Source organism: Benincasa hispida, chromosome 12 (genome assembly GCF_027475165.1).
Source record: "Benincasa hispida cultivar pf3 chromosome 12, pf3_genome.v1.1, whole genome shotgun sequence".
Classification (NCBI taxonomy): domain Eukaryota; kingdom Viridiplantae; phylum Streptophyta; class Magnoliopsida; order Cucurbitales; family Cucurbitaceae; genus Benincasa; species Benincasa hispida.
The window spans coordinates 57,973,728-58,117,906 of record NC_143489.1 but is presented as its reverse complement, the minus strand read 5'-3'; the positions used below and the strand labels follow the sequence as shown (position 1 = coordinate 58,117,906).

At 34.6% G+C, this 144,179-nt stretch overlaps 4 protein-coding genes and 1 pseudogene across 4 annotated transcripts; 1 reads left to right on the top strand and 4 right to left on the bottom strand.

Annotated features, from left to right (window-relative positions):
* Positions 1–17,245: 17,245 nt before the first annotated feature.
* BHLH92 (basic helix-loop-helix (bHLH) DNA-binding superfamily protein) lies at positions 17,246–18,755 on the bottom strand. Its single transcript, XM_039019848.2, has 3 exons — positions 18,212–18,755; positions 17,747–18,043; positions 17,246–17,565 (listed from the first exon to the last, which is right to left on the bottom strand). The coding sequence occupies exons 1-3, from the start codon at positions 18,617–18,619 to the stop codon at positions 17,401–17,403; spliced, it is 870 nt and encodes a 289-aa protein (XP_038875776.2). The 5' UTR covers positions 18,620–18,755; the 3' UTR covers positions 17,246–17,400.
* A 10,221-nt stretch (positions 18,756–28,976) lies between these two features.
* On the top strand, positions 28,977–31,681 carry LOC120068060 (DNA-directed RNA polymerase V subunit 7). Its single transcript, XM_039019728.2, has 2 exons — positions 28,977–29,112; positions 30,872–31,681. Exon 2 carries the CDS (start codon positions 30,903–30,905, stop codon positions 31,428–31,430), a length of 528 nt encoding a protein of 175 aa, XP_038875656.1. The 5' UTR covers positions 28,977–29,112; positions 30,872–30,902; the 3' UTR covers positions 31,431–31,681.
* Positions 31,682–31,728: 47 nt separating this feature from the next.
* LOC120068059 (protein SIEVE ELEMENT OCCLUSION B-like) lies at positions 31,729–36,803 on the bottom strand. The gene is made up of 7 exons (XM_039019727.2): positions 36,308–36,803; positions 35,834–35,935; positions 35,298–35,746; positions 33,916–34,013; positions 33,678–33,811; positions 32,647–33,123; positions 31,729–32,551 (listed from the first exon to the last, which is right to left on the bottom strand). The coding sequence occupies exons 1-7, from the start codon at positions 36,536–36,538 to the stop codon at positions 31,973–31,975; spliced, it is 2,070 nt and encodes a 689-aa protein (XP_038875655.1). The 5' UTR covers positions 36,539–36,803; the 3' UTR covers positions 31,729–31,972.
* An 11,420-nt stretch (positions 36,804–48,223) lies between these two features.
* On the bottom strand, positions 48,224–52,173 carry LOC120092555 (protein SIEVE ELEMENT OCCLUSION B-like). Its single transcript, XM_039050675.2, has 7 exons — positions 51,863–52,173; positions 51,611–51,703; positions 51,025–51,473; positions 50,714–50,811; positions 49,959–50,092; positions 49,399–49,875; positions 48,224–49,002 (listed from the first exon to the last, which is right to left on the bottom strand). Exons 1-7 carry the CDS (start codon positions 52,085–52,087, stop codon positions 48,409–48,411), a joined length of 2,070 nt encoding a protein of 689 aa, XP_038906603.2. The 5' UTR covers positions 52,088–52,173; the 3' UTR covers positions 48,224–48,408.
* An 11,671-nt stretch (positions 52,174–63,844) lies between these two features.
* Positions 63,845–133,720, bottom strand: LOC150032088 (extra-large guanine nucleotide-binding protein 1-like; annotated as a pseudogene).
* Between the last annotated feature and the right edge of the window lie 10,459 nt (positions 133,721–144,179).

Below are 144,179 nucleotides of genomic sequence, written 5' to 3'. Positions count from 1 at the left end.
GAATGTGTCAATTTTGGACGAGAAGATCTTCCAATATACTCGTGCGTTTAGAGTGATTCTAAAGCCATCTGAAAGCTCTGAAAGTCTAGTTTTCAGAGTAGGGCTTTTGGAGGAAAAAGCTCAAAGGAACTGGGCTGGAGGTTGAGAAGAAAGCAGAAGGGTCAGACTGTCGGATCAGTCTGAGCCAGTCTAGAAGATTTTGAGATTCCGGACAAACCACGAAAAATTATGAGCTGAAAGTTTAGGGTAAGATTCCTAAGACATTTTAGAATAAGTTTGTAGAAGGAAATATTTCCAAATAAGGTTCAGAACTATGAGTAATCTAAGTTGAAAGTTGAATCTGGATTCTAGGGATGAAAAAGGGACCCGAGGAGCTATTAGAGTGAAAAGTTCCTAAGAATTCGAGGTGAGTGGCTAAAATGTTTTCGAACTAAAACATTTTAAACTAGTTTGATTACAAAAGTTTTACAGAAAGCATGTTTGCAAAAATAATTCTCATGCCTACTAGCTTTATAAAGTGGTTTCCAAGCAAGTTTGAATTATGATTTGAACGCATGCATATTGTTGAAAAACTATTTACATATGTATATGTATTGATTTTATCCAGCATGCGTTACCATCTTTAAAGTCATGTTGTATATGTGTTATACTATACATACTTTAAAGAGAAAAGTTGTTTATAAATAGTTTTGGTAAAATGCGATGCCGAAGTACAAGGAGAAGGCATCCACCCAACTAGATACTGAAGTACAAGGAGAAGGTATCTATTGGTACTGAAGTACATTTGAGAAGGTACCAAGCCAACAGGATACTGAAGTACGTTGGAGAAGGTATCTTAGTAGCTAGATACCAAAGTACAAAAAGAAGGTATCTATTGGTACTGAAGTACGTTTGAGAAGGTACCAAGCCAACGGGATACTGAAGTACGTTGGAGAAGGTATCCTAGTAGCTCGATACTGAAGTACAAAGAGAAGGTATCTGAGCAGTAGTACTTAATGTGGTTACAGGTGAATAAAGTCAGAGATTGAGCAAAAGGGTTCTCTTTGGACTAATAGTTGGTGTTGGGATTATTTTACAAGTTATACAGTTTTTTGATTTGAGAAATGATTTTACTGTTTTAAGTTTAAAACAGTTTTATATACATTAATCTTGGAAATTGTTTATGCTGCATTAAATTATATTTCAGATAAAACTATTTTTTGAAATTATGCATGAAAATTTACTATGTTTCTCGGTCACTCACTGGGCGTAAGCTCATTCCGTTTTCAAATGTTTTTGTTTTTCCCCTCTTAGCCTAGAGAAGGGCGTGCTGCAGCAGTTAGTGAAGTGTACCCACAGTTAACGAATATTGATTAACTTGGTTAATGAATTTAGCCAATTAATCTCATATCGTTGGAACTTCTGATCTACAGGTCCACCAGGTCCCTTGTTAGCTCACTAGAGGATATTTAAGAGGGATGATTTGAATTGTTCAAATTAATTCGAGGAAAATATATATTAATGTGATTAATATATAATTGATTATGGATACGATTTATAATTCAAATTAATTTGGAAAGTAATCTTTGGATAAGATTCAATTAATTAATTTAAGAGAATTAGATTCACAAAGAGTTAATTAACAGAGAGGTATTTCATATATACATACGATATTTATGATAATTAAATATATATATATATATACACATTAAAGTGTCAGCCTAAAGGAAAATTTTGCACAATAACACTTGCATGTTGTATATTGTGGGTGTCAGTGTGTCAGTGTATCCCAAAGGGACCATATGGCAATCTTTATATAGAGGAGGGTCAAGCTCTTTTCCTAATCCTTTTTCCATTTCCTCTTTTCACAATTAATTAATTAAATAATATTTATTTAATTAATTAGCTCAATTAATTAAATAACACTTATTTAATTAATTAGCACAATTAAATAACACTAGTTTACACATTAGTTAAATGACTATTTATACATTAAATCCAATTTAATGTGTGTGTATATATATATATATATATAATTATCATAAACATCGTATGTATATGTGAAATACCTCTCTGTTAATTAACTCTTTGTGAATCTAATTCTCTTAAATTAATTAATTGAATATTATCCAAATATTACTTTCCAAATTAATTTGAATTATAAATCGTATCCATAATCAATTATATATTAATCACATTAATATATATTTTCCTCGAATTAATTTGAACAATTCAAATCATCCCTCTTAAATATCCTCTAGTGAGCTAACAAGAGACTTGTAGAACCTGTAGATCAAAAGTTCCAACGATATGAGATTAATTAGCTAAATTCATTAACCAAGTTAATCAATATTCGTTAACTGTGGGTACACTTCACTAAAGACCCGCATCTGCCCTTTTTTCACTATAGATATATTTTCGTGTCCACGGATATAGATCAATAATAGTAAGTTAGTCCTTCACGAGTGTTTGTAACTCCAATTGGATCAAAATACCGTTTTACCCTTGAGTTACCTCTGACTTCTTGAGTACCAGTGCTCCTCTAATAAACAACATGTTTATGGTCCAACCAATAAACAGAAACCCCTCTCAGGCCAATGAGAGGATAGGATCCTTTATTCAAGTCCTAGAGACACCACTTAAGGGAACACTCATCTACTTACCCTTAAGGTAGGAAGAAGTGAATTCCATCTTATATTATTATGTTGCCAGCTCCCCCACTCGGCCTTGTCCCCAAAATGGTAGGCATATTGGATCAGCGAAATGACCCCCCCACCCATAAATCAAAAGACAATCCCTCGTGAACAGGAGTTCATAATATATACAGGAGTAAGACTAAGTTGCCTAGGTTATTCTATTGAAATAGGAACCTAACTAGTTAATGGTATTACATCTAGTAGTTACTATTTTGCGATCCAGTCTTATGTAAACTCATTGCATAGGATACCAAACGCGCATATCAACTACATGAATACGTTAGATCATTGCATTTGTATTAAATATAAAGTGGGTCGTATCCATAGTGTTACCAAAATAAGGTACCTAGCCTTATCCCTATATTATAGACCCTTTAGGTTGTATCTTGAACATTGATCCCTGTATGTCTTCGCATACAGTTCAAGACTCATAAGGTAGTTGATGCGTTATTTTATTGAATGGAAAAAAAGTGGGATGCTGTATTTCCAGGATTGGATTTCATATTCGAATGAACCCCGTAATCGTAAGAAAGTAGGTTTTTTAGCTATGGTCCTAGCAAAAGAAAATTTTGGATAGGATAGTATCTGATCTTATCCCCATGCGATGCGACATTCTGACGTTACGGCAGGGCAACGGTTCGCACTCAAGTTTCCCCAGCAGAATTCCAGTGTTAATTCCTCTGAGTTTCTTTGTAAGTCCAGGGTCGAACACAGGGGCTTGTGAAAATAGTTACGTTGGTAATGTTGTGAAAACTTTGTGGTGACCGAGTAAATAAATAAAGTGTGGGTGTGTTGTTGCGTTGATGAAAAAAAAAGAAGTAAATAAAGGCGGCGGATTTGAGAAAGATAGTTGCATTGATAGACGCAATGAGTATGCAATGATTTTTAGTATAAAATAGACATCTTGATAAGGTCTTTTAGCTAGCGTTACTCAGGAATGCGTCAAACCTTGCGATCATGTACAACCATGTACAGCAAGTTATTTCCCAATGTAAATGCGATGCTCCTAAGTCTAGGACTCATATGTTGAATGCAAAATATCCATAAAGCTTATCCCTAAGTCTCTACTCTTGTCCTAGCCATTGATGCAAAATGCATGAAAGCAAGGTGACCGTATACAATCATACCTTATTGCTAAGATGCATGCGATACATTAATAACAAATAGTGCTCATTACTAAGCGTCTATCTCCCATTTATGCGTTCTAATCTGGTTCTTCCAAACCTAGATTCTGACCTGACCTTTCTAAGTCTCGATCCTATCCTTAGACTACCCTCCCGAGTATCTCTAATAGACGAATGAAACACATATAAACAAGATAATCACAAAGATGAAGATACCCTCATTATGCTAGCTAACTACTTCTCAACCCATTCAACTAATTTAGCTACTCATGCTTAAATAATAGAGAGTGAACAGATATAGAGAAAGACATTCCATTATTATAACTGAGTTGAGTACAAAATGATAATGGAAAATAAAGATAGAGAGCCTGGTAGCAATTCCTTGTTGACTGAGGCTTTTTAGACTGAATCTCTATTCTGATCTACAAATGTTCCCACTTCCGTAGGCGTCGGCCCTCTCTCTGTTTTGGAGCTTCTGGTGCTTTCTCAAGCTTGCCAAAACAATCTATCAGCACACTTTCTTCCTCGCGTCCACCTTAAAATGGAAGAAACTATGGATAGAGGTGTGAACTTGTAAAGTGATGAAGTAATCGAATGCTTAACCCCTTCTCAGAAGAATGCACTTGGTATTTATAGAGTTTCCATGGTGAAAGGCGGTTTCTCTCTCCCGGTTGTGCAAATGGGACAACTTTAATTCCTAACTGATGCGCCAGATAATTTTCACCGATAAAACTAAATGTACTTTGTGACTGTTATCGGCTGTCAACATAATTTGGATCCGACTGTCGTCAGCTTTCTGTCCCATCGATCTTAATTATCCTTTCACCCAGATGCGCCCACCATGTTGCGCCGACCAAGTTGCGGTGATTCTTCTTGGGCGAATGTTTGCGAGCATGATCAACGCAAAGTCTTGCGGTGAAGTTGCGCTCGACCAGTGTATTCCTATGATCGCAATCTCTGCATTGCGTTAACGCATATTCTGCACAAAAATATAAAGATCAACTGCTCTAATACGTTGGACACATGCGACCGCAATATTATAGAATTTATGCTTAATGGACGCAATTTAACATATTTCATCAATGCAATCCAACATTATTTAAGAACTTAGTATTATGATAACGTGTATTTCTGCCCATTATCAGTAGTCTTGGATGTTAGTAAAGGATCTTATATTTAAGAGTTCCATGAGCGCGTTTGGATCGCTTTGATCTCACAATGATCGAAATACGGCAATATACATTCAACACATATAGGTATGCAAACAAAACTTAATTAATGGCATGCTAAGACAAAGATAAATAACAAGGGAAAAAGTATCATACCAGTTGAAGACAATCTTCAATCTTCGACACTCACAGCAGCGGAAAACCTCTACACGATCTACCAACGCCCAACGGAAGTGTCGATTGCAGCAACACGAACATCCGTGAACATGAACACCGTGGGGACGGCACCACCATTAAAGAGACCCGGGTATTTTCGGAGTGAAAACCCAAAGGGTGGTCTTTAGTGAATTTGGTAGAGGACGGAGGAAACACGAATCGTGTAGGCGATAAGCAAGTGGGAGGAAAAAAACGCTATCGCATAGTAGATTGCCTATCGTTTAGGAGAAGCTACACAATTGTGTAGGTTTTACTAAACAATTGTTTAAGAAAAGGTAAACGATCGTTTAGCTAAATCGGCACACTATATGATCGTTTAGAGAAGCTATGCGTTCATGTAGGCGACAGTGTGCGATCATTTAACGCAAGGTGGACAATCGTTTAGGCGAAGAAGAACTATCGTATAGTCTCTCAATTTTCTTAAGCGATCGCTTAGAATGTTCACCAACGTGCACTCTCGAAATCTTTTGGGCCATCGACCAAAATGAAAACTATTTTCATTTTAACTCATCAGTTACAATAACCGACGTTGCCTCACTAACCCACATTCGAACATGAATTTTGGATTAATTATCATATAATTAATTAATTAATATAATCATATTATATTTTTACCCTATAGTTTGATATCACATATCTACTATAGTATTTTCTCCTCTAGTTGATATAAATCATATTTATATCTAATTTCCTCCAAAAAAAAAATGTATCTCATACATTTAGCCAATTATATCATATATAATTAACCAGTCCAATTATATCATATATAATCAAACTTCCTCTTGTTAATTTGAACATTTAAAATTAACCCAAATACTGGTTCTCGATTTTATCCAAGCTACCCAGGGGACCTAATGGACTTGTGGCTCAAAGCTCCAATGGTACGTAAATAGCTAACTAAACTCTTTAGCCACGAGATCCACCATCTGTTAACTTTCAAGCATTCCACTAAAGACCAACAGCTGAACTCTTCTTACCACAGATATATTTCTATGTCCATTGGATATAACCAATCATGAGTACAATGACCCTTCATAGATGCTCATAAGTACAACTGGGCCAAATTACCATTTTGCCCCTGTAGTTACATCTCACTCCTTAAGTACCATTGATTCCTCTAATGAAAATTACAACATAGTCCAACTATGTGTGAACACCTCTCGAGCCAAGAGAAAGTGTGGCGCCACATCGTTCAAGTCCCGGAATCAACCCTTAAGGGAGCTATATTATCTACTTACTTCTATCTCGGGGAAGGAGTGAATTCCATCTTGTGTAGCTGAGTTCCCTGCTCCCAAATCAGACGAATTCCCAAAATGGTAGGTTTGAATCAGTGACCTGGCCACTCACACCCATACAAATCAAAGGACCGCTCTCAATGGCAGGAGTTCCCAACTCACTTAGGATTGAGGTCATGTTACCTATGGTCATCCTACTGAAGTGAAGTCTATGTCATGAACAGTGTTATATAACGAGACGTTAACACTTCGTGGTCAGGTCTTATACAAACTCTTTGTATAAGACGCCCCCGCTCGCATGTCCCCAACATGAATGATCAGAATCAGACCATCTATGACAAGTCACAACACTTGTGACCATTCCACAAAGCGGGCCGCATCCGTAGCATTACCAGGATAAGGTTTTCCTCCTATATCCATATACTACAGACCATTTTGGTTATCACTCAAGACATGATCCACTTGTATGTCACCACATACATGCTTGAGTCACATACAGATAACTAGAGATTTTACGTTTATTGGTTTGTGGTAAAGCAAATAAAACAAGTAAATGAGCAAAAATACAAGATGTAAAGTAAATATCATATATTAACAACACAAGCGTTCGTACAAACTGTTTACAAACTACAGGACACGAGACTTTAGGGCATCAAACCCAACAGTTAGTCTATTGGATTTAGGATTATTAAGACAAAATCGACAAACAACACAAACAACAACATTTATTGAATTAACATGTATAACTCTTTATTGATGACAGTCAATTAATAACACTTACTCTCTATAAGTTTTAGGGTATAAAACCCAACAATCATTAGTTCTAACATAGTTGAATTATTATGTACCGAGACCATCTGAAGGAATATCACACGACAACCTTATCACAGTACCATATGATTATCTAAACGACGATGACATACAAATTGGTCAAATTTTCTTCTACAAGTATGATTTGTCAATCAAATTTTCAATTCTTTCAATAAGAATAATTCTAATTATCGTGTAAAGAATTCAACAAAGACATTATTAGTTGTTCAGTGTGTAGATGAGGACCGTAATTGGAGAATTTGTGCAAAGAAATTGAAAGAAAGTGATTGTTTTAAGGTGACAAAATACCCAAGTGAACATACATCCGCACTTGAAATTAAGAGCTATAATCATCGATAGGATAGGAGTGGTTATTGGACACTTAATTAAGTCCAAATATGAACAAATTGGTTAGACATATTGTCTAAGAAATATAATTCAAGACATTTTGTGAGATTGTGGAGTAAATATAAGTTATGAATGGGCTTATCACGCAAAAAAGTATGCATTGGTATACATAATAAGGTTGCCAAAAGGATTGTATGTCGTTGTCAATGCACATGGTGAAACATTATTAAAGCTTACAAATCTAGATACCATATTTGAACTGGAAATGGAAGAACAATATTTTAGTATGTCTTCATGGCATTGGGACCTTGAATTTGAGGATTCTTGAACTGCATTTGTCTTGTGATCGTAGTGGATGACACCCACTTGCACGAGAAATACAAGGGTATGTTGTTAATAGAGATGTGCATTGATGGTAATAACGATATATACCTTATTGAATTTGGTATTGTGGATGGGGAGGACAATGCATCTTGGAACAGATTTATGACAAACCAAAAAGTAGCGATCGGTGAAGTTGTAGGATTGGTCGTAACATCAAATCGTTACAAGTCCATTGGGAAGCTTGTAGATGTATTCCCTAATTGCATTTCATGCACTATGCATATACCATATTAGGAATGATCTAATGACTAATTTAAAAAATGAAGCGATCATTCCATTCTTTATCCTGTAGCCAAAAAATTTCTTAATTTGAAATCTCTTAGCTAGTCTCCAATAGTTCATGGAGTGGCAAGCTATTTAGAAGAAATCGGGTTACAATAGTGGGCAAGAGTGTATCAAGTTAACTGTAGGTATAAAAAACACATTCCGTAATGTAATGACTTATTAAACACAATAAACAAACCAAAACAATTTGTTACTTACATTCCGAGGTTGAATCGCATTCCTCTCCAACTAATTTCAAGATGGAGCTTGAGAACAAGTTCACCTAAGAATGCGTGCAATGGCAGTTTTTCTCACCTTTGTAGCTATGAACGTACTAGGCGTCGATAATATCTTATGAGCCCATACCTACATTAACATAAGTAATCCAGTTATAAAAATAATTTAATAGGTAAGGAACACATGTGTACAAATAATTCATATATGGAATGCATGCTTGAAACTCTTAATAACATAAAAAGAGATGTGTTTAAGGTTTGTGTGCATCTTCAACTCATGTGCTTCCCCTTTCCCGCTCAATGACTTGTAAGACTTTCCAATGTCCATTTACATATGGCGAACAACCAATAGTTGTGAGCCAAGACCTCAGTGTCATCAACAATCATGAAGACCTCTAAGTCAAATTGAGTTTTCTTGTCTTTTTTCATCAGTCCCATTTCAATGTACTACGCCAAAGCAATCTTTACAGCATCTTCATCGTCATCAAACTGGTGGTTAGAAAATGCATTCTTCACCTCTTTGCAAGACTTCTCCTTTTCCTTTTCATTCCTCTGCCTATCCAAATAGAAGGTATTGTAGCTTCTTCGGGTCGGTATCCCTCGTTATTCTCACATTAGTTGGTCATAAACCAGTGATCAAATTGAAGTCTTCTTGTGTAAATGTTACCTTTTTTCTCAAAACATTGAAGCTTATTATATCTTTAGCCTCAACTCTTAATTCTCTAAATAGGAAGTGATGGACTAACTGCCCACTAAATACAAGGTCCACATCTAGTAATGGACCAAAGGTATTTTCTAAACATAGTCATTTGGCTCTTCGTCAGTTTATTCTTAATGAGGTCATTGGTTGTGCCAATGTGGGCCAAGAAGGACACATTCGTCGAGAAGTATTTTTCAATAGGGATACGTGTCATCTTAGTAAAATTGCAAACAAACAAACAAGCAAATTATCAGTAATCAACAAAAAACAAAAACAAAAAAAAAAGAAGAAAAAAGAGCAGTATATATAAGTGATCACTGACCATAGGGTAGGCGATCATTGGGTATATGGCAGGCGAGCACTAATTATATGGGAAGGGATCATTGAGCATAGATAATCAATTGCCATGTATTTGGATTGTGATCGTTGAGCCTAGGGTAAACGATCGTTGAGTGTAGAGAAAGTGATCGCTTGGTATAAGGTAAGCAATTGTTGAGTATATATATTCTTAAAGATCAATAACCATACTCCACAATCATATATTCTCTAGTACTCCACAATCATATATTCTCTAGTAATTAGTGATCAAAACCCTGTACTCATTGATTCTAACCCTTGTTCTAAACGATATCAACCCTTATACTAAACGATCCTAACTCGAGTTCTATGTGATATCAAACCTTATACTAAGTGATCCTAACCCTAGTTCTATGTGATATCAACCCTTGTACTCAACGATCCTAACCCTAATTCTATGCGATATAAGCAATCAATCCTTATACTCAGTGACGACGAAGCATATACACTAAAACATATATTTAATTCATATAACACAACAAAAATGTATGAATATTCAGAAAGCAAAATGAAACATATGAATATCGTACAATATATAATGCTCATGAAACTATGGATATGCCTTTGAGACAAATATTAATGGAGGAATGGGAAAAATTATCAGTGAACAATCGAAATGCTACAACGGTGGCAACTATCACAAGCTGTGAGAATGAGACAGGAGATGAGAGGAAATGTTTTGAGTGAAAGAGAACTAATAAGTGCGCAATGGAACGCTTGAGTTAAAAGAGAAGTAAAGGAATTTTAAGTTGAGGGCAAAATAGGTCTTTCACATCTAAAAAGGGTAAAAAGATATATGTTAAAAAAAAGTCAATTACATAGAAGTTTTTGGATTTTGGGTCCACTAAACCAAAAAGACAAGACCAACAATTATAGTAAAAAAAAATATATTGTGACGTTCCTTATTTCGTTGCATATATTTACTGTAGGGATAAAAGCCCCAACGCAGGGGAAGAACTAAGAATTAACTCGTAATTAATTTTAGAATTCAAAATACTCGTATACTGGCAAAACGTACAAAATATGAACAGAGAACTAAACTTCTCAACCTACTATATAATTCAAGTTAAACATGTTTTATCTTTTGGTGATTTAATCATACATAGAATAAAATGTCATCACTTACTCTCTTTGACGGCTTAAATGAAATTACTAATTCTTCTTGGGCTGGAAATCACGAACCCCTTTGTACTGTGTAGTGACCAAAAAAAAAAAAAAAATATATTGAGCATCACCATTTGAGAACCTTTCTATTCTCTGAGAAAATGAAGCTATTGGTTTGTGGGAACCAATTTCACATTTTTAGGATTCAAAATCACAAGGATGGTATGATATTTCTGAGAGAATTCTAGAGCCCTTCTTTCTCAAATAAACATTTCCTTATATATATTCACCTTTATCGGTATACCAGGCGTGAGAGGTTATTGAAGAAAGAGTAGTAAACGTGGGCAGTGCTCCACATCTTTTATAACTCCCACGTATATGAATTATTTTTAATTTAAAAAATTAAATCAAATTCAATTTAAATCAATTTAATTTAATTTAATTATTAATTAAATCTAATTCAGATAATAATTTCATTTGAATCCTTAAATGAAAATCTCTCACATAACCTATAGTTTTAATTCAATTAATTAAATCAAATTTAATTAATTCTCTAATGAATTAATTACCAAATCAAATATCACCTATCTAATTTTACCTACGTTTGAATCATATTCAATTATATTTCCCTCACAACCTATAGTTTTAATGTATATCTAATATTCGTTGGTTTTAATTTATTTAATTCGCTCATAAATTAATTTTGAATCATATCCAAAATTAAATTTATAATATAAAGTTCAATTAAAACATAAACTTTATATTATAATATATTACCATACCTTATACTATTTTCCTAAGTGAATTTGAACATTTCAAATTCCATTCAAGACATAATTACCTCAATACCCTTTACGAGCTAGAAGGAGGACCTAATGGACCCACAGATCAGAAGCTCCAATGATACGAGATTAATTGACTAAACTCGTTAGTCAATATTCATTAACTATGGGTACGGTCTATTAAAGACTCACAGTTGCACTCTTCTCATTACAAATATATTTTTGTGTCTATGGATATATACCAATAACAACAAGTTAGTCCTTCAAGTACTCACAGTTGCACTCTTCTCATTACAAATATATTTTTGTGTCTATGGATATATACCAATAACAACAAGTTAGTCCTTCAAGTATTCGTAATACCAGCTGGATCAAATTATTGTTTTACCCCTGTGTTACTTCTATGTCCTTAAGTATCAGTGCTCATCTAATAAACAACATGTTTATTATCCAACCATTAAATAGAAACCCCTCTTGGGCTAATGAGAGGGTAGGACTCTTTGTTCAAGTCTTGGAGACACCACTTAAGGGAACACTTATCTACTTACCCTAAAATCAAGAAGTAGTGAAATCCATCTTGTGTTATTATATTCCCAATTCTCCACTTGATCTTGTCCCCAAAATGGTAGGCCTATTGAGTTGACGAACTGACCACTCTCATCCATACAAATCAAAGGACAATTCCTCGTGAACAGGAATCCATAATATACTCGGGACTAAGACTAAGTTGTCTAAGTCATCTAATTGAAATAGAAACCTAACTAGTCAACGAAGTTACATCTGGTGGTTACTATTTCATAATCCAGTCTTATACAAACTCATTGCATAGGATATCCCCACTCACACGTCACCTACACGAACGTGTTGGATCATTGCGTTTGTATCAAATACAAAGTGGGTCGTAGGGGTGTTCATGGGTTGGGTTGGATTGGGTTGAAAGACTTTTTAACCCCAACCCAATTATTCGGGTTATAAATTTTTTCAACCCAAATAACCCTTATTAAAAAAATGAACCCAACCCAGCCCAACCATGAAATATTTGGGTTGGGTTGATTTGAGTTAATCGAGTCATTTATTTAAAATTTTGTTATAAAAAGAAGTAAAACATAAATATTTAAAAATCTAATTTAATTGTTTTCATATATTGAATTAAGATTAACAACTCAATTTCAATTTATATAGTGAAAATTTTCTTTCTAAAGTGTAGAGAAACTATTTTTAAGAGTTGTTGGAGAATAAATTATTAAAAAAAATATTGGAATTAAATAAAATTAAAATCAATATATGTATAAATAATTGTATTATAAGTAATCAAAGAATATATTTTAAAGTTAATAATAAATTCAGGTTGGTTCGGGTTATATTAGGTGAACCCATGAACCAACCCAACCCATAAAATTTTCATTTATTTGAACCCAACCCAACCCAAACTGCACGGGTTGGGTTGAGTTGATCGGTTTTTTCGGGTCATCGAGTTTTTTGAACACCCCTAGTGGATCGTATCTATAGTGTCATCAGGATAAAGTACCCTGTACTATATACCCTTTAGGCTGTATCTTGAACATTGATTCCCGTATGTCTTCATTATATGTTCAAGACTCATAGCACAACCTAGGATGTTAGTTTATTGGATTTAGGGTTATTAAAACAAAACTAATACAATACAATCAATAACTCCTATTGAAATTACATCAATAACCTTTTATTGATGACAGTCAATTATTTACATTTACTATCTATGAGTTTTAGGACATAAAACCTAACATTACTTATTTCTTTCTTTCATTATTAATTTGTACAAATTTTGTTGTTACTTTTTATAGAATAATTGCAAATATAGTAATCAAGCCTAAAGTATTAATAAATATAGCACAATGTAATTTTTTTTTCTTTTGCTGCAAAAGTAACAAAATTTAGATTCAAATCTTGGAATCTATAAGTGATAAACTACTTCGCCAATAAGAGTCTATCAACGATAGAGTCTATCGATGATATATTTTATTATATTTGTAATTTTTTAAAATGTTGTTATACACATAATTAATAAGACCTAAAAATGCTATCCATTGTAATTACCATATTTTTTTATTATTATTGGTTAAGTTATCCAAATTGGTTTTAAATCTTTTTCAAATCGAAAGCTTCAATTTTATATCGCAAGTCTTTTATCTTTTAATTTGATACAAAAGGACTATACACCATAAATTTTCACTGTTGTTGAAGCTTTTAAACTTTAAAGGGAAAAATTAAAGCTAAATGGAGTGTTTTTGAGCTAAATTATAAAAATTATCCTTAAATGTTGTACTTTGTGCTAAAAATGACTTTCAAACATTTTAAAATACCTTAAAATTTTAAAAAAAAAAGTTAAAAAATATCCCTACCATGGTTAGTATTTTGTTTAAAAAATACTTCTGAATCTTTAAAAAGTTTTGAAAATATCCTTAGACTTTAAAAAAATTAAAAATTCTCTAACTAATACCTCCGTACAAAAATAATTCTAATTTTAAATTTTTTAAAAAAAAAACTAAATGCTTATACCATTAGTATAGCAATCTATTTATTTGAAGTTTTTATGAATTAAAAAAAAAAACAAATTATATAAATGCCTTCATTTTTAATATAGATCCTCACATTTTTCTCCTATTTATCGAATTCTTACACCAAATTTCTCAACAACTAAAATCATAATCAAGATTTTAGGTTAAAACATAAGATCTCACAAATCTCTCACAAAATTCTAAGATCAAAATCTTCTTTTAAAATATATTAAAACGATAAAGAGTCAAATATATAAAAAATGGATATTAACACACACTCGACTATTAATATGCAAGGATACAACCTTATTAAAACATTTAATTCCTAAGATCCCTTGGTGCTTCCATTATTTTCTTTCTTCTTGTTATAATTTATATATCTTAATTTAAGTGGACAATTTTTTATATAACAAAAATGTCAAATAATTAACAAAAAGAGAATAAGAAAGTATTGAAGAAGAAATGAGAGAAAAAAAGAAGTAAAATAGAGAAGTAAGAGAGTCTTAATGAGGATATTTTTTAATTTAAAAAAAAAATTTAAGAGTATTTTTGAAACTTTTAAAATTTTAGAGGTATTTTTCACATAAAACATTAACAATTTCCATGCAGAATTAATGGTATGAGTATTTTTTTTTTTTTTTTTTTTAAGTTTAATGATATTTGTGAAACTTTTAAAAGTTCAAGGATATTTTCGTCACAAAATACAAAATTTAGATGTATTTTGTATAACTTAATATTTTTTACATTAAAATTAAAATAGGAGCAAAATCAGAACTAAATAGATTATATAAAATACCTCTAATAAATGCGGTTAATTTCAAGTTTGCCTCCAATGGTTTTTTTAAGTTAAATTTTAATTCTTGTATTTTTAAATGTCAAATTTTAGTCATTTTGTTTTTAATACGTATTAAATCTATCGCTTACTGTTGATTGTTTTTTAGTCAAAATGAAGTACCCAAGCGCGGGATGAGTCATTCTTTCTTTAGGGATTCTACTTTCTGGTGCGGGACTTCCTGTTGATGCAAGGTTTTGCCAAGATGCCAATTCAAATTAAATGTATTGAAAACGATGTTATTGCATGGATCAGAATTCAAAATCCCCCCGTTTTCATCCATTAAATAATATTTAAGTACTTGAAGATTAGTCTTGTTCCTATATAATTCTTATGTATGTGAATACGAATCCATTTTCCTTTTTCTATGACGATCGTCTGGAAGGGACAAAAGAAATATCGCAGTAAGTTCACCCCCAACAAAGCTATACTCCTTTGGAGCCAGTTTTCCAAAGGAGTTACAAATGGATCTGCGGGTTCACCAATCATTGATGGTGGCATGGTGCTAGAACCTTGTTCATACGAGGAGTGAAGCAGCTCTCCAAATAGGGAGAACGAGTTGTTCCATTTCATCTGACCCCCTGAAAATGAGAAATTGCGGTAATAAAGAAAGAGTTTACGAGCTAAGGGGTGCAAGACGATTCTGCGGGGGTAGATGTGAAAAAACGTATAAATAAAAAGGAATACAACAAAAACACGGAAGCGAAGCTTGATTTCGTCCTAAAAAGATATTTTCGTTTTCAATTGAGATGGGATGATTCCATGTTTTTATTACTTATTAGTATTTTTACTATAATTTAGAAAAATATTCGAATATCATACTTTTTTTTCTTTTTATGAAAATTATTATTATTATTATTATTTTGAAATTAAAGGAGAAAATTATTATAATTATTGAACTAACTTGGATAAAAAAAAGTAATTTTGAAAGATAATTTAAGATTATTGAAAATACATAGACTAAAATTTGATATTTAAAAGTAAAAATATTAATGGTAGACAAACTTCAAATTATATGAATCAAAATATTATTTTAACTTTTTTTTTTTATAAGACAAATTTAAAGGGCGGGAAAATTGGAACTTTGATTGAGTAAAATGGAATCGAAATAATTCAAAAAAACAGAAAAACAAAAATCGACGAAACAAAGGTCAAAAGGGACATTTTGTACAATTTAGCTTATTTTAATTTATTCACACTGAATGTTATAAGAATTGTTTATACATTCTCTTTGAAAACAACTCTTTGTTAATTATATTATAAGTGTCGTCATCGATAATCATTTTTCAATGAAGTATTAAAAGTAGTAAGTTTATTAACTCCAAACAAACGTGTTTATTTTTCCATTTTCTTTCAAACAAAACATGTGTTAATTAGTTATAAAAAAGAACGTAATAATTAAATGGGTCCGTCTAAATTGACATAAGAAAAAAAAATATTTTTTTAAAAACTCATTTTTATATAAACACTTTTAATAAAAATTGATTAAAATACATTTGAAAAGCTATTTTGAGTGAGTGTTAAACATTCTAATTATTTTCAAAATAACTACACCTGTTTGGTAACCATTTTGTTTTCTATTTTTGAAAATTAAGCTTATGAATATTACTCTCTCCTTCAAATATCTTCTTTTGTTATCTAATTTTCACCAATGATTTAAAAAACCAAGCAAAAAATTGAGAAGTAAAAAAAAAGTTGCTTTCAAAAAGTTGGTTTTGTTTTTGGAATTTGACTAAAAATTTAACCATCGTACTTAAAAAAGATGCAAATTAAATATACTTAATTTTCAAAAATAAAATGATTGCTAAATTAGGGGTGTTCATGGGTTGGGTTGAAAAACTTTTTAGACCCAACCCAATTGTTTGGGTTGTAAATTTTTTCAACCAAAATAACCCTTGTTAAAAAATGAACTCAACCCAATCCAACCATGGGTTGGGTTGGTTTGGGTTAATTAGATCATTTATTTAAAATTTTGTTCCAAAAAAAAGAAAACGTAAATATGTAAAAATCTAATTTAATTATTTTCATATATTGAATTAAGATTAACAATTCAATTTCAATTCATATAGTGAAAATTTTCTTTCTATAGTACAAAGAAACTACTTTAAGAATTGTTGAAGAATACATTATTAAAAAATATTGAAATTAAATAAAATTAAAATCAATATATTATAAATAATTGTGTTATAAGTAATATATATATACATATATATATTATATATTTAAATTTAATAATAAATTCGGGTTGGTTTGTGTTATATTAGGTTAACCCATAAACCAGCAAAACCCATAAAATGTTTATTCATTTGAACCCAATCTAATTCAAATGAGTTGATAATCCAACCCTAATGACACGTGTTGATCGAACTTTTTGGATCATCGAATTTTTTGAATATCCCTATACTAAATGAGACCTAATTTTCTAAATTAAATAATTGAAGATGTACTCCAAACACAATTAAAACACATATATCGTACAAAAGCGTTCTTAATTCCACATGATTAGAAGTACAAGTCAAAGACACAATAATATAGCAAAAGAAAAATAAAAATATTTATTTTCAATAAGACACGCAAAAACAATATTAAAAAAATATATCTAATTTCCCACGTGTCCACATGGCTATTTAGCTTTCAAATTCTGGACCCACATGGTGGGTCCCTCTACTATTGTTAAAATTAAAATGGGTTTCTTTTATTTCTTTGGATCCTTCCTTGCATTGCCTTTGAAATTTCCTTTCGGCTTCGTCTAGCGTCACCTGCAATGCTCTTTCTACTTCGGCAGCTCCCATCTACAAATCTCAAACAAACAAACAACAAAATTTCTTTAAAAAGAAAAAAAAGAGTAAACTATCGAATCTCATAACAATATCGAATCTATATCTAGTAATTATTAGGAGGTATACAGATGTTCGAACATATTCGTCCTAACAATTTATATTTCAAATTACGAAAAATTTTCTCTATTCTTACATGGGTATCAATGGCTAATTGGGCTGAAAATTGAGAGTTGAAGAAAGTGGCATGAATGGCTTTGGAATTTACTCCAACAGTTTTGAGAACATTGAGAACAGCCAGCATCGAGTTGATCCCACAAGAAGGGTTGGACAATGCTACATTTATTATTGGTGTTGTCCCTTTTTCCTTTTCTTTCTTCTTCCTTGCTATTGCCATCTCCAACTCTAAGTTCCTTCTCTTTAAAGTCTTCTCTAAGGCTTTCATTTCTTGTATTGTTCTCGTCGCGCTTTGAATGATCGAGTTCTTATCATTCTACGAAAAGCAATGACAAAACGTAAATTTGGACTTAACGAAATATGCCGAAATTAGCGAAGAGAGAATAAAAGAAATTAGCTGTCTAAGTTTATGGAATATTTTAGAGTAATTTTGAATTTGATAAATTAAAATTATTCTCAAAACATATGACTTTATACATCATACCTTAGTATTTTTTGGGAGCATGGAGTGAAGTGCCAAATAACTCTGTTTCTGTTTCTCTCTCCTCATCCTCTCGTTCAACATGTGCCGGTGACATTTTTCTCTCTCAAAATCTCCTAGGGAAGTTGGTTCTTTCTTTTCATGCCAATGTTTCCTCCAATACTCAACCATCCTCTTGTTGACATTCCTAGAATTATAGCTGCTGCTGCTGGTGGTGACAGTGGCGGCGGCAGCACTAGTTGTTGGATTGTTTTCTTGTCCCAATCCGGTAGCCGGTCGAGTTAGATATGGTACGAAAGCACTTATCTGTCTCGCGGGAGCGGAGGTGGAGGCGGGGACGGGGACAGAAATGGGAGCGTCGAGCCAAAAGAAATCGTTATGCCAGTATTCCACAGAAAAGCTATCATCCATATCAGGTGGGTGAACAAGTTTTTTTCTTTATTTTTTGCCCTTTTCAAAGTTCAGTTGAGATTTTGCAAGTTCCAATGGCCTGGTGGTAGGAAATGAGGAGAGCAGAGAGGGGGAAATTGGAAATTGTGGGATTGGAATTATTTTGGGTGTATATATATGTTTTGGTTAATAATAATAAATGAGATTATTAAAACACGTGGTCAATGAGATTGTTATGGATTATTTGATTTTGGACTATTGGTTTTTTAATATATGTTTGGTCAAACTTTATGTGTGGCTCGTTTTGGAAGACTTGAAATAGTAGGGGACTAAGCAATGGCAATCTTCATACTTTGACAGTGTGGATCCCACTCCTTCCAAAGGGCTCCACCAAGGTTTGTGGATCACATAAATTACGGTCTAGTTTTCATCTATTAAAACTAACCCTTTTTCTTTTAATTCGTCAAAATATATATTTTTTTTTATCTATCTCGTCCAAGATCGACTATCAAGATTTACATAAAAATTTATTTTTTTTCTATTGTTTTGAATCATACTTAATTTTTCAAATCTTTCAACCCAAAGATCAAATTTTACCAAAAGTTAAATAAGATTGGGAAGATATAAAGAATCTTAGTGTTATCTACTACAAAAAGGGTATTACTTGACGCTTAAACTTTTTTAGTACTTGACATTTTTATTAAAAAAAAAAAAAGTCAAGTAATATGTAAATTTGATGCAAAACAACAAGAATAATGAAAAAACCGGAGATTCGCAAAAAATTCCAGATTTTTTATTCCGTTTTTATTTGACACTTTATAAACGTCAAGTAATTCACTACAAGAAAAATAGCTTTAAATGACGAATAAAATGTGTTGCTAAAAGCGAAAAAACACCATTAAAAGTAATAGTAATGCATAGAGGCGTGTCGCTGTGAGTCGCAATAGTCGTGTAGTTAAAAGTTTTAGTGACACATTTTAGTATGTGCTGCTAAAACATGGCTTTTACAGACACTAATGCATTACTAAAAGCGTACTTCTAGTAACGCACAATTTGTTACTGTTTGTTTCATATAGTGACGTGACAAGTTTGTCTCTAAAAGTTAAATTTTAGCAATGTATAAGACTGCTGCTAAATGTGAATTTCTGGTTGTCCCATTACAAGCATCTTTTACAATATTGACAAGCGTCAGTAAAAAAAATCAATTTACTAACGTTATATAAAGCGTTGCTAAAAGTATTTTATTGAATAAAAAATAATGCTCAATAAAATATTATTGCGTATCTTATTCAATAAAGTTGTTGATTTTGCATTCTATTATAAAAATCGAATAAACATATCCACGGCTATAGTATGAATACTTTAACTTTATGTGGTGACATAAACAGAATCAAATTATAGTATATAGCCTAAATGGTCTATAAGTATATGAATGAAGTAGGGTGTTTTGGTAACACTATTGGATGCGACCCATTTTATATACTGATATAAATGATGTGATCCATAAATCATTCATGTAGAAACATGTGAATGTGGTCATCCTATACAATGAGTTTGCATAAGACTGGACCTCGAAGTAATCATTTTTCTTTATAACTACTGTTTACTGTTAAAACTGACTATTTCCAAACTAAAATGGCCTAGGATAACACGATCTTAATCCTGAGCTAACTATGAACTCCTCTTTATTTCAGGATTATTCTTTGATCTGCATAGGTGAGAGTAGTCCAACAGCATTGCTCAATAAGCCTTCTATTTTGGGGATAAGACTGGGTAAATAGCTGGGGACATAGCTATGTAAGATGGAATTCACTCCTACCCGACTTAGGGTTAGCAAATAGGTTGTTCTCTTAAGTGTTGATGCCTAGTCTTGAACAATGAGGCCCCACCCTCTCTCAGTTGAGAGGGATATGATTTATAAATGGTATTATAAATCAGTTATTCAATAGAGGGTTAATGGGAGCTTAAGGTGCAAGATGTATTTACAGGGGTAAAACGGTAATTTTGATCCAACTGTAAATATGAACAACCTATGAAAGATCACCTTACTGATTATGGTCGAAATGGACAGAAATATATCTACAGTGAGGAGAGTGCAACTATCGAGCTATAGTGGTGTGTCTTAATAGTTAACGAATAGTAATTAATTCGATTTTTTATACTGAATTGCTGCAAAGTTGAAAACCCTCTCAAACCATAAAAAATCATCCCAAATTCAGCTTGATTTGAGTATTTCCACCACACATTCCTTCTTGAGCTTTGTAGAGAAGATCTTGATGGTGGTCTTGTTGAAGTTTCAAGCTCAATCTTGAAGTGATTCTGCTGAATTCGTAGATTAAGTCTTCAAAGATACTTTGCTTCAAACCCTCTTTGAACTTCTTTTGAATAGCATGTTTAAAACTCAAATTAAGAGTGTTAGAGTGCTTATTGATTTTGATTTATTCTGCTGCATGTTAGATGACTCTTTCAATTGGTATCAGAGCATGATTTAAGCACTCAATTATCGTTAATTTGAGTTTGATGGGTGAATTTCTAAACATGTTTGAGTATATGACTGATATGGTTCAAATTCAACTTTGGCATTAGAATTCTCTTTGATATCCAAGTTAAATTTATAATTGGCTCTTGTTCGATGAGCTTATGTGTGTGCTCTAGAGTTTGTAATTTATTTGGAGTCATTTGTAATCAAATCGTGTAATTTGATTGAGAAATAAAAGGGATTTAAACTGATTGCGGTTGAAAATTATGTGGGACTTACCTTTACCGTTACTGTTACAAATATGTTACTATAATAGTATGAAAATTATGAATTTGCCACATTTATTCCTTTACCGTTATCCTTACTATGGGGGTCAAACAATAACAATAATGATATCAGTAACAGTAAAATGTGATAAATTTATAATTCTAGATAAACGTAATCAAAAGTAATCTAATTATGTTTACAATTGAGGCCCATTACGATTTATCTATCAATAAAATCTCATTTTGATTATATCAATTTTTATTATAGTTTAATAAACGTAGTTTTAATTATTAGTCGTGAAAGTGGTACTCACTAAAATCAACTAAAAACAATATACCTTCCCATTATTCTCCATGTTCTAGGTCTAGTACAGAGTTTTCTCTCTCTTACTCCTTTTATTTATTGTGAAGGAAGACTTTATCCAGCCGAGTAAAGTGTGTATATATTATATAACTATAATGGTTTTAGAGAAATTAATGTTCACTGTTCACACTAAAATTTTATCGTCACGCGGTGGTCCACCCTATCATAGATTTCAACGCAAACAAATAACATACAACAACCAACGGTCCAACATCATAGTATTAAAAATTGTTTTTTTTTTCTTTTATAAAAAAATATAATATTAAAAAATAATTATAATTATATTTGGCATAAAGTACGTTTCTAAAAAAAAAATGGCATAAAGTATGTAAAAAATCTCTATTTGATATTTATAATGTTGCGAAAGAAATTAACACAAGGGAGGAATTTAATATGTGTATTAAATTCGTATGTGAAAGTTTCAAATGGATCATCAAATTAGGTGATATTTCATTTACAAAGTTCTTTCCTAGTTTCTTCTATTTAAATGAGTTATATTTAATTTTGATCAAGTAACAATTCAATCGAATTAAATTTTGTAAATATTTCAATTTTATATTTATTTATTTATTTGTTTTTGGAAAGTTATTACGTTGCTAGTCTACCCATAGGAATTTGTTTCTTTATTTTAGAGCATTATTCCATTTATATTTGAAGAGTTCTTTTTCTTTTTTGTTAATCTTAAGTTGAGTTGAAAGTAAGTATCCAAGAGATTTTAAAGAGTCTGAACTTCCTATAATCAATCAATTATCAAATATGGGCTTGAGTATCATTTAAAATCATTCTTCAAACCTTTTGATTATAGCATTTATTTTTTAATTTAATTAACCAAAGAGATTTTTATACGAAAAAGTTTTGTGCACCACACCTTTAATAAATACCCTAGATTTTGAATTATTTCGTAAAGAGCTCTTAACTTTAATTTTGGATCAATATAACATATCCACCATTATTTCAAAATTTTCAAAATATTTAGTTAACTTTTTTTTTATTAACATCGTTTTCAAATGTTGATTTTGTTTTTTATATTTATTATTTCAATTGATATTCTTTTAATGAACAATATTTCATATTAAAGTGAAGCTTTCGTTTATTTTCTTCCATATTCATCATTAAAAAATCAATTATCTCTTCATTGAGATTTCAAATATATGTCAAAAAAACTAGTAGTGTACTAGAAAATGTAAATATACATTACATATATTATGATTCATTTTCTGATGTGTTTACAAATATATTGAAAGATGTAAATTTATGTTGCATATATGGTTTGGTATATAATCGATATATTGTACAGAGTATTTTATTCATTCACGGATCAAATGTACTCTAGTTTATTTCTAAAAAAAATTAAATATATAAAAAAATATATTGTGTTGTATATATTAAATATATTTGGCTTTTCTTCTTCGAAGTATTTTTTTTAATTCTTGATTTCTCTTGCGGGGGGATCAATTTTCTAATGTTCTAGAGAAATATTTCCTTTACTTGAATGGATTTTGAAAGGAAGGCCATTTTGGAAAATTAGAAACTTTCTTTACTATATAAAGATTAAAAAAACTAAATGATAAACGAGGGTTGAAAAAGGAAAAAATTAAAAGGATATTGTACTTTTAGAAACTATTTAGGAAAATATTGTTGTTTTCAAACTATTTGTAAAAATATTGTTGTTTTAAATAAGTCGAGGGTTCAAAATTCGACCTAGATAGGTTGAATTTTGAACCCTCGACCTTCCTTTTTCTTTTTAGGAAAATATTGTTGTTTTCAAACGGATTCTGTCATCTCAGCAAGTCTGACTAAATAACGAGCTAATGAATCTCCTTCTTTTTGCCACTGAACTTCCCAATCAAATTCGAGAGCGAGATTATGAGAGACAGCGAGAGCATGAGCATGAGTGAGAGCGAGATTTTGATAGAGAGGGAGAATACCGTACAAATTTCTCCTTTTTTTTCCTTTTTAATTATTACACATTCCACCTTCTTCTTTCTAATCCTTTCTTTTTTTTTTTAATTTTCCATTTTATAAAAAAAATTCTAAAAATATTTATTATTTTATTTAAACTCTAAAAAGAATAAATTAAAAAAAATAATAACTCATAAAAATAAAAAAATGTAAATTAAATATCTCATTTATATAAAAATAATTATAAAAATCAATGTGTCCTACAAGGCGGACGTAGTCAATTTCAAGCTAGTTGTCGTCGTCGACTTCGAACTTGAGGTTGCTCAGGTTCTTCTTGATGTTGCTTTGGTACTTCTGCAGGCGCTTCATAATATAAATATTCATTATGCTCTCCACGACCCCGACCATGTCCATGCACGTATGAAGACGAAGGACCAGCCTCTGAGTCATAATGTCCTGAACCAAATGCTGGCATCATCATCATCGGACTAACATAATCAGTTTGACTCTACGTCTGCGTCATAGGGGGCAACTCTTCCACATTATGTGAAATCTCATCAAACTCATCCTCTTCCCGAACAGGTCTTCTACATCTAGGAGCTGGTGGAGGAACAATAGGTATATCGTACATATAATGAATTTCCTCAATATAGCTTTGGTTGTCACTACATATAGCAAGAACCTGGATCGGATCATTCGCAACCTCACGGAGTCTACTGTTGTTCGATCTCTGTGAATTATAAAACAATTAGACAATATTTAAAATAAATTTAAATTAAAAAAATTAGATAATATTCATTCATTTACCAGATGATCCACAGCTGCTCCCGGACGAGTGACGTAGCGCCTTGTGATATTATTATACTAATGAATATATTTTGGAGTGACATCTGTGTCAAACTGTTCAAGAGAAACCCCCACTGCAATAAACCTTGCACGATAGTGCCATCACACTACCAAATGTACAACTTTTTCGAACCAATCTCCAGTCCTTAGATCAATATCATGCAGTACGGGTTCAGTATTACAAGGCGATGGGATATCCTGTTGAAAACTGAATTGTCTCATCACCCTGTCAGAAAGATGCCACTCACCAATGTGAAAACATATGAGAGGACTCATCATCCACCATATGTTTTGACCATTCATACAAAAATTAGGCAAAATATGCATAATAATTTTGTACGGCTCCCAAATAACCTGAAACACAAAATATTATATTAGAGAATATTAAAGACAAATACAATAAAAATGTGAATAAAATAATCAATTAGGTTTAGTGTAATGTACCGGTTGAAGCAGATCAAACATATATCTATACTGGTTGACTACATGTGTGGTTGTCCTAGTCACACAAATTTTGTCTCTCCACCTAAATTTTTAAATTGATAATTTAGAATTTAAATTAACTAGATCAGTGATATAAAAATTAAATTGAATTAAAACAACATACCGAGAACCATAGGCTCGTCCAACTAACTGAACGTCATTAACATGATGTAGCTGTTGAGCCATTGTTGGAAATCGCTCCCAAGCCCATAGTTGTAAAAGTATGAGAGGACCAACTATCTCTCGAACCTCAGGTTTTGTTGCTTTGCATAGTTGTCTATACAATCATGCCAAACATGCTCCACCCCACGAATACCACCCCGCATCATGGAGGTTAGCTAACAGTGGCAGGAACATCAAGTGAACAAAATAACTTGATTTATCTGAAAACAGATTTCCACCCATCATTTGTAGTATATATGCTCGCGCATATCTTATGACGGTTTCCTCGTCTGCATCATTTGTGAGCTCACGAAATTGTGTTCCTAACCATATTAAACTTAACCTCGATCCTTTAATCTTGTCGGTAGGTGGGGTCGCACCGAAGTACAGTTGACAAACTTCTAACTTTCTAACTAGTCATCGTACATCGCTCTGTTGACCGGCTTACCGTAAAAAAAAACTTAGATAGCTCTGATTTATTCTTTTGATATCTTCAATTGCTTTGTTGAACTTTTGAATTTGAAACTGATACCCGACACGATAAACATACACTAACACCCAAAAAGTTCACGTTATCACAACGAGATGGATTGGACAGAACCAGCTAATCGACAACGATGTGGATTTTGTAACCAGTTAGGACATAATCGAAGGAAGTGTCCTTCGTTACTAAGACAGCTCCAGATAGTTAGGGATTGAATAATAAATAATTTTTTTTATTATATATTCATTTTATTGTATATTCAATTTTTTTTATTATAATTTATTGTATATTCAATTTTTTTTATAATAATCTAATGTATATTCAATTTTTTTTTGTAATCAATAAAGTTTTACATTATAATAATCTAATATATTCAATTTATAGTATAATAATCTAATATATTCAATTTATTGTCTAATGATTATTCAATTAAAGTATAATAATCTAATATATTCAATTTGTTGTCTAATGATTATTCAATTATAGTATAATAATCTAATATATTCAATTTATTGTCTAATGATTATTCAATTATAGTATAATAATCTAATATATTCAATTATAGTCTAATGATTATTCAATCCTAAGATCTCGCTCTCTCGCTCTCGCTCTCTTCTCTCCTAAGACTTCTCTCTCACTCTCGCTCTCTCTATTATTGTTGTTACTTTGCCATTAATGATTACTAACTTTCATTTCTTCTGGAACAATCACAAACACTTTTTTTTTTATTATGGATCTACTTTTTTTTTCGTAGACAAAGCTAATTCGGAATTGTCTTTCATTCCAAGGCATAACTTGTATCCATGCGCTTCATATTCACCTGGAGTTCGCTCCCAGAAATATAGCCATCCTCACCCCCTCACGTCAATCCCACAAGCCTCCGACTAATTCGAAATGATAACAAAATGCATAAGTTGTTAGAAGTAGCTCGAGTATACAGATACATATAGTATACCATCTCATTACTTTATTTCCTATATGAGAGAAAAAGAAAAGTAATAAACCTGCAATCTCGAGGGTGGATGTGTGTCGAAACTTCAACCTTCGACAACCTAAGCGAGATTCGCGAGATTTCCCTTGTCGAGGGTTGAAGTATCGACTTATGTATTGTTTCCAAGTTTTTCTTTGTTCGTCGAGTTCTCAACGTTCGACCTCTAGCCTCGAATTCCCAAAACAACAATATTTCTCTAATAAGTTTCAAAACAACAATATTTCTCTAATAAGTTTTGAAAACAACAATATTAATATTAAAGGTCCGTTGAAAAAATATATTGGGCCAAACTTTTGTGTAAATAATAGCTCACTAGGCTATTCATGTAAAGAAAAGAAAAAAAAAATTAAACGATTGTATAATCGAATCCCATCAAGGAAAATTGGAAGAAATAGCAAAATCGGGATGCCTTTTGATTTTTGTCAAAAAAGGAAAATAATAAGATTTTTGGCAAAAGCGTGTCGCACGCATGACATATTTTTTTTAATCCCCAAATTGCCCCTGGTATGGTCGAGTAACAATTTTTTTGAATACTGTGTAATTGTTATACTGTGTATAAATTATCAATAGCAATATAGTGTAAATGGAATCTTCTATTATGAAATCATATATCAATTTTCAATAAAAATACGGTGTAAATGGAATCGTCAGATATAATACTTCAACCTAACAATTCAAGAGATAAATGTGTCAGATTTTTTCTCCCATCTTAAAATTTGAACGGACAGTTTCATATCTATTTTGATTTGATTTAACCATTTTTTCAAAATATTTAAAATTAATCAATCTTTAATTTGTTTATCATCATTTTGATTTTAATTTATAATATATATTTAGATTTACATTATTTTATTTATTTTTTTATTATTTAAAATTTTGATTAAAATTTTTATTCTTATTAGGATTTTACTTAAAATATTATACAATTATGATCTAACAAACTGTATATTTAATTTAAATTTTATCATTTTTTTTTATTTTACCATTAATTTATCTTTTTGTCAAACAAATAAGTATAAACTTTTGCAATCTTGGAGTTAGACTTCTTTCGGTAGGTTTTGTGGTGGATGGAGTTATAAATACAATGCAATTGTTGAAGCTTAATGAAAATGGATTGTGAATACAGTGTAATGGTAAATAAACGAGCTCCTTTGCTGATTTTTCTCCCTAGAATTATATTTGAATTTATATTTTTTTTATAAAATTAGATTTTATTTAATTACCTTATCAAATAAATCACAATAAACAAAAACTTCCTGATTTTTCTCATCAATTTATTTTTTATTTATCTTTTATTATCAAATTTAATTTTATGTAACTAGTTTTTTATTTGTTTAAATGTTTGTTACAAATTCAATTGTATCTAAATATTTTTTCATTACCTTATGCATTTTGTTATAAAATTAATTTGACTTTTTTTTTTTTTTTTTTTTTTTTCATATTTTCGATGTTTTTAATTTTCATATAGAAACACGTAAAAATAACTTATTATACTTAAAAAGAAACATATAAATGGAAATTAAGCTTCAAATATTTGAAACATGTGCATATATAAGTATATACATATATTTTGTTCAGTTTATTATTATTATTATTAGTAGTAGTAGTATCATCATCATCATCATAATTATTATTATTAAATTAAGATAACAAAAAAACCCTAAATCTCATATTATTCTTCTTCACTTAACCGTCCACAAAATCACTTTTTCTCCTTCTCAATCTCATGTCTGTTCAGCAATCCTTTCTTGAATTTCATCGTCATGGCTAGTTTTTTATGACCACCCTCATCATGTCATTGACTGTTTCGCTCGCACACATATTTTTTACTTTTTTTTTCCTACTTTGAATATACGTTTTTAACAAATCATGTTCTAAGATTGATAATGTTTAAAGTTGACTTTCAAGATCCTATGAGCAAAATGGTCACATGGAATGAAGACGATGGAACTCCCTACAACTGGTTTGATATCAAACGCAATCATATTTCCAATAGTAACATCGTCTTGAAGTTGCAATTCTTTCAAATAGTTGCAATTCTTTCAAATACTCACTCGTCAACAACTTCACTGGTACAATCAACTTCCCTCTTTCTCACTTGGAGTAAGTTCATAAGTTTCCGTATTGTTTCAGAATAGTTTTGTCATTTACTAATTAGTATTTTCTATTATATATATATATATATTTATTTATTATTTTTGGTATTTTTATAATTTTGAAACTATTTTACCATTTTTTCAAATGAAACTTCAAAACTTACTATTACTCTTATCCGCCCTTGAATAGTTTATTTAGACTATAGGTATAGAACGAGTACGGGTCATCATGAATGAAGGCCCACCAATTCAACACCAATGAAGTCCAAAAACAAACTCGGTCCAATGGGCTTTATTAACTTACAAAGAACAAAAAGGTCAGTTGAGATGAGGCCCGTCACGGCGTTAAAGTTGCGACTTAGCAGGAGGCCGTGAAACTCGGTGGCCGGAAAGGGCAAGCTGCTGCTGCTGCTACTGCTGCTGCTTCTTCTTCTTCTTCAGGTCTGCTCTAAAACCCTAGCTATTTAGTCACTCCTTTGTGTATCTTTGATTCGTGTTCGGCGGTTCTCAATATGATTATTTGGATGCTCGAATTTATTAACTAAATACTTTCTTATTCTCTCTCTCGTTTGCTGTTACGCACAACAAACCGGCCATTGTCTAAATTTTCAATGATTGTTTCTTAGTCTGTATTTGATGTGAAGGGGGTTTCCTACTTTATTGTTCTCCAATTTTATATGATTAGAATTTGATACTTCTTGATTCGATTTTTTTGTTGCTCGAATCTACTGAATAATTTCGTCACAGATCACGCATTTATACACGCCAATGGTTAAGTGGGAAAGGAAGTGGTTCTATTTGATCATTGTCTTACAAAGTTCTTGATTTTTTAGGGCATGCTTTGAAATGGTCGAAATAGTTTTTGTTAGGTTCAAAATCACTCCCAACCATGTTTTTTTTGGCATATTTGGGGAGTGATTCTAAATGTTTTTAATCCTTAAAAATCAACTATGTAAAATTAATCATCGAATTGATTTTGAGTGATTAAAAGTGTGTTTTAGAGGAATTTTAATAAGGAAAAAAATGATTTCAACCATTTCAAAATTGTTCCCAAACATGTACTTAATCATTCAAAATCAATTTTGATTGTAAAACTGTTGTATTTAGAAGTGATTAAATTGATTTTGAATGTTTAGAAACATGTTTAGAAGTAATTTTAAAACATAACAAAAGTGATTTAAACTATTTCAAAATCATTCCCAAACATGTGTATAGTGTTGAGGATATATTTTTTGAGCTCTTGCATTGTTCTGAATTGTTGTGAAGGGCATTTCTTATTGGGGTGCAAGGAATTTATTGGAGTTCGAGGTTTTCAGATAAATTGAAGGATTCTATCTATTTTTGTCTGTTGTGTTTCTTTTTCTTTGGCTCTCTTTTAATGTGGGTCTGGTGTTGGGCTTCTCCTGTAGCCCCCTCCTTGATTCCCCTTTCACCTTAGAACCAAACTTTCCTAAGTATGGTCACAGAGAAAATAAAAGAATAGTGATAATCGGAGTAGAATGTGACTTCTCTGTTCTAAACTGGCCATGAATTATGTCAAAGACGACGAAGAGAGTGAATCTGATACATTACTTGTCAAATTAGTTAAATCTTGAAGCATGACTAAAGCATATGGAAATTTGTTTCTTAGGGTAGGAAGTTAGTAACTTCAGCTATTTTTTTTTTATGCATGCAAAGGCAAGTTGAGTTTGGGGAGACGAGTGTCACTGACGCACTGTCCGTTATTTAAGTCAGATTGGCCTTTTGGCGCCATTTGTTCTTGACATTGTTGGACTTAGAAGTAAATGATAAAATTTCCGTTTCTTTGCACTCCGCTGTATTACATTTACACTACGTTAAGGAGATTCCATCTTGAGACATTGAGGATATCTTAGGATCTTTTTAAAATATATGAATTACTTCTCTTATTATCAATTGGTTTTGAGATGGAATCTCAAATGAGAAAGAAATCTAGTTGGTGAAGAATTAGATGTGTATTGCTGGTAATGGTGGTCAACCCTATTGGATGGTTCTTTTCATTATTATTCTTGTTCAAAGATGGAAAAAAAGAAAACATTTTAATTCTGTTATGGATATCGGGAAATTTGATAAATTTAGGCACATCATTTGAACTTAGATAAAATGCTGATAACTAGGAACGGCCGGAACTGTCTTTTGCGTATTTGAATAAAATTACTAATTGTAAGTCTTGCTCTTCAAGATTTCTGATAGGTTGAAGGAAGAAGTAGGAAATGTTTCTCAAAGTGCAGTTACCATGGAATGTCATAATTCCTGCTGAAAACTTAGACGCAAAGGGCTTGATGCTCCAAAGGTCTATTATAATTCGTCTACTGGATGAATTTGCCACAAAAAAGGCCACAAAGGATCTCGGCTATTTCCTCGCAGTTACGACTCTTGAAAATATAGGAGAAGGGAAAGTTCGTCAGACAGGTGATGTCTTGTTTCCAGTTATTTTTAGTGGTATCACCTTCAAACTTTATAGGGGAGAGATCTTGGAAGGGGTTGTTCACAAGGTTCTCAAGCACGGTGTTTTCTTGAGATGTGGCCCTGTTGAGAACATATATCTCTCTTACCTGAAAATGCCAGATTACCGCTATGTGCCGGGTGAGAATCCCGTCTTCTTGAATGACAAGCTCTCAAAAATTGAGAAAGATGTAGTAGTACGTTTTATTGTCATTGGAACGAAGTGGCTCGAGGCCGAAAGGGAGTTTCAGGCACTAGTAAGTTTGGAGGGTGATTATTTAGGGCCTGTTTCTTAGTGAATTTCTGGCACTGTACTGTTAAGTTTGTACTGTGTATATATAAACAAAATCAAGTCATCTTCAGGATGGAACAATGTGTAGGTGACATTATTAAGTGAAGCTAAATGTTTGTAGGAAGTTTCTTGGACGATGGATGGTAGGCCTGTAATGCAATTTGCTATCATGTTATTTTCTTCATCTTTGTTAAGCTCTTAAGACTTGATTATATTGTTTAGACGGATATTGAATATCTATGTTTGTTTTACTGATTTCCGAATCTTATGTATCCTGCATATAGATAATAATATATTGGATGTTTAATTCCCAAACATTCAACTCGTGTATATTTATTGTATTCATCATATAGAAGATGAATAAAAGAGAGAACAAAACCATATGAAAACCAAATATAGGTATGAAAATATGATAAGAGAACAGCTCTAGTATAACCACATGGCTTTAGGTGAGGCAGCCAAAAGGTATTATTTAGCAATAGTAGAAGAAGAATAAGATGATGATCTAGAGAACATCAGGGCTGCTTGGCAGAATAAGATGATCTACTAAAGAACATCAGGGCCGCCATGGCAGCATGTGAATCTGATACCACTTCCCATGTAGCGACGACACACTGGGCAGGTGATGATAAGAGGAATCCACCCGCTAAATCCGATAATATTCACATGTGTGCAGTGAAGACTCGTGGCAGTGAGCTGGTCGAAGTAATCTTTGAAAGAACCAGAGAAGCCTACTCGACGTATATTTTTCTTCCATAATTGATACTCGTCCATTGCTTTTAATATCAAATCACCACCACCAACGAAGACGACTGTCAGACCTTTGGCTATGATTGCCCATCCGTCTTCATTTTCGTAGGATATCAGTCGTGAAATATCGTCAGCTGCAGTTGATCCATGTAGTTGATGCTTGAGAATGAAGTAACTCCGTTGCGCCATCCAGAAACGAAACATGATTTCTGGATCAAGTTCTCCTTTGTTCATTGCTACAGGTACCAATTCAAACGTAATTCCTTCATCTCTAGTTGTAGGATCTCTTTTCATGGCTTCTGCTGATTCTTCAAATCTTTTAATCCATCTGGGATTGTGCCCTCCATAGAATATGACATTTCTTTCCTGGTTAATCTGATTGGAAAAAAATGGTTCCAAGCAGATGGAATTCACATAACTCCACAAACAATAAATTTTAAAAAAAGAATTGAGAGAAACAAGAACGTTACCACGACCAAACTCCTCAACCTAGGTTGGTCAGTAAATTTGACGACAGTGGAATCAGTCCAATTCTTCTTCAACAAAGCTTTTGCTCTGTCATAAGTGAAAGGAAGAGCTTCTTTTTCCCAAACTCTAGTCAAATGAACAGCATTTGAAAATTCAACCTTTGATTGTGTGTTGAGAACAACCATCAATAGATCTTCTCTAAGCTCCCATCTCTCCTCCAAAAACCTCACACCTGCAATTTGTGTACCTAATGGCACTATATACCATTTCATTGTAGATTTTAAATATTCATATGCTTCCTCATCACCTTCAATTGGAGGGTCTGGAATCACTGGAATCCAAACCATTTCAAACTTATTTTCCTTCTTCACTTCATTGTAAATTGAATGAAGAATCTCTAGATCTTCTTTTGAAATATCCAAACGCTTTGAAACTATTAATATCAAATTCTTTTCCTTCAAAAAGTCTTCAATGTATTCCTACATTCAATATCAATCTAACTAAATTAGACTCCATTTGTAATACCTTCTAACTTAAACACTCTACATCTTACATTAAAAAAAAAAATGTTTTCAAATATTGAAAAATCAGTCCACTTATTTATAAATATAACAAAATTATATTACTGTTTGATAGATGATAGTAGTGATAGATAGTGACATTCAAAAAGTGTATCATTTAAAACAATTAACCTAAAAAAACATTTTATATAAAAAATTATCTTGTCTGATTATATTAATTCAAAAAATATTTTTTTTTAATTGCATATTCTTAAGATTTTCAATTGATCATTTTTTAGATTAAGAAAATGTAATATTATATTATATACATGCTTAAATTATTTTAAATGGCAAATATGTCTGATTGCACTACATCCAAAAGTATTGATTCTTAGATTTTCAATTAAATACTTTAAATCATTATTTTATAAATCATCTCCTTCAGTGTTTTTTTTTTTTTTTTTTTTTTTTTTTTTTTTTTTAAATAAAATTTTTGCAATGTAAAGTAATAAAATAAATGTATTTGAAGAGACCTCCAATTGAGTAGAACAGTTAATGAGAGGCCTGGCTTTGTGTTTGCCATCAATCAACTTGGAAAGGAATAAGGTGATATCAGTAGGAAAATGATCAGTTTGATCCACCAGCCACCTATAAAGTTCTACCTCTTCTGCAACACACAATACCATTTTTTTTATTATCTTTCCCATTTCTTATTAAGTAAATGACTACAAAAAAATAAAAAAAATAAAAAAAAAGGACTGAAAATTGGACCTTGTTGTTCCCGGATGATCTGCAGATGATTCTCAAGTGTCACAACTGTTGATCCAACCTTTTCAGACAAGTCATTCAAATATTTATGTGTTTGACCTCTGAGATTGCATCAAAATCCTTACTTTAGACCTTTTTTTTTTTTTTTTTTTTTTTTTTTTCTTTTAATAATAAAAAAACATTAATGGGTAATGAGTAGAGCACGGCGAAATATTAAATTTACAAAAAAAAAAAAAAAAAATAGTTTGATAATCATTTGAAAAATTGGATTCGTATTCTCACAATTTTTTCAGTGATTTTCATGTTTCTTAATAAACGTTTGAATTCATAGCTAAATTGTAAAAATAAAAATAAACTTGTTCAGAAACCTTCATTAATTTTAGTTTATAAATTTTTGATTGAATTTTGAAAATATCCCTCAAACAGTAGACAACCAAATATAGGAAGAAAGAAGCTTAATAAAAAATTAAAACAAAAAGACAAAATGCTTAGGTTATATTTGATAACTATTTTATTTTTTATTTTTGATTTTTGAAAAATTAAACCTATTTTTTCCCTATTTCTTATAAGGATTTATATCTTTCTTAATTACAATGGTTGAACTTTTAGTCAAATTTAAAAACAAAAGCAAGTTTTTAAAAGCTACTTTTTTTTTTTAGTTTTCAAAATTTAGTTTGATTTTTTAAACCATTGGTAAAAAGTAGATAATAAATAAAGAATTTTGAAGATATAAGTAGTAGGCTTAATTTTCAAAAATAAAAATAAAAAACGAAATGGTTACCAAAGAGTGGGTGTAACATTTTGAAAATAAGAGTCTCGTATGATAATATTTTTGTTTTTAATTTATGTTTATTTTCTCCTAAATTTCATACTATAGTTCTCACAATTTCTGAAAAAGGATATTGAATTCTTAATCAAATTCTAGGAACAAACAAGTTTTTGAAAAGAAACTTCTTTATTTTGGCTTTTTTAATTAAAACATAAGTAGAAATAGATAACATAATAAAGAAACTTGTGAAAGTTATGTTTATAAGCATAATTTCGAATGGTTATCAAAGAGAATAAAGTTGGCAAAAATCTCCGCGAATCCCCACCTCAATCCCCGGCTTCACCAGGGATGGGGGCCAAATCATGGATTCTAACCAGGTCTCCAACTCCCCGTCCCCGACCCGATTAAAATTTTATTTTTTAATATATATATAGGGGATGGGTCCCACGGAGACCCGTTTCCCTAATAGGGATGGGGATGGGGAGTCCCCTCACCCCATCCCGATTCCGTTGTCAACCCTAAAACAGAGCCTAAAATATCCTTAAAACTATGTCGACTTCTAAGAAAATTTCTATCAAACTTTTCTCCGACATCAGAAAGAGCGAAAGAAACTTACTGTACACCAGAAAGATAGCAATGAAGTTCAATGCTAGAAGCCACAAGAGTATGAATAACCCAATAAGAAACCAAAGGGATCTGGCGAAGTGCTGCAGATAACTCAGGCACATCTTTTGTATCATATCTTGATAACTTCCTGAATTCATTTATGTATTTAATTGCCTTCAAGGACTTATAGATCATACTGTTTGGGTTGAAAAACACCTGCCCATATTTCACAGAATCCAATTCCTTTCTCAGCAATGCCACTCGCTTGATCGTTGCCAATGATTTAGCGAGCGCATCCGAGTGCGAGTAATTGTCGAGGTGCCACAAAACTCCATAGTTCGTCGCAAACGCCGTGAATATCAGCACTGCCTTGGCATCCCAAGGATATCTTGCCAATTTGTTCAGAATCTCGAGAGTTGTTTGGTGTGCTGTTTCTACGCCTGGATCCTTGCATGTCATCTGAAAATTTTACATTCTTAGACCTATATTAGTTTCAATTCATCCAATACTAATTGGGAAATTTTTTTTGGGCTAATAATTAAAGACCTCTGTTGAAATTTGATGAAGGATGCAAATTGGAGGATCAATTTGGGAGGGATATTTCAAGGAGTCATCTTCCAATGCAAAATGCCCTTTGTTTCCTTTTGCCTGAAATGATCATATAAAATATAATGTGCATCAAATAATAATGATTAAATTACCATTTTTGGTCTATATAATTTCAGTTTCGTTTCATTTCATTTCAAGTCTATGTAATTTCAATTATCTAATTTTTATTGAACTTTAATAACAATAGTAAGAAAAAATACTGTATGAATATAGTTTGAACATTTATAAAGGGAATATTAATGAGAAAAAAAATGAAGAAAGACTAATTTTAATTAGATTTATTAAAAGTATAGAGACTAAAATTGAAGATTTGAAAGTACAGATACCAAGATTGTATTTTAACCCATAATAATTAAAAGAAACTTGAGATCAATGAAGAAGAATGAGGGAGAAGGGCATGTGAAACCTAACCCAATGAGAAGCAACAGCAATCTTATCTGAGGATTTGATGACGCTGTCGATGAACAAAATGTAGTTATCAATGTCGATCTTCATCGGCTCATCTTCGCTGTTTATGGTGAATATACGATTTGTGATAACGTCGTCGGACAAATTCTTTAGACTCTGCTCTTCCTTGTCGGTTTCTCTTGGTAAAGCAAGTGCCAAAGCAGTGGCCGAGGTCTTGGGACGAAACACAGACATGTTTTTGCTTTGGTTAATTTCTACCAAAGAGCAAGACTTAATTAGGAGTACAGATAGAGAGACTTTGCTTTTATGCTATTTTATTGTATATTCATTTTTGCTTTGATTTGCATCTTATTTATATATATAGCTTTCACATGGGTGAAAAATGAGAGATAAAGCAAAGAATTTCCTGGAGTTTTTGTTCAAAGAAAGAATGAATATAATTGGGTGTTACTAGCTGGAGCTTTAGTGAAGTTTCTCTACAAAGTTTCATTGAGTACTTAAAGAATATGCAACTTGCTGCAGCTTTATATTGACTAATATATAGTGTTTTTTGACTTTAGTTAATATACTTCGGGTAACAAGTTAACTCAAAATTCTCTAAGTAAACATCACTCTAAAGGAAAGTTAATTTAGTTTTCAATTTTCCATCTAGATCCACTTTGCCAAGATTTGAATGACAAGAGTGAGACCCATGAATAAGCTATAGAAAATTATAATATATAATTGATAGAATAAAGTAATACATATTGACCAAGAAGAGAAGAAATTTTCTATCCTGTAAAATTGTTGTTAAATATAAGGGTTGGAATGTCTTGAATTTGTTTGCTGGTGCTTCGAACAACCAAGTATGGGGTCTCGTTGTTTGGTCAGTGAGCTGGGGTCTAGGGTCGACGTGCCTTGGTGGGGGTTTGGGGCCAACGACCTCGAAACCTATTCAGAATTCGTATAATATATTTATTTATTTGTAGTCATTTACGATTATGACTTTAGGATTTAGAGTAATGTACTATATAAACTCTCTAACCCTAGAGGTGTCGTTTGTGTATTCAGAAAACATTCTCTCTAATAATATTGTTCTCTTTCTGTTCATGTGTAGTTAACACATCATTAGTGAACCACATATATCTATTTGTTGATTCTTTTTACGTTTTTATATTCTTTAATTGTTGATTTCGTAACAATAAGAATTTTGACCTACAATTTTAATAATTTTGATAAAGATAGTATATATTTTATGTCGATTGAGCTATATCCAGACTAATGTATTGTGTGTTGATTCATGAGAGCAGTGCGGAATTGAACAAATTTATTTTGTGGGGGTCAACAAGTTATGTTATAAAAAAGCCATACCTACATATATGTTTTAGTTAGCTTAAGAGTTTACTTTGGAATTATTTTAGAGTTTAATAATATTATAATAATCAAATGATCATATATTCATATATGCCTAGACATTCTCTACTTTTCCTTAGAAGGTGTAGGTTCGAATTTCTCACTCTCACGTGATGTAATATATTCTTAAAAAAAAGTAAATCATATATTTCTATATCTATACTATTTACTCAATTCTCAAGTATGGATGTAGTAAACCTAACAAAAGCATATGTAAAGGTACGATCACATTATCGATCATTTACAAGAGAACGTCTTTTTAAATCAACAAATTTTGTGTTAGAGGGTCGAAACATCTACCTACCATCCTTACCGTTCAATTAGGATGGTAATTAATACCTTATACACGCTAAACTATATATATACTCTAGTTGCATATGTCAATGAACTAAATTAATTAGTTAAATCTCGATCTTTGCATACAAGTATTGGTTTTCTTTCGCAAAAGTTCCATTTGAGAAGCTTAAAATTTACAGGTTGAAAAGTGTTTAAGAATATTAAGTTACTTTTTTTTTAGTTGAATATATGTACCAATAAATCTCTTCATACTTGAAAATGAATGTTTATAATTAGGTAGTTATGATGATATCAAATGTCTTTATTTATTGTTTTCTTTTAAAAGTATTTTAAGGGACAAAAGTTTATTGTTGTATTTATTCATGAAGTGTGAAAAAGCATTAAGATTGCAAATGATTAATTTGAAGAACGACAAAAGGTTTGATTCGAAACACAACTCAATTAAAGCTGCACAACATATATATTGATTAAGTTTCCACAGAATCTATTAATTGGCGAGGACAAATTGTTATTATAACAGTTAATACATATCATTTGGGTTGTTTTAAATATAGAAAAATAAACAAAAATATTTATAAAATATGATAAAATTTTAGAACTATTGATAGACATTGATAGAAGAATATCATTGATAGACACTGATAGAAATCTATCAACGTTTATCATTAATAATTAAAAAAAATTGCTATATCTTGTAAATAGTTTCAACAGTTTTACCATTTGAAATAGTTTCTCTATAATTTTCGATAATTGTTTTAAATGATAAATTACTGGATATATTTTCAAATATAGCAAAATGTCACCGTGATAGATACCGGTAGACACTTATAAACATCTAAATCAAAATGTGGGCAAAATATAGAGATAAAATGTAAATATTTGTAGTTTTAAAAAATATATATATATATTTTTTTTTTGTGTGCTTGAAACTCTTGTTTCTGCCCAATTTTATATTTATTTTTAAATTTTCTTATATGTATTTGTTAAGTAATAGTTATAAGATAGTACAACTTTTATTTATTTTTAGGGGGAAAAAAAAAAGAAACGGAAACAAGAAATATAAATAGCTTTTATTTTATTTGTATGAATGTTCTAAAAAAAAAAAAGAGAAACGAAAAATAGATATAGTTTATCACTATCTTATTTTTCAAAAGAACTAGAAATAAAAACAAAATTTGATCGTAATCTGATTTGAACAAATAATTTAAGCATACTATTAATTTTTTGGAACGTAAATAATCCATTTACTTCATGAACTTGTTAGTATCTCATGCGAATGTTGCTCTTTGATAATAAAAAAATAAAAAAATCTAATAGAACCCTTAACTTAAAATACTTGTAATATTTATGAAAAGTTAAAGAACACATGAAAATATTTTGTTGAACTTACAAGTTACAAAGAGAGGGAAAGATAGAAGGTTTTAATTTATTGACTATTACATATAAAAGATGTGGACAGACAAGGAGAATAATTTCCTTGGTAACACATTTTTAATGAGTAGTACCAAGTGAATTAATTCGTATTTAAAGTTCCCAAATTGAAGCTTTTGACACTTTTAGATAAAGTAATAGAAATTGGTAAAATCAATATCGATATGATATTGATATTCACATTAAAATGATGGAAAATTATTGTAATATAAGATACTATTTACAAAACAATTTTTATTAATCGAGTAAATATCTTATACTTCAATAGACTGGATAGTATTTTAAATGCCTATGTAAGAACCCACTTAAGTTTTCTTAGAAAAGGAAAATTAAATTAAGATTTTAGTTTAAAAGAAAAGAGTAATAGAGAGAGTTTGAATTGGGTGATTAAAGGGCAAAAAGGGAAAGTTCTATAAATACTAAGGGTAAAACTTGGCTCCCTCTCTTTAATTTAAGAGTTTTGGTAAATACAAATCGAATTGTTGGAAAACTATTGGATGAACACTTAAAAAGTAGTTGTATAAGGCTGAATAGAGAGAGAGAAATTATAAATAAAAAAATATGTTCGCATGCCCCATCAACCCATAAATATTAGAGTTTATAAAACAGAGAAAAATAATTATAAATATATTACAAATTTAGGCCCAAATGTCTTAAAAGATCAAAAAGGATATTCATGGTGTAAATTTCTAAGCTTGTTTTACTAGTTAATTATGTTTATGCCCTCTTAGTATGTAATTAAGCTCTTATAAGTATATACTTATGATGTTTGTACTAGTTGAAGTATATGGGGAAGCTTAATGTAAACGTATGTAAGGTTGAATAAGGAAAAATATGCTAAGTATGGAATGTCAAGCTCTCGAGTGAAGTAGATAGAATTTAACACTTAAAGGAAAGTAGATGATTTTTATGCTTTGGAGCTATGATACGCCATGCAACCAATTTTGTTGAACTACGTGGCCAAAAGTCCAAGAAAACGGTATTATGGCTAAGAATAGCTATGTGGTATGTGGAAAGCCATGAAAGAGGTAAGATGACTCTTGGATGAGGAGGAATGGCCGAGGTTGGTATGAGGGAAGTATGCGATTAACCTGTATACAAATGATGAGGGCTAAGTTGGAAAATGAGGCTACAGTGGACCAATGCGCCTTAGGTGTCAATCAGAAGATGTGACGATGAGTAGAAGTATGCAATGACCAGAAAAAGGCTTAAGTGGTCGTAAGCCCATGCGATATTATTACACTTGAGAGTTCAGCTTAATTAATTATTAAGTGGGTTAGGTGGTAGTCTTAAAAACGCTATTTAAAGATTAGCATGTCAGGTGGCGTTTAACTAAACTGGATGTTTATGAAGGCCTAAGTATAAATAGGCCTAACAAAGAAGAAGTCTGGTTGGCCAAATTAGCACATACCTAAGGAAAGGGAGTACTGCCATCTGAAGCTTAGTAGGTGTTGAAGTACCCTCGGGAAAGTTTGAGAGTTTTGAGGATTGCCAATTGATCCAAAGGAATCTGATGTTCAAATTCTAAGATATGTAAGAGTTAAGATGTTTATGAATAAATTCATTAATGAAATCTAACTAGTTAATGGCTGGAATTAGAACAATAGAATTTGGAAGATTGAAATCTAAAATGATATTGTAGATGAATAAGCAGGCAGCTGCATACGGAGAACAAACAAGCAGTTGACCAGCCAATGATATGCATTGATGCGTGTAAGCATTAAAAAAGTATTCACAACTGAGGCACGTTGAGTGTGTCGCATAGTGAACGCTCATCGTATAGGCTAAGAGGGGTGTTTCAGTGCCTACCCGAGCACCATGAGTGAGGGATTGCCACCATTCAGCCAAGTTATAAGGTAAAATTGCTAAGTGTAAATGATGCGATGAAATGGATTATGATGGGATGAACTTGGTCATGGTGCGATGAAATTACTAGTATGCGATTAAGTTAAGTTTATGTGTTAAGCTTAAGAGGGAGCTAATTATACTAACCAAGAGACGTTTCCTTATTTCGAGGCAGGTGCAAATAGGAGAAGCTTACAGACCTTGGAAAAGTAACTTAAAACAGTGAGTGACAAGTTTTCTAATGGTCAGTTTTACGTATAATCGACTTAACACGCAGTTTTAAAACTATGGTTTCTATGACACATACTTTACTCATCTATTAGACGCATGACCCATGTTTTCAAATAAATGAAATTTCATATGTGAGTTTAGCATGCGATTTAAACATGTTTAATATTTACAAGGCACCATGCGATGATATGGAATTTATGAATTATGATTAACTCACGTGAATATTCTATTATTATATTTGTAGTATGTTTTAAATGTTTTGTGCCTTGTATAAGCCCTACTCCAATGTTGGTATTGAAGGTATGGTAAGGTACTCAGATTTTAGTTATACTAGGGATCCTCGACACCGAAGGTATGGTAAGGTGATCAGGACCCAATCTAGCTCTACGTGCACAAATGACCCATATTGTCGATGTTGATGAGATCGAGCAAAAGGGATTTCTCTCAACGAAGGTTGTTATGGATTGAGTAAAAGGGCTCTCCTATATGTTCAGATGGAGTAGTAGAGGTACTTTACAAGAATAATAATGAGCTTCATTTCAGAGTTTAACATATGATATGTTTTCGTATTCTCAGTTTTATTTCCAAACCCTGAAAATGATCATGTAAATGTTTAATGAGAAACTATGTCTATGTTATTTATGTTAAAAGTATGTTTTATTTTAAATAGTCACTCATCAGACATTTTAATCCCATACTTTTAAATGTTTTATTTCCCTAAGTAGTAGTCGACGTCTCGAAGCCAAGTAGATCTACCAGTCAGTCACTATCATAATTCTTTAGTCATTTGAAGTTTAGGTGGTCCACTTATTGTGTTTTAAACCCTAATTTTATCTGTACACGTCTTGGAATTCATGGTAGAATTTTGGAGTCAAATGTAGTACATATAAATGTTTGATATCTGGATGACTATAATATAATGGATGTGAATTTTTTGAACGATAGCACCTATGTTGTTAAGTGATAGTTGAGAGTATGTATGTAATTACTATAAGACTTTTAACTGCTATCAGGTTAACAGGTGCTAGTAATACAAGTTCATTAGCACAGGTTGGACAGTAGTTGTCATAAGAGGGTTGTCAACTACTATCTTCACATTCCTTCTCGGATTTGTTGGCAACTTTTTTTCTTCCCTTCATCGCTCCAAACTTCAAAAGGTATACCTCTTCCCTTCTTCGACTCTTCTTCTTTGTCTTCTTTTATTCGATTCTTCATCCTTTCTTCATTGATAGCAATTCTTTAAAACAGTCTCACTACTTTAAGGAACCGCTCTTATTCCGTTGATAGTAGTGATTTCGATTCTTTGGCCATCATATATTCCTGGCGATTCCCCTTCCAAAATTCTAAAATCAGTATAACTAGTTTTGATTTCGATTTAAAATGATATTTGTCGATATGTTGTCGATAGTTCATTGATTTTCTTCAAATTAGGACTACATGCATTTTCCATCTTTTTTAAGGATTTTCAGAGATTCATTTTATATGAAGTCGATTAGTTGGTAAGATGCAGTAAACACTGATTTTTATTCTACCAAAGCTTTAATTTTAATCATAATCCATTATTTTATTCCTTCAATTTCAATTTACACCCTCTTGGTCTATTTTACTTGGGTAATATTTGTTGATTCTTTTCATGCATCAAGTATTTCACAAGTTTTATTCCACATTTTGGTCACCGTGATAACTTTTCCTTCTGAACAAAAATTTATTATGTGAAGTTCGTTGTACCGTGTTTGATTGCTAATTTAGTTTGCAAGCAATCACAACTATGTTTTTTATGTTTGTTGTTTCTACCTTGCAATAATAGTATATTGGTAGTTTGTTAATAATATGCTATTTTAGGCTGGTATTTATATATTGCATACAAACTAGAAAAACTTGATAGCAACATAATTGATAGCCCTATACATTGCTATCAATGTTGAAAAATATCATTGAAATCTACTATCTCTATTTTTTATCTAAAGTTTGTCAATGGATTTATCTATATTTCCTATAGTATGAAGATAATAAGTATGCTTTTTATACTACAACTTGATCATTGATTGGATATCAATAGTAATTCATTGAAATCATCAGTTTGTTGATTATTTAATTAGGGCTATCAATTGATATCATTAGCAATTCCTCTAATGACATACTCGAGTAGGTAGAAGAAGTATACATCAACATCAAGATCGAGCTAGGCAACTCTCAAGGGAAACATGCATCGCGCACAGGATCACACGACAGCTGAGGACAAGCTTCAGATAGATGATTCTAATGAAGCTCAGATACACAATTCAAGCTCACAAATTTCTCTTACCTCTTCTTTGTCCTGCTGAGCTGCTTGCCTCACTTGAAGCGCATAATAGACGCTTTGATCATTTGCCATAATAAAATAAGTAGATACAAAGAAAAAAAAAAGAAAGGAAAGTCTTTTTGATGTTTTTAAAGTTTACAAGACAAATAGAACAAAGAAAATTTAATTGGCTCCTTGACAAATGTGCCAATTTAACAGCAGCCTTTTGGTATCACTTCCAGAAGACCACAATCAAATAAATTTATAATCTCACTATCAAGAACTTCAATTAACAAGTAGTATCATTAGCAAGAATGAGAACAAACCACATGGAGTCTAAGATAGAATATTTCAAAGTTAAATTAGCCTGTGGAAAGCAGTAAAAACGGGGGGAGGGGGGTTGGTTTTTTGGTTTGACAAGAAAACTAAATTAAAAAATTTAAAGTGTGAAAAGTAAGATAGATTAAGAAAAAGAGAGAGTGAACATGAGATTGCCTTCATCGATTAAGAGAACGTCGGACTATCTATGGACCAATTCACTTATTAATCATGCAATTATTCATGGATTTTCTACTTCTCAAGCCTAATCGAATATACAGAAATCCAGATAAACACTTTAAGGAAAACCAACATGATATTGATTCCTAAATTAACTAAGTAGTGTCACATAAACCTATTTACTTAATCGCATTAAGCTTTTGGATTGATTAGGACATTAAGTTAAATTGGCTAAATCTAACCTAACGTATTTCCATTCCTTAGGTTTCATTATCTTACACTAGTGATGATCCTAGAATCCTAGCAATCGAACAATAGCTATAACTAAAACCCATTGCTACTCGAATTAAGCATGCTTTGGATGCAATTACAAACACCTAAAACATACATAGCATGGGTGAATGAACATACGAGGATTAATGATTAAGTAGTCAATTTAATCTGCCCATACATTCATTCTAGGCATTCAAATGAGGAAAGGAAAATAAGAAGAAGTAGAAAAACCCGTAACAATACTTCAAAATCTCATAGATCTATAGAAAATGCTCAATAAACCTAAAAATCGATGTTTGGGCCTTCAACCGTTCATTAAATCCTAATCTCGATGCCAAAATATACAAGTAAGTGTCAAAATACAAGGAAGTCTCATGGGTTTTGGCCAAGAATGTCCAAAATCGAGCTTAGAGCTTTGAAATCGACTTCACTCTCCCCCTCCCTTATTTAAATGAGAAAGAAATGAATTTATACTTCAATCGCAGTATAATGACGCTGGTAGGAGCGTAATTATGCTTCAATTGAAGCATCAATCTCAAGCGTAAGACAACATAGTTATTATGAGGTGATTTGGATAGGCGCGTGTGTTTTTGTGCATTTTTTTAATCAAAATACGTAGTGTAACTATGCTGGGTGTAGCGCAATTATGCTGCATGAAATGTAAGCCTACTGCCTTGCAACGTAAAGTTATGCTTAGTAGAGGGTAGTTACACTCGCTGTAGGGGTATTTTGATCATTCTACCTCTTTTGGAGCCCGAATGCTTAATTTAGCTCCTAATTGCTCCAAATGGCCCGTAATGGTCGATTCTACCTCCTAGGTGACCGAAATCTATAAAAGCACTAAATAAAAACATTAAACACTGTAACAATCTTGAATTAAGAAGAAGAAGATAACACATTTTCGGTGCTATCAATAATATCGTTGGATGTCATTCTTTCACAAGTATGGAATTTGAGATTCAACTCATTGAAGTAATCTCTAAATGCATCGGGGAAAGCTTTTATGTTCATAGTTCTTTTCCATTTGTTGAAATCTTGGAGCATTCCCAAAATCAAATTGCCATGCCCAACAACGAATGGAGCTGATCCAACGACTAGGATTGCCCAACCGTTTTCGTTTTCGTACAATATGAGTCGTAGGATAGCCGTTTGTTTCAGTTGCATTTGATCTTTTTAATTGACTCTTGATTATGAAGTAATCCCATTGAGTTATCCAGTAAAGAGGTGTAAGTGTAAAATCATTGTTCTCTTCTTTTATGTTTTGTCCCACTTGTAAAATTTCGAATGTGTTTCCTTTTTCTTTTATGTAAGGGTCATTTTTAATCTCTAGAATTTTCTCTTTGAATTGTTGGATCCAATTTGGATCTTTTCCACCATAAATTATGATGTTCCTCTCTTGATTGACCTAACAAAGATGGAATAAAAGATGTGTTATCGATATTAAATCACTACTAAATCCAAAAACTTAAATTGATGGAATGTTATATAGATCAATTTTGAATATATACAAGATCTTTTGAACATTTAATCCAAAAGTATATTTTCAAAAACTTTTTTTTTGTTTTCAGAATTTTACTAGGGATTCAATGATTCTTAAGAAACATGAAAAACATAATTAGAAGATTTGAGAGGAAACAAACTTAAATTTCAAAATAAAAAACTAAAAATAAAATCATTATCAAAATGGAGCCTAAGCTAATGGGTTATCGTAAATTTAAGGAAAAAGAAATACATTTTTAGGTCTCGAGTTCTGAGTATGATTATTTTAATTTGATCTCTAGATTTGAGAGTGATGTATTTTTACTATTGAGTTTAGAGCTTAGTAATTTCTAATTGCACATTCGGTTACAAAATGTTGTAGTTTTACCCTCAAATTCTGACTGTTTATATACGTTTCCATTGATACTAGATTTTAAGATTTTACATTTTATCTTTATGAGTTTTGGAAAAAATAACTTGACTTCTGAATAATTGATGCATTTAGTCTTTATGTTTTAAATTGATCAATTTAGTCATAAATTTTCAAGAATAAGTTTAAAAGATCACAATTTAAAAAGTCATTAATTTTTTTAAAAAAGACTAAATGCCGGAGTGTCATGATATCTTTTTCTCATCTCTCTTCTTTCTCTCTCTTCTCTTCTTTCTCCCTCTTTCTCTCTCATTCTCTTCTCCTTCTCCATCATTAAATTTCCAAAAAACTTAGAAAAAAAAAATTGAAAATCTTTCATTCTATTCACTTATTCTCTCCTCCCTCACCAAACCAATTGTAAATATTTAATGATTGAGTAAGCATATATATATTTCAACTTTTTTTAAACAACTTATTAATATTGGAAATTAACAAAATAATGGTATTTTCATACCTTAATTTTAGCCATTAAGATAAATAAAAAACTGTACTAAAAAAAAGCTAAATAAAAACCTTTTATGATTCACAAAAAGTAATTTCCATATAAAATCCAATTCCTCTTTCATTCGCAAACTTCAAATCATCACAATTTTATTAAGAGGAAAAGAAAAGAACATGAACGACTAAATGCACTTATTCTTCAAAATTCAAATTGAGAGATAAGATTAAAAAGGTTTTTTTTATCTATGAGTTTTTACTAATGCTCACTTTGTAGTATATTATATATTCTAATAATTGATTTAAAAGAATTATATTAACTAAAGTTAAATTAGTTTTCATTAAATTTAGCATCACTATTAAAATAAAGCAAACTTTTGAAATCAAATTAAAAACTAAAATAGAAATTATACTCAAAATTCAGGAAAAAAATATTTACTCAAAATTTAGGAATAGGAAAAAATATTTTTCTCTTAAATTTAACTATATCAATAATTAAACATTTAAGACATAAATTATGCATTAAAAAAAACATAAATATATAGTCATCGACAACCAATGATAACAAGTACAGATGAAGAGAAATTTTTCTCAAACCAATGACATTAAAGAAAACATATTCCAATTTTGTGAGTTTGATTTCTTAATCTCGAAAATTTTATTCCAATGACCCAAACACGAATTTAGCTTCAAATGCCAAACTCTCTTGACTCCATATCCATGGGCCAAATATCCTCAAGGAAAGGGTTAATGCCTTGGGTCGCGTGTAATTGGGTGCAAAAATCTGAAAAGTTTACTATTTTTAACTTAAAAAGTTTTTCACTCTAAAAAATAAACTTCTTTTTACAAACTATTTTTTTTCTGACATCTCTCTTACTTTTTCTTTTCATATTTTAATTGGAGGTTCCCATATACTGAACAATTCTTTTTGTATTTCATTTAAATGTCTTTAATTTTACATTATTTTTAGACCCAATTTCAATTTTAAACATTTTGCCCCGTATTTAATTGAGTCTTTTTTTTTTTTTTTTTAAATAAATCCTTTTTTTCCTTTGAACATCATTTTGCATAAAAACTTTTTTCTTAACTTACCCGTTCTAAGTTGCAAAAAAAGAAAAAAATCTCAATGAAAATTTCAACTATGAAAAATTACCGAGCATACTTATTGTGATAGCTTTACCAAATAATTTCTCTAGAATTATTCTTACGACTTACATGATAATTTGTAGTACGTTTGTATGGTAGTAATGAACTTTGCAAACAAAAAAAAAAATGAAAACATACTTTAAAGAGTAAATTAGTAGAGAAAGAAAAAGCAACAAGCTTTTCTTATCAATATGGAATAATTCATTGTAGTCTAATAGGCTTAAACTTGATGAAATATATAGTACAATAAGATGCAGTAGGATGAACCTCGTATTATTTAGTAGTAAAGTAGTATATAGATAATATATATATATATATATATATATAGACCAAATATTTGAGTGTGTGTCATCATCATCTTCTTCATGAGAGTTCAGGGCGGCCATGGTTACATTTGAAGCTTATACCAGTCTCCATGAAGCGAGGACATTCAGGACAATTTACAATCATAGGAATCCATCCGCTAAATCCAGGAAGTGTCATTCTTTCGCAAGTATGGAATTTGAGATTCAACTCATTGAAGTAATCTCTAAATGCATCAGGGAAAGCTTGTATGTTCATATTTCTTTTCCATTTGTTGAAATCTTTGAGTACTCCCAAAATCAAATTGCCACGCCCAACTAGCAATGGAGCTGATCCAATGGCTAAGATTGCCCAACCATTTTCATTTTCGTACGATATGAGTCGTAGAATATCTTCAGTTGTTTCAGTTGCACTTGATCCTTTTAGTTGACTCTTGATTACGAAGTAACCCCATTGGGTCATCCAAAAACGAGGTGTAAGTGTAAAATCATGGTTCTCTCCTTTGATGTTTCGTCCCACTCGTATGATTTCGAATGTGTTTCCTTTTTCCTTTACGTAAGGGTCGTTCTTAATCTCTACTACTTTCTCTTCAAATTCTTGGATCCAATTTGGATCTTTTCCACCATAAAATATGATGCTCCTCTCTTGATTGACCTAACAAAGATGAAATACTTTTAGCAGTTTTGTCGTTTAAAACAATTATCCTTAAATAATTATTTTATATTAATTAACTAAACGTTAACATCGAAAGCAAAAATAAATAATAGTAAAGACTCAGGAATAAAAGTGCAAAATTTAGAAATCTAGGAACCAAATGAAAACAAAGCTCAAAATTCAAGGTTAAAAATATAACGTTTGGAAACTCTAAAACCAAATAGAAATTATACACAAAACTTAAGAATATAAAAAAAATATTTTTCCTAAATATAATTATATCAATAATTAAAAATTTAAGACGTAAACTATGCATTAAAAAAAAAAAAAAAAGAAGAAGAAGAACAAAAAGGATATGTGGGATTGAAAAAAGGAAATTAAGATAAAAGCACTTACCCAAGTTTGCAATCTTGGTTGCTCAATAAATTTGAAAAGGGTGGATTCAGGCCAATGCTTTCCCAACAAAGCATGAGTTCTTCCATTGGTGAAAGGAAGAGCTTCAGTTCCCCAAACTCTGATCAAATGGATTGCATTTGTGAATTCAACTCTTGATTTTGAGTTCATAACAACAACCAATGGATCTTGTCTAAGTTGCCAATTCTCCTCAAGATATCTCCAACCAGCAATTTTTGTAGTGTATGGCACAATATACCATTTCATTGAAGAGCTTATATATTCATATTTCTTTCTAGCTTCTTCTTCTTCTTCTTGAGATTCTACAGTAATTACAGGGATCCAAACAATCTTGTATTCATCTTTCTTATTCACTTCATCGTAAATTGAATGAAGAGCTCTAATATCATCCTCACTTATATCTAATCCAGAAATTATCAATATCACGTTCTTGTCTCTCAAAGCATCTTCAACACTAACCTGTATACCCACACATATATCTCAAATTAATGTTTATGTAATTAATTCAATCAAATATTATATATATTAATGGGAATAAGGACCTGCATTCTTGTAGATCCATCAATGAAAGGCTTTGCATCAACCTTGCCTTCAATAAGCTTAGGCACAACTAATGTTATCTCAGTGGGAAAATTATCAATGTGATCCACAAGCCATCTATAGAGATCAATTTCCTCTGCAACATATTATATATAAAAACATATGATTTTCAAGTTAGTAACTTAGCATATAGGTATCAAGAACAAATTACTAAGTATTCTTCATACCATCTATATATAGATTTTAACCAAAGAAAAACTTAAGCAGATGGGTTAAGGTTAACTAAAAAATTTGTATAAGAACCCAACAAGGAGAAATCAACATTAATTAATTGGAGAGGAAATGACTTACCAGAGTTCAAACATAAAATTTCTTTGGTTTGATACTATATTAAACTACCAATAAATTCAAAAACTTAATTTGATGTGTTACGATAATTTTAAAAGTGGATAGAAATCCCAAAGAGTGAAAATCAATATTAATTGAGGAAGAAATTACATTGTAGGGGCTTGAACACCATAAAACCTTCGATACTATGTTAAATCACTAATAAATTATTTAAATGAGTGTTGATTAAGTGCAAAAAAAAAAGAAAAGTGTTTATAAACACTTATAGAAAGTCAATCCAAATAGACTTTAAACGTTTTAGTTCATGACTTACGATATTATAACATGATAATCTATCTATTTTATTTGATATATGGACAGATATTTGGCCCTATCTCTACTTCATACAAACGCATGTCTGAAAATAGACCTTGTTGTGCTCGAATGATGTTGAGATGATTCTCAAGTGTAATGAGTATGGAGTTGATCTTCTCAGCCAATTCTTTAAGATACTTTTGTGATTGACCCCTGAAAATAATATACATTGTCACCAGATTTGTCTCATAAAAATATGAAAAGGGATTGAAATGATAAAAATTAAGACTCCATTTGATAACCTTTTGACTTCTCATTTTTTTTTTTTTTTAAGAAACATTTGAATTCTTAGTGGGAAATAAATTTACAGGCCTGGTATGGGTTTGTTTATAAACTTAAATTAAGTCTAAAAAAAAAAAGACTTACTCGGTCTGATTCAAATAACTGGAAATCTCGATCCGGGAAGCAACAATGATGTGTATGATCCAATAAGAAACCAAAGGAATTTGGCGAAGGACAGAGGACAATTCGGAAAGCTCTTTGATATCATATTTAGCGAAATTCTTGAGTTGGGAAATGTATTTCATAGCGCGCAAGCAGCTGTGGATCAAACTGTTGGGAGAAAGAAGAAGCTGGCGGTATTTGATGGAATCTAACTGCTTCTTAAGCAAAGGAACTCGCTTAATCATAGCCAATGATTTAGCAAGTGGGTCTAAAAGTGAATAATGGTTGAGATGCCAAATGTCTCCATATTCAGTTGCAAAAGCAGTCAATGTTAGCACTGCTTTTGCCTCCCATGGGTAACTTACCAATATATCAAGAATTTCTAGGGTTGTTTCATGTGCTTTTTCTATTCCTGGAGCTTTGCAAGACAGCTGACACAATAATCAAAATCACATCGAAAACAAAACAGAACTACGTTTAGCCTCTTTTTTTTTTTTTTTTTTTTAATCTTTTCAAAGAAATATAGCATAAATAAATAAAATTATTATCAAATGAGCCTAAATTGCACCTGGCTTGCGACATGGTGAAGGGTACAAAGGGGTGCATCGACAGCATTGACCTTCAAGAAATCATCCGAGAATATCAAACGTCCTTCAGTGCCCTACAAGTAAAAATCAATATTAATTGGGAATGAAATGGCATTATAAGAACAGGGGTTCAAATAATACATAACCTTCTCCTCGAAAATCTTAAGCGGATGAATATTATAGTAATAAATTTGATTACATCACTACTTTAACAAAAGATAAGAAATACGTACTTGAGTAACAGTCTCGGTGATTCGATCAGCAGTTGTGATGATACTTTCAACAAGTGCAATGTAATTGTCGACATCAATCTTGAGTCTATCATCCTCTCGGTGTTTCGTGTAAATGTGAGCGGTGACTGTCTCATCGGACAAGTGCCTTAGGCTTGGGTCGTCCTTGGTGGCTGGATGTTTGGGATGAACCAATGGAGCAATGGGGTTGGAAACTGATAGAGACATGATTTCACAAAACAGAAGAAATTAGAACTTTGTATAAGCAGATTAGAGGGAAGAAAAGAGAGATTTTGTTGTGGCATTTGCTTTGATTTCCACTCTTATTTATAGCACTTTAGAGAACTGAAGGAATTAAAGAGGAGACAAAGTTCAAGGCCAAGGGATAGCTACAAAGACAATACCTAGCTGGCTTAGGGAGAGCTTTAACCAACAAGCATTTAAAGTGGGCCCATATCCTATAATTTGTAGCTTTTGTTTATTTTATGCCAAACAAAGGGTAGCATTAAATCTTGATGCATCACGTTTGAATAAATAAATGATATATACAATCATATATATATTTTAATTTTTTTGATGTTCACTAATAGGTAGACTGGAGGTTCGAACAACTAATCTCTATGCTAGTTGAGATATGTTCTTATTGGCCATATTTTTTTAATTTAATATTTTGACTTTTATCTATATAAAAAATTGTTTCTATAATCACACAAAGAACTATTTTTTAAGTGATATCTTTTATGATATAAGTTGGTTTAGGATAATTAATTAAATTTATATAATTATTACAATTACCAGAACACCTTCAAAATTCACCTACTTCACTTCCACTATTTTTCTTAGTGATCACCACCTTCCACCGGCCAACTCTAGCCACCGCCAGAGGTGATGCCAGCCAACTCAGGCAACTACCTTCAGCCACCACCACCAACGACCACGTTCAACCAACACTACAAGAATTTGGTTGAATCCCGATGGTTGCGGGCGTCGGGATAAGTTAAAAACACTGTCGGGATAACCTTTCCTGACGGCAAAGAAGTCGTCGACAACACCGTCGAACCGTCGTCGGGGAAACATTTCCCGACGGTTGGGAAGTCCTGCCGTAAGGGAAAAGAATTATCTCGACAGATAAGAATGGGGCGTTTCCTTGACCCTAAAGGAAGCTATCAGGAAAAAGGGAAAACGTCCGACGGTCAGTCGTCGAAATTTATACGTTAACTCGACTCCCGACCGTCGGGATTTATTCTTTTGCTCGATGGCATAGCGTCTTTTGAACCATTGGGTTTAGTTTTTATCTCGATGGTTGTGTCTCCATCGGGCTTGTTATTTTAGGCTGGCGGTGATGTAGACCGTCGGGATATCTTTAACGCTTGACAGTTAGTGACCGTCAGACGATGTCTTTAACGCCCGACGGTTAGTGACCGTCGGACGATGTCTTTATCCCGATGGTGCAGAGAGACCGTCAGGATATCTTTAAATCCAGACAGTATGTAGTCACCGTCGGGAGTTCTTTGCCCAACTCCTTACCGTTGGGATTTTTTACAATAAATAAATAGATTTAAATACCTCTTTAAATCTGTTTATTTATTTATTTTTTTAGATCTGTTTTTTTCCAAATGTCATACCTATTTGAATCTTATAAATATCAATAAACTAAATTAAGATTGCCAAAATGATGTAAATATCCATAATAGATTAATAATATATTGAAAACACGTTTGAATGTACAACCTTAATCCACGAGTTCTATAACATTCACAATTACACGATAACAATGTACAACCTAAATACGCTTCTTGCCTATAGATGTTTCTTCAACAAAAATCTCCAAATACCTACAAAATACAAATTTAAATAAGTTTAATGCTCAATAATATACCAATCTCAACTAAATAAACTAAGTTACCTCAATCATAAATAAACCTACAAACCAAGAACTCAATTATAAACAAACCAACTTACGTAAATCATAAACAAACCAAGAAACCAACTTACCTCAATCATAAACCCAACAAAACCAACAAACCAACTCAATCATGATTTAAACTTAACATACTTGTACTTAAAATATAGATATGCAATCAACTAAAGCAAACTAACTTACATAATGAAACAAACTAACTTACACAATCAAACTAACTTAATGAGTCAAACTAACTTACACAACCAACTGAAACAACCCACCTTCCCCACCCAAAGTTATTCTCAATCGTAATAAACAAATTAACTTACACAATCAATTGAAGCAAACTAACTTACACAATCAAACAAACTAATCTACACAATCAAACTAACTTACACAATCAAACTAACTTACACAATCATCCGAAACAAACTAACTTATACAATCAAACAAACTAACTAACACAATCAAAATAATTTACACAATCAACTGAAACACCCTCTCCCCCTCCCCTATCCCCCAAACTTATTCTCAATCGTAATATACAAACCATCTGAAATACCTATACATTTATGTTGTTACCATAACTGTAAGATAACAACACATACACAATCATCTGCCACTTTTTAAGAAAATAAGAAATTAAACTTCATTAGAGTAATTTAAGGCTGACTTTTTGCATAGAAAGTGCCAATCCTCCATGTTGTCCTTAAGGCGATCAGGTGGGTGTGCTCGTGCCTCTTCAGGACTTGCATATTTCTTGTAGTGTTTGTGTAGTTCCCCCATACTCTTTGAATGAATTTTTCATATGTTCATCGATGAAGTCATTGCCTAGTTTGCTGGTCAAGTCTAACACAAAATAATTCTGAATTAAGACAGAAAAGAAAAGCTAATTAGTATGGAAGTCGATGCATAGATAATTTGTAAAATATAAATTGACCATCTTACCAATAATCGACCATTAACAATCTCTCGTGTTTCTATTGGTACCTCTCTCCATGATCTACCTATGGTGAGAAGAGTGCAGCTGTCAGTCTTTAGTGAAATGCCTGGCAGTTAACGGATGATGGATCTCGTGGCTAAAGAGTTTAGTCAGCTATTCATGTACTGTTGGAGCTTCAAGCCATAGGTCCATAAGGTCCTCTTGGTAGCTCAATGGATTCAAGCTGAGAATCAGTTTTTGGGTCAGTTTGAAGTGTTCAAATTGACAAGAGGGAGTTCGAATATATATGATATGATTGAACTGGTCAATTATATATGATATAATTGACATAATGTATGAGATACATTAATTGAAGGAGAATGATATAAATATGATTTATATCTAAAGAAGGAGAAAAGGACTATGGTTCATATATTGCATATGATGTGATATTAAACCATAGGTTATAAATATAATATGATTATATTTATTTCTTATTTTAACAATTATGGGATAATTGTGCCGGTTTTTTCTCCGTAACCGAATAAGTTAGTGGGAGGTTACATTTAGTTTTCGTAACTGAAGGATAAAATAAAAATTGTTTTCATTTTGCAAATAATCAAACATTCGCTCACCGAATTGTGTATACTGCCTATCGCATAGCAAATGGAGAGCATAAATGACAGCTTAAAGTTTCTAAATGATCGTATACACGCGTGCGGTTTACTAAACAATTGCATAGGATTTACTAAACGATCATCTAGCTTTTTCTAAACGATCGCGTGTCTGAGCGTTTTACTAAACAATCGTCTATCCTTTTACTACGTGATCGTGTACCTTTACCTAAACGATCAAGCATCGTCTATATGATAGACACTTGATATCTCCCACTTGCTTGGTCATGGTAAACGATTGTCTCTTCCTCTTTCCCTTTACCAAATCCAACAGAGTCCACACCTCTTGGATTCTCACTCCGAGAATATCGAGGGTTTTGAGTGGTGGTGTCTTCCCTGTTGTCTTGTTTGTGAGGAGTCTGTTCGTGGGTAGATGACGTAGCCATTTGGTGGACGGTTGGTTTAGACGATCTCAGCGAGAGCGAGATTGCAGTTCTTTGACGAGCGAGATTTCTGAGAAGAAGGGTTCTTCAACTGGTATATATTTTGTTCTCTTTATTGTTGAAAGTTTCAAAGCATGCCTGTAATTAGTTATTAAATGCATAACTAGCCTGTTTGATTGTGAATGCGTTAATTCTATCACAATGAGTTTGGAATGATCTTGCTTCTGCTCAGAGGTACTATTTGACAAGAGATTCTTTGCACATCGAACGAAAGTACCATCTCATCAGGGAGATTGTACACAGAGGAGACATGATAGTCACGCAGATAGCCTCACAAGATAACTTAGCTGATCCGTTTACGAAGGTCCTCTCGGCTAAAGTGTTCGAGGGTTACCTAGTGAGACTAGGTTTACGAGATACATAGAACTAGGGCAAGTGGAAGAAATAATGAGTATCTGATGCCTAGTTTATTGTATTTATTCTTTTTGTTTTCTCTCATTGAACTTAACATTGTATATATTTATCCATTGGAGTTTTAGTCCAAGTGTGAGTTTGTTGGGTTGTATGTCTTAAAATTTGCAGTTTGTAGAGTTAAACAATTTCTATTATCAATAAAGATGTTATTCAATATTTCTTCAATAGAGTTGTTATTGAATTTATAAATTGCACTTGTAAAGACTAAATTCAATAAACTAAGATCCATGGCTATTATATGAATACTTGAACTTTATGTGGAGACTTACAAGTGGATTAAGTTCGAGTAAATAATCAAAATGATCTATAGTGTACGAATAAGCTTAAGTGTCTTATTCTGGTAACACTATCAGATGCGGCCCACTCTGTAGTTGTTACAATTTGTTGTAAGGTGCTATAAACGAAGTGATTATGATTTGTTCATGTATTGATATGAGGAGTGGAGACGTCCTATGCAATGAGTTTACATAAGATCAGACCAAGAAATAAGTCACTCTTACTTTATAACGTTGTTTAATGTTTAAGACTGACTATTTCGCTTAGATGATCTAGGCAACTCGATCTTAATCACGAGTTAACTATACACTCTTGTTTATTTGGGATTGTCCTTAGATTTGCATAGGTGAGGGTTGGCTCAACAACGTCAGCTCAATAAGTCTCCCATTTTAGATGTAAGATCGGGTAGATAGCTGGGGACATAGAGTGCAAGATGGAATTCACGCCTACCCGATTTAGGGATAGGAGGAAGGTTGTTCTCTTAAGTGCTAAATCTAGGTATTGAACAAGGGGTCCCACCCTCCCATTAGCCCAAGAGGGATCTGGTTTAGTGATTGGATCACAAACCAATTATTCATTAGAGGATCAGTGGAACTTAAGGAGCAAGTTGTAATCTTTAGGGTAAAAAAACTTTTGACCCAGCCGTTATTACAAACAACCTGTGAAGAGTCGACTTACTGATTATGGTTAAATCAAGTGAATACAAATATATATACAGTGAGGAGAGTGCAACTATCGAGCTATAGTGGTGTGACCCGATAGTTAATAAATATTGATTAATTTGGTCTAAAGAGTTTTAGCCAATTAATCTCAAATCTTTGGAGCTCATGATCTGTAGGTCCATAAGATCCCTCTACTAGCTTGTAAAACATGAACATCTTGAATTAGTAAATTGAGTGAATTTGGAATGATATCAAGTTGAATTGTTCAAATTGAATTTATGGTTGAATTTGAATAGTTCAAATTCAAATTAGGGTTTGTTAATTATATTCGATATAATTAATTAACATTTAATTTATCAAAATTAAACGAAATTGGAGAGTTTATAATATTTAAATGTTGATTTACATATTAATTACATGAATAGGATTCATGTTTAAAATTAGGTGTATGATTAATTTAATATTTGATATTAAATTATTATTTAATTAATTAAAATCAAATTAATTTTCACTTTGATTCAATTTGAGAAATTGGATTTTGAAATTTTGAATTAATTAAATTAGATTTTAGTTAATTTTGAAATTAATTAAAATTAGAAATTAAAATTGGAAATTAAGTTGTTACTGGAAACATCCAAACTTCTCTTAGTAGCAGGTGGATTCTTCCAATTCACGCACATTGCCCATTAATTCCATGCATTTGAAGTGGCATCAGCTAGTCTCTTGAGTGCTTGCATGAAAGGGAATGATAAAACTCTTCAATTTTGAGATTGAAAGAAAGAGGAGGTTGCTGAAATCTAGTTTCTGCAGAAACTGTTTTTCCCTCTCTTCAAACCCACACCAAAAGCTTCACAAATTTAACCCAATAATAAGTTCCGCCACTCAAATTCAAGGCTGAGAATAGTAGAGAAGATCTCTTGGTGGTCCACGACTTCAATTGGAGAAGATTTCAGCTCAAATTCGTGTTTAAAGAGGATCTTCAAAGATATGTATTGAAACCATCTTAATACCCTATGAACATGCTTGTTTTGATGACATTATTGAGGAATTAGAATGCTTAATGATCCTATTTTCTTCCGTTGCATGTTTAGATAATCCAACACTAATGTCACACCCTCTTCCAAATTACTCTCTTAATATGAAAAGGAATGTGAAGACAGCAGTTGACAACCCTCTTATGGCAACTACTGTCCAACCTATACTAATGAACCTGTATCCTTAGCACCTGTTGACCTGATAGCAATTAGAAAATTCACAACCATTATATTACAATCATTCAAATAACAAACATTTACATGTACTACATTTGACTCCAAAACTCTATCCTGAATTCCAAGACGTGCACAGACAAAATTAGGGTTTACAACACGAAAAGTGGACCACCTAAACTTCAAACGATTGGAGAATTCTGATAATGACTGACTGGCAGATCTACTCGACTTCGAGACATTGACCGTTACCTGGGACGAGATAAAAATTAAAAGAATGAGCTTAAAATTCCCAGTGAGTGACTATTTAAAATAAGACCGAACCACGAAGAAGTCACTTTTACTTTGTAACGTCGTTTATTGTTAAGACTGACCATTTCAATATGACTACCTAGGTAACTGGATCTTAATATTAAGCTCATTATAAATTCCTGTTTATTCAAGATTATCTTTAATCTTCATGGGTGAGAGTGGTATGAGTTCCTGACTCAATAAGCCCCCGTTTTAGGGATAAGATCGGGTAGATAGATAAGGACATAGTCTTGCAAGATGAAATTCACTTTTACCTGATTCTAGGGATAGTAGATAGGTTGTTCTCCTAAATACTGACTCTAGTTCTTGAAGAAGGGGCCCTATCCCCTCATTGGCCTGAGAGGGACTCGGTTTGGTGGTTAGACCACAAACCAATTGTTCATTAGAGTATCAGTGAAACTTAAAGAACAAAATATAATTATAGGGGTAAAATGATAATTTTGACCCAACTGTAATTACGAACAACCTGTGAAGGGTCGACTTACTAATCATGGTTATATTGAGTAGACAGAATATATCTACAGTGAGGAGAGTGCAACTCTGGACTATAATGGAGTATCCCGGTAGTTAACAAATTTTGGTTAACTAGGTTAAAAAGTTTAGCCAGTTAATCTTGGATAGTTGGAGCTCATGATCCGTAGGTTTTAGGTCCTCCTGCTAGCTCATATCGGACTAAACTTTAGAATAGTGTGATGAGAGAATTTGAATTGTTCAAATTCGACTTAGGAAGTAAGCACTAATTATATTTGATATACTTAACGTCTTAGAGACTTGAAAATATTTAAATGTGATTTAAATATTGTACACATAAATAGAGATTCATGTTTGGGATTGGTGTTATTAATTAATTTAATATTTGATTCTATAATTAATAACATAGGAGTTAATTAATTAAAATAAAATATTTAAATATTCAAAATTAATTTTAAATAATTAATTAAATAATTTATGGTGCCACACCCTCTCCTGGCCCAAGAAGGGTTCAATTATAGTTGGATTATGACTTATTATTCATTAGAGGGATCAGTGGTACTTAAGAAGTTAGATGTAACTGCAAGGATAAAACGATAATTTTGACCCAATTGTACTTATGAGCAATTTGTGAAGGGTCTATGCACTGTTGATTGGTTATATCCAATTGACATAGAAATATATCTATAGTGCGAAAAGTGCAGTTCTCGGTATTTAGTGGAGTGATCAGTAGTTAATGAAGATTGATTAATTTAATTAAAGAGTTTAATAAATTAATCAAGTATCATTGGAGCTTCAATCCATAGGTTCATAAGGTCCCCTTGTTAGCTCAAGGATTAATGATAATCAAATTAATTTTGGATTAATTTGAATTATTCAAATTAATTAAACAGAATTAATTGTATAAGATACAATTAATGTAATGTATATGATGCATTATAATATAAAGTTTTAATGAGAGAAATAAATAATTGAATATAATTCAAATATTAATTATATGAATAAGATTCATGTAAAAACTATAGGTTAAAATTAATAGGTTCATAAGGTCCCCTTGTTAGCTCAAGGATTAATGATAATCAAATTAATTTTGGATTAATTAATTTGAATTGTTCAAATTAATTAAACAGAATTAATTGTATAAGATACAATTAATGTAATGTATATGATGCATTATAATATAAAGTTTTAATGAGAGAAATAAATATTTGAATATAATTCAAATATTAATTATATGAATAAGATTCATGTAAAAACTATAGGTTAAAATTAATATTAATATGATTCATATTAATATTAAAGGTTATTTGAGAGAATAATAAACTATAGGTTATATTATATGTGATATATATAAACTATAGGTTTTGTGCTATATGTGATATAACATATAGTTTAATATATATGTATATATATTATCAAAATTCAAATTATTTGAATTTTGAAAATTAAAAAAAAAAAAGTTAGTTTGATAACTCCCCTAACCCCTTTTTCTCTCAATTATGCACAATAGAGAAAAATTGGAGGATCAGTCTTTATTGATCACTTTATCCTCCCAATTGAAGATCTCTTTGTGTTTTATGCTCTCTTAGAAAAACTCTCTCAACATTCCAACCACACAAAAATTAAGATATAGATGCCCACACCTCTCTATTGATTCTCATCCTTGAAAATAATTCGGACTCTCTTGTGGTTGTATCTTTTTTGGTTATGTTGTAGTGATGTATTCATGAAATTGCTGAGTTCGAGAGAACAAAAGGAGATTTGTTTGTGTTTGTGCTGTGGAGAGGAAACGTAAAGATTTTGGTTCTTCAAGGGTGAGTTTCTCGACCCCTTTTCCTCTCTATATTTAAAGCAGATATGCATGCTTAGTTAATTATGTTTATCAGAGTTTTCGCCCCTCTGAGTTTTGTGTTCTATAAAACAAAATTAAGACACTATGCATTCATTTACTTTCATTTGAGGTATTCCAATCCCTTGAATACTCACTTTTTATTATATTATGTTTTTCAGATAAAGGAAATAATGTACCAGAGGCACTTGACAAGGAGATCTATTGACAGTGCCATGGGACTAAATATGATGCTTCCACTAAAACTTATGTTTCCATGTTTGTTTTGGATGTTTACATTGAGAACTAATCGGTTTAGAAACTACCAATTTATTGTTTTAAAAAGTTTTTTAGGGATCCCAAACCAAATCTTGTTTGATTTTAGTGAGAATTTATGCATTTAGAAAACTCCTATTTTACATCGAAATGTTTAGTTAGATTTTTTTTTTTAAATTGCTTACAAAGTAGTAATGACCTAATTAGAGATTTCGAATAGTCAAGTCGTTATACAGAGTTCAAGGTTATTGGTTCTATAGGCTGGTTACATTATAAGTCTAGAATGTTCCTATGGCGCATCAATGAATTCCTCGTCAATGCCAAGTACGTTTGTTTAGTAAAATTATCATGAAAGTTTTACATGGAAGTATTTGTTTAGTTTAAATAGCACAAGCTATTTTCTAATGCTTGTTTAACATCTTGATAGAAGTTAGTATTGGTTGGATATGCATCTATGATTTAATGAGAAAGCAGTAGATGTTAAAAGATCACTTGACATTATTTTCTCTAATGACATGGTTGTAAGAAAAGATTATATTTCAGCTCAAAGATCCTAATGCCTGATAAAATTATGTAGTGTGGTGAGATGGCAGTGAAGATATTAAATGATGTATTTGCTTAAGGCAGAGAATGAAGTAGTCTAATTGAAAATTCACAAAGGAATAATATTATGATTCGCAATAGTAATGAGATTGATGGTAGTACAATAAATTCTTTCACAATTCACGTAATTAGATACAAGATTAAATTGTTTTGTAGACAAGAAAGAGAAGGAGAAGTGACTATAGTTTGATTAAAAGTTGCTAAATATTAAAGTCAAATGTCTCATAGAGAATTTTGAATTGATTAATTGGTCATGATCACTTTCGTGGTATCGAAGATTGGTGGTTTGAGTAAGGTGTTGTGTTTTGGTTCTTCATGTAACGTAATTAAAAAGGAAAAAATTCTAGTAGGAGAAAAAGTGACAATGTAAGGAACTCTTTATAAGACCAAGGTAGGGTGAATTTGTCAAAGGAAGCCAAAATGGTTGAAGTGGCTTTAAACTCATAGTGGAAAAGCAAAATGTTATTGGTTCAAATTGAGGAATTGTGTCCAGGGTACCTAGAGTATATCCATACCCTTGTTGTGAGGAAGAGATCCTATTTGGTAGGCTTGATCAAGAGAAAAACTCATGGAGTTTAAAAACGATAAAAATTCGTGGGGTTTGCCCTACTAAAACATGAAGTTTGGAATAGAATTGTGGAATATTAAAAAGTTATAAATACTCATATGTTTTGGTATAGAGATTATGTTTCACTTGGAAAGTAAAAAAGAGCACCTTGAATTTACTGGATTAAGCAAAGATAAAGGTGTGGAAAATGAAAAAAATGGTTTGTTACTTGGAAAAAAAAAGCAAATTAATATGTTGAGACTCAAAACTCGAAACACATAAGTATGACTTGATGGTCTATATTTTGTTGGTGTTTTTGCATGCCTTTTTGAATTTGATACAAAAGAAAATCTCATTGCATTTTGGAACTTTGAGGTGTTAGTTGAAAGGGATTGCATGAAATATTGATTGTGAAACTCTACTTTAGCATGTGTATATTTTCTAAAAACTAAAAGGTTAAACGGAGATAATCTAAAGTGGAGTTGTTAGTAACAATAGTTGTTTGAAAATTATTGATGTAAAAAAGTTGAAACTTTATCAATGAACAGGTAAATGATTAAAAGTGTTATCAAAGTTCAAGAGATTTTGATTTTGTGTGTAAAGTAGAAACATGAACTAGCAAAGCCATCATTTTCATTAATAAAGGAAAATAATCTAGCGAAAGTTACATAGGTGCTGAGATTAAGTAAATTAGATATCCTAAGATACCCACTAGCACAAGAGATGAAGTTGAGTATAGGGAATTTTCATTCTTAATTTATTTTTTTAGAGTGGTTTGGATAGATTTGAATAGTAGGTCACATATATATGAACTCTTTAACAAAGTTTTCATATGCCCTAACGATTTGTCTTAGAGCTCAAGTTTTGTTTATTAAGGAAGAAAGATAGATCCAGGTGACTATATATCAATTGTCACTAGAAGAAATTTGGGCTTTAATGTCGGTTGGCAATCAACATTAAAGATAGTGTTATTAAAGCCCTTTAATATCGGTTGCCTTTAATGTCGGTTTTAAACCGACATTAAAGGACTTCAATAACACCAATAACACAGCCTTCAATGTTGGTTGTAACCGACATTAAAGACCTTCAATGTCGGTTGCAACCGATATTAATATTGATGATTATTGACCTAATATTGATAGTTGTATGCCTTCTACGGTTTCTTTTATACATCTAGCCCATTGATTTAGAGATTATAGAGAGCACAAGTGTGAACTAAGGCACCATCAAATAAATGAAACTAGCATCATATACTAACCAAGTTGAGGGAGCATTGCACCAACAGTCTCTGGATCAACAGGAACTAGACATTCATACATATGTTGATTTCAGAAAGAGTGAAACAAAGGAGAATACGTTGATGGTCTCTTTGGATCCAACAAAGAAATGCATACAGAAAGTGAATGCACAAGGCCAGACTTTGAATGTGAATCTTCCAAAGCATGATCATGCAACAAAACTGCATAAGAAGTGATTGATAAGTCAAAACACCGATGACTTATCTACATACTACCATAAAAACTGAAAAATAAAGAAGCGGTTCTTGGTCAACCTGGGGCTATAAAGTTTGGCAGCAAGAGCAGATGGGGCATTACGGGCTATAGCACATAATGTTTCTGCCGCATTTGCATGAACCTCAGGCAGACTCTGATCCAAGTAGAAAAATTAATATTATAACTATAATCATATGAAAGGCCAAATGTTAATGAAACTTCAATTTTTCACACACATTGAAACGTGCTATAATGTGACCAGGATACAGAAAACAAAAGTGCCAACTCATATGTAACAGTAACACAATCAAGATAACCAGCTTCTGTCAGATTGCAAAAGTAATCTCCATTCAATAGAATGAATGCATAATCTGATTATATGAAATAGGTTTAGCCAAGTAAATATACCTTATCCGGTGTCATGCCAAGCTCTCTCTTGAACACTTCATACACTTGATTGTACGGGGATACTGGACATTTGTTCAACATATATTCTCTCATTATCTGGACATATTCTTGGGGCACCAAATACTCCATGAATAAAGCTTCCAATAATAAAATGATCATGTCTTCCACCTATGAATTTATCCACAAACAAGAATCACAATATTAGAACCAGACTTTCATAGAATACTTACACCAAGCCATCATTTCTCTCATTAAAAAATATCATATTAGTACTAATTCCATTCACAAAGATCATGGTTAGATAAATTTACATTCATGCCCATTGGGTCCGAATTACGTCGATCTCTCGTTGCGTATATGTATCTTTTGTATTGAACTACAAAAAGGAAAAAAAAAAAAGATAAATTCAACATAACTTTACGTCCATTTATTAGATTAAAACTAACACTATATAAAAAATAAATAATTTACGTAGGAGGCTAGTAGTGGGAGTAGTAGGATTGTGCACTATTTCGTGTATATACTTTGCACATAGTACTCTCATCCTACAGAATCTAATTGACGAGGGCACTGCATATTGCCTTTGAGGACAGAGTAGTGTGTAATCATGTATAGTTAGATTGATACGTATCCCAGAGCTTTTGATGTCTTTAGTAAAAGGTTTTATATCCTTGGCTCTAGGCTCAAGATGATCAGTTTTTTGTCCTGATATCCCAGTATTGGTGGCCCACTCCCACTGATCCAAAGGGCACCCATGCCCGCTTCAAGGTTGAGACCTAGAAGACATAAGAATTTTTCCATATTTAAGCTCACTATTCAACACTAATTGTGCATTTGACAGACAATTGAATGCTAAATCTAAAAAGCCTAAGTCATTATCCAAAATTGCTGTTCAAGGTAACTAGCAAGCACATGAACAGTAACTTTGTTTAATGCCTTGAATAGATATTGAGGCAAGAATCATAACTCTTATCAGCAGGGTCAACTTCATCAGATAGTTTTTTTCCTTATTTCAGCCAAACTTTCCTCCTCAAATCGCTCACGGCCTTCAAGAATTATACCAAGATATCCGTACACATTGCTTTGGATCTTCAACTTAATAATTTCACGTTCATCTTTAGAGGAAGGTGCATCCTTATATAGAATTTTGGCCTGCAAAAGCATTTAGAAAATGAGATTGCCAACTTGATTGGACTACTAAAGATTTGCAATCAAGGAGTGCAATGTAGACAAAATTGAGATTACTAAAGAAATCTATAGAGTACACACATTATCTCAGAGATAAAATAAATGGAGCACCATTTCTCATAATATAACCACCAATGGAACTGTCCAAAGACAATCTAGTGATATGACTAGTTATAGCTACATATGTAAGCTGAAATCAAAATTAACTGTCTATTTGCACAAGATAGTACCTTCCCCCATATGTACCCTTTGGTGTTCTTCTGACTCTTCTCTTGGTACGATCCATCCTCATTGACCCAAAAGTGTGGATTAGCAGCGCATTGAACTCCAACCAACTACAACGATCAAATATTCCCTTTTAACTTTAGAAGTTTATGCTAGAGACAAAGGTTACAGGTACAAAATTTACCTGCAGCATCCGGAGTTCTACTTTTGTAATTTCTCGGCCATTTATAAAAATCTTTGTATTTCCATTGCTAGCATCTGCCTTAATAGGCCCACCGATGTTAAGATGAGGAGTAATTATCTTTGAAGGTTTCTGTCCTTCCTGTCAAATAGATTAGAAAGTTTAACTGCATAACCAAGAATTACGTCTTGAAAATAAAAGAAAAGGAGGAAAAGTCAAGGTAACAAGATTCACATTTCCCCACAGACCAGAAACTTTGTCATACCAATAATTTCCTGGTTTTAGCTTCTTTGGTTGGTTGGGGAAAGTCTGTAGCATTGTAAGCTCCTCAAAAGATAAAGGTTCCCCATTCACACAAACATACTCTGGTGGCAGCTGATTCGCCTCACAACATTTCTCAGCCTTCATAACCTGTCGAATCTCCAACTCATTCACCAGTCTCTTAAGCATTTTGGAACATTTTCCCAAATTTCCTCGCTTAGACTCATCAATAGGAAAACCTGTTCAAGCAACACATTTGTGACCTTCAAGCATTGAACCCATAGCTCTAAGCACACAGTTGCTACAATACTTGGCATCACACATGATGCAGACCTTCTTTTCAGTAAACCGGTTCCCCTTGCAGCATTGATAACAAGATCATCTCTTTCCTTTTCTTAGTGGTTCTCTTCTCATTCGCAATTTTCTGTCACATCCTGACTATACTCTTCATTATATGTATAATCAGACTCGGGGTCAAGAAATGTTGCAACTGACCACCTTCCATCACCACCTCCCTCATTTACAACTTTCATAGATGAAATGCGGGAAGATGGATAGTCCGTACTCGGTATTGATTCTGTGGAAACCCAGTCAACTTGATTGATATCATCGAAATTTATGCTTTCCTTCCTACAATTTGAAGCTATCAAAGAACTCGAGTTTCGCTACGATTTATTAAAGCTTCCAGAAAACTCTATCGTGCAAGAGCTTTCAGCGTCACCTAATAACTCAGAAGAATTTCCTTGACTGATCGATGAGCAGGCAAAAACCATGCGGAGGCAGCCAGTGTCGAAGGTGATTTTTGAGGACAGGTAGATCTCGGCGACTTCAAAGATTTGATTTGGGGATATGTCGGTGGTCTTTTCGATGACGAGAGTGAAGAGAGGGGAGTACAAGTTGAAGAGGCGGCAGATTTAGGGATTTAGGGATATATTATTTAATAAAATAAGAAAAAAAATTACACCTTTAATGTCGGTTTTAAACCGACATTAAAGCCCATCTTCAATGTCGGTTTAAAACCGACATTAAAGATCCATTTTTTTTAAACCGACATTATACATCCGATTTCACTTTTTCCAACCGATATTAAAGCCCGAATTTCTTCTAGTGTGTTATGGATTAATTATGATAGCGTAACCAGGTTGCATGGGATTGTCGGGGCTTTTAGGTTCTAGATTCGGATTCCAAATCCTAGACTTGGAGTGCTATAGATAGTATGTTTTCTCTTTCATGGATAATGAAATTACCAACTCTACGGAAATGAATACTGTTGAGATAGATTTATGAATCATGATGGTTCTCTTTTTAAAAACTATCTTTAGGAGTCAGATACAATTATTATGAGATTATAGTGATGTATTTTAGATTGAAAAATGCTCTATAGTATCCAATGACTTCAGGAACCTTAATTTGAAAGAGATTTTTAGATTCATTCCTAGTAGAGTCAAAATAGTGATATACGATTATTTTAAGACGAAAGAGTAACATGATGATTGACTCGAGTAAATTTTACATTCCTTGGTAGTAGAAATCCTTATGCCGAGTTTCTAATGAGTATGAGACTTAATTGAAAAATGTTATTTCTCAGACACACAACTACCAAGAAAGATATCACAGTTAACACTTCTACAGTAGAAAAAATTTCCAGTGGTACAATTTGCTTTGCTATGTATCTTGAGATTATGTATTACATAGTATGGCTAGTTGGTCTACGACATGTATAAAGATTTCTATATGCTAGTATGATATGTTCAGTATCACATCCCTCCCAGATTATCCTAACCTAAGAAAAGGTGTGAAGACAGTAGATGTCAACCCTCTTTTGATACCTACTGCCTATCTTAACTCTGTATACCTATCTCTATGGCATCTATTGTATCTGATAATCAATTAATAAATATATGCTCAATCGGATTCTTCATCACACAATCTTAGTTAAACATAGATGCACTCACATACATTCATGCCAAAATAATTTACATAAAATTATACAACAGTAGTTCCATCTTAGGTTCTACCCTTTCCCCCTAATATGTACATGATGGTTTGATAATAAACAAAATAGGATGGACCACCTAAACTTCTTTTGTTCCTTTTGAACTTAGAGTATGTGGAAGACTAGCAAATTAGCTAGGCTCCAGGGAATCAACCGCTACCTGAGAAAAATGAAAACATTTAGAAAAGGTGAGCTAAAAATGCCTAGTAAGTGACTTCTTTTAAGACATACTAGTATAATAATATAGCAAGAGAACATAGTTGTTAAAAATAAGGCATAAAACTCTATATCTCAAGGTTAAGAAATCATCTAAAAGCCATAGAAAATATACAGGGTAAGTGCTTTCAAAACCTAGAAAACACAGATATCATTCATCTTACCAGAAAACCGTCATCCTCAATCTTTAGTTTAGGGAGAGCCCTTTTGCTCGATCACTTAACGTTAAATTCCTTAACTGATGTAGAGTAATCTCGATATGATCAGTGTCGATAATACTGCTCCTACGTGCACGTGGACAAGCCCCAAAGGCTATATATACTCATGCCCTAGATACCGTCATCCCTTAGGTACTAGGGGACCTAGATAACTTCATATCTTCATGCCTTCAATATTAGGTTTTCTCAATAAAATCATTATAAAAACATAGTTTGGATTAAAACTCAATATTCTAGGCAATAAGAATTCCTTTGGAAAACGTATCATAGATATAGAAGTCTAGAAAAATAATCTATCTCAAGGAATGTTGGCCAATGCATGGTTTTAATCCTTTTAACACCGAAGTATACTTCATCAAATCTTCTCAACATGTGTCATATTACAACTTTAAAGCACACTTTGAAGTTAAGGAGCATACTTAGAAATTGTGGCATAAAACTCACTAGAAATCATGCTTCATTTTACATTTGAACTAAGATTTTTAAAGCAGAGGGACTATACGTCCACACATCAAATTATTTTAGTTAAAGCTTGCATTGGGAAATCACTTGGTAAAATCATGTTCTGAATATGTAACCACATTGCGATTCAAACATTCATGCGTTGGAACTTCATTAAAACATATGCCTTAGCTTATATAAATCAAATCAAGATAAACTCCTATGAAAACTAGTCATTCACTATCTTATGCTGCTTCCCCAAGGATTGTAGGCATCTCCTACTTGAGTTTGCCTAGTGACAAGAATAGGTACTGTTGGTTAATGTCATTAGCTCTTTTTTTTTTAGCTTAATTCTAGTATTCAAGCTTAACATCTCATTTAGGAATTCCTTACAACTCACCAACACTTGGCCTATCTCAACGTATCAACCATACTTAGTTATTTACTTTGCAACTTGGCTGGTTTGCGTTAGCATTCGCACATAGGCTTGGGTAGGCGTTGGACCATGCTCACCTCACTTAGGTATTAGCCATTCGTTGGGCATCACACTTAGCATGCTTCGGATGTTGGCACCTTCTATCGCACATCTTTACACTTCACTTTGCATGCACACTCTCGCCAATGCATATGCATGCTCATGCACACCTTCGCCCGATCAACTGCTTCTTGTCCCTTGGTTGCAGCTGCCTGCTTGTTCATTTATCTAAGTTTATAGATTAAATTTCAGCCTTAGACATTATCTCATAAAATTTCCTTCTAAGAACTTGTTTCTAAGCGTCTTAACTCTCGTACCTTAAAGTCTGAACCTCTAATTCCTCTTGGTGAGCTCAAAATTTTCCAATCTTTATAGATTGTTCGGGCAAACATGAAACTTGCAAACACTTAACAAATTCTTCGTATTTCGGTTCCCAATCATTGGAATTTCCTCTCATCAGCCCAAGATCTCCTTTAACTATTTGAACTTCAAGTTGGTAGTAATAGTTCCTCAACGACATGAGAGAATTAAGCAAACTAAGCTTCTTCTTCTCAACACCCTATTATACTAAGCCTTGCATGTTGAAGGGACCTGATCTGGTGACACCTAGGCCACTAATCTTTGTTTAAGGCTATTAATCATGCCACTTAGCTCACTAACCGAGTGATTAAGCTAAGTGCTTTAGCATCACTCCAACGCATAGGGCTAGCATCCATACTAACACCTCTCTCGACCGCACTTGCTCCTAGTCAAACCCCTATTTCCTTGCTTTAGGCGTTTTCGTCACGCCATGACCACTTATCATTGCCTCAAATAACCTCTATGAAAATGTTCAACGCCCTTCCACAGTGATGTTGATCGCCCATGCCAACACCTAAGCCCTTAGGAAACTTCACTTTTCTAACATTTGGTCCACAACACTATGTCCCTTGCCAATGTTCTCGCCTCCTCTACAAATGGTCCAATACTTAAAGACTCTAACCTCCAATCTTCTCAGCCATCGCACCCCTTGCACCCACTCTAGCTCTTTCCTTTAACACCCCTTGAGCGCTCACCTTAGCACTTGGCTACTCGTACGTTGCCTGCCTTGACCTTCACTAATTCCTGTGGACTACCTTCTAATATGGCCTTCAACACATGCCTCATACTTCACTTAACCAATTTTTCCCTTTTGAGTACTTGGATGTATGGCCTGACATGACTTCAATTCCCCAAGCTCTCCTACTTTTATTTTAGGTGTTAGGTCCTCTTATACACTTGCGAGCCTCATGTTCCATATTTAGAGAATTTTCTCACTTTTAGGCCTTACTCTATGCCTAGCTTCCCTTTTGCCTACACTCTTCAAATTTCATGAAGTGTTGGTTACCTCTTCAAGCTACACAAGAGCAACATTGCTTAACACTTAGAGAAATTTTCCCCTTCTTAACTCTTCTATGCCTTTTCATTGCTCACAACATGGAATGCAACTAAGTTAACAAATATTAACATCATATCACAAATAGACTATAACACAATTATGTAGTAAAGTAGGGTCTAGGGTTTACATTTAGGCTCACGACAATTCTTAGAGTTCTCAAGGTGAATGTGTTAAAGTACTGTTGTTTCTCAACATCTTAAGTGTTGGAGATATGTTTAGTTGGCTTTATATTTTTTTATAAGGTAGGGGTTTTTGTAGATGTCTCAGAAAAAGTATTAACATCTGTGTGTGACATCAGAGTATCTTCCTACAGAATATTTTCCTTATCTGGAAACATCCGGATTATGTCCGATATTTTCCTTTATCGAAGGACGACCTTTCTTTTCTAAATGGGGATTTGTATCTTTTCTTAGATTTGATTATTAAAGGAGAATTATTTTGATCGTTTAGGGTTGCCACTTTTGTTAATCAAGCAAGACGTTTTCTACTCTACAACCATTGTTGTGCATCATTGTGTTCTTGCTTGTTGTTCACCATTCCGTTGATCTGCAACTCTTTGAAGTAAATCACAGTCTTAGTGTTTGGTTTTATGTCCTAAAAATTGTGGTTCATAAATAATTAAACGAATTCTATTTTCTAATAAAGTTGTTATTGATGTCTATTTAGTAAGTTTATTATTGAATATGTGAATTGCACTTAAAAACCCTAAATCCATTAAACTAAGGACCTTTGGCTATAGCATTAATACTTGCACTATATGTGGAGACATAAAAGTGGATCAAGTTCGAGTAGTAGCCAAAACAGTCTATAGTATAAGGATTAGGATAGATACCTTATCCTGCGGACAGTATAGATGCAACCCACTTTGTATTTGGTATAGATGATGTGATCTTAAATCGTTCATATGGAGACATGCGAGTGGAGACATCCTATGCAATGAGTTTGCATAAGACCAGACTGCAAAATGGTCACTTTTACTTGATAATTTCATTTACTGTTAGAACTGGCTATTTCAATACGATGACCTAGGTAACTTGATCTTAATCCTAAGCTAATTATGAACTGATGTTTATTTAGGATTATCCTTTAATCTGCATTAGTGAGAGTAACCCAAGTTAATAACTCAATAAGCCCCCCATTTTAAGGATAAGATCGGGTAGATAGCTAGGGACATAGTCCTATAAGATGGAATTCACTCCTACCCGATTCTAGGGATAATAGATAGATTGTTCTCTTAATTACTAACTTCGGGTCTTGAATAAGGGGCCCTACCTCTCATTGGCCCCAGAGGGACTGGGTTTGGTGATTGAACCAAAAACTAATTATTCATTAGAGGGTCAGTGGGACTTAAGGAACAAGATGTAATTGAAGGAACCTCGATGAAGGGATCCTTGAACAGAAGCGGGATCGTCCTAATTTTCCATAATTTTACAGAACAAAGGATTTTACAATAAACATACAGATCATGCATTTAATTATAAATTTACAGCATGCTTGAAAAGAAAGAAAATACAAAAGAATAAATTAGGGTTTTAGAAACCTTTTACCTTTGAAGACCAAATCTTCATGATTCCTCTTCTCTATGAAAATCACGAACACTCCAAAAAGGGCACTACCAATTGGTGACCTCGATATTCTTTGGGTGAGAATCCAGGAGGTATGTGATAACGGGTAGAAATGCACGTTATCATAGTGTTAAGTTCTTAAACAATACTTGATTGTGTTGATAAAATATGATAGATTGCGTCCAAAAAGCATTAAATTCATAACATAGTGGTTGCATGCGGTCGTCACATAGAAACAGTTGATTTTTGTATTTTTATACAGAATATGCGTTGACGTAAGGCAAAATGAGCGATCATAAGAAATCAGTGGACGAGCGCAGCATTACCGCAAGGCCTTGCGGTGATTTGTGTTCGCAAACATCTGCTCAAGAAGGATTGCCGCATAGAGCCGGTGCAACTTGGTGGGCGCATTTGGGTGAAAGGCATAATTAATCACGATGGGATAGAAAGCTGATGACGGTCGAATACAAATTAAGTTGATAGCCACTAACGATAACAAGTACATTCAACTTTTCAGTGACAAATATTCGGCACATCAGTCAGGGAATTAAAGCCATCCCATCTGTGGAATCATAAGAGAGAAGCCGCCTTTCACCCTGGAAGCTCTATAAATACCGAAGGCATCCTTCAGAAAAGGGGTTTACCAATTCGAAAGTTCCGAGTTCACAAGTTCTGTTCATAGTTTAGCATTGTCCTTAGATTTTCTTTTATTTTAAAGCAGATGCGAGAGAAGGAGGTTGTGCTGATAGATCGTTCCAGTAAGCTTGGGAGAGCATTGGAAGTTTCAAGATCAGAGAGAGGGCCAACTCCTGTGGAAGCAGGAATATCTTTTGAGCTGAATAGAGATTATCAGTGTAAAAGCCTCGGTTAGCAAGGGATTGCTACCAGGCTCTCTACCTTTATCTTCCATTATTGTTTTGTATTCAACTCATTTATAGAAATGGAATTTACTTCTCTATATCTGTTCACTCTCTGTTATTTACGCATGAGTAGCTAAATCTGTTGAATGGGTTGAGAAACACTTAGCTAACTTAATTGGGGATCTTCATTTTATGCGATTATCTTGTATTATGTATGCTTCATTCGTCCATTAGAGATACTCGGGAGAGTAGTCTAAGGATAGAATCTAGGCTTGGGAAGGTCAGATTAGAATCTAGGCTCAGGAGAGTCAGATTAGAACGCATAATCAAGAGATAGGAGCTTAGGAATAAGCACTGTTTGCTATTAATGCATCCTATGCATCCTAGAGATAGGATATGATTGTGTGCGGCCACCTTACTTTTATGCACTTGCATCATCGCATAGGAAAAGAGTAGAGACTTAAGAATAAGCTCTATGGACACTTTTGCATTCAACACATGCATCCTAAACTTAGGAGCATCACATTTACATTGGAAAGTGACTTGCTATGCATGGTTGTAGTATGATCGCATAGTCTGATGCATTCCCAAGTAACGCTAGCTAAAGACCTTCTTAACTCGTTCATCCGCATACTCAGTGCATCTATCATACAATCAGACTTTTCTCAAATCCGCCGCATTTGTTTATTTTTCATTACTACAATCAACAAACAAACCAATAATCATTTGAGTTACCGATTACCGTAAAGTTTTCTAAAATTTACCACCGCAATTTTTTTTCCCAAGTCCCTGAGTTCAACCCTGGACATACCAGGAACTCTGTGGGGTTTACACTTGGATTCCACTGAGAAAACTTGAGTGCTCAACATATTTTCGTCTTCGCATTTCATCCACAATTCCACATCATAGAATATCGCATCAAGTTTTTGGCGTCATTGCCGGGGACTTTGGCAAGATAGTGTGCTAACGGTAATTTTTTTAATTTCTTTGCAGACTCTCAATCTGTGGTGAATTACGACCCGGAGATTGAGAGGACGTTCAGATGAAGATTAAGAGACCGCCAACAACAACAGTCAGATAAAGAAAAGATGTCGGAGCAGCCTGGAAACGGAGCACCAAACGAAAACAATGTCATGGCGAATCCAATCCTTCTGGCTAACTATCGCAATAGACCCATTAGGGACTATGCATCGCCAAACCTCTATGATTTCTCCCCAGGAATCATTATGCCTTCCCTTGATGGAAGCCGATTCGAAATGAAACCGGTGATACTGCAGATTATTCAGATTGCAGAACAATTCAGAGGCTAGCGTGGCGAGGACCCGCACACCCACCTTCGTAGCTTTATCGAAATCTGCAATACTTTTGTGTTCCCGAAAATCTCTGCCGAAGAAGTTCGACTAACTTTGTTCCCATTTTCTCTTTGTGATCAGGCAAGAAAATGGGCGTATTCCCTCGAGCCGGGAGAGATCACTTCATGGGAACAGGTCGTAGAGAAGTTCATGAAGAAATACTTTCAACTGACTGAGAATGCTAGACGAAGTAAACTCATAACTAATTTTGAACAAGACATGGACGAATCGCTTAGCGATACCTGGGAGAGGTTTAAGAGGTTGATTCGGAACTGTCCACACAATGGTTTACCAGATTGCCTTCAGATGGAAATATTTTATCATGGTTTACATCCCGCTTCGTAGATCATTGCCAATGCAGCAACCTTGGTGGTCTTCTTGACAAAACATATGATGAGGCTAAGAACATCTTGGATCACATCACTAAAAACCACGAAATTTGAAGAGAGAGTGATCAGAGACTGAGAATCAAGGATAATGACGCAAGTAATGGTGCTATTGCTTCACTACAGAATCAGATGACTGCAATGATGAACTTAATTCAGGGAATTGCGATCAGTAGCCGAACACCGCAAAATGGGCAAATCAATGCAATTAGTCAAAACACTGCAAGGTGTGTGACTAGCGGTGATGAGCACGCAATGGAAGAATGCCCACAGAATCCACAGTCTATTTACATTGTGAAAAATAATCCCTTTTCGAATACCTATAACCCCGGGTGGAGAAACCCCCCCAATTTTACATGGAAGAATCAGCAGCAGAATTTCCAACCTGTGGCGTAGAAAGAAGGGCCACCTGGATTCTTCCTGCGCAATAACGGCCAGAGATGAAATCAAGCCAGTAGCTCACAACCACCACAATCTTCCTCCCTGGAAAGCCTATTGAAGCAATATATAGAGAAAAACAAAACTGTGTTTCAAAGTCAGGCTACGTCCATCCGCAAGCTAGAATTACAGATGGGCTAGATTGCGAGTGAGCTAAAGAACAGACCGCAAAGGGCTCTACCGAGTTCAACAGAACTCCCACGCAACCCGGGGGAATCAAGTAAAGAGCAATGTCAGGTTGTGACATTATGAAGTGGAAAAACTTTGGAGGGAGAAAGAAAGAAGCCCAGCTGGATTACTCCCATTGCGGTGGAACTGAAAATTGCAGTGACACAAGAAAAAGAAGGAAAAAAAGAAGCAATAGAGCCAGAAGTTGCGTCGACCTCAAAGCCAACAGAGAAGGGGACCGTGAGAGTGCAGTTACCATTTTTCCCGCAGAGACTAAGAGGTACAGTATCAACGTTTCCTGTCTATGTTAAAACAATTGCATATTAATATTCCATTCAGTGAAGCGATTGAGGAGATGCCTGCCTACGCAAAGTTTCTGAAGGATATGGTAACCAAGAAGAGAGCTGGTAAGTTTGACACGATGGCTTTAATGCAGAGTTCGAAATCAATCATCCATTGAAGATGAGCGATCCTGGGAGCTTTACTATACCTTGCTCCATAGGAGAACTGTACATCGGGTAAGCCTTGTATGACCTTGGAGCCAGCATCAATTTGATGCCTATATTGATCTTTAAGCAGCTAAATGTGGGGCAACTTGCGCCCACGACCGTGACTCTCCAACTTGCAGATAGATCTCTGGTGCATCTAGAGGGGAAGGTGAAGGACATGCTGATCACCATCGACAAATTTATCCTAGCCGACTTCATCATCTTGGATTACGAGGCCGACAAAGATGTGCCCATCATCTTGGGGCGACCATTTTTGTCAATAGGTCATGCCGAGATTGATGTGCATAAAGTGGAGATCACTTTGAGCATCAATGGACAGAAGCTCAAGTTCAACATAATCCGTGCCATGAAGTTTCCTGAGGAAGAAGACCTGTATGACTCAGACGACGACCAGAATTTGATTGAATAAGAAAAGTTTGATGAAGAGAATGAAGAAGAGGATGCAAGCGCATCCATTGCTACCTGTAATGCGATCATAACAAAAACAAGCAAGGAAGAAAAGATGATCACAAACCAAGAAGAAGAGCCAACAGAAAAAGAAGAAAGAAAAACAGTGCAACCGTCCCTAGTAGAACCACCAACATTGGAATTAAAGACCCTGCAGAATCATTTAAAGTAAGCATTTTTGGGGAAGAACGAGAAGCTGCCAGTAATTATTTCCTCCGAACTCAACAAAGACCAGAAGAATGCATTGATGAGCATTCTGAGGAAACATGTGCGAGCAATTGGCTGGACACTCGCTGACATTCGAGGGATCAGCCCAGTGTACTGTATGCACCGCGTTCATCTCGAAGAAGACCATAAGGCAACGATCGAACATCAGCGTAGGCTCAACCCTGCAATGAAAGAGGTCGTTAAAAAGAAGATCATTAAATGGTTAGATGCGGGCATTATTTATCCTATAGCAGATAACACGTGGATCAGCCCCGTGCAGTGTGTGCCGAAAAAGGGTGGTATGACGGTAGTCCCGAACGAAAACAATGAACTAATACCGCAAAGGACTGTCACTAGGTGACACATTTACATGGACTACCGCAAGCTAAATGCGGCCAGAAAGAAACATCATTTTCCCCTACCGTTCATTGATAAAATATTAGACTGTCTAGCTGGAAATGACTTTTACTGCTTTCTAGATGGCTATGCCGGGTATAACCCGATTATGATAGCTGCAGAAGACCAAGACAAGACCAGATTCACCTGCTTATATTGGACATTTGCTTTTCGCCGCATGCCGTTCGACCTCTGCAATGCGCCAAGCACATTCCAAAGGTGCATGATGACCATCATTTTAGACTATCTTGAGGACTCTGCTGAAATCTTTATGGATGACTTCTCTGTTTATGGAAACACCTATGAAGTCTGTCTAGCCAACCTGGAGAAGATACTGAAGAGATGCAAAGAGACGAATCTGGTTCTTAACTGGGAAAATGCCATTTTATGGTTAAGGAGGGCATCATGTTGGGGTACAAGGTTTCCCGGGACGGGTTGGAGGTGGATAAAGCAAAAATCGAAGCAATTGAAAAACTTCCACCTCCAACAAGCGTGAAGGCTGTACAAAGTTTCTTGGGGCATGCTGGATTCTACAAACGCTTTGTCAAAGACTTTTAGAAAATAGCACGACCACTGTGTGTGTTATTGGAGGCTGACAGAAAATTTGATTTTGACGACAATTGCCTCAATGCATTTAGAATTTTGAAGAATGCACTGATTACCACACCCATGTTGATTGCACCTGACTGGGCACTTCCTTTTGAAATAATGTGCGATGCAAGCGGGTATGCGATGGGAGCAGCTTTGGCACAGAAGAGAAAAACAATCTTACATCCTATTGTATATACGAGTAAGACGTTAAGTCCTGCTCAGACCAATTATACCACCATAGAGAAAGAGCTTCTTGTGGTAATTTTTGCATTGGAAAAATTTCGAGCATATCTGCTGGGGACGAAGATACTCATCCATACTGATCATTCGGCGATAAAGTACTTAATGACAAAGAAGGACGCAAAGCCGAGGTTGATGAGATGGGTTCTCCTCCTTCAAAAATTTGACATAGAAATAATTGATCGAAAGGGGATGGAGAATCAAGTTGCGGATCACTTGTCTAGATTGGAAAACCCTGAAATTGACCACAATGAATCAGAGGTGAGTGCGGTGTGCTCGGATGAGCAACTGTTCCATATTGAAGATTGCCTTGGTATGCTGATATAGTTAACTATCTAGTTTGCGAACAATTTCCTGAAGATTATGCCTACCACCAACAGAGAAAGCTCAAATGTGAATTCAGATATTATTGCTGGGATGAGCCGAATCTGTATAAAAGGAGGGCAGACCAGATTCTGCGACTATGTGTACTGCTCAACAATGCATATTATCGCAATGTCACGACTCACCATATGGTGGGCACTTTGAAGGATAGCGCACCGCAGCCAAGGTTTTACAGAGTGGATTCTTTTGTCCAACATTTTTTAAGGATGCAACTGACTACGCCAGGACGTGTGATCGGTGCTAACGCACTGGTAACATTTCATAGAAATATGCAATGCCGATGAACATCCTCTTAGAGCTTGAGTTGTTCGACGTATGAGGTATCGACTTCATGGGACCATTCCCTCCCTCGAATGGTAAAAATTATATTTTGCTGGCCGTTGACTATGTATCCAAGTGGGTAGAGGCAGTGGTGTGCGTCGCAAGCGATGCGGCGATAGTCTCTCAATTCCTAAAGAAAAACATTTTCACTCGTTTTGGCACACCACGTGCCATAATAAGTGATGAGGGGTCTCACTTTGTCAATCATATTGTCAAGGAGCTGCTGCAAAAATATAACATTCTCCACAAAGTGGCAACCACATACCATCTGCAGATGAATGGTCAGGCCGAAGTATCCAATCGGGAGATTAAGCTGATACTTGAGAAGGTGGTAAGGCCTTCGTGAAAAGATTGGCCAGTGAAGCTCGACGATGCGTTGTGGGCATACCAAACTACATTTAAAACACCCATAGGTATGTCTCTATATGTGTTGGTATTTGGTAAGGCGTCTCATTTGCCTCTGGAGCTGGAATACAAGGGATTGTGGGCGGTGAAGAAATTAAACTTTGATCTGAAGAAAATAGGAGAAGCGAGAAAACTTCAACTGGTCGAGCTAGAAGAATGGGGGGTTAACGCATATGAGAACGCAAAGATTTACAAGAGGGCACAAAGCGCTAGCACGACAAACACATATGCAGTAAGAATCTCCAAGTTGGGCAGAGGGTTTTGCTATTCAACTCACGATTACGGCTTTTCCCTGGAAAATTAAAATCGCGTTGGTCCGGACCCTTCATTATTAAAGAAATATTCCAACATGGTGCGATAGAGCTGATCACTGAGGACGGAAGCCGAACATTTAAGGTTAATGGACAGCAAGCAAGGCATATTGCGGGGGTGATTTTCAGCCAGAAAAGACCTCTGTGGATCTGAAAAACCTAGAATAGAGAAAAATGGAGTGGCCCTACACTGGCAAGCAACATCATCTGGGGCACAAGTCTTTTGGAGTATCCTTTGTTTGATTCTTGAACTCTCATTTCTTCGACACTTTAATCATCATTTATCTATCTGCATTTTACTTATTACTACTTCACTCTAAAAAAAGAAATCTAAAAAAAAAAAAAAATTTGCAGTAAAAGAATGTTATTTTGTTTAAAATTATTTGACCTTCTCACTGTTTTTCTTGCAACGATCGAGGTATAGGATTACGAAGGTGTTACACGAAGAAACAACTTATCTTACTCCGTCACCGCAATCCAAAGAAGATAGATCGCCGCAAAGAAGTATGAATCAATACATAATACGAGCGACATCGTAAATTTGGGGGTTGTATTCTTCCTTCACTTTATTTCAAATTTTGCACTATCGCATTGCATTTTATTCTTACAAGTTTTATCATTGCATCCTCTTTGATTACCGCAATCATTTAATATTGATAAATTTAGTAAGTTACCGCATGCTATCTCTTTGCCAATTATGATTGCACTGATGAACAACATGCTTCTATTTATTTCGTATATACTAGAGTCAAACTTAACTTTAAGATAGTCATCTCATGAAATATTTCTAGAAGTTAGGGGTTTGCTAGCTTTCTTTCAAACTCTCTTTAAGAAGCTTTCTAAGAACATCGCATGACTTATTTCAATCTTTTGGCAATGAAGACATTATCGCATTTTAAATTTGGGCGTGAGGTATTTATTTTCGACCTTGCTATTTTGAAAAAAAAAACAAAAAAAAAGAGGAAAATTTTGAGAATAACAACTCTACTGTCAACGTAATGGGAAAACCCATGTTGATAAGAGTTAAGTTGTGAAGGGCACTTACCCGTAGTTGGATATTCGCATGACACACGTGGGGGCAAGCCAAAACAAAGGTAAGTCGCCATGATCAATGCATAAATAAATAACCGCAACTCCGCTGCCAAGTAGGTATGACTTTAGTCTGAGAAAGAGCGCGTTGCTCATGGTTGGATTTCCGCACGACACACGTGGAGGCAAGCCAAAACGAAGGCAAGGCATTTGGATCAGTGCAAGGTCAGAAAAAAATTAATAATGTCAAGAAATATGCAAGGATAAAAATCAATTGACACCCCGGTGGAAAAGTTGTCTTTTTGAAATAAATCATGCGATGTTCCAAAATTTAGTAAAGTCCTTTGGAAGGTTAAACTTGCGGTCCCTAGGTCTTAGAAATATTTTTAGAGGAGACTTGAATAAGACTTAAGGAAATTTTGGTGTATAGGATTTGAATGAACTTGAGAAATCAAGGAAAAGAGACTTGCGGCCGACTTGCTAAAGGAGATCTTTAGCTTATGCTTGAGGACAAGCATTGTTTAAATTTGGGGGTGTGATAACAGGCATAAATGTACGTTATCATAGTGCTAAGTTCTTGAACAATGCTAGCTTGCGTTGATAAAATATGATTGATTGCATCCAAAAAGCATTAAATTCATAACATTGTGGTCGCATGCGGTCATCACATAGAAACAGTTGATTTTTGTATTTTTATGCAGAATATGCGTTGACACAAAGCGAAAAGAGCGATCATAAGAAATGAGTGGATGAGCACAACGTTACTGCAAGGCGTTGCGGTGATTTGTGTTTGAAAACTTCTGCTTAAGAAGGATTGCCACATAGAGCCGACGCAACTTGGTGGGCGCATCTGGGTGAAAGGCATAATTAATCACGATGGGACAGAAAGTTGATGACAGTCGAATCCGAATTAAGTTGACAACCGCTAACGATAACAAGTACATTTAGCTTTTCGGTGACAAATATTCGGCACATCAGTCAGGGAATTAAAGCTATCCCATCTGTGCAATCATAAGAGAGAAGCCGCCTTTCACCCTAGAAGCTCTATAAATACCGAAGGCATCCTTCAGAAAAGGGGTTCATCAATTCAAAAGTTTCGAGTTCACAAGTTCTGTTCATAGTTTAGCATTGTTCTTAGATTTTCTTTTATTTTAAGGCGGACGCGAGAGAAGGAGGTTGTGCTGACAGATCGTTCCGGTAAGCTTGGGAGAGTGCAGGAAGCTTCAAGATCAGAGAGTGGGCCGACTCCTGCAGAAGCAGAAATATCTTTTGAACCGAATAGAGATTACTAGTGTAAAAGCCTCGGTCAGCAAGGGATTGCTACCAGGCTCTCTACCTTTATCTTCCATTGTTGTTTTGTATTCAACTCATTTATAGAAATGGAATTTACTTCTCTATATCTATTCACTCTTTGTTATTTACGCATGAGTAGCTAAATTTGTTGAATGGGTTGAGAAGCACTTAGCTAGCTTAACTGGGGATCTTCATTCTATGCGATTATCTTATATTGTGTATGCTTCATTCGTCCATTAGAGATACTCGGGAGGGTAGTCTAAGGACAGGATCTAGGCTTGGGAAGGTCAGATCAAAATCTAGGCTCGGGAGAGTCAGATTAGATGCATAATCAAGAGATAGAAGCTTAGGAATAAACACTGTTTTCTATTAATGCATCACATGCATCCTAGAGAGAGGATATGATTGTGTGCGGTCACCTTGCCATTATGCATCTTGCATCATCATATAGGAAAAGAGTAGAGACTTAGGAATAAGCTCTATGGACACTTTTGCATTCAACACATGCGTCCTAAACTTAGGAGCATCACATTTGCATTGGAAAGTGACTTACTGTGCATGGTTGTAGCATGATTGCATAGTCTGACGCATTCCCAAGTAACGCTAGCTAAAGACCTTCTCAATCCGTTCATCCGCATACTTAGTGCATCTATCACACAATCAGAATTTTCTCAAATCTGCCGTATTTGTTTATTTTTCATTACCGCAATCAACAAACAAACCAACAATCATTTGAGTTACCGGTTACCACAAAGTTTTCTAAAAATTACCACCGCAACCTGTTTTTCCAAGTCCTTGAGTTCGACCCTGGACTTACCAGGAACTTAGTGGGGTTTACACTTGGATTCCACTGAGAAAACTTGAGTGCTCAACACATTTTCATCATCGCATTTCATCCACAATTCCACATTATAAAATAACGCATCAGTATGGTGCTCTGGTGATTTTGGATTGAGAGGGAGAGGTGAGAGAGAGGAGGAAGGGGCAAGGAAATTTTTTTGACCAGATCTAAGATCACAGAACAACTCTGTGTGTTTTTCCAAGAAGAAGAAAAATAGACCCTCAAGCGACCTTTCCCACTTACGTAATGTGGAGAGAAGGGGGGGGGGGGGTGTGAGGGAAGGAGTTACAACTCCCTCCCATTAATTAATTCAAAATTAATTAATTAAAATAAATATTTATTTATTTAATAAATAATTTAATATATATTAATATGATAACTACCTTATCATATAATATATATTGAACTCCATGTTATATCAAATATAACATATAACTTACAGTTTTAATATTGTATCATATACAATATAACCTATAGTTTCTTTTCTCTAACTCATGACTTTTAATATAAATCACATTTATATTAAATTCAACTATATGAATCCAATTCATATAATTAATATTTGAATCATATTCAAATATTTATTTCCTCTCATAAATACTTAATATTATAATCTTTCAAATATATTATAGTAATTATATCATATATAATCAAAATACATTAATTCCCTCAATGAATTTGAATAATTCAAATTAATCCAAAAACTGATTCTCATTAAATCTCGTTGAGCTACTGGGGGGACCTTATGGACCTGTAGCTTGAAGCTCCAACGATACATGAATAATTAATTAAAATCATTAACTCAATTATTCACCATCCGTTAACTATCGGGCACTCCACTAAAGACCAACAGTTGCACTCTTTGCACTATAAATATATTTATGTGTCCATTGGATATAACCAATCAACAGTGCGATGACCCTTCCCAAATTGCTCGTAAGTACAGTTGGGCCAAATTTAGCGTTTTTCCCCTGTAGTTACATTTAACTTCTTAATTACCATTAATTCCTGTAATGAACAATAAATCATACCTCTAGTGAACAATAAATCATAGTCCAACTACGATTAAACCCCTCTCGGGCCAGGAGAGGGTGTGGTGCCACATTGTTCGAGTCTCGGAATTAGCCCTAAAGGGAGCAATTTTGCTACTTGTTTCGACATTGGGGAAGGAATGAATTCCTTCTTGTGTAGCTGTGTTACCAGCTCCTTAATCAGACGAATCCCTAAAATGGTAAGCATATTGAATCGACAAAACTAGCCACTCTTACCCATGCAGATCAAAGGACGACTCTCATAGGCAGAGTTCACAATTTACTCAAGATTAAGGCCAGGTCATCTATGGTCATCTTGGTGAAATGTAGGTCTCTTCTAGCAACGGTATTATAAAGAGAGACTATTCATTTCGTTATCCGATCTTATACAAACTCTTTGTATAGAATACCCTCGCTCACATGTCTCCACATGAATGTTGAAGATTAGATCATTTATAACACTTTACAAAAATTGTAAAAAGTACAAAGCAAGAAGTATGGGTAGTGTCACAAGGATAAGGTACCTAACCTTATCCATCTATGTTGTGTTGTTAATGATGCGTCTTTTATGAGGTATATTGATTGAAGATGCGATACATTTAGTTGCAATAATCATGCACTAGTTGCAAGTTTTCTCGTCATCAAGTGAGGCATAACAAGATTACGAGTTTCTCAAAATAACCCAAGGTCGAATATGGGGATTTGTAGTAATAGAGTGATAGGTGAATGTACGTATGCGACAACCAAATATTGTCAGAATAATGTCAAGTTCATGTGATTAGCTAATTTATGTGATCTAAATTTATAAACTAATGGAGACAACTATAAGATAGATTCTAAGAGTACTTAAGAGAAACAACAGTCTTAACGTGAAGGAAATATATGAAGAAGGTAGGGTTTGGGGAAGATCAACACCGCATCATTAAGCTTATTATGAGAGTTTCTCCTGGCTCGTAATTTAGGTTATTGCACACCTTTCAGTGGTCAGACACACTTATCATATTTATATGATGCATGAATAAGATTGCTACGAGCGCAAGGTTGTTTCTATCTCTAGAAGTACTTCTTGCTTTACTTAATGAGATCCACAACTACTTTCCTTCTCAAGTCGTTAGTCATAGCTACTTGACTCGATGAGTTCTCGTAGGCAAGAATTTTAATACTCATACATTAAGCAAATAGGATAACTTCCACAGATTCTACTTAGAACATGGTATTAAGTTTCCCTCTTACCCCATTAGACTTGGCTACTCATGACAACAGATAAAGTGGAAGTGAAGATAGAGAAGATGATGAAAGTGGACATGATGATATTGAAACAGAAATACTATTGTTGGATACACAGATAAGCAATCTCTTAAACAAAATGCAATGCAACAACTAAAGGATTGAAAAGATAAGGTAAGGGTTATTGTTAGCAATCTCTTGCTTCCCATAGATGAATGTCAAGGCTGCTGGTGGTATAATGGTTGGTTGAATGGAGAAGGCCCTCTCAAAATCTTGCTCCGGCAAGGCAATGAAATTGGGTTGAAGTATGGAAGTTGAATTTTCTCTTGTGAAAATCTGTATCTCTTTGTCTAAAAAATTCTTCCTCTTTTAACGGCATCAACGCTCTATTTATAGAGCCATGTGCTGACTATTGGTGGGATTCATGTTCTAATAAAGCGCTATCGTCTGAGGTGGTAGGTAAGAATGTCAGCACTGCTATCATGGTCAGTCTTCTGAATTCTTGCCAGGCGACCTGGTGGTGCCAGCTCAAAGATCCCGAAGTATGCGATTCAATTGTTTTTTCATCGGATAGGGGTTCTGTACATACGACAAAGTCCTACAATTAGTTTGCAAAATCGACACTTTGGCGCAACATAACTCCTGATATGCGGTTAGTGGCTGTTTATGAGATACTTCGGCACAAGTTTAATATGTAGCATGAATTCTTAACAAAATTGACGTATATTCTTCTTATCTATTCTCATTATTCTAAGTAAAAAACTATAATAACTTGTATTTCTACAAGTTATCAATCTACTACAAACCATTCAGGTTATCATTTAAACATGACCCACCTGTATGTCTTCACATACATGCTTAAGCTTCATCTAATAACCTTTGATCTTAGTTTATTGTTATTGGGTTAATGCAACTAAATGTCAAATAAAATACAATTTATTTTCTTAGATAAATAATATGTTTGTACAAACAAAAATTTACAAACTACAAAACCACGAGATTTAAGGCATCAACCCTAACAATCTCTCACTTATCCTAAATCTAGTGAGGTATATAAATATAACGTACAAACCAGTATAATACATAAAAAAAAAAAAAACGAGGGCATACATTATGCGTCCAGAAAATCTCCCACTTTCCTTAGACTAGATGTGACATGTCTCATAGACCTAGACTCTCCAGGTGACCCTCAAACACGTTAGTCGTGAGAGCCTTTGTAAATGGATCAGCAACATTGTGCTTCAAAGCAGCCTTCGTGATGATCACTTCCCCTTGATGCATAATCTCTCGGATGAGATGATATTTGCATTCTATGTGCTTTCCACACTTTTGAAGTTTAGGCTCTCTGGAATTCGCCATGCACCACTATTATCACAGTAAAGGGGGATGGACACCAACATGTCTAGAACATCTTCCAAATCCATCAGAAACTTCCTAAGCCTGATAATCTCTTTGGCAGCTTCACAAACTGCTATATACTCTACCTCCATGGTAGAGTCAGCTATGCAGCCTTGTTTAATGCTCATTCAGAAAGAGTGAACACTGATCTTGAAGTGGGTTTCCTAAAATCCCTATCAGTAAAAAGATCAAAATCAATGTATCCTGTAAGGATCAAATCCTTAGACTTATACACAAACATGTAATCCCTCATTCTCTAAAGATACTTAAGGATGGTTTTAACTGTTGTCCAGTGATCTAATCCTGAATTAGACTTATATCTACTGACTATCCCCACTACATAGCAAATGTTAGGTCTAATACATAACATTACATACATTAGGCTGCCAACAACCAATGCATAGTGGACCCGTCTCATGTCCTCAACTTCTTGAGGTGTCTTAAAACACTGTTTCTTAGACAAGATAATTCCATGCCTGAAAGGTAATAAAATTCTCTTAGAATTTTGCACATAATATTTGACAAGCATTTTCTCAATATACAATGTCTGAGAGAAGGCCAATGTTTTGTGCCTATGGTTTCTAAAGATCTGTATCCCTAAAATAAATTGCGCCTCTCCCAAATCTTTCATTTAGAATTGGGCCGCCAATCATTGTTTTACATCAATCTGTAGACCTGCATCATTCCCAATAAGTAGGATATCATTGACATAAAATGCTAAGAAAGCTACTAAATTGTTGATGATTTTCTTGTAAACACAAGTCTCATCAACATTTTGATCAAAGCTATAAGATATTATCATAGTATCAAATCTTATATTCCAAGATCAAGAAGCCTTTTTCGGTCCATAAATGGACCCATTAAGCTTGAATACCTTTTGCTCTTGACCGAAATGAATCCCTTTGGTTCTTGCACAAAGATGGTCTCCTCAAGATTGTCATTCAGAAATGCAGTCTTGACATCCATTTTCCAAATCTCATAGTCATAATATGTGACAATGGATAGGAATATTTGAATAGACTTTAACATGGCAACGGGTGAGAAATTTTCCTCACTCAACACCCTCAACCTAAGTATAACCCTTTGCCTCCAGTCTACCCTTAAAGGTCTGCACCTTACCATCTGCACCCTTTTTTCTCTTGTAGATCCACTTGAACCACATAGGTTTAACCCCATCAAGTTGATCTATAATATCCTAGACTAAATTGAAGTATATAGACTCCATTTTGAGATCCATGGCTTTGACCCATTCATCTTTTTCCACATCTTCCATTGCCTTTTTATAGGACAATGGATCTTCAACGTCGCCATCTGATATGATAGACATGGTTTATGTTAAACCCATATAACGAATAGGTGGGTTTGCAATCCTCTCTATACGTCGAGGCTTCCTCAACGGTTTAGGTGGATGTGACTGACTAGATGAACCGATATCATCAACTCTTGTTGATATACAAGGTTTTTCAACAACTTTTATTGAAGTTTCAATATTTCGTTAGACAGCTCGTTTAACACTATCTTACTACGCAGTTTATGCTTTCTGATGTGGTCATCTTCTAAAAATGTAGTATTTTTTTAATACAAACACTCTATTATCTTTAGGATCGTAGAAGTAACCAGCTCTCGTTCCCTTAGGGTAACCTACAAATAGGCATAGTTTTGAATGAGGTTCCAATTTCTTAGGATTAGCTTCAAGCACATGTGCTCAACAACCACAAATCTTGAAATGGTGTAAACTACCTTTATGAACATTCCATAATTCCAAAGGTTTTTCAGAAACACTCTTGGACAGAACAAAATTCAAATATAAGTTAAAGTCTGTACTGCATAACTCCAAAATGAGTCAGGTAAATGAGCATAACTCATCATAGACCGAACCATGTCTAACAGGATTCTATATCTCCTTTTTGATACATCATTCTGCTAATGTGTACCATGTGCGGAGAGTTGGTATATGATTCCGTGTTCTATCAAATAGTATAGGAATCTCAAATCCATATACTCTTCACCTCGATTAGTTCAAAGTGTATTAGTTCTTTTACCTAGTGTATTCTCAACTTCAGCCTTGTACTCCTTGAACTTTTCAAGAGCTTTAGACTTGTGTTGCATTAGGTAAACATAGTCATATCTAAAATAATCATCTATTAAAGAGATGAAATATTCAAACCCTTCTCTTGCCTTAACATTCATAGGACCACGGAGGCCTGAATGTACAAATTCCAAGGGTTCTTTGTCTATGTGACCATTTCTAGTAATAGGACTTTTAGCCATTTTATCTTCAAGCCATGACTTAAATATTGGTAAAGAATTATTTTTAACTTGCTTAGAAGTCCATTCTTAACCATCCTCTCAATCTTATTAAAATTTATGTGTCCTAATCTTAGGTGCCAAAGTTGGACATTTTTTTTAGGAGAAACTTTTTATCTTTTATTTTGCAATATTAAGAAGGGCCTTGGATGCTAACAGCCTTAGCACATAAAGATTACTTTCTAAGTTTATTGAACAAATGAAAGCATCATTCTTGTAAACAAACACTTTATTTACATTGAAATTTAGAAAATAGTTTTGTTTAAGTAATCGTAGGCCTCCCACTGTTATAGATGAGACGACTTACCAGTTCTAACACGCATAATCATCTCACCAGTTCTAAGCTGCTACCAAGAACTAACTTCTTGAAAAGAAGAACAAACATGACTAGTGGTGCCTAAATCAATTATCCAGGCTGAATCATCATTCTCCACTAAGCAAGTTTCCAGTACTAGTAAATCACATATACCTTATTTGACTTTCTTCTTCTATGCCAAATATTTGGGACAGTTTTTTTTCCAATGTCCCTTCTGGTTGCAATAGAAGCAGATTCCTTTAGCAACCTTGGCCTTTCTACCCCTTTGGATTATAGTAGGGTTAGCTTTCCTCTAACCACTTTTCTTCTTCTCCTTCCATTTTTTAGTGTTAGAAGAAGAAAGTACAGACTTCATTCTAGAGGTCAACCTTTATAGAACTTCTTTGAGGAACTGTTTGTTGGGTTTTATGTCCTAAAACTCGTGGTTTGTTAACAATAAAACTTATTCTAAAAATTCAATAAGTTATTATTGAATATATGTATTGCTTATTTCGTTTTAAAAATCGAATAAACTAAAAGACCTGTGACTATTACATGATTACTTGAACTATATGTTGAGAGAAAAAAGTGGATCAGGTTCGAGTAAATACTAAAAATGATCTATAGTATATGAATGAGGTTTTGTGTCTTATTGATGACATACAGAAATGCATGCCATCTTAGTTCTTTTACTTAGAATTATGAAGGTTGTTAGGCAGAAATATCGTCGATCATGATAGGAATTCACGAAAAAAAGAGTTTGTGTAGATCAGCATGATGAATCTTAGCTAACCCGTTACTTTGCGTTAATTATGCATTCAATGTTCTATTTTTGTAGCTAATGTAGGAAATGAACGCAAACGCGAAAACTGGACCAACGCATGCGAAGAAACACTTCATCACAAAGGCAAACGCATCGATCAACGCATGGATGTTGCGGTAATCAGCCGTATGCATCCATTGCATGGGACTTGTGCTCATCATGTATAGTTCCGGTGTTAAGCGAATGCAGCCATTAAATGATTGCGGCTATGCTACAATGCAAACTAATGGGATCAATGCAAGGTAGGTGGAATGAACACATCAATGCATCTACCTCGAGAAAATCCAAAAGATGATGTTGACATTTCACCTACCACGCCGTTGGTGGCAGAGGTTCAGAAAAGGACTAACGTGCCAAACGCCAGACTTAGAGCAGTCTAATTAATGTTGTCGACGATCCAAGCTCTATAAATAGAAGCCAACGAGCTGAAATTCAAGTTATCCAGGGAGGATCCTTGAATCCGGAGATTATCCCTCAACTGGGGATTTTCCCCATGATCCAGACAAACTACGTAAGAAGATGGCTGAGAGTTCTTCACCTCCTTCATCTATTCTGAGTGACGACCGAAGCTAGATCTTGAGAGAGTCAGCTCCTCCACCCATCCATGCCACCACCGACAGCCTTGACGCACATCTGCTAGAAGGAAAGTTTTTTTTTCCAGTCGGTCATTTCTTTTTCCTTTCTTTGCCTATATTGTATTGTATGACATTTTGAATTAAGAAATTAATACAATGTGTTTTCAATGCATTTCTCTATTCCTTCGACTCCATCTCCATCTTCTTTGCTTAGCATCTTTACTTTCATTACAACACTTAGTGAGATTGCTTGGGTATTGCATACTTAGTCATGTGGATTGGGGATATGAAGCATGTAGCAACCTATTAAGAGGTATGCGTTGCGTGAGTGTGTGAGTAACCTTATTTTCTTAGTGTGAAGCTGCAGCAACACCTGTCTATAGACTAACGCAATGCTTGCCTATGAGTAAAGTTAACAACAACCAACTGCCCGGGAGGGTAAGTGGTTGGTCGCATTAAGCAATGTTTGCGTTTTTCACTAGAGATAGGAATAAGCTTAGGTCAGCCAAGTTCATGCGATTACCTCGTTCTATGAGTGCATCATTCATCATTTAGGCATACTTGAGAGAGTAGTCTAAAACCCAAATCTAAGACTCGAGAGAGCGGATTGAAATGCATAGGCAAGAATGGGGATCTTAGAGATAAGCTCTGTTTGCTTCACACAGCATATGCACCCTACAGAATGGATTTGCATGCGTCCAAGAAGTAGGATAAGGGGTTATGCGGAAACACGCTCATGCAGCGAGAGCTAATGAGCGGGTTATGAAGGTCTAGGCAGGCATAGGCTTCTCGGCAATATCGCAGATACACCGTATACGTCCTAAAGTTAGGTTCACGTGTGTGTAGCATGATTGAATGGATTGCATTGACTAGGGTTGCCCTTGCGATCACTCTTAAGTTTTGTAATGAAAACATCTCCACATTTTATCTATTTTCCCATTCATTTATTTCATGTCAAGGTTTGTCGCATCTCTACCTTTCATACAGATTCTCATTGTGTTGTCTGTTAGATAGGAGTAGGAGTAGGATTAACTTAGCAACATCCCCTTCATTCTTTTATTTATACCGCTGCATGCACATCACCGCAAACATATAGTTACAATTCCCTATGTTCGACCTCAGATTACCCAAGAAACTTGCATTGGAATTATACTTGGTTTCAACCCAAGAAAACTTGTGGTAGGATGCATGGTCATCGCATACATTTGTTGGCGCATTTTCATTCCAATGCATGACCAGCAACGCATGACTATCAACGCATATCTTAGGAACATGCATCGCATACCGCATCCATGGGATTTTGGTTGTCGAGTAAAATTGACTTCCAATCTACTGCACACCAAGTTTTTGGTGCCGTTGCCGGGGACTTGGCAGCTAATTGTTTATTAAGTTTTGTGTCTCTGCGAGTAAACTTTTTATCTTGGGTGTATTGCAGCTTGTGCAACCAGGTTACAAACAATATTGAAGTGTAGGCGATGCGTTGAAAGTCAGTATTGACCCCAAAGTAGGAGGGAAATCAGTCGCAAAAGAGCCGAAGGCAGTTCTAAGCTCATGGTGGCTAACATGCGCCCAACAATTGCCGGAAGTTCCAATGGTCAAGGCAACTTGACCCAAGCAGTTGAGAACCATCTCCTGCCTGGAAGACTCCTTGCGGTGACAACACTCTTATTTTTCCAGGGACGTCTTCTACTCTATCTTTAAATTTCTTTCTTAGTATAGGTAATTTATTTTATTTTTTTATTTTGGATATATGGCTGCTTCCTTAGTTGTGGTATGTTTGCTCTTGTAGGTGCAACAATAAGTCTCCTCAGTTCGTAGTTCAACGGAAGAATTCCTTTCACCCTTCAACGCAAGGCTTCAATCACGTGGATTCCAACGCATGAGCGTATGCGTTGTTCCGCATAAGGTCTTTTCTAGTTATCTTGTATGCCTTATCCTTTTGAAATTCTCTTTTTCCCGATTGCGTTATTTTGCGATGTTTCTATGATGATACGTATAGTTCACCGCATTTTCTAACTAATCAACGCAAGGCATTCTTTACTTTTATTAGCTTCTTCAAATTTTGAAAGTTTTAAGTTTTATTTTGCGCAAACCTGTGTTCAAACATTTATTATCGCATTCTTGTAATTTTGTTTTTAGCTTTGCAGTGAGAACGCTGCCAACCTCTAAGTTTGGGGGTCGCAGTAGTCTCGGAGAATTGCGTTCATTATATTGCGATCATTTGAAAAAAAAAAAGTTGAAGTGAGATTTTGAGAATAATATCTCCACTGTCAATGCAATGGAAAAACCCATGTTGATAAGAGTTAAGCTGTGAAAGACACTTGCTCGAAGTTGGATGTCCGCATGACACACGTGGGGGCAAGCCAAAACGAAGGCAAATCGCCAGGATTAGCGCATTAGCGCAACTCCTTTATCCGGGGCAAACCAAAACAAACGAGACAAGAGTTGAGTTGAATATAGAACGCAATCGAAGTTGGATGCTCGCATGACATACGTGGGGGTAAGCCAAAACGAAGAGCATAACTGATGCGTTAATTTTATTAAGTGAAAAAATGGATGATATGCGTTGGTGGATTGCATTGTGCACTCAAGTTTCCCCAACGGAATTCAAGTATAAATTCCTCTGAGTTTCCTGGTAAGTCCAGGGTCGAACATAGGGACTTGTGAAAATAGTTGCATTGATGATTTTTATGAAAACTTGTAGTAACCAGTTAAATAAATCGTTGGGTTTGTTGTTTGCATTGATGAAAATAAATAAAGAATGCGGCAGAGTTTGAAAAGAGTTGGTAAACATGAAATACGATGAATATGCGGTGAACGGGTTGAGAAAAGTTTTGACTAACACTCCCAAGAATGCGTCCATGCTTTGCGATCATGCAACATGCATACAATAGTAAACCACCTATCGGCGTGAATGCTACGGCTTCTAAAGCTAGAACGCATGCGATAAATATGCGATAGGTCTACAGGGTTTACACATAAACCTCTATCTCTATTTATGCGATGACAACATGACATTCACACAAATATGCGACCACATAATATCACTCCCATTCCTAGGATACATGTGATGCAAGTTGACAAACAGAGCTTATCTCTTGTTTATGCAAGCCTAATCTTGCTCTTTCGAGTCCAGATTCTAACCTAGCTCTCTCGAGACATTAGGTTCTTTCTTTAGATTCTCTCTCGAGTAACTCTAAAGGGTATTTTGCACAACATAAAACAAGATAATCGCAAGCAATGAACTTCCTTGGCCATGTTAGCTTATTTCTTCTCAACCCATTCAACTAGTTTAGCTACTCATGCGTATTGAGAGAGTGAGCAGATGTAGAAATAGAACTTCCATTGAATAGATATGAGATGAAGTACAATAACAATGCAAGTATAGTAAAGAGCCTGGAGCAATTTCTTGCTGCTAGGCGTTTACACTGTTTCTGCTCGTGCTCTAAAGATATTCCCACTCTCGTGAGAGTCGGCTCGCTCTCTACTCTTATGCCCCAAGGTTCTCTCTCGAGCTGCCCTGGGCGGTCTCCGGCATCACCACTCTTCTCTTACTCCGTCGTAAAATGGAAAAGAAAACTATGAACAGAAGTACTGATCAATTCGTTCACTGATCAACCCCTTTTCTGAAGATTGCACTTGGTATTTATAGGGCATCAAAGGTGAAAGGCGGCTTCTCTCTCCCAGTTGTATAGATGGGACAACTTTAATTCCTGAATGACGCGCCAGATGATTGTTACTGATAAAACTAAATGTACTTTGTGACCGTTATCGGCTGTCAACTTAATTTGGATCCGACTGTCATCAGCTTTCTGTCCCATCACTCTTAATTATCCTATCACCCGGATGCACCCACCATGTTGCACTGACCAAGTTGCGGTGATTCTTCTTGGGCGAATGTTTGCAAGCATGATCAATGCAAAGTCTTGCGGCGAAGTTGCGCTCGACCAGTGTATTCCTATGATTGCAATCTCTGCATTGCATTAACGCATATTCTGCATAAAAATGTAGAGATCAACTGCTCTAATGCGTTGGACGCATGCGACTGCAATATTATAGAATTTATGCTCAATGGACGCAATTTAACATATTTCATCAACGCAATCCAACATTGTTTAAGAACTTAGCACTATGATAACGTGCATTTCTGCCCGCTATCACACCCCCAAATTTAAACAATGCTTGTCCTCAAGCATAAGCTAAAAATTCTTTTAGCAAGTTAACTGCAAAGTTTTCTTCCCTAGATTTCTCAAGATACTTCATTCAAATCCTATATACCAGAATTTTCTTTCTTATTCAGGTCTCTTCTTAAAATATTTCTAAGACTTAGGGATTGCAAGCTTAATTTGCAAAAGGACTTTACTAAATTCCGAAACTTCACATGATTTATTTTAAAATAAAATTTTCTTCTGGGGTGTCAAATGATTTTATCCTTGCACAAAAATTTTCTTCATTGCTATTTTTTTTTTCTAACCTTGCACTGATTCGAGTGCCTTGCATTCGTTTTGGCTTGCCCCACGTGTGTCATATGGACGTCCAACTACGAGCAATGCACTCTTTCTTAGACTAAACTCATACCGATTTGACAGTGGAGTCGCAGTCATTGATTTATACATTGATCCTAGTGACTTACTTTCATTTTGGCTTGCCCCCACATGTGTCATGCGGACATCCAACTACGGGTAAGTGCCTTTCACAACTTAACTCTTATCAACAAGGGTTTCCCATTTTATTGACAATGGAGTTGTTATTCTCAAAAATAATTTTTTTTATAAGATAGCAAGGTCGAAAATAAATACCTCATCCCCAAATTTAAAATGCGACAATGTTCTCATTGCCAAAAGAAATTAAAATAGGTCATATGATGGTCATAGAATGCTTGTAAAGAGAGTTTGAAAGAAAGCTAGCAAACCCCTAACTTCTAGAAATATTTCATGAGGTGACTATTTAAAGATTAAGTTGACTCTAGTGTATACGAAAGAAATAGAAGTAGATTTATCATCATTGAAATCATACTTGGATAAGAAACAAAATGCGGTAACTTACTAAATTTATCTATGTCACATGATTGCGGTGATTAAAGAGGATGCGGTGATAAAACTTTGAAAACTAAAATGCAATGTGATAACGTGAAACTGGAAATAAAGATAAGGAAGAGTACACCCCTAAATTTTGCATTGTCGCTTGCATTGTATTGACACATCCATCTTTGCGGCGATCACTCTTCGTTGGGTTGCTGTGATGTAATAAGATAAGTGTTGCTTCGCATAACATTTCCGCAATCCAGCGCCTCGATCGTTGTAAGAAAAACAAAGAGAGGGTCAAATTATTTTAAACAAAAATAAAAATCGTTATTGCAATTTTTGTTTTTGTAGAAACGATAGTGATAGTAAAGTAGGATAAATCAGAATTGAAAAGATAGTGAAAATTTCGAGTAGTGGAGAAAAGAGTTAAAGACTTGAGGTTTCTCAAAACTTGCGTCCCTGATAAGTTGTGATCATCTAATAACGCAGGGACCACCTACTTCCTTCTTCATTCAAAGTTTCTTAGTTCCATGAAGTTGACTTGGCGCTGCCAGTCTTCTCCATGGTATGCCTTTACTCATAGCTTTTTGACTTTGAATATGTTGGTTCCGTCGTCCTTTGATAATTCCACCACGCCATGCGGAAGTACTTGTCGAATTATGAACGGTCCGGACCAACGTGACTTTAGCTTTCCCGGGAAGAGTCACAGACGTGTATTGAAAAGTAAGACTTTTTGCCCGATTTGGAGGTTCTTATTGAATATGCGTTGATCATGCCAGCACTTGGTGCGCTCTTTGTAAATCTTTGCATTTTCATATGCGTTGTTCCTCTATCCTTTTAGCTCGATCAGTTGCATTTTTTGCGCTTCCCCTGCCTTCTTCAAATCAAAATTCAGCTTCTTTACTGCCCACAATGCTTTATACTCCAACTCCAAAGGCAAATGACATGCCTTGCCGAATACCAACGCATAGAGGGACATACCTATAGGTGTTTTAAATACGGTCCGGTATGCCCACAATGCATCATCAAGCTTCATTGCCCAATCCTTCCATGAAGGTTTCACTACCTTTTCAAGTATCAATTTAATCTCACGATTGGACACTTCAGCCTAGCCATTTTTTTGTGGATGGCATGCGATGGCCACCTTGTGTAGGATATTGTACTTGCGCAATAGCTCCTTTATATTGTGTTTGACAAAGTGTGATCCTTCATCACTTATGATGGCACAGGGAGTGCCAAAACGAGTGAACATATTTTTCTTCAGGAATTGGGAGATTATCGCCGTATCACTTGCGGCACATGCAATTGCCTCTACCCACTTGGAGACATAGTCGACGGCTAATAAAATATAGTGCTTACCGTTTGAAGGAGGGAATGGTCCCATGAAATCAATCCCCCATACGTCAAATAGTTTTAGCTCCAAGATAGTGTTCATTGGCATTGCGTTCTTCCATGAAATGTTGCCTATGCGTTGATACCGATCACATTTCATTGCGTAGTTGGCAGCATCCTTAAACAATGAAAGCCAAAAGAATCCACTTTGCAAAACTTTGGTTGCAATATGTTGCCCTCCAAAGTGCCCTCCATATGGCGAATCGTGGCACTGTGACAATATGCGTTGTTGAGCAGCATCTGGTACGCATAATAGAATGATTTGGTCTGCACCTCTTTTATACAGAGTCGCATCCCAATAATAGTGTCTGCATTCATTCTTGAGCTTCTTCCATTGATGGTAGATGTAATATTCAGGGAATTGTTCACAAACCAAATAATTAACGATATCCGCATACCAGGGCAATTCTTCTATGTGAAACAGCTGCTCATCCGGAAACACAGCACTCACTTCAGATTCATTGCAGTCAACCTCGGGATTTTCCAGTGTGGACAAGTGATCCGCAAATTGATTCTTTGTCCCCTTCCGATCAATTATCTCGGTATCAAATTCTTGAAGGAGGAGAATCCATCTGATCAACCTCGGCTTTGCGTCCTTCTGTGTCATCAAATATTTGATTGCCGAGTGATCAGTGTGGATGAGTACCTTGGTTCCTTATAGATATGCATAGAATTTTTCCAACGAAAAATCACAGCCAAGAGTTCTTTTTCAGTGGTGGTATAATTTATTTGAGCAGGGTTCAGAGTTTTACTTGCATATGCGATGGGGTGCAAAATAGTTTTCTTCTTTTGCGCCAATGTGGCTCCCATCGCATACCCACTTGTGTCGCACATGATTTCGAACGACAGCGTCCAATTCGGCTTAATCAAGATGGGCGCAGTAATCAACGCATCTTGTAAAACTTGGAATGCGTTGAGGCAATTGTTGTCAAATTCAAACCTTCTGTCCATCTCCAACAACGCGCTCAGTGGTCATGCTATTTTAGAGAAGTCCTTGACGATTCGTTTGTAAAATCCAACGTGCCCCAAGAAGCTTTGCACAACCTTCATGCTGGTTGGAGGTGGAAGCTTTTCAATTTCGTTGATCTTTGCTTTGTCCACCTCCAACCCTTCTCGGGAGACCTTGTGTCCCAACACTATACCCTCTTTCACCATGAAGTGACATTTTTCCCAGTTGAGCATCAGGTTCGTCTCTTCACATCTTTTCAGAATTTTCTCCGAATTAGCCAGGCAGACTTCATAAGTGTTCCCATAAACGAAGAAGTCATCCATAAATATTTCCACTGAGTGTTCGAGAAAATCTGAAAAGATCGCCATCATGCACCTCTGGAACGTGCTCAGCGTATTGTAGAGACCAAACGACATGCGGCGAAAAGCGAATGTCCCATATGGGTAGGTGAATGTGGTCTTGTCTTGATCTTTGGGAGCTATCATGATTTGATTGTACCCGGCATATCCATCCAAGAAGCAATAAAAATCGTTCCCTACTAATCTGTCTAGCATCTGATTGATGATTGGCAGAGGGAAGTGATCTTTCTTTGTGGCCGCATTCAATTTGCGGTAGTCCATACATATGCGCCATCCAGTGAAAGTTCTTTGCAGTATTAATTCATTGTTCTCATTTGGGACTATCGTCATTCCGCCCTTCTTCAACACACATTGCACAGGGCTGACCTATGTGCTATCTGCAATGGGATAGATAATGTCCGCATCCAGCCATTTATAATCTCCTTTTTGACAACCTCCTTCATCGCAGGGTTGAGTCTGCATTGATGTTCAATAGTTTCTTTGTGGTCCTCTTCAAGACGAATGTGGTGCATGCAGTATGCGGGGCTAATTCCTCTGATGTTAGCGAGCGTCCAGCCGATTGCTCGCACATATTTCTTGAGAATGCTCATCAATTCATTCTCTTGATCTTCCTTGAGCACAGAGGAAATTATCACTGGCGGCTTCTCATTCTGCCCCAGAAATACGTACTTCAAATGTGTTGGTAGGGTCTTCAGTTTAAGTATTGGTGGTTCGACCAGGGAAGGTTGCGTTGTTTTTCTTTCTTCTTTTGGCTCTTCTTCTTGTGTTGTGATCATTTCTTCTTCTTTGTTTGTTTTTGCTACGATCGCATTGCAGGCAGCTACGGATGCGTTGACATCCTCTTCTTCACACTCTTCATCAAACTTTTCTTCTTTAATCAAATTCAAGCCATCGTCAGAATCTTGTAGGTCTTCCTCATCCGGGAATTTCATGGCATGAATTATGTTAAATTTGAGCTTCTGTCCGTTTATGCTCAAAGTGATTTCTCCCTTCTGCACATCAATTTGAGCACGACTCGTGAATAAGAAAGGTCGCCCCAAAATGATGGGCACATCTTTGTCGGCCTCACAGTCTAGAATGATGAAGTCAGCTGGCAAAATAAATTTATCAATCGTGATCAGCACATCCTTCACCTTACCTTCTGGATGAACCAGAGATCTGTCAGCCAATTGGAGAGTCACTGATGTGGGCACGAGTTGCCCCACATTTAATTGTCTAAAGATTGACAGCGGCATCAAATTTATGCTGGCCCCCAAGTCACACAGGGCTTGCCCAATATAGAGTCCTCCTATGGAGCAAGGAATAGTGAAGCTCCAAGATCGCTCATCTTTGGTGGAATAATTGATTTGGAACTTTGCGTTAATGCCACCGTGGCAAATTTTCCAGTGCCTCTTTTCTTAGTTACCATGTCCTTCAGAAACTTGGCATAGGCAGGCATTTCCTCAACCACTTCACTGAACGGAATGTTAACATGTATTTCCTTTAACATAGATAAGAAGCGTTGATACTATACCTCTTCGTTTTTCTTCTTTCTTAGCCTCTGAGGGAAAGGTGGTAACTGGACTTTCACGGTTCCTGTTTCATTCGACTTTGAGGTTGACACAACCTCAGGTTCCACTGCTTCATTCTCTCTTTCTTCTTCTTGCGTTACCGCAATCTCGCGCTCAGTTGCGATGGAAGTTGTTCTACTCTGATCCTTCTTTGCTCCTTACCTGATCCCACTGGGTTACGTGGAAGCTCGGTAGAACTTGGCAACGCCCCTTCCGGTCGACTCTTCAACTCATTCGCAATCTGGCCTATTTACAATTCGAGGTTGCGGATGGACATAGCCTGACTTTAAAGCACTATCTCATTTTTCTCTATATATTACTTCAATAGGCTCTCTAAAGAAGAAGATTGCATTGGTTGTTGTGAGCTACTTGATTGGTTACTCTGCTGACCATTGTTGCATTGGAAGAATCCTGATGGCCTTTCTTTTTGCGCCACAGATTGAAAATTTTACTGTTGGTTCTTCCAAGAAAAATTGAGGTGGTTTCTCCACCCGGGTATGTAAGTGTTTGAAAAGTGATTATTCTTTACAAAATATATAGGCTGTGGATTTTGCGGGCAATCTTCCATCGCATGCCCATCACCGCAAGTTGCACACCTTGCAGTGTTTTGACTTATTGCGTTAATTTGCCCACCTTGCGGTGTTGGGCTGCTGATCGCCATTCCTTGAATCAAATTTATCATTGCGGTCATTTGGTTTTGTAATGAAACAATGGCACCGTTATTTGCATCGGAATCTTTGAGTCTCAATCTCTGGTCATTCTCCCTCCAGTCTTCATGGTTCTTGGAGATGCGGTCCAGAATATTCTTTGCCTCCTCGTAAGTTTTGTCAAGCAGACCACTAACGGCTGCCGCATTGGCAGCGGTCTGTGAAGCAGGGTTCAAACCGTGATAGAAAATTTCCATTTGAAGACAATCTAGTAGCCCACTTCCTAGCCTAAAGACAATGCAGATAATCTCAGACCAACCTTTTAAACCTTGCCCAAGCATCGCTGAGCGATTCGTCCATATCTTGTTCAAAATTGGTAATAAGATTTCTTCGTCTTGCGTTCTCGGTAGGTGGAAAATACTTTTTCATGAATTTCTCCACTACCTGCTCCCAAGAAGTAATCTCTCCTGGTTCGAGCAAATAAGCCCATTTCCTAGCCTGATCACAGAGAGAAAAGGGGAACAACATTAGTCGAACTTCTTCGGCAGAGATGTTTGGGAACACAAAAGTATTGTAGATTTCAATAAAAGTTCGAAGGTGGGCGTGCGGATCCTTGCCACACCTTCCTCCGAATTGACCTGCAGTCTGGATCATCTACAGCATCACTGGTTTCATCTTGAATCTGCTTCCATTAAGGACAGACCTCATGATTCCAGGAGAGAAATCATAGAGGTTCGGCGATGCATAGTCCCTAATGGGCCTATTGCAATCGTTTGCCAATAGAATCGGATTCGCCATTACATTATTATCATTTGGTGCTCCACCTCCAGGCTGCTCCGCCATCTCTTTTTTATCGGATTGTGGTTGCTGTTGGTGGTCTCGTAGTCTCCTTCGAAATGTTCTCTCATTCTCCGGATCGTAGTTCACGAGAGATTGAGAGTTCTGCAAAGAAATCACAAAAATTACCGTTAACAACTATTTTGCCGAAGTCCTCGGCAACGACGCCAAAAACTTGTTGCGTTAATTTTATTAAGTGAAAAGATGGATGATATGCGTTGGTGGATTGCGTTGTTCACTCAAGTTTCCCCGGTAAAATTGAAGTCTAAATTCCTCTGAGATTTCTAGTAAGTCTAGGGTCGAACACATGAACTTGTGAAAATAGTTGCATTGGTGATTTTTATGAAAACTTGTGGTAACCAGTTAAATAAATCGTTGGGTTTGTTGTTTGCATTGATGAAAATAAATAACGAATGCGGTAGAGTTTGAAAAGAGTTTGTAAACGGGAAATACGATGAATATGCGGTGAACCGGTTGAGAAAAGTTTCGGCTAACTCTCCCGAGAATGCATCCATGCTCTGCGAACATGCAACATACATACAATAGTAAACCACCTTTCGGCGTGAATGCTACGGCTTCTAAGGCTAGAACGCATGCGATAAATATGCGATAAGTCTACAGGGTTTACACATAAACCTCTATCTCTATTTATGGGATGACAACATGACATTCACACAAATATGCGACCACATAATATCACTCCCATTCCTAGGATGCGTGCGATACAAGTTGACAAATAGAGCTTATCTCTAAGTCCCTATCTTTTGTTTATGCAAGCCTTATCTTGCTCTTTCGAGTCCAGATTCTAACCTAGCTCTCTCGAGACATTAGGTTCTTTCTTTAGGTTCTCTCTCGAGTAACTCTAAAGGGTATTTTGCACAACATAAAACAAGATAATCGCAAGCAATGAACTTCCTTGGCCACGTTAGCTTATTTCTTCTCAACCCATTCAACTAGTTTAGCTACTCATGCGTATTGAGAGAGTGAGCAGATGTAGAAATAGAACTTCCATTGAATAGATATGAGATGAAGTACAATAACAATGCAAGTATAGTAAAGAGCCTGGAGCAATTTCTTGCTGCTAGGCGTTTACACTGTTTCTGCTCGTGCTCTAAAGATATTCCCACTCTCGTGAGAGTCGGCTCGCTCTCTACTCTTATGCCCCAAGGTTCTCTCTTGAGCTGCCCTAGGCGATCTCTGGCATCACCACTCTTCTCTTGCTCCGCCGTAAAATGGAAAAGAAAACTATGAACCGAAGCACTGATGAATTCGTTCATTGATCAACCCTTTTCTAAAAATTGCACTTGGTATTTATAGGAAATCAAAGGTGGAAGGCGGCTTCTTTCTCCCGGTTGTACAAATGGGACAACTTTAATTCCTATATGACGCGCCAGATGATTGTTATCGATAAAGCTGAATGTACTTTGTGACTGTTATCGACTGTCAACTTAATTTGGATCCGACTATCATCAGCTTTCTGTCCCATCGCTCTTAATTATCCTATCACCTGGATGCGCCACCATGTTGCACTGACCAAGTTGCGGTGATTCTTCTTGGGAGAATGATTGCGAGCACGATCAACGAAAGTCTTGCGGTGAAGTTGTGCTCAACCAATGTATTCCTATGATAGCAATCTCTGCATTGCGTTAACGCACATTCTGCACAAAAATGTAGAGATCAACTGCTCTAATGCGTTGGACGCATGCGACCGCAATATTATAGAATTTATGCTCAATTGACTCAATTTAACATATTTCATCAACGCAATCCAACATTGTTTAATAACTTAGCACTATGATAACATGCATTTCTGCTCGTTCTGCAAAGATTTGAATTATTTTGATGAATGCATTCTCAAAAGCTAAACACAAAATTGCGATGAATTAATTAAATTGTTTAATTAATTAATTATTATTAATTTTTTTTATTAGAAAATTAATTTATGAAATTAATTTTGTAAAGTTAATAAAGTTTTCAATTTTGAAATCAAATTGATTTTTCAAATAATTTTGTAAAATTCGAAAATTTTGAAAAAACACAAAATGGAATTATGGATTTTTCCGTTAACACCTTCAACTAGTTCACTCTAAACCCACTTAAGTTTCGGTTCAATAATCCAAGCATGAGCTGCATCTCATGCAGCCTTCTTCTTTTTATGAATGTTCTACAATAAATAGAGAAGATTGAAGTAGAATTGAGGCATGCATTAATAGAGTTTTTGCTGAAATATTCGAGTTGAAGAAGCGGTTCTTCAAGTGGGTTATTACAGTGAGTTCTTCTCCAAGTTCCCTTCATTCAAACTTATTTTGAATCCCATAACTCAATCTAAAGTTCCAAAAGAATAGTGGGGAAGATCTTGAGGTGGTTCACAACGAGACTTGGAGAAGATTTGCAGCTGATTTCGAGATTAAAGAAGTTCTACAAAGGTATTACTTGAAACCCTCCTTTTATTGTATGAGCATGCTTTTGTTACAATCAAAATTAATGAATTAGAATGTTTATTGATCATTGTTGCTTCCGTTGCATGCTGATATACTCCTACAATTGGTATCAGAGCATCATTTAAGCATTCAATTTCGTTTAATTTTGTTGTGGCGGGTGATTTTTCATGAGATATATGAAAATAGTGAACTGATATGGTTTTCTGAGTTTTGGCATTTAATTTCTCTTTGATTCCTTGATTAAATTTGTAATTGGCTCTTGTTTGATGAGCTTATATGTGTGCTCAAGAGTCTGTAATTTATTTAATGTGATTAGAGTTGAAATTAAGATGTAATTAAAGAAACAAGTGAAAAAGGACGAGCTGCTGTTTAAAGATCATGAGCTTCTGCCTAGGCAGCATTGCAATGCTGCCCTTGAGCATTGCGACGCTGCTAAAAAATTCCAGCAAGAGCGAGATTTTCGTAGGGTAGCGTTGCAACGCTGCCCTTGAGCGTTGCAACGCTACTCACAATCCTAGCAAGATTGAGTTCATGCAGGGAGATTTGATCAAGCTTCAAGTGAGATTTCGCTTCGAACAAGATTCTGATGGAATTTTCGAGCGATATTTCGAGTTCAAGTGAGATTTTGAATCAAGTTTGAGCGAGATTTCAATTTGATGAGATTCTATTGGAATTTCGAACGAGAGATCGAATTGAGCGAGATTTTGAATCAAGTTCAAGTGACATTTCAACCTAGGAGCGAGAGATCAAGTTTGAGCGAGATCATTCGATTTTGACGAGTTTGACCCGTTGATTGAGAGGGGACCATAGAGGATTGACCGATTTCACCGGTTTCCTTCAAACTTGATCCGGTTTAGCTTCAAAAAGGTTTTGGCTGGTCCAGATCAAGTGGTTCACATCTAATTTAAGCATTATGGGTTCGATTTGAAGCAGTTCGAGCGATCTGGAAGCAGTTTGAAGTTGTTTCTTGCTGTTTATGCAATTCTTAGGCTTTTGTTTGCTTCTTTATGTTAAAACTAAAACCATATCAGTATGTGTTTAATTATTTATGCATGTGATATATGTTATAATTAAATAAATCTTGTATGTGCATATAGTATGTCATGTAGATTTAAAATCCCACCATAGAAAGCATGTTACATGCATTGAAAGTGTGTTATAAACTGTTATAATATATAGTATGCACGTTAGGATTTCTTTTATGTAATATAATTGTTATATTAAATATTGAATGCCTTTGATATATGTTGTGGATGTTTAGCATGTCTAAAATTTGGTTAGACATTTAAAATCTATAACAAAAAATAGTTGCATGCTCATGTAGGTTAACCACTCATTTTAATAGTTAAAATAGGTCGTTAAAACTTGTAAAACTCGAGTTACAAACTCAATTGGTATATAATCCTGTTGAAGGCTGGAGGTATTTAAGTTGACGATCTACGGAACACCTCCTACTTGGGGACTATGGCCGAATATTTGAGCATTGTTAACCGGTTTTATGAGTAATACGTGAGCGATGTGAGGTTTTAAAACTGGTTTATCACTTAGACATCATAAGTGAAATCCAATTATAAATGTTATACTTGGATAAACACCTAGACTTAGGTTGTTTAATTAGCCGAAAAAGGCCTAAGAAAAGAATACCCCGTATAATCGTTAGAACACTTCAGTGGGAGTTTAATAACATACATGATATGCTATTAGAACATTTCAGTGAAAATCAAATATGTATATGATATGTTAGAACACTTCAGCGGGAGATTAATAAATATATATGATATGATTATTTTTAGCTCTCACGTCCCTAAGAGTTCACCATCAAAATTCATGTGGCATTTCGTGTCACCCTGGAAATGACCTCCATTCAGAAAGTGTTTACGTGAATTGAGATTTTGATGAATGGAGAAAGTTGTTCACTTTAAAATCAAATATGATGTTTCAATTTTAAAATTTTCACGTTCTCAAGATGTTCACACCGAAAGGTTCATGCAACATTTTGTGTCACCCTAGAAGTGATCTCCATTCGGAAAGTGTCTCGTGAATTGATCATGGTGAATGAGGGAAAGTTGTTCAATGGAAAATCAAATATATGATATATTGATTTCAATTCTCACGTCCCTGCATAATTCCCACCGTGAGATCCGTGCAGCACTTCGTGTCACCTTGAAAGGGACCTCCATTCAAAAAGTGTTCTTCATAGATTAAGACCAAAGTGAATGGAGGAGGTAGTTCATAGTAAGTGGGTGAAGGATATGTGTCAGCACATCCTACGATCTCTTTTTTTTTTTTTGAACCGTGAGATTTCTATGTTGCACTGCTTGTCGTCTTTAAGTAGGTCTCACTAGTCACTTAACAATGGCTACCCCCTTGGAGGGTTTTAACATAGGATTCAGAACAACTCAAACTCCAAAAATGGATAGGATTTCTAAAGTCAGTTTCATCTTTGACTTTCCAACTTCAGGAGCATCGTTGGGATCAGACTTCTGAAGTCTGAAAACAAAGGGTTACACTTACAAGATTACTAAAGAGTTAGTAATTTCTGGCAAAAGACAGTAGCTAAATGACTATTGGAATATGAGTTATTCTGGAGATAGTATTTAGCAAGAATGTCTTGATGTAGTATCGTTGCAAAAATAATCTTGGGTATATTATTTCTTTGCTAAAACTTGATTGGTTTTAAAAACAATTCACTTATAAAATTTGTTTATATTTTTTAGAATGACAAGTGCTCTAGTACAATTGTTGGCGTCTGATAAACTAACAGCGGATAATTGTGCAACATGGAAATCAAATTTGAATACTATACTGATTGACAATTTAGATTCGTCTTAATAGAGGATTTTCCTCCCGTTCCAAGCTCTAACACAAATCGAACTGTTCGGGATGCGTACGATAGATGGATCAGGGCAAATGATAAAGCTCGTGCTTATATCTTCGCCAACATATATGATGTTTTGGCAAAGAAACATGAGCATATAAGTACTGCCAAAGAGATTATGGAATTTCTACGAGGGATGTTCGTGCAACTCTCCTTCTCCCTAAGACATGATGCTATAAAGTACGTTTACAACTATCGTATGAAAGAGGGGGCCTCTGTTCGTGAACATGTCCTGGACATGATGGTCCACTTTAATGTGCCAGAAGTAAATGGCACGGTTGTTGACAAGAGAAGTGTCGATTTTATTCTAGAATCTCTTCTGAAGAGTTTTCTATAGTTCTGCATGAATGCTCTCATGAATAAAATTAAATATAGCTTGACTACTCTTCTAAATAAGCTACAACTTACCAGACTATATTGAGAACTAAAGGTCTGGAATCGAAAGTACACATTACTATCGCTGAGAAGAGAGGAACGTCCTCCAAAAAGCCTGATGTTGCTTCCTCTTCACAGAATAAGAGTATTCCTGTTAGGAAAAGTGAAGGGAAAGGGAAGACGAAACCCGTTGGGAAGAAAGGCAAAAATAATGTTGCAGAGGAAAGTGTTTCCACTACAACAAGGAAGGGCATTGAAAAAGGAACTGACCTCAGTACCTTGTTGAGAAGAGAGTAGAGAAAGCAAAACAGGCAAACTAGTTCCTGAAGACCGCTTGCTCAGCTTAACTAGTGGGAGATGTTGCTATCTGATGATAATTTTATCTACTTTAGTTATCATGTAAAAGAACAAATTGTATATTTTTTCTAAATGAAATGTTCATTTTAGAAAATTATTTTTGTTCTATCTCATAGCAACTTTTGTAAAGAACCAACCTAATTAAAAGTCATTTTCAAATATTCAAATATTTAAAATGGCTAGAAATCGATTAAGGCAAGTAGTTATTTAACCTAAATGATAAGTTTAGAACACTTGAAACATTCATATAGTACAAAACTTGTTAGGTAAAATATGAAGGAAATCGGAAATGAGATTTTCATGAGCAGTAGAACAAGACTATTCCAAATTAAAATCATGAATCAACAATATATTTACAGTCGACTTCAAACAAATGGTTATGCGATTCATATAGAAATTACAGCATGTAAAATACAAAGGAACAGAGAGTACGCACATAGGCAGAAGCGTCTCCACGCTCCATTGTGCGACTGCTCGGACAACAGCGACTATGAATGCCGCACGATCACAGCACGAACACTTCGCGCTCATCCTCAACGATCTCCTCGGTCACGAACTCCTTCACAACACGAACGGCCTCCACAACACCACGAACGGCCTCCAAAAAACCTCAACGGCGTCGATTTGAGTCTGACACCACCAACAAGGTGACCTTGGTATTCTCGACGTGAGAATCCAGAGGGTGGGCTCTGTTCGGACTTGGTATGAGGCAGATGAAGAGAGGAAACAACGATCGCGTACACAACTGGGCAAGTGGGAGATGGTGGAGACCTATCTTATAGGTCGATGCCCAATCGTTTAGATAAATCTATGCGATCGTTTAGCTCATCGTCTAGCTCGGTCTGTCGCCTACAAACTCTACACGATCATTTACCTTGGGCCAGCGATCGTCTAGCAAAACTATGCGATCATTTAGTAAACACTGCACGATCGTTTAGCTCGCACCTACACGATCGTTTAGCTCGCCCAGCCGTCGTTTAGTAAATCCGTATTTACTTGACTACTTACGTGAGTTTCTTTTCGCGGAGAGAAAACTCAAAATACTTTTTCAATCGTTTGAAAAAACTTTTTTTCAAAATAGGAAACCACTTTCCTTTTAAACTCACGGTTACCATGATCCAATAACCACCCACTACTTTGGTTATTTAAAAGAAAAAGAATTAATTATCTAATAATTAATATTATTATAAACATAAATAATAATCAACTTATCATACTATATTTATAACCTATAGTTTTAATATTTCATCTCCTGAAACATATAAACCATAGTTCTTTTTCTATTCCATGGTACTTAATGTAAATCTCATTTACATCAATCCTCCACTAGATGTATCTTATACATCATACTAATTATATCATATATAATCAAAATACCTCTTGTCAATTTGAACATTTCAAATCAACACCAGGAACTAATCCTCAACATGAATCCAAGCTACCAAGGGGACCTCATGGACCTGTAGCTTCAAAGCTCCAATGGTACGTGAATAACTGACTAAACTCTTTAGTCACGGGATCCACCATCCATTAACTGCCAGACACTCCACTAAAGACCGATAGCTGAACTCTTCTTACTACAGATATATTATGTGTCCATCTTAACCAATTAGCAGTGCGACAACCTTTCATAGATCGCTCGTAAGTACAACTGGGCTAATAACCGTTATGCCCCTATAGTTACATCTGTCTCCTTAAGTACCACTGATCCCTCTAATGAACATAAATCATAGTCCTACTATGACTAAGTCTTCTTTCCAAAGAGAAGCTATGGCCACTATGTTCAAGCCCCGGAATCAGCCCTTAAGGGAGCAATCTATTTACTTATCCCTGCTTCGGGAAAGGAGTGAATTACATCTTGTGGATTGAGTTCTCAGCTCCCAGATCGTACAAGTCCCCAAAAAGGTAGGCATGTTGAGTTGGCAACCTGGCCACTCTCACCCATACTAATCAAAGGACCGCCCTCAAAGGCAGAAGTTCACAAAACACTCAGGATCGAGGTCGTGTCACCTATGGTCGTTTAGGTGAGATGCAAGTCTCTAGTATCAACAGCGTTATATACAGAGTCTAGTCATCTCGTGGTCCAGGTCTTATGCAAACTTTTTGTATAGGACACCCGCCCACGTCTCCATACGAATGGTCAAGATCTACCATCTGTAGTAGTTTACAACACTTGCAAACCTCTACAAATTGGGTCATATCCGTAGTGTCACCAGGATCAGGTATCCCACCTTAATCTTTATATTACAGACCAATTTAGGTTATCACTTAAGGCATGATCCACTTGTATATCACATATACATGCTTAAGTTCACATAAGATAACCAAGGAGCTTTGTTTATTGGATATGAGTAAATGCCAGAATTAAATAACATTTATTTTATTCATTGAACAATGTGTTTCTTTACAAAACAACGAGACTCCGAGAGAATTAGGACACCAATCCCAACAAAATAAAACCGAAATACTTCGATCGGATCAAAGTATAGAAAGTTTAAGATTTCTAGGTCTATTTGATAGAACATGAAATCCAATGTCAAACTTTCTAATTACCTTAGATTGTTTTCTCAAACATCATTCCAATGATTGAAACATTGTTCAAGATCACCTTGTATTATTTATTTCCAAAAAACTTGCATAAATCAATAAAGAGTTATTGAACCAACACTGTTAAACAAGAGTTTTTTAGACAGGACAAATGCACTCAAAAAGTTGAGAGCACCTCAATGTAGTGGGAGGAAAGTATGACTTCCTGATCATTATTGAGAATAAGATGCATTCCCCATATAGTTTAATAAGAAGTCTATTGTACACTAACATGTTTACAAAGATTCTCTCGACTAAAGTGTTTGAGAATCACCTAGTAAGACTAGGTTGACCAGGTTAATAACCTAGGGCAAGTGGGAGAAAATATCAAGTATGGGATATTGAATGGTAAACCATGGTATGGGATGCCCTAGTTTATTGTATTTCTCTGTAAAACTAAGAAACACAGTTTTATATATTCGAATATATATAAATTACCACTAGAGTTTTAGTCCAAGTGGTAGTTTGTTGGGTTTTATGTCCTAAAACTCTTGGTTTGTAAACAATAAAACTTATTCTGAAAATTCAATAAGTTGTTATTGAATATATGTATTGCTTATTTCGTTTTAGAAATCTAATAAACTAAAAGACCCATGACTATTACATAAGTACTTGAACTATATATGGACACATAAAAGTGGATTAGGTTCGAGTAAATAGTCAAAATGATCTATAGTATATGAATGAGGTTGGGTGCCTTATCCTGGTAACACTATCGGATGCGGCCCACTCTGTAGTTGTTACAAAGAGTTGTAAAGTGCTACAAACGATTTGATCTTAATTCGTACATTTATGACATGAAGAGTAGGAGTGTCCTGTGAAATGGGTTTATACAAGATCGGACCACGAAATTAGTCACTCTTACTTTATAACGTTGTTTACTGTTTAAGACTGACCATTTCAAAATGATGACCTACGTAACTTAACTTTAATCCTGAGCAAACTATGAACTCCTATTTATTTTCGATTATACTTATATTTGCATAGGTGAGGGTTGGCTCAATAGTGCCGACTCAATAAACCTCCATTTCTGAGGTAAGACCGGATAGATAGCTGAGGACATAGGGTACAAGATGGAATTCACTCCTACCCGCTTTCAGGGATAGTAGAGAGGTTGTTCCCTTAAGTGCTGACTCCAGGTCTTAAACAAGAGGCCTCACCCTCTCATTGGCTCAAGAGGGACTCGGTTTGTAGATCGGATCACAAATCAATTGTTCATTAGAGGATCAGTGGGACTAATGAACAAGAGGTAATCTCGAGGGTAAAACAGACATTTGACCCAGCTGTTATTACGAACAACCTATGAAGGGTTAACTTACTACTCATGGTTATATCAAATATATCTACAGTGAGAGGAGTGCAATTATGGGCTTTAATGGAGTGACCCATTAGTTAATGAATGGGGGTTAATTCGGTGTAAAGAGTTTAGCCAATTAATCTCGGATCGTTGGAGCCCATGATCTATAGGTCCCCGAGATCCCACTACTAGTTGATAAATGGATTAGCTTTAGAGTAGCATGATAAATTAATTTGAAACGTTCAAATTAGAATTAAGGGAATTAGTAATTATATAAGATATAATTACGCGTTTAATTTTAGAATTAAGTGGAATTGGAGAATTAATTAATATTTAAATAGGATTTAAATATTAAATTCATGAAGTGGAATTTGTATAAAATAATTTAATATTGGATATTAAATTAATTAGAATTAATTAAATTTTTTAATTAATTAATTATTATTAATTTTATTAGAAAATTAATTTTGTAAAATTAATAAAGTTTTCAATTTTGAAATCAAATTGATTTTTGAAATCATTTTGTAAAATTGGAATTATAGTTTTTTCCATTAACACCTTCAACTAGCTCACACTAAACCCACTTAAATTTTGCTTCAATAATCCAAGCATGAACTGCATCTCATGTATTGGGATTCATGTCCTAATTCTCTCAGTGGTCTCATAGATGTTATAAGTGTTGTAAAGTGCTATAAATGGTCTGATCCTGACCATTCATGTGGAGACATGCAAGCAGGGGTGTCCTATACAAAGAGTTTGTATAAGACTGGACCACGAGATGATTAATCTCTTTATATAACGTCGTTGATAATTGAGACTTACATTTCACTAAAATGACCATAGGTGACATGACCTTAATGCTGAGTGAATTGGGAACTCTTGCCTATGAGGACGATCTTTTGATTAGTATGGGTGAGAGTGGCCAGATTGCCAACTCAATAACCTACCTTTTTGGGGACTTGTCTGATTGGGGAGCTGGGAACTCAGCTACACAAGATGGAATTCAATCCTTCCCGAAGCAGGGGTAAGTAGATAAATTGCTCCTTTAAGGGCTGATTCCGGGTCTTGAACATAGTGGCCACACCCTCTCTTTGGAAGAGAGGACTCAGTCATAGTAAGACTATGACTTATTGTTCATTAGAGGAATCAATGGTACTTAAGGAGTTAGATGTAACTACAGAGGCAAAACGGTAAATTGGCTCAGCTGTACTTATAACCAATTTGTGAAGGGTCATCGCACTATTGATTGGTTATGGACACAAAAATATATCTGTAGTGCGAAGATTGCAGCTGTTGGTCTTTACTAGAGTGACCAACAGTTAACGGATGGTGGATCTCGTGACTAAAGAGTTTAGTCAGTTATTCACGTGCCGTTGGGGCTCCAAGCTACAGGTCCATAAGGTCCCCTTGGTAGCTCAATGGATTCAAGTTAAGAATAAGTTTTTGGGTTAGTTTGAAGTGTTCAAATTAACAAGAGGGAATTTGATTATATATGATATAATTAAATTTATTCAATTATACGTGATATAATGATTTGATGTATTAGATATATTAATTAGAGGAATTGATATAAATATGATTTATATTAAATAAGGAGAAAAAAACTATGGTTTAAATATTACATATGATGTGATATTAAAACTATCGGTTATAAATATAATATGATAAGTTAGTTATTATATTTATTTATAATAAAAACAATTATGAGATAATTGTTTAGTTGGTTATTTTCTCCATTAATCGTGCAAGTGGGAGGTATATTTCAGTTTTGAATAACTAAAGGATAAAATGAAAATAGTTTTCATTTTATGTACGATCACTTCATTTAATGAATAGCTAATCGTTTACTCATGAGAGACTACACGATAACCCTCTAGCGAGAGACAAAACGATTGTGTAAACGATCTAGCGAGAGATTGGCTAGGTGATTGCTCTCGAGAGCGAGATATTGCTATCCAATTGTTCACAAGAGCGAGAGATTTCCAGAAGAAGAGTCCTTCAAGGGTATGTCTCTCATTCTCTTTTGTTATTAGTAAGAAAACATGCTGTAATTTGTTTTATAATGCATAACTATTCTTGTTTGTTTGTGAATGCATTTATCTTGCATAATGGGCTTAAAAAGATATTACTTCTATTCATGGAGATCTATGTTTAGATTTCCTTCCATTGGTATCAGAGTCAGGTTCTAATATTGCAAATCCATTATTGTATTGAATTGCATTTACATTCTTGGTGGGTGTTAAGCATGTCTACATTATGTTTAAGTGTTAAATGTATTTGTGGATGCGAATTAATGGAGTTTCTAGGATGATTGCCTCTGGTTAATAATTTCTTTTACATTTCAAAGTTAATTGTAAGGGCCCCTGTGTTTTTGGGCATATTAACTTGTTATCGAGTTTGTAAATAAAAGAGTTTGAGTCTGTTTGAGTCGCTCCTGATGAAGTTTCAAGGCATGGAGATGCAATTTACTTCAACGAAGAAGAAGACTAAAAGTTGGTCAGATCATGTAAACGATGGGGGTAAACGATCGTTGAGTATGGGATACTCGTTGCATGGTAAGGCAAGCGCACTAAATGATCGTGTAGGCTAGCATACTTCATCGCATAGTCAATGGCTACACGATCGCTCGATAAATGTTACACTGGGCTTGCTCTTCGATCATCTAGACAATCATGCATCATAGTATAGTAGTCGTCTACACGATCGTTTAAACTTGCGTTTAAACTTGGTGCGCTATGCGATAGAGTGGCCTTCATGCTTCATTGCATAATCAAAGGCACTCGATCATTGCTACACGATCGTGGTTACTTGACCACATTTGCTAGACGATCACTAAGAAGGATTCACTCGGGCGTTTCAAGACCCGGTTCGCTTGTTGAACTAGTTTACTCAATGGCTTAGATAGATTTATTTCTGGTGTTTTAGGTTAATCATCCCGGTCCATTAATTTTGGTGAATGTACATGAGATGATGTTTAATTATATGTCATATAGTATGCCATTTAGTTTTAAATCCCACTATAGGTTATGCATTTGTCATGCATCATCTCTATATAATAAGAGTTATGATATAGTAGTTTGCATGATTAAATTACATAAGAGCATGTTTATGCATGATACAATATAAGAGTTATATTTATGCATGCATTAAGCATATTCATGCTTCATCCTTATATTATAAGTGTTATAGTATAAGGGTGTATGAGAGCACGTATGCTTGTTTCATTACTTTAATTATATAAGAGTTATATAAAAATAGCAATGAATGAACAATGCATGGAGCATGACACTTAGGCTTATTTATAAGAGTTATGAATGATTGTATGTGTTGCTTCGCATTGTGGATGGTTTTGGTTGTTTTCGTTTATAAGTGTTATAATGGAAATTGGAAAAAAATCAATAAGAAATAGTTGCATGGGAATTAGGTGAACTCATGTTTTAAAATGGTTTTAAAATTGGATTGAGGTAGACCTAAGTTCCTAGTTCTAATGAGATTAGATACCTAAGTTTAATCTTTTGAATTGGTTTAATAGAATTAAATTGATTGCCATAAAAGATTAAATTTGTATTAAATCTATCTATAAGAGACCTTTTGTCTAAGGCAGGTTTTGTCTAGGCTGGGGTACTTAAGCTGACGGAACGGAACACCCCTACCTGGAAACCTACCTGGAAAGGTGAATTAGATAGATTTTCTGCTAGTATGCGACAGTTGATCAAAGACTTCGTTAAATAGTATAATGAATGATAATCAAAAGTTGTTCAACTTTCCAAAGTAAGTGTTACTTTTGGGTAAACCTAAAAAGTCACTTAGTTAAAATCGTTAGCCATGTTTTTTCTAAGTAAACTAAATCCTAGGTTATAAAACACTCAGCGGGAGAAAGAGATATGTATGATATGTCAATGATTCCATTCACAATTCTCCCTGAATGTTCACGCCGTGAGATTCATACTTGGCCTCGTGGTACCCTAGGAGCATCCCCCTTCGGATGGTGTTTGCATGAGTCAATATCAAGGTAGATGAATAGAGTGTTTATAGTAAGTGGGTGAAGGATGTGTGTCAACATGTCCCGTGGTCTCCTTCATTGGTTTGCACCGTGAGATCTTCTTGCACAGCCTTGTGGCACCCTGGGAGTGTCCCCCTTCGGATGGTTTGTGTGGTTGGTCAATATCAAAATGAACTCCAAAAATGGATAGGATCGCTTTCGTTTTTGCCCCAATCGGATATTTCCCTTCGAATTTACTGCTTGGGGCGGAACTCTAGGATCTAAAATAAAATGTCACACTTACGGGAAATTGTTAAGCAAGTTAATGATTTCTTGACCAAATCAGAGGAAGGATAAATTGACTACCCTTCGATGGCTATTGTCCTAAACCTTTGAAGCGTCATTGTAAAACTATATGTCACACGGGGTTCAATTAGATTTTCTAAACCAAATTAGATTTTGTTTTTCAAGAGTATTTGCTAAAATCTAATGTAGATCAATGTGTTTGTTTTTTCAGCAACATGTATGATTTTTCGTTAGTTTCCTCTTTTAATTTGACCGATTACATACATTGGAAAGAGTCTCTTAAAACATATTTCATGGTAAACGACCTCGAGTTTGTCATGATTGAGGAGTGTCCTCAAGTCCTGACCCTTAATGCACTTCAAAATGTTCGTAATGCATATGAGGTGTGGATGAAGGCTAATTCGATGGCCCGACTTTACATTTTGGCTATCATACCTGATACATTGGGCAAAAGGGTTGAGAACATAGTCATTGCACGTAAGATCATGGACTCGTTGCAAAAATTATTTGAATGTTAGTTCTTAATTTTTTAGCAAAAAGGGATGGATGACAAAGAAACCAGTAGTGTTCTTTTTCTGCCAGAGAATAGATGCGGTAAACGAACGAGTAGGAGATTTACAACGCAGTGCTTCCATGACAAGGCAGGTGATGATCAATATTCAACGGAATGTCTATACGATACACCTGAACCAGAGGCAACTAGCGGAGTGCAACCATGAGTACTTCAACTTCTTGACAGCATATCTTCATGGTCCCATGGTGCCTCCACATCTTCAGCAACATCTACAGTTCGAAGAAGCTCCTCCTATACCTCATCAAAATCCTCCACCAGAACCTCCTCCTCCTCAATAAATTTACATTCTTTTTATTTATTGCGGTCATTCTTTTATTTATAACTTCATTTATTATTTTTCTGTGTATAGAAGCCAATTCTTTGATTCTTTGTACATGCTAAAATTTTTTGTATTGCGTTAATTATAATTCCTTGTATACTTAGTTAATTTTCAATACAACTAAGTAGCAATTCTTTCAAGTACGCAATAGCCTCTTCTTTATCATCCTTTGTCATTATTTGCGATATTCTTGATCTTTTACTTTGCGTTATTCATTGCGTTGCCATGATGAATTATATGCATACACTTAGAAACATTTTCCATACTTTGTATTTTCTTACTAACACTTAGTTAATTCGTGGCTATAGCACTATTTTACCTTTTATCCTTCAAAATTCTGCTCAAACCTTCTTTTTGAAATTTTGTCTAAGTATTTGTCTATTCTGTCCAAACAACGCAATGAGAACCTTGCGCATCTCTAAATTTGGGGGTGGGGAAGGTCTGAGCAGATGAGATTAAGTGATGCGGTCATTAAGAAAAATGTGTTCATTATAATTAAAAAAAAAAAAAAAAAAAAAAAAAAAGACAAATTTTCATATAAACTCCAATGTCAGCGCAAGGGAAAACTCAAAAACATTCCCAACCTGATAAGAGTTAAGTTGTAAAAGGAGCTTGCTCGTAGTTGAATGTTCACATAACACCGTGGGAGCAAGCCAAAACGAAGGTGGATTTCCAAGAACAACGCAATATGAAAAGAGAAAAATGAGAAAGAAAAATAAAAGAAAAGAAAAGAAACAGGAAACAACTCCTCTAAAAATCAAGAGTTAAACTTGACATTGGCACACAACCGTAGTTGGATGTTCACTTGACACCGGTGAGAACAAGCCAAAACGAAGGGTGCAACTATGATCAACAGTCTCTAAATAAATGACACAAAATTTTACCACCGCATCCAGACGCATCATGTTGTTTTGACAAGAAGAGGTAAACATTCTTTTTTAAAAAAAACTAGAAAAGCATTTTTTAGCAGAAATTTGTTGTATAGAAGAATAAAGTAGGGCTTTCCTAGGAATTGTCAAGGATAGAAAGAAAATTGCGATGTTAAGTAATGTGCCTAAGTGGAGCATTCGGAGCAACCAATCGACGCAAAATTTAGGATAGAAATTGAGCAATAGTGCCTTAGTAGAAGATATGCTTGAGAACAAGCATATATCTAAATTTGGGGGTGTGATAACTTGTAGAAATGCAAGTTATTTATACTGTTTTATTTAGATATTGCGGTCAAAAGAAAGAAAAGTGGCGTCAATTGTATAGAAATTAGCTAAGAAATGCAAGAATTATAAATTGTCGTCAATACACCCACTGACACCATTGCGATGGTAGAAAAGAATATTTCAAGTCTGTTTTGCAGGAAATCAAGTAACCACATGAGTTCAAGGCTCAAGATAAACTGAACAACGCATCTACGTCGCATTGCTCCCATCATTTAGGAATGAATAAACGATCAATGCAATGACGGTGCATGCGACAATCGATCAAGAGCTAAGAGATCAACGTAATCTCAACCGCATGCGGTAATAAAAAACAACACCGCATATGGGCAAACGATCGAAGATGTGAAGAGCAACGCAATTACGGAGAATTTTGACACGTGTACAACTGACGGTTGTGCATTTCTGATGGGATTGATTGCATAATAGAAGGAATATTTGCTCTACCATTTTTGGAACTGCCTTAACAATAAAGTGGGGACCACAATGTAAAGAGTCAAAGTTGAGCTTATAAATAGCTCCGACCATTGCACTGAAAAGACATGCTTGAATATAGAGAAAAGTGTATATACTGATCTGAGGGAGAGACTGGTTGAGCGACTAATCAGAGTAGATCCAGGAAGAAATAAGAGACAAGGTTGAGAGGTGAGTCTCCAAGCAAATAATCCTTTCGATCCCTTCCGGTGAAGCTCTGTACGAAGGTCACTTCTACCGGACAAGCAAGCCTGAGAGGGAAGCTCTTCTCTGTTCGTCCACTCCACACGCCAGCAAGCAAATTCACCGTCCAGATCTTTGTCAAGATGTTGACACTCTTCTGTATTTGTTTCTATCTAATTATCATCACTTGTACTCATCTTCTTAATTTCTATCATTCACACCATGTATCAGATGTTTAATCTTAGTATTAATTGTTATGATCATTTTCATCTCCATCATTCTGTCTAATTCTGTTCATCCATATTTCACTTTCTTCACGATGCTTCCTTAATCCCTTGGATAATTAGCATTAATTGAGCAAGTAACTTAATTGGGTTAAGGAAATAATTAATTTTAGTGAGAGCATGCTAGACGACATCTTCACCTGTGAGAGCAGAAGTGAAGATGCCATTCCACCTATCAAGAGAGGGTTGGAAGAATGCGTTCACTAAAGCGAGAAGTACTTCCAGAGATGGAAGTAACCTTATGTTCACCACGTTCATCCCTGTTTCACCATAGAGATATGGGAACGTGGCCGATCACCGAGAGGTGTACGCCAAGGGAAAGCGGAACCTTAGTTATATCTTTGACACAATTAACAAACTTGCAATGTTTGTACTAATTATTCTCTCCTTCTGATTCATTCATTAAGCCTTGCCATCGCATACCACGTTCCTTTGTATAAACTTCACAGTCAGTCTCGAACTCAGCATCATGTATATCATGTATCTTGTATCTTGCATCACGTTAGCTTAGGTTTATCGCACTTTATTTTATTAATGCAACTTTAGTTTATCTGCACAATTTTACTTTACTGCAATTTAATTTCCTTACAACACACACTTTATTAATTATAAAAACACCGGTCACATATATCACAAATGTAGCACACTAACGATAACAATCCCTGTGTTCGACCTCGGATCACTCCGAGAAACTTGCGTTGGAATTATACTTGGTTTCAGTGCAAGGAAACTTGTGACAATGCATTACTCCATAGCATACTACAAGCATTTGGTTAACAATGCCTATATCTAGTAGTATCGCATAAAGTGTGCACGAGCAACAACACAGCATAACATTACAATTTTGCGTTATAAGTTTGTGGCACATTATCTATCAACACAGTGCATGCATAATAATGAAATAACATTTCAAGTCAACATCCGGCCCACGTGCTTGTGGCCAACCCTAAAAAGTTGGAACTGCGTTCAAAAGTTTGCCTCTTTATAGGCTACCCCAAGGAAACGAGGGGTGGATAATTCTATGATTCGAGTGAGAATAAGGTGTTTATGTCAACAAATGCTATCTTCTTGGAAGAAGACCACATCCAGGATCATAAACCACGAAGAAAACTTGTTTAACATGAGATTTCTAGTGAAACTACTGAGAGTTCAACAAGAGTTGTTGAACAGACTGATAGATCAATAAGAGTTGTTGATGTCGGTTCATATAGTCAACCATTTCAAGAGTTGAGACTACCTCGACGAAGTGGGAGGGTTACAAGCCCACTGGAATGCTACATGTGTTTGACTGAAGCCCAAAACATCATATCTGATGATGGAGTAGAGGATCCATTGTCTTATAAGCAAGCAATGAAGGATGTTGACAAAGATTAGTGGATTAAAGCCATGAATTAGGAAATGGAGTCTATGTACTTCAATTCTGTCTGGGAACTTGTGGATCATCCTGATATGATAAAACTTATAGGGTGTAAGCGGATCTAGAAGAGAAAACGAGGTGTAGATAGAAAGGTGATAACGGGCAGAAATGCACGTTATTACAGTGCTAAGTTATTAAACAATGATGGTTTACGTTGATAAAATATGTAAGATTGCATCCAAAAAGCATTAAGTTCATAACATTGCGGTTGCATGCGTCCATCGCATGAAAACAGTTAACTTATGTATATTTGTGCAGAATATGCGTTGACGCAAGGCAGAAAATGCAATCATAAGAATTCAACGGTCAAGCGCAGTGTTACCGCAAGGCTTTGCGATGATTTGTGCTCGCAAATATCTGCTCAAGAAGGATTGCCGCATAGATCCATCGTAACGTGGTGGGTGCATCCGGGTGAAAAGCATAATTAATCACGATGGGACAGAAAGCTGATGTTGGTCGAATCTGAATTAAGTTGACAAGCCGATAACGATCTACTGTAGAAAGTACACTCAGCTTTTCGATGACAAATATTCGGTGCATCAGACAGAGAATTAAAGTCATCCCATCAGTGCAATCATAAGAGAGAATGCCTTTTACCCTGAAGGTCTATAAATACCGAAGGTAACTTTCAGTAAAGGAGTTCAGATAGTTAGAGAACTTTTCCCTAGATAGAATAGCCTTGTTTATAGTTTTCCTTTTTATTTAGAAGGTAAAGCGAGAGAAGAGAAGGGACGCCGGAAGATCACTCTAGGCAGCTCGAGAGAGAACCCAAAGGTGTGGAAAGCAGAGAGAGAGGGCCGACTCTCGCGAGAGGAAGACTATCTTTTGAACAGAGTAAAAAAGACAGTGTAAAAGCCTTGGGAAGCAAGAGATTGCTACCAGGCTCTTTATTCTTATCTTGCATTGTTATTTTGTATTTCAACTCTATATCTATACAATGGAACTTTTTATCTACATTTGTTCACTCTCTTAAAGGCACGTATGAGTAGCTAATTTTATCGAATGGGTTGAAAAGAACTAAGCTAACATGACCTAGGATCTTCATTGTATGCAATTATCTTGTTGTATGTTGTGCCCAACAACCCTTTAGAGCTACTCGAGAGAGAGTCTAAAGAAAGAACCTAAGACTTGAGAGAGCTAGGTTACAATCTAGACTCGAGAGAGCAAGATTAGATATGCATAAGCGAGAGATAGGGACTTAGAGATAAGCTTTGTTTGCCAACCTACATCGCATGCACCCTAGAGATAGGTTATAATATTATGTGGTCGCCTTATTTGTGTGTGTGTCATTTTGTCATCGCATAAATAAGAATAGAGGCTTATGTGTAGGTCCTATAGACTCATCACATGTATCGCATGCGTTCTAGTATTAGAAGCCGTAGCATTTGCGTCAAGAGATGATTTGCTATTGTATGTGTGTTGCATGATCGCATAATATGAACGCATCCTAGGAAGTATTAGCTGAACCCTTTCTCAACCCGTTCCCTACATATTCATTGCATCTTCCATATTATCAACTCTTTTCGTAACTCCGCCGCATACTTTTATTTTATACTGCAAACAAAAACCCAAAATAACATTTTGAATTATTGGTTACCGCAAAGTCTTCTCGAAAATTATCACGGCATACCATTTTCCCTAGTCCGTGAGTTCGACCCTGGACTTACCAGGAAACTCAGTGGAATTTATACTTGGAATCTGCTAAGAAAACTTGTTGCTCAATGCATTTCCATCACCGCATTCCCTTCCATAATTTCATCACATAAAATAACACATCAAAAGGTGCAGACCTTTAAGGCTAGACTTGTGGGAAAGGGTTATACCTAGATCGAGGGAGTGGACTATGAGGAAACTTTCTCACCAGTTATCATGTTGAAGTCTATCAGAATTCTCCTATCCATAACTACATTTTATGATTATGATATATGGCAAATGGACGTCAAGGCTGCCTTTCTGAATGGTAATCTTGAGAAGACCATCTATATGGCTCAACCAGAGGGGTTTATTGTTCCAGATCAAGAACAAAAAGTTTGCATGCTTAATAGGTCCATTTATGGGCAGAAACAAGTGTCTATATCATAGAACATTAGATTTGACATTGCGATCAAATCATTTGGCTTTGATCAGAACTTTGATGAGCCTTGTGTTTACAAGAAAATCATCAACAGCTGAGTAGCTTTCTTAGTGCTATATGTGGATGATATCCTACTAATTGGGAATGATGTAGATTTTCTGACTTGGCTAGCCGCCTAATTCAAATGAAAGATTTAGGAGAGGGACAGTATGTTCTAAGGATCCAGATCATTTAGGATCGTAAGAACAAGAGGTTGGCCTTATCTCAAGCATCGTACATTGATCAAATGTTTATCAGGTACATGATGTAAAATTCTAAGAGGGGTTTGTTACCCTTCAGACATGGAATTGTTTTGTCTAAGGATCAATGTCCTAAGACACCTCAAGAGGTTGAGGAGATGAGATGGATTCTCTATGCTTCGGTTGTTGAAAGCTTAATGTATGCAATTTTATGTACTAGACCTGACATTTGCTATGCAGTAGGGATTGTCAGTCGTTATCAATCCAATCCAGGATTAGATGACTGGATGGAGGTCAAAACGATTCTCAAGGATCTTCGGAGAACGAGAGACTACATGCTCGTGTATGAAGTTAAGGATTTGATCCTTACATGATACACAAACTCTGACTTTCAGACTGATAGAGATTCTCGAAAATCGACATCAGGGTCAGTGTTCACTCTGAATGGAGGGGTTGTAGTTTGGTGAAGCATCAAGCAAGGATGCATCGTGGACTCCACTATGGAAGCCAAATACGTAGACACTTGTGAAGCTCCTAAAGAGGCTGTTTGGCTTAGAAAGTTCCTTACGGATTTGGAAGTTGTTCCAAATATGTCTTTGTTGATCACACTCTATTGTGATAACAATGAGGCTGTGGAAAACTCAAAGGACCCTCGGAGTCATCGTAGAGGCAAGCATATCGAATAGAAATATCATTTGATCAGGGAGATCGTGCATCGCGGTGATGTGATAGTCACGAAGATCGCGTTGGAGCACAACGTTGCTGATCTGTTTACAAAGGGTCTCACAACTAAAGTATACGAGGGTCATCTGGAGAGTCTGAGTCTACAAGACATGTAGCATCTTGTCTAGGACAAGTGGGAGATGATACTGGGGTATAGAGTATGCCTTAGTTTATTGTATATTGTATTGGTTTTCATGTATTATACGTTAATCTCCCAAGGCATTAGAACAAGTGGGAAATTGTTAGGATTGGTGTCCTAATTCTTCTGAAGTCTCGTAGTTTTTAAACACTTTGTACATTGTTATTAATAAAATAAGAGTTATCTTATTTGCATTTGCTCATATCCAATAAACTAAAATTCGTGGTTATTGTATGTAAACTTAAGCATGTATGTGAGACATATAAGTGGATCATGCCTTAAGTAAAAACCTAAATGGTCTATAGTATAAGGATAAAGAAGGGATACCTTATCCTCGTGACACTATGGATACGGCCCGCTTTGTAGAGGTTTACAAGTGTTGTGAACTACTACAGATGGTCTGATCTTGACCATTCATGTGAAGACATGCGAGTGGAGGTGTCCTATACAAAGAGTTTGTATAAGACCGGACCACGAGATGATTACTCTCTTTATATAACACCATTGATAATTGAGACTTACATCTCACTAAAATGACCATAGGTGATATGACCTTAATTATGAGTATTTTGGGAACATCTGCCTATAAGGGTAGTCCTTTGATTAGTATGGGTGAGAGTGGTCAGATTGCCAACTCAACAAGCCTATCTTTTTGGGGATTTGTCTGATTAGGGAGCTGGGAACTCAGTTACACAAGATGGAATTCACTCCTTCCCCGAAACAGGGGTAAGTAGATAGATTGCTCCCTTAAGGGCTAATTCCAGGTCTTGAACATAGTGGCCACACCCTCTCTTTGGAAGAAAAGATCCAATCATAACAAGACTATGACTTATTGTTCATTAGAGTTATCAGTGGTACTTAAGGAGTTAGATGTAACTATAGGGGTAAAACGTTAAATTGGCCTAACTATACTTACAAGCGATTTGTGAAGGGTTATCACACTGTTGATTGGTAGATATGGACATAGAAATATATCTGTAGTGAGAAGAGTGCAACTGTCGATCTTTAGAAGAGTGCCGAAAATTAACGGATAGTGGATCTCGTGACTAAAGAGTTTAGTTAGCTATTTACATACCTTTGGAGCTTTAAGTTACAGGTCTATAAGGTCCCCTTGGTAACTCAATGGGTTCAAGTTAAGAATCAGATTTTTGGGTTAGTTTGAAGTGTTCAAATTAACAAGATGAAATTCAATTATAATAATATAATTCGTGTGATGTATGAGATACATCAAGTGGAGGGATTAATGTAAATATGATTTACATTAAGTACCATAAAATAGAAAAAGAACTATATTTATATGTTTCATGAAATGAAATATTAAGACTATAGGTTATAAATACAATATGATCAGTTGGTTATCATATTTATTTATAATATATTAATTATATGATAATTAATTTCTTTTTCTCTAATAACCAATTGAGTGAGAGGTTATTGGAAGTTTTATGACAACTATGAGATAAAAGGAAAAAAATTTTCCTAAATTTAGGAGTCACTTCGTTCAGAAAGTTCTCACAGAGACAAGCTATCAAGTGAAAGAGTTTCACTAAGCGATAGCGTTGACAGAGACTAATTGATCATGTAGAGTTGACTATATGATAGTCACTCAATTGATCATAGCTACACGATCGAGTAGCAAAGTCTATACGATAGGCTTCATTTACTAAACGATCGAGCACATTATCTATGCGATAGACCAGCTTTTTATCTCCCACTTGCTCGATCGTAGACCTCCAGTCTCTTCCTCAAGCCAATATCAGGCAGAACCCACAACTCTTGGATTCTCACACCGAGAATACGAAGGTAACCATTGTGGTGGCATCTTTACTCAGTTTATGAATCGAGTGGGACTCGATTGGTTTCGTGGAGGCTGTGTTTGTTGTGTTCGTGTTGTGTTCTATTCATTGTGTTCAAGGGCTGTGTTGGACACATTGAAGATTGATCAAGGAGTTCTTGAAGAATGGTTCTTCAAAGGTACGTATACTCTATCCTTTGATTCTATGGTAGAATGCTATAATTTCTGTATTTGCATGACCTGTTAGTTTTCGTTTTAGACTGTAATGGTTTGTGTTTAATTTTAATGAAATTTGGAACAATCCCTTTCGCTGCTCATGGAAATCCTCGTATTTGAATTCCTTCAATTGGTATCAGAGTCAGGTTGTTCTAATATTCCAAATACCATTTCTGTTTTGAATTTCTTTTAAAGTCGTGGTGGGTTTTGAAGTTTTCTGCATTGTGTTTAAGAGTTAAATGTGTTTGTGGATGTGTTGATGAATTTTTACGGGATGTTTACCTCTGTTTAAAGCATTCTTTAATTTCACAAAGTGTTAATTTGTAACGGCCCCTACATTTTTGGGCATAATTAACAAGCAATCAGTCTGTATTCAAAGTGTTTGAAGTTGTTTGAGTCGTTCGTGATGAAGTTTCGAAGCATGGAGATGTAGTTCTTATCGAGGAAGAAGACCAAAGGTTGGTCGTATCGTGTAGCCTAAGGTAAACAATCGTTGAGATTTGGCTAAATGATCGTGTAGAAAAGTTTTTCCCAATCATGCAGTATTTAATAAACGATGGGATAAAGCATTTACTCTATCGCGTAGTGTTGGTTGCTCGATCGCGTGGACACTGGAGGTAAACGGTCGCATAGAGTTTTTTACACTCATCATTTAATAAAAGGTGCGCGCACTAAATGATCATGTAGTTCAGCATGCCTCATCGCATAGTCACTGACTACACGATCACCCGGTATATAATACCTTATGCTTTCTTCGCGCTCGTTTAGATGATTATGCTTCACTGCATCGTTGTTGTTTAGTTGATTGTTTAAGGCTTACGTTCCACGATGTGCGCTGCACGATCACGTGACCTCATGCTTCATCGCATGGTCAAAGGTACTCGATCGTTGCCAAAGATCGTTTATGCTCACACAGCATTGCTAAACAATTGAGTAAAGAGTTTACTCTCTCGTCTAGGCGATCACAAGGATTTGTTACACGATCAAGGAGACGCTTTTCTTTGCCTAGACGGTTCAAGACCCGGTTCGCCTGTTTGAAATGAAGACTCATTGTGCTTTGTAAAAGTTAGCTTAGTTTTTTTAGGATTTAAGGCTAATTATCCCGGTTCATCAACTTTTATTTAATATACATGAGATGTATGTTGGTTTATATGTTATTGTGTATGACACATAGATTTAAAACCCACCTTATGTTATACATTTTATTCATGCACCATATATTATAAGTGTTATAATGTAACGCCCGGATCCTTACACATTATGATCCGACCGCTACGACATGCATACTTAGACTTTTCTATCATGAGAAGAGTTCTGGAGAAAATTTCAAAGAACATATCTCAATTTGATTAATTAGATAGAAAAACTATATAAAAAGTTTATTTATCAAAACACCAGGATCCATAAAACAATAGCGTGGTGGTACAAAATGCATATGCCTATAATAGTGAGTTTGACGGTTGGCCATTTGAGTGACGTCCAATTCTGCCATCTACACTGTGTCCTTACCTACAAAGTCTGTAAAAATATAGGATGAGTATATAATATACCCAGTAAGTAGTTCTCACGTAGGGTAGTGAACAAATGCACAATCACAAGCAACATGTCATGAAAACATATGATCGAGACCGAAAACGTATAATAACATGTGGTGGTCGGTTATGCTTCCAACATAAATCTCTCCGCCCTGATAGAAAGATGAGGACCTAAGCGAAAACTAACCCATCTGATGATTAGCGGGTCATGCAGTCAGTAGAGCCAGAGTCGCATCCAACATCAACCATTAGCATAAATATAATATTGGACTAGAGAGGTGCAACCATACATACCCTGCTAGTCCCTAGCATAAACATAACGTAAGATTAGGCCTAGAGGGGTGCAACCATACATGCCCTACCAGCCCTGGAAGCATAAATTTCTCTGCCCTGATAGGAAGATGAGGACTTAAGCAGAAACTAACCCATCTGATGATTAGCGGGTCATACAGTCAATAGGGCCAGAGTCGCATCCAACATCAACCATTAACATAAACGTAAGATTAGATTGGAAGCATAACTTACACCTAATTAAAACTTGATTTTAACATAATCGTGAACAAACATAATGCATGGGTCCCTTGTAGAGAAACGTGTTCTAAACATGTAATGCAATATAACAATTAACATAATCATGCAACATAATAAAGGTACACTACCATAGAACACTTAAAGAGAGGGTGAGATAAACTACTTACCGTGATCTAGTTATTCCTTATTATTCTTTATGATTTGATTAGTAGAGCTTTCCCTTTTTAAATCAAAAGAAGAAATTTGGGCAGCACCTTACCCGAGCTTTTCTCTTTTAATCTCACAGAACTTCCTCACTCACACTTACTTTTTCACACGATTCTTTGTTACTGAGATTTTTTTGAGAATGGGTTAAATCTTCGGCAAAGGGTCCTATTTATAGTAGTTTTTAGATCTTCTCAGTGTGACAAATCATCCTACAGGTGGCTTCTTTAGAATTACTTAAGGTTTAAGGATTTCTCTCAATAAGACACCTAATCTTGGCTAACGTTTGCCCTTATGTCATCATTCTTTGTTTGTATTCAATTTTAGGGTTTTTCTATGTATAATCTATAAGATCGTGGCCAAATTCAACGCATAATCTACACTTCTGTCCAAATCTCGCTCTCTTTGTTCTTAGAATCTCGCTTTCTCCAGCTTTCTCGCTGGTTTGGCTCTTGCGACTTCCGCTCTCGCTCTCGCTATCGCTGGTCGCGCTCCCGTTCCCGCTCTCGCTCTCTCCAATGTTCTCTCTAATCTTGCTAGTTTTCATGCGTGGTTGCCTTCACTGCTTGTGGATTCCACTTCCTCTTTTTAACTCTTTCAAATTTTAAGAGTATATGGGCATTCACCTCCAATTCTTCCAATGAGTAGTGTCCAAACAAAAGTTATCTACTGCCCGTTGTCTCTTGAATTGGCTAGCGTCCAATCTTCCAATTAATCCTCCCTGATTCTGCTCCCTTATTCATTATTTTTGGATAATGAATAAATTTCCAATTAATCCAATAAATTTCCAATTTCCAATTATTCATTTTTTTTCTTCTCCTAAATTTCCACCCCTTTAAATAAAATTTCGTCCGACTTATTATTTAATTTCCTGTATGCGTTCAAATCTGGGTCGTTACATATAATATAGTTTCTGGCATGATGAAATTATAAGAAAACATGCGCATGCATCATGAAATATAAGAGTTATATTTATTCATGCATCATATTTATGTTATAAGAGTTATAGTATAAGGGTGTATGGAAGCATGTATGCTCAATCCATTGCTTTGTTATATAAGTATTATACAAAAGTAGCAATGAATGAACAATGCATGGAGCATGACATTAGGCTTATTTATAAGAGTTACGAATGCCTTGTATATGTTGCTTCGCATTGTGGATGGTTTTGGTTGTTTCTGTTTATAAGCGTTATAATGGAAATTAGAACTAAAATCAATAAGAAAGAGTTGCATGCGAACTTAGGTGAACTCATGTTTTAAAAGGGTTTTAAAATTGGATTGAGGTAGACCTAAGTTCTTGGTTCTAATGAGATTAGATACCTAAGTTTAATCTTTTGAATCGGTTTAATAGAATTAATTTGATTGGAATAAAAGATTAAATTTGTATTAAATCTATCTATAAATGACCTTTTGTCTAAGGCGAGTTCTGTCTAGGCTGAGGTACTTAAGCTGATGGAAACGGAACACCCCTACCTGGGAACCTATCTGGAAAGGTGAATTAGATAGATTTTTTGCAAGCATGCGACAGTTGATCAAAAACTTCATTAAAGAGTTTAATAAATGATGATCAATAGTTGTTCAACTTTCCAAAGTAAGAGTTACTTTTGGGCAAACCAAAAAAGTCACTTAGTTAAAATCGTTAGCCATGTTTTTCTAAGTAAATTAAACCCTAGGTTACTTTAGGTTTGCCCAAAGTAAGAGTTACTTTTGGGCAAACCTAAAAAGTCACTTAGTTAAAATCATTAGCCGTGTTTTTTCTAAGTAAACTAAACCCTAGGTTATAAAATACTCAGTGGGAGGAAGAGATATATATGATATGTCAATGATCCCACTCACGTTTCTCCCTGAATGTTCATGTCGTGAGATTCATGCTTTGCCTCGTGGTACCTTGGGAGCATCCCCCTTCGGATGGTATTTGTATGAATCAATATCAAGGTGGACGGAGAGAGTGTTTATAATGGGTGGGTGAAGGATGTGTGTCAACATGTCCTACGGTCTCCTTCATTGGTTTGCACCGTGAGATCTTTTTGCACTGCCTCGTGCCGTCCTGGGAGTTTCCCCTTTCGGATGTCTTTTGTGCAGTTGGTCAATATCAAGGTGAACTACAAAAATGGATAGGGTCGCTTTAGTTTTTTCCCCAATCGGATTTTTTTCCCTTCAGATTGGCTGCTTGGGGCGGAACTCTAGGATCTAAAATGAGGGGTCACACTTATGGGAAATTGTTAAGCAAGTTAATGATTTCTTGACCAAATCAATAATGGCTAGTCGTTATATGAGCAAGAGTTGTTCTGGTATTAATGACTGGTTGAGAATGTCTCAATTTAGAGGAGGGATAAATTGACTACCCTTTGGTGGCTTTTGTCCTAAACCTTTGAAGCGTCATTGCGAAACTAGATGTCACACGAGGTTCATTTCAGTTTTGCTATACCGTATTGGATGTTGTTTTTTCAACGAGTATTTGCTAAAATCTAATATAGATCAATGTGTTTGTTTTTTCAGCAACATGAATGATTTTCCATTAGTTTCCTCTTATTTGACCAATTACATACATTGGAAAGAGTCGGTTAAAACATATTTCATGGTAAACGACCTCGAGTTTGTCATAGTTGAGGAGTGTCCTCAAGTTTCGACCCTTGATGCACCGCGAAATATTCGTAATGCATATGAGGTGTGGATGAAGGCTAACTTGTTTGCCCGACTTCACATTTTGGCTAGCATACTTGAATTAGGTGTAGTGCTAGTGCTTTTTCTATTCACTTAGCTGGAAATATTCTTCAAGTTCACAAAAAAAGCAATCGAGCTTAGTTCAGGAGTTTTATCGAACAGTTTGTATGCAGGAAAAGAACGCTCTAAATTGATCCTTACTTTCTTCTTCCAAATGGGCAGTGCATCTATTCTGCTCTCAGACAAAAAAGAAACAAAGGAATCTTCAAAATATAAACTATTTAAAACACTTGGAACACAGAGGAGTTTCGACAAAAAAGGTTATCTATCAACCTTACATGAAGATGATATGGATGGAAAACTTGGCGTCACTCCGACAGGGGATTTACTCCAAGTCGCTGGAGAAACTCTCCAATCAAACATAACGATTCTAGGATTGTCATTTTGGGAGAAAATATACATGAGCTGTTGAGGCTAAGAAAAGGGACAAATCCCAAGAACTTACATCCTGAAATTCAAGACTGATTTAGAATTTTTGCTTACCGGTTTTGGGGGGGGGGGGGGGGGGGGGGGGGGGGAGGTGTGACGAGCCCTAGCTTTTGGAGTTGAGGAACCCTAACTTTTGGAGTTGAAGAAATCAAAATGTAAGTTGCTACCATGGGTGCTATTGAGAGGAAAGTGAAACCCTCTCACGAGAATGAAGGATAGTGATAGAGATAATGGGATGACACCTCAAGATTTTCCCCTCCCGAGCCTGCACGCGTACAAAAGAATTTTTCATTCCCTCTCTTTTCCATTTCTTTTTCCCTCTCTTTTCCATTTCTTTTCCCTCTTTCTTCATTTTTTTTTTTTTTTTTTCATTTCATTTGATAGCCTATGTTGAAAAAGGCTATCCTCAAAGGTTATAAAAAAGTATTTTTCTTATAATGTACAAATGATATGAAAATACAACCAATATTTCATAAAAAAAAAATAATTTGATGAGAATATTGACATTGAAGAAACATGATCATCGGAAGATTATTTTAGAATTTATTGTTTTCACTATCTTATAAATCAAACAATTTCTTCACTTAAAAATAGATTTGAACAATTTCAAGTATACAAAAATATCTTTAACTTCTTATTTGATATGAAACTTTTAAAGTTATTAGATGATGATAATTTGAAAAGATGTTGTATTAACTTTGAAAATACATTAAAACATGATACACTTTCTTATATTAATGATTTAGATTTATTTTTTGAATTAAAAATATTAGGAGAAGACTTGTAAAATGAAATTGATTGTCCTATTAAAATATTAAATTATATAAAAAAAATCTAAATATGTTTCCAAATGCATATATTGTTTATAGAATATTATTAACAATACCAGTAACAGTTGCTTCGGCTAAAAGAAGCATTTCAAAATTAAAATTAATTAAATCTTATTTAAAGTCAATTATGGATTGGTCATATTACCCATTGAAAATGATATTTAATGAATTTAGATTTTCAAAATTTAATACATAATTTTGCATCTCAAAAGCAAGAAAAATAATTTTAGATAATTTTTCATATGAATGCCTTTCTATCAAAGTTTGTCTAAGATCTCATATGATCTCAAGCCACTATGGATGTATATATCTCATTTGCATTCACTCCTGGTGTCATGAATTTTTTCATTTCTTTTAAAGCATTTTTCTTTTATGAAAAAATTAGATTTGTAATTATTTGTACATTTGAAATATTTGTGGTATGCTCATAGAATAATGTTAATAAATATCATTTTTTGTGATGTGTTTGTTTGTGCATTTTTGTTCTTTTTCTTGACAAATTTTCATGCACTATCTTTGATTTAATAACACATTGTTTTTGGCCAAAAAAAAAAAAAAAAATCCTCCAATGATAGAAGTCAAATTTTTGGAAGGCTATTATTTGAGATTCTTGGGTAAAAATTCAAAATTCTTAGGAGGCCAAGTTTTGAATGATTTTCTTATTGTACGTAAAGTTTTGATCAAATACTAATTTACTTGTTGAAAACTATAAGTTTAGAAAAGATCCTTTCATAAAAGGAATTTTCGTTCAAACTTTTTTCTTTCCAAAATTAATTCTTTGATTTTTTTAAAATAAAATCTCTAATTGATTCAAATGGGAATTTCCTTTCCATAAAATAAAGTAATTAAGATAATTTTTTTTAAAAAAATCCTTTGATACTTTTTTTAAATAAAAAAAGTTAAAAATTAATTTTGTAAATAATCGTTTTGGTCTTCACAAAAGATTCTTCCTAAGTATCCTTTTAATAAAACTTTTCTATGACAAAAATTAGAGTTTCAACAGGTTGATTTCCTCACATTCTTGAGGTGATAGAATTTATTTTAGAATGCCAAATTATATTCATATAAATTTTCTAACGGCCTTTGGTCACTTATAGTTATTGTTCCTTATTTATTTTAGTAATGAACAATATATGGGACATTTAAAAATCAACTTTTTCTTCAAGTTTATTTTCTTTAAATTAATACGAGAAAAATAAACTTCATTTTTTGAACGAGTATTGTAGGATGCTAATACCTTCCCCATACATAAAAGGTTTATGAACCCTTTATGTTTGTTTGCAGACCATTTTAGCATACTTTTGGGTGTCCAGTCATGCCCTTTAAATCAAGATTGATGACGACTCCATTCTCCCCTCTTGGGAACCAAGTCAGCCACTCCACATCGCTAGCATGTAACGACAATTAACAATGCGTTTGTTGTGACGATTTAATTATTCAATCTCGATTGGTTTGTTTTTAGAACTCAATTGAATGCAAATCAGTAATAACCTTTATGTTTCAAAATGTACAATTTTACCCATAAATTTAGAGTTTAGTTTTCATTTGATCCCTAGGATGTAAGATATTATATTTTTACTATTGAATTTTGAGTTTCGTTTCGATCTGATCCTTAAGACTTCAAGAATTACACTTTTAACATTGATTATTCATTAAATACTCACTTGTATTTGGCTTTACTTCTATTGGATTTTTTAAAATATTAAATTAATTATAAATAAATTAGTTGTCATTAATTTCCCATCACTCTTAAAATGTTCACATCACAATTATTTTAAATTACACTACAAGAAAGTTGACTATTTTTCAAGGTCACACCCTTGAAAAGACCTTTAATAAACCTTCGATACACTTTTTTTGGAATGTTATCTCAACCTTTGAAAACTGTCGAAATAGATCCTATCGAAAAAAAACTTTTTCAAAAGTTTACTTAATCTTTGAAATTGTTACTTTTTAAAAGTTTATAACCTTCAAAAATTATTATTTTTCAAATGTCATATACCTTTGATAATTTTCAAATTATTTATCGATAATTATCTATTGTCAAATGATCTTTTTTAAAGGTTTTCATTATTTTGAAAGTGAGTATAAGATTAATGAAGAATTGAGGTTAAAAGTGTAAATTTTAAAACTATGAACTAAATTGAAACAAAATTCAAATCTGAAGAGTAAAATTGTACTGTAACTATTTGAAATATAATTGAAAATTTATTGAATAAAAAAGCGATAACAAATCACGAAATTGTAAATAAATAATGTATGGAGATATGAAATGAGCGTACTCATTGAGAATGTCTTTGAGGATGGTGCTTTTGCCGGCTCCCATTCCACCGCCCATGAGAAGGAGATCGGGGCTCCTCTGGCTGAGGGCCACCGGCGCCATAACGTCGGTGCATTTAGAATCAGCCTCCGCTCCACCGCCGTTGTTGATTGCTTTTATTTCTTCCACTAGAGTCGATATAACCCTCGTCACTTTCAGCTCTTTCGTCACCCTCTCGAACCTCTGTTTCCTACGCTTCATTCATTACAATAATATAATCCTTCACTAACTTAACCTAATTCTCAAACTATAAAAAATACCTACGTTCAAACTTTTAGTTTAAAAATACTTTTAATCATCCTGTCGAGCTAACTATTTTAGTCATTGATCAATTTTAATTAATTTGTAAAGTACAGTCAACCGTTTGATGTGTTGTTATTTATCATGTGTGGCGTTAGCAGGTTCATCAACCTACCATCTGTCCAACTGTATTTGAGGATTTTCTTTGTTGTTCTATGTGGCTTGAGACTTTTATTGCGAGAATCCAAGCGGGCTCTTCTCTTTGAGTTGTGTGTGTTTCATTTTTGTGTTTGGTTGGCTTTTTTCATTGTTTGCGTCCTTTTTTTTTTTTTTGTATTTATTTGTGTCTTCGTCATAGGTTGTGAGATCCGATTATCTTTTTTAATAATTCAGTATCTAAAAAAAAAAGAATTTAGTATTTATATCATTTTGGTCGTGTCAATTTTTTTAAAAAAACAATTGTAATGATTCAATAACTTTCGCTAAAAATATGATTATTGAGATATAATCATATTTTTTTAACCATGTAGATTAATAAGTTGAGATATAATAAGATTTAACCCTTGTTTTTTTATGGTAGAAATTAAATTGTTGCATAGGTGAAAATACATGAACTAAAAAAATTTACCTATATTAAAGTTTTAACTAAATTGTTACAAATTAAAATTTGTGAACTAAATTGTTACTTTAATGTTATGAGGCTAAAAGTATTTTTAAAATAAGGAAAAGAAAATTATCCCCAACTTGGATGTAGAGATGTCCACGGGACGGGGCGGGGGACAGAGAAGGCTGCCCCGTCCCATCCCCATCCCCCTATTTCATTCCCCGTCCTCGTAAAATTTTCCGCGGGGATCGCCCCGTGGAAAAAAAATTTCTTTTTTTTTTTTAAGATATTTATTTTTAGCAATTTTGTTTATTCTCAACCAAATAAAATTATATATATTAAATAAGTTATTTATAAAAATTCATTATAAAAATAATACTATTATATGTATAAAAATATAATTTAATCCTATAATTTCTAAAAGTTAAATTTTAAATATTACAATATCATAGTCTAGCTTTCCATTTAAATACTAGAACATTTATAGCTTAAGGTAGAAAGCCTTAAATGTTAAAACAATTTAAAAATATATTAAAGTACAAAAAAGTTTAAATAAAAATATAGAAAATAACTAACTTTTTATACCACAATTTTCTATTAAGTATATAGATAAAATAATAATAATAATTATAACTATTATAATAATTATAACAATAATTATTATATAAACACTTGTTTATGTAAACAGAATATGAGTTAATAATAATAATAATAATAATAATAATAATAATAATAATAATTATTATTATTATTATTATTATTATATAAATATAATTATATAATATATTTATCAGGACGGGGACAGGGAATATAATCTTCGTCCCCGTCCTCGTTTAGCCAACGGAGAAAAAATTATCCCCACTCCTTTCCCCATTTCCCGTCTAATCGGGGATTCCTTGTCCCATTTGGGGCAGGTCCCCGCAAAGTAAATAGACATTCCTACTTGTATGTGTGTACCGAGTTTTTATTTCCATCTCAATCGCTCTTGTTTTCGTTAAAATGGATTATGAACTTATTTTGAGTCCAAAAGATAGTTTGAAAAAAAATAATTATTAACTTAGTTTGATCATACATGAAAACAATTAGTTTGAACATACATGAAACTAACTATATGTTGACTGTCTTTTTTTTTAAAAAATAATAATAAAAATAAAAATAAAAAAAACCTATCAATTTTATATAAAACATATATTTTATAATTCAGGAAACGTTATTGATTTTATCCTATCAAATTTACTAGCACTTTAATTCAATTGCAACGTTATTGATTTTAAAAGGGAATAGTAAAGAAAATAACCTTGTGGCGGCCATCACAAAGCCTTTGAGCTTAGTTTTGTGTTCCGATTCATCAGTCAACGCCTGCACTTACCAACCAAGAAAATTAATAACTAATATTTTTAGAGATAATAATTAAATACATAATAATATTTTAAATAATTATAAATATAGAAAAATTAATTAGTGATAGATTCTATTATTAATAGACTCTTATTAATGATAGACTCTATTACTAATATACTCTACCAACAATATGGTCTAGTATTCATAGACTCTAAAAATTGGGTCTTACTATATTTACAAATCTTTTTGTATTGTATTATATCTATTGATACTTTGGATCTAATTATTATTTTTGCGATGACCCCTTTTAAAACAACTTTTGTGAATCACATATTTAAGCATAATATTCCTATGCCTTCCAATAACTTCATTTTTAAAGGCCTACAAATTGCCTTCCAATAACTTCTTTTTTAAAGGCCTACAAATGATTCTTAATGTTTTTAAGCAAGTGATTTTAGTTAAGGTGACAGCCTGTATTCAACCATGGTACAATTTTAATATGAGGGGAAAGGAGAAGCACAATCATTTTAATTTTTAGGAAATCAGGCATCAAGCCAAAAATTAAATTAGACAACACAGTAGGTGCCATGTCTTGATTGACGAGATTATAGATTAATTTTTACCAACTCTCAAAAAAACAACAAATAAAGAAAGCTCTATTCAGTAACCAAAAAAAAGCTCTATTTAGTAACCATTCGTGTTTATATATATATAGTTTTTAAAAATTATATTTTTTGTTTTTGTAGTTTCTAAAAATTGTATTTGTTCCTCTCAATTTTTTATCATTAGTTTTCATTTTTTTTAGTCTTAACCAAATTTTAAAAATAAAAATAAAAATTTTAAATTATTTTTAGTTTTCAAAATGTTATTGTTTTATTTGGCACGCAATTTTTCCTTTTGTTGTAATATTGGATCTCTTCCGGTTGACTTTGTGTTGGACTGTCCGGTTGGTTGTTTTTGGAATGATTCCGATCTTGCTAATTTCCTTGTCTTTAACTTCCTTGTTGATATCGTTTTAAAAGAAAGTATGAGAATGACTCCTTTAAGTCTTTTTTTCCTTTTTTTTTTTTTTTTTTTTTTATGAACTGATTGGTTTGGTAGTTTTTGGTGTGCGGCCATTGCTGAAAGCAAAGAAACGAAGAAGTCTACAATTTTGTTATCATGCGAGGGTAATCCTTGAAGAGAAGCATTGAGTTTAGGGGGAACCTAAACGTACAAGATCAATAAAGTCTGAGCTGAGAAAAGATGTTGAGATAGATGCCGAAAAATTTAGAGGGAGTCTAAACAAATTTTCTATCTAAGGTTTATTATATGACATGATAGTGGTTCTATCAATTAAGTTGTTTCTCTTGTAAACCTTCTGAATTATACTGAGCTTCTCTTTAATTTGGGCACTGTGCCCCCCAGATATAGGTAAAGTATATCAAACTAGCTTAACATATTGTATGTTATTTTTCTTCTCTACTTGTTTCCTTTGTCTCATACATTTGTCAGCATCGTTCTGTCCATCATCATATATACAATTAGATGTTTGTACGTTTTTCATTTGGTATCAGAGCAGGTTCAGTTGTTATATTTCCACTAATAGTTTGCAATGGAACCAATCAGAGAAGGTGGATCTACTATTAGACCTTCAGTCATTAATGGGACAAATTACTCATATTAGAAAGCCAGAATGACTGTTTTTTCTAAAATCAATTGATAGTAAGACCTGGAAAGCTATTGTAAACGGGTGGACTCATCCAATAATCACTAATGAGGATGGCAAAGTTTCCTAAAAATCTAAAGGACTGGACTAAAGTAGATGATGAAGCTTCCCTAGGAAATTATCGCTCTCTAAATGCAATTTTCAATGGGGTTGATAAAAATATCATTCGCTTATCAATACGTGCATTTCAACTAAATAACCTTGGAAAATTTTGGAAGTTGCTCATGAAGGTACATCCAAAGTGAAAATGTCGAGACTACAGATTCTAACTTCGAAGTTTGAATTTCTAAAAATGATGGAAGATGAAACAATAGCTTATTTTAATGTATGCTAGATATTGCGAACAAATCTTTTGCCCTTGGTGAGAAAATGTCAGAAGAAAAATTAGTTAGAAAGATTCTTCACTCTTTGCCAAAACGTTTTGACATGAAAGTGACAGTAATTGAAGAAGCGCATGATATAACAACTATGAAAGTTGATTATTTGGGTCTCTTCGTACTTTCTAATGGACATTTGATGAGCAAACAAACAAGAAAGGTAAAGGGCTAGTTGTGCAATCACATGTGAATGAAGACCTCATCTCAAACAAAGGATAAGAAGGTGAAGAAAACCTTGCTGACTCGCTTGCTATGTTGACAAAACAATTCAGCAAAGTATTAAAAAGACTGAATAAACGTTCTGATCAGTACAACACAACTCATGTCAGAGACAACACTGGCAACATTGATCATAATATGCATAAGAGTTCTAAACTTTTTGGAACGAAGAAAGACAGTGAATGGGGTTTGATGGTAATCAAAATGGAAGGGATCGAACCTTCAAATGCAAGGAATGTGAAGGTTTTGGCCACTTCTAAGTTGAATGTCCTAATTATTTGAGAAGATAGAATAAAGGAAACTCATAAACCTTGTCAGACGAAGAATCCAATACTAGTAATGTGTCAAAGGATGAGATTAACGCCTTGATTGGTTTTGCAACTATTGATGAGCACGATAGTGAGTACAAATATTGAAGAAGTAGACAAAATTTGTTATGGATTGAGTTAGAATGTTTCTCGATTGAGAAATCCTACCATTGAAGAAGTGTATGAAAAATGGGAAGAAGATCTGCTTGCAATGAAAAAGCACAAAGATCGCATTCAAAGGTTATTAGAAGACAATCATCATCTTTTGAGCACTATATCAAAATTAAATAAGGAACCGAAATTGTCTCAACAACATTTGGATTCAATGTCTAAATCTATTTGCGTGTTAAATTCGGGTACAGATGATCTAAACAAGATTCTCAACAAAGGGAAGCAAGCTGGTGATAGAAAAAGAGTTGGGTTTAGTAGTCATGGGAAGTTTGGATATAGAACCACATTGTCATCTAAGATTGTCTTTGATCCTACTCAAAATCCTCATATGTCTGAGCTAAATTCAGATGATACCATATTTGTGACCCATGTTGAAATTAGTAAGCCACGAAAGAAATGAGTGTGTCATTATTGTGGGAGAGCAAGTCATATACGTCCCTTTTGTTTTTATCGTCTTGGCAAAAAGGAATATAAAACATTAAGACACTCCTCCCTGAGTCAAGGATCTTAAGTCATGAGAACAAAGAGTTACATCTAGAAGACTTGTGTGGTGTATCAAAGATAAAAACTCTCAAGAGAGGATATCTTGCAATGTGGCATTTACCTTGTTACACATCTCAAAACCAAGAAGATTGGTCCTTTGACAATGGATGCTCGAGGCACGTGACAAGTGAAAAATCTTTTTTGTCTAATCTAAAGGCATATGGCTCTGATATGTACCTTTGGTGATGGAGCTAAAGGAAAAATGTTGGGTAAAGGAGACTTGTTGAGATCTAGTCTTCCTGCTCTTCGTGATGTCATGCTTGTTAAAGGCTTAACTACTAATCTAATTAGCATACGTCAACTGTGTGATCAAGGATATCAAGTAAGTTTCTCTAAAGATAAGTGTTTAGTAAAATATGATAAAAAAAATGTTAGTTATGACAAGTTCTCATTCAACGAATAAATGTTATTCACTCTTCCCCTGATGCTCTCATTGATATTTGTAACTTTTCCAAAATGAGTGAGACTAGAGTGTCGCATAAAAGACTTGGTCACATAAGTCTACAATCAATAAGGAAAGAAATCAACGTATAAGCCATTCTTGCATTACCCTCTCTGAGCACAGAAGCCGATACATTCTGTGGTGAATGTCAATATGGTAAACAGATTAAAACCTCTCATAAGAAAGTGACACAGTATAGTACTAGAAGAGTTTTGAAGTTACTACACATTGAGTGATGGCGCCCATGCAAGTTGAAAGTTTGGGAGATAAGCAGTATGCTCTCGTTTGTGTGGATGACTTTTCTCGCTTTACATGGGTAAGATTTATCAAACAAAAACTGACACTTTCAAGGTGTTTCAGACACTATGTCTTCAGCTTCAACATGAATAAGAGAAAAATATTGTTCGTATTAGAAGCGATCGCATGAAGGAATTTGAAAATTCTCAATTTGCAGATTTCTGTACTTCTGAAAGGATTCTACATGACTACTCTGCTCCTATAACTCCTCAACAGAATGGAGTAGTAGAAGAAAGAATCGCACGCTCCAAGAGATGGCTCGTGCCATGCTTCATGCTAAAAGGATACCCCTTAACTTCTGAGCAGAAACATTAAATACAACCTGTCATATTCACAATCCTATTTCTTTACACCCAGGAACTGTCAACACTAATTATGAACTTTGGAAAGGAAAAAAACCCAATGTAAGGTATTTCCATGTCTTTGAGCTCATTTTATATCCTAAGAGATCGGAAAAATAAAAAGAAGTGGGATTCTCAATCTGACGAAGGAATCTTCTTTGGGTACTCAAGAAACAGTAGAGCCTATAGGGTTTTCAATAAGCAAACTCGAACTGTGATGGAATCAATAATTGTTGTGGTCAAAGATGTAACATCCACAGTAGAAAATGTTGATGATGAAGAAGGTCGATATTTTTAGAATCTGAGAAAAATGATGAAAAAGAAATCTTGGAATCATCAAATCTTGATAATTGATGCAGTTGGTTTTATTGATGCTTCCGACATTGTTACTGACATTCAGATCTTTGTAGGAGTAAAAGGTGTTGAAGCTGGTAGTAGTGATGAACCCGCACCATCCATTTAAATACAGAAGACACATCCTTCTAATAGCATAATCTGGAACCTGGATTCAAGAATAGCTACTTGTAAGAAGGATAGAGTTAACTACCTAAAAATGATTGGTAACGTATGTTTTACATCTCCAGTAGAACCCAAAAATGTGAAAGAAGCCTTGAAGGATGAGTGTTGGATCAATGCCATGTAGGAAGAATTAAAACAGTTCACTAGAAACTAAGTGTGAACTCTTGTTTCGCACCCTGAAAATGTAAATGTAATTGGAACCAGGTGGATGTTAAAAAACAAGTATGATAAACACGAAGTTATGATTAGAAACAAGGTCAGACTAGTTGTCTAAGGCTACTCTTATATTGAAGGAGTTGATTTTGATGAAATTTTTGTTCCAGTTGTATGATTGGAAGCTATTCGTCTTCTTCTAGAAATCTTGTGTCTACTTAATTTTTAATTGTTTCAAATGGATGTCAATAGTGCGTTTTTTAATGGGTATTTAAATGAAGAAGTATTTTTTGAACAACTGTGTACTGAATTCAAAAGGCACTTTATGGTCTAAAATAAGCTCCACGGGCATGGTATGATCGTTTGGTAGTTTTCTTAACAAAAAATGATTATACTCGTGGTGGAACTGACAAAATCTTATTCATAAAAACGGATGCTCAGAACTTCATCATAGCTCAATCTATGTGGATGACATCATCTTTTGGGGAATGCCACTGAATATGGTAAATACCTTTGTTGAACAGATGAAAGGTCAGTTCGAAATGAGTATGGTGGGTGAGTTGACATACTTCCTTGGTTTACAGATTAAACAAATGGAAGAATGGATTCTATCTCGGGAGAAATATGCTAGGACTATAGTGAGAAAATTTGGGCTTAACAAAGCTCAACCTAAACGTACCCCTACTACTGATCATGCCAAAGTCACGCAAGATTCTGAAGCTGAACGTGTTGATAAGAGTTTGTATAGAAGCATGATAGGTAGTTTGTTATATCTAACAGCGAGTCGTCCTGATATTGCCTTTGCAATGGGTGTTTGTGCACTATATCAGTCTAACCTATAGTTGATTATGGCTTTTTTTTCACTTTTGATACAAATCTTGTTTTAGTTGGATATTGTGATGCTGATTGGGCAAGATGTATTGAAGATGGAAAAAGTACATCATGAGGATGCTTTTTTTTTAGAAATAATCTTATCGTATGGTTCAGTAAGAAGCATAATTGTGTGTCCTTATCTATGTGCAAGGCAGAATATGTTGTAGCTGTCAGTAGTTGTGCTCAATTACTTTGGATGAAACAAATGCTAGCTGAGTATAATGTGTTTTAGGATATTATGACTTTGTATTGTGACAACATGAGCGCCATAAATATTTTGAAACATCCTGTGCAACATAGTCGAACGAAACACATTGACATTAGGCATCATTTTATCCATGAATTGGTTGAGAACAAAGTTATTACTTTTGAACATGTCAGAACAAATAAGCAACTTGCAGACATCTTTACTAAACCCCTGGATATTATTACTTTTGAATCGCTAAGGGCAGCCATTAGATTGTGTAAATTGCCTTTATAGCCATTAATGTTTGTTCTAATGTATCAAGGGATGTGGGTCAACAGTTGGTTTTCGTATTCCTTGATTAAAGCTCTCTTTATTGCGAGAGTTAAAACATCTACCCTTTTCTATTTGCTTTCCTCACCTTCTGTATGGTAACATGCTCTCAAATGCCCAACCATTCTCACTCTTACAGATGCTCCAGGTCCTGCTGCCAAGTGTATCAACTTAAGCTACAAGCTTTTTCAGGGATCCCATGTGCCAGACATTGTGCACAGTATTCAGCCTCCTAGAGTTGATGACATTCCCATGCCTGAGGATCTTCGCGCTCCTAAAGGTGGACTGTTGTTTCCTTTTGATCTTGGGACACGTATCTTACAGGTTCTATCTTCTAATTCCCAAACCTTGAGGGGTATAATTCGTTCTCTTATCGATCGATAGGCAGCTGTGGATACTCTGATTCAGTTGTTGAGTTTGTCGTTACCTTCTGACGATACCTAGACTACTTCACAGTGTCCTTCCTCTCCACATGCTTAATTTTCTTCATCTGGCAATCAAGGGGGTGTGGTTGTGGTGTTTTTTTTTTATTATTATTTTTTTTTGTGGGTGTTGTTGTTGGCTTGTTATTGATGGTTGTCTACCCGGCTTGGTGGTTTTTGTTTTGGGGGTTGGTTTCTAGTTGTATTGTCTTTTTGTTGCCTCATTGTAGTTTTTGTTATCTCGCGATTGCCAATAAAAGAAAATTGTTATGCCCAAGATGGAGATTGTTATTGTTTTTATTTGGCATGTAATTTTTCCTTTTTTTGTAATATTGGATCTTTTCCCGTTGACTTTGGGTTGGACTGTCCGTTTGGTTGTTTTTGGAAGGATTTCGGTCTTGCTAGTTTCCTTGTCTGTAATTTCCTTGTTGATACTGTTTTAAAAGGAAGTATGAGAATGTCTCCTGTAGGTTTTTTTTATTTATTTATTGATTGGTGTGGTAGTTTTTGGTGTATGGCCATTGCTGAAAGCAAGATGAAGAAGTCTGCAATTTTATTATCATATATGGGTAATCCTTGAAACATCAGCAATGACATGGATGAAAGTAAACTTTATATGTCATAAAAATACACAAAAATACTATCGAGATCCTATAATATCAAACTACAGTCGATCAACTAGAAACAAATTCTTTACGCATCTCTGTCATCATCTTTTGAAATATATCCTCAAAACGATTTTCTAATTCACTCATTTGATGTTTGAGTTCTTCTACCTCAACTTTTGTTTGTTGTTTAGATTCTTTTCTTTGCGTTCAGATTCTTGAAGCCGTTGTTCAAACTCATGAAGGTGACACTCAAGATCATGTATAGTAGACGATGATCCAAACAACTCAAAAGAAATAACACCTACTCCATAACCACGAACACACCCATGTTTCTCCGATCCAAATACTTGTACAAAAATCCAATCTCCGTTCATCTCAAGTGTACTATCGATCACTTGAGAAACATATGATTTAAGTTCTTACTAGGAATATAAATTCTCATTTTATAATTCAAAACTAACACAAATAAATTCAAGTGTATACAACAAACACATGTCACTTCATGAAAATCTATACATCATCTAACGACATCAAGATCTCCTATATCATTTATTATCTAAATATACTCTATCATTCAAATCAATACAACAATTTGTACTCAATGACAACAAAATAAACATTGATAGCTTAACATAATATATTTATTCCAACACAACTTTTGGCCGTTAATGTGTGTGTTACATAATATAATTGGGCAAGAAACAAACCAACACCACTGGATCTAATTTGTAGTATTTTCTATTTCAATTCAAATGTTTTCTAACTAACATGTTAAAACAATAAAAAGAACAAGATCAATAAAGAATTTATTCACATAAACTTAGAAAAAGCCCTAAAAGTTAATGTGCTCTATGCTTCTCTTTATCCCATCACAGCAGCGACTAAGTATGGATAGATATCTCCAAATTGGAAGATTCTAAAGCAAATCTGACATTTATACACTACATAAATCCTATCCAAATTCAAATCCAAACAAA

Excerpts from the sequence above, each read along its gene's own strand:
- BHLH92 (XM_039019848.2), bottom strand. The coding sequence starts at position 18,619 with ATGGATGATAGCTTTTCTGTGGAATACTGGCATAACGATTTCTTTTGG. Across the intron at positions 18,044-18,211 it reads TGCTCCCAAAAAATACTAAG|AATGATAAGAACTCGATCAT; the intron begins GTATGATGTATA and ends TGCTTTTCGTAG. Across the intron at positions 17,566-17,746 it reads AATTAGCCATTGATACCCAT|ATGGGAGCTGCCGAAGTAGA; the intron begins GTAAGAATAGAG and ends TGAGATTTGTAG.
- LOC120068060 (XM_039019728.2), top strand. The coding sequence starts at position 30,903 with ATGTTTCTCAAAGTGCAGTTACCATGGAATGTCATAATTCCTGCTGAA.
- LOC120068059 (XM_039019727.2), bottom strand. The coding sequence starts at position 36,538 with ATGTCTGTGTTTCGTCCCAAGACCTCGGCCACTGCTTTGGCACTTGCT. Across the intron at positions 33,812-33,915 it reads GATCATCCGGGAACAACAAG|AAGAGGTAGAACTTTATAGG; the intron begins GTCCAATTTTCA and ends TGTGTGTTGCAG. Across the intron at positions 33,124-33,677 it reads ACTGTTCTACTCAATTGGAG|GAATACATTGAAGACTTTTT; the intron begins GTCTCTTCAAAT and ends TATTGAATGTAG.
- LOC120092555 (XM_039050675.2), bottom strand. The coding sequence starts at position 52,087 with ATGTCTCTATCAGTTTCCAACCCCATTGCTCCATTGGTTCATCCCAAA. Across the intron at positions 51,704-51,862 it reads TCACCGAGACTGTTACTCAA|GGCACTGAAGGACGTTTGAT; the intron begins GTACGTATTTCT and ends TTTTACTTGTAG. Across the intron at positions 49,003-49,398 it reads AACCAAGATTGCAAACTTGG|GTCAATCAAGAGAGGAGCAT; the intron begins GTAAGTGCTTTT and ends CATCTTTGTTAG.